Source organism: Bubalus kerabau, chromosome 6 (assembly GCF_029407905.1).
Source record: "Bubalus kerabau isolate K-KA32 ecotype Philippines breed swamp buffalo chromosome 6, PCC_UOA_SB_1v2, whole genome shotgun sequence".
Lineage (NCBI taxonomy): Eukaryota > Metazoa > Chordata > Mammalia > Artiodactyla > Bovidae > Bubalus > Bubalus kerabau.
This window is the reverse complement of record NC_073629.1, coordinates 120,460,135-120,597,953: the sequence shown is the minus strand read 5'-3', so window position 1 is coordinate 120,597,953 and position 137,819 is coordinate 120,460,135. Positions and strand designations below refer to the sequence as shown.

Genomic DNA, 137,819 nt, shown 5'->3' with positions numbered 1-137,819 from the left:
TCAAGTCTATTTTGATGGGTGAGCGTCTCTCGAGCCTCCGTGGAAAAGGCCTCAGTGGGAAGCTTGTCTACAAGTGGATCCTGACTCAGGGTGCCCGGGTAGGGCCCGAGACTCTGCATGTATGAGAACTCCCTGTGTGGGGAAGAATTCTGCATCTCCAGGCCTTGGCTGGTTGCCCCCTATTTCCTGGTGAGCTGGCCGGTCTTCTCTGCCTGAATCTCTCTCACTCATAGGCACCCCAGACCCCCAGGGCACAGACTTCCTGCCCCAGGAGCCTCTGGGCAGAGCAGAGGGACCAAGGGGGCCGGGCAGGAGGGTCACCTTTCCCCAGGGTTTGAGGTTTGACCCCGTGAGGTGTGGGGTCACCTGGTTTCCAGTTGGGGAAGGTGAGACTGCCCTACACTCCAGGTCAGGAGTGGTCCCTTCCTCAGGTTCCTTCCCTGGGACCCCAGCTCAGACCTTTGTCCAGTCTTGGGGAAAGACTGGGGTCCAGCTCCTAACCTGGATGCCCCCTTCCTCTGCCCAGCCCTGCAGCTTCTGGGAACGTCAGCAATCCCCTTTGTGCTACCCGGCCCCAGACTGGGAGGGTGGGAGGAGGGAAGACTGGGGTGTGGGCCTTCTGCTGACCTCCCCCTGTGCTCCTGCCCCCCAGGAAGTGGGAGTGGGGCAGCCAGGCTCCCAGGACTCCTGCCCTGGCCCGGGAGGCTGCAGACCAGGCTGGGGGAGGGGTTGGGGCAGCATTGGGACCCCGAGAGGCTGCCCACGCTCACAGTCCCTCCAGGAGCACAGTTGGGGGGTCCTGGGGTGACGGGGCCCCTCCTCTGCCGGGTCCATCCAGGAAGGGTTGAACCCTGAAGCCCAGGCGTGGGGGGTGGGCTCTGGGGTTGCCTGTCCTCACTTCTCAGCACTTCACTCAGCCGAGCCTGGCACCCCTTGAGGAAAACAGGCTGTTTATGAATTAGGATCCTGAGGCTTGGAGCAGGGACCTGACTCCCCAGGGCAGTTCCCTTATAGCGGGGAAGCGCGCAGAGATGGGGAGGTGGCTGGGCTAGCCTGGAGAAGCGTCCTCTCAGACGCCAGCCAGGTGGGCCTGCAGAGGAGGCAAACGCTGGGGCATTCTAGGCGGGGCTTGCCATCAGGGCCGTGGCCTGGGTCTCCCCTGGAGGTGGGCAGGCCCTCTGGCACCCACAGCTCTGCCAAGGCCCTGGTCCTCGTGTAGCGGGTATGCTGGGCCCGGCCGGGGCAGCTCCCCCCGGCAGGCGGGACTGGGTGCCGCAGCTCACGTGGATGGCTGGCCCCCCAGGTGCTCTGCTGGCCTTCCTGTCGTTTCTGGGTGCGCTCTGCTTCTTCCTCTCCCTGCCCCTGCCCAGAATGTGGCTCAGACCACGGGGCCGCTGGCATCTCGCTCCTGCCGCCCTGTCCCAGGGAACACGCTGTCCTCCAGGGCTGCCAAGCTGCCTCCGCTCACTGCTGCCCGAGACCCCTGCACAGAATCCCCTCCAGGTCACCCACTTCCCCAGAGAGTGCCCCTCAGGTGGGGGGCGACTGGGAGCCCACAGCCCTCCACGAGCAGGCTCAGGGTGGATGGACCCCAGCCACAGGCCGCTCCTGGTGAGCTCAGCAAGCAGCAGCCTCGTAGGGTGCAGGCTGGCCTCCGGCTCCCTCCCTTCTGCTCCTGAAAAACAGATGAGCAAGGGACCGATTCCCAAACTCCTTCCTCCAAGGGCAGCCTCTCCCCTGCCAAGATCTAAGAAAAGATCTCATTTCAGCCACTTTGCTGCCAATTTTGTTTCTGCGATGTCATCTTCTGACCTCCGTGCGGAAGGAAACCCTCCGTGAGCCACGATTTCTTGGGCTGAAGCCCCTCTGCTGGAGACACCCACGCCCTGTCAACCATCCACAGGGTCGTCTGCACCAAAGGGGTCCCGGATGATTGATGGATTCTCTAGAAAAATAACAAGCACACCTTCATATGGAGAGAAACACAAATTCAAGGGGAAAAAAACCAGACAGGAAGATACCGAGACCAAAAAGCGTGGAGATGAAGGACCTCTGAGTGCAGACAGTCTGGGAACTTAAATGAAGGGGCCGGTAGAAGCGCCTAATTAGAGCAGGGGCTGCTGGGAGCCAGTGTGGAGCACGGACGGACCACTGGACGCCACTGGCAGAAGGTCGTCTGGACGAGCTCGGGGACGTGCTGGCGGTGACCGCTGCGGCCACGGAGCCGATAGAGGAAGTGGTATAGGATGGTATAAACCATACTTCAGCAGGACAGAAGCCGCTGCAGACGCAGCCGCCCAAAGCGTGGCTCTCAGCCTGGCTGCACCCGGGAGTCAGCTGGGCGAGCCTGTCAACCGGCCTGGGGCGGACGCCTTGACAGCCATCCTGATTCAGTCAGCTCTGTGAGTCTCGGGCCAGCTCCTGGGGGCTCTAAATGCAGGCATGGATGAGGTCCACGATCATAGAGTATTGCAACAAAGTGTCAGACGTCACCAGAGCCACACCCTGTGGGTCACACCAGCCAGGGCTCAGTGAGAGCTCACTGCGGCTGGCTCAAGCAGAAAGGGGTATATTGCGGGGTGCTGGTCACCGTTCCTGACTATCAGAACCTTCTCAAATTTCCAGGAATGACCCAAAGCCATGTCGCTGACCTGGGCCACCAGGAAGGCCACCAACCATGGCAGTCCCTGCCTTCAAAGCCCTCGGGAGCTCGCAGGCCTGGCAGAACGCGTATCCCAGCAAGGGTTACACCGCTGGGCTCCCCTGCTGGCTCAGACGGTAACGAGTCTGCCTGCAATGCCGCAGATGAGGGTTCGGTCCCTGAGTCAGGAAGATCCCCTGGAGAAGAAAATGGCAACCCATTCCTGTATTCTTGCCTGGAAATTTCCATGAACCGAGGAGCTTGGTGGGCTACAGTCCTTGGGGTCACAGAGTCGGACACAACCTAGCGACTAAACAACAACAACATTATGGATACACAATCACAATCTTTTGTGTATGTTATAAGCATTTTCTCCTGGTTAAATCTTTTTTTTTCTTTTAATTTAACTCTGACTGTGGCTAATTTTGTGACATTCAAGCTCTAGGTTTTGAGGTGGCCCCATCTGTCAGGTCTTCCTTCTATGGTTTGTGGAAAGGTCTTCCATAGCCCAAGGAGATGAAAAATAGCATTTGTATTTTTCTGTGGGACAAAAATAACCAGAAGTTGTCGTTCTTATTTTAGGTTTTGAGTCCATCTGGGATTTTGTGTATATGTAAAGGGAGGAAGACACCTTATTTTTTTCTCCCCCAAATGGATCCTTTTACTCAACAAACATGGTTCAGAAAATAGACTGACTTTTCCCTGTTTGAAGTGTGACCTTATCACAAACTAAATTCATTTATATCTGTTTTGTTTCATTTATCATCTGTCAGTTGTTTGATTTATCTTTTGCCCGAATTGAATTATTATCATTATTATAGCTTTAAAGTTGAGTTCCCATAAGGTAGATCAATTTCCCTTAGCATTTTTACTTTTGCTTATTTCAATTTTTTCTTGCTGTCCACTCTTATTGACTTTGCCTAGATTAACTTGAGGATGAATTTACCTTCCTAAAATACTCCTATGATTTTTATAGAAATTACATTAAATTTACAATACTCAGTCGTTCCTTTCAGGAAAGTATTCTATCTTTCAATTACTTATATAAATTCAATATCTTCAATAACCTTGTTTGTTGTTTTTAAATAAAGAACTTGTCCATCTATTTTGTTCTTAGGAACTGATAAGTTTTTGTTGCTATTGTGACTGGAACCTGTCTTCCATTACATGTTAATGTTTTTAAATGTTTTGAGAGGCTTCAAAACCCTTGTGCCCACCACTAGATTTAACAAATGTTAACATTTTCCTCCTTTTGCTTCAGATTCTGTTTTTTAAAATAATAAAACGTACTGATGCCTACAGTAATCAAGAAAGCGTGGTACTGGAAAAAAGAAAAGACCAATTAATCAATGCAACACAACACAACGGAGTGTCTAAACACGGACCCAAAACACACGGCCAGCGGTTTCTGTCGAGGGCCAGTGTGGCTGGCCAGGGAGAGGAAGGCTCAGTGCGTGTTGCTCGGACCACTGGATGTCATTTCAGGTTGCATCATGAACCTAAAGCTAAAAGCAAAAACAACAAACAGGTAAAAGTTAGAAGCAAACCCAGGAGGCAACATTCACAGACTCATAGACTGGCCACACACACAGAGAGATAAAGAGAGCTTCAGAAAGACTAGACACTCCTCATCAAAAACATCATCACGGAAATAAATAGGCCAAATCACAAACTGGTGGAAAATATCCGAGGCGCTCACGGTTGACTAATGAGTTGCATCTGTGTTACGTAAAGAATCGTGCAGCTTAATAATAGAGAAATATCACTGTTTTTTTAATGGGTAAAGACTTGAACCAACTTCTCATACACACACACGAACATATACAAGTGGTCAATAAACACATGAAAAGTGCTGATCATTAGTCATCAAGGGACTGTCAAGGAAGATAGGACGGCTAAAATGAAAAAGGCTGGCACTACCAAATGTCGGCAAGGTTGTGGGGTAAGTGGAAGCCCTACAGTGCTGATGGCAGTGAACAATTTCACTGCAGTTTCTTGGAAAGTATATATCTATCTATCTATCTACACACAGAAATTTGTTTCTGTGACTCAGCATTTCCCCTTTAGTTTCAAGAGGAACTAAAAATATATATGTCCTCTCCAAAGCCTTGTACAAGAATGTTCAAGCTTTATTAATACTAGTCAGAGACTAGAAACCCAGACGTTCGTCAGCAGGACTCTGGCAAACCAAGTTCCGCACAGCTGCGGAAGGGATCCCTACTCAACAGTGACAAGGGACAGCCTGCGTGAAGCTCAGGAATACTGTGCTGGAACCGTCCAGACATGGAAGAGTACGATGCCATTTACTGAGCTTCTCGAATCAGCAAAGGAACCTCTGACACTAGATATCAGCTCCGAGGTCGCGTCTGGGGCGGGGAATGGACTAGGGAGGGACACGTGAGAACCTTTGGAAGTGGTGGGAAGGGGCCTGGCTTGCTGCATATTTGTCGAAACCGACCGGCACACATCTGAGCATTTGCTGTGTGTAAATTCACACCTCATTAATGACCAAAGCCATGAATATCTCACAGACAGTCGAAGCTTCTAATGACCCTTCCCTAACCCCATTCTCCTTCCTCCCTCCCCAGAGGAACACAACTCCAAGCTCAGGAGAACTAAATGCATGCCTCCATAATTTTACTACGCCTGCATGGATGGTAAACAACAGGTAAAAGTCTCGTGTAGACGCATGCACTTGGGGAACACTGGCCGTTTGCCTCTTTGACCCAGCGTGTTTGGGGGTTGATCCAGCAACTGTGCACAGATCTGGCCCCCTCACCCTGCCTGGTAGGACTTACCACAGCACACTTCATTTACCCACCCGTCCACGGGTACACTCAGGGGCTGCTCATTTTGGGGTGTTGAGCAGTCCCGTGATGATTGCCCTTGTGTGTGTCCTCTGGCCTTGTGCTGGGGTGACATCCCGAGTGTCATCGCTCACCTTCCGAGCCACAGCCCCTGAGCAGGGTGGCAGGCGGCCTGGCCCCCTGGCGTTAGGGTTAAGGCCATGGGTGCTGCCATTACTGCCGTAACTGTGAGTTTTGGTTGGGCACCTTTTCCAGTGTGTCCGTGTCTGCTGGTCATCCGCCTTTCTGCCTGGGAATCCTTCTCAGCACTGCGTTCACTCACATTTACAGCTGCAACTTTTTCTGGTTGATTTGCCATTTGGCCACCTTACTAAATTCCTTGTTTTCTTAAATTTTCTAAGTAGTGAAAATACCTCATCTGAAAAGTGTAACTTTCGTGTTTTCCACACTTAGGTCTGACACTCGTTTCCCCTTGTCTTCACATGGAATAGAAGAATCATAATCATGCTGAACTTGAACAGCAATACCATCCATCCTTGTTTGATTTTTAACCTTTTTGGAAATATGTTGAGTTGTTCCTCCCAGTATTTATTTATTCATTTATTCAGCCATTCATCAAATATTCTTTGGCCTGTACTGCATGCCAGGCACTGCTCTTGATTCTGGGTGAACAGCCATGAACAAGGCAAACGAAATCCTCGACCATGGAAGAGAGGAAGTAAACAATAAATAAAGCAAACAATTGCAATATAGAGTAGAACTGTACATGACTTTGTTCTGTATTTTCCAAGTCTCCTGTAAACGTGTTATCATATTTTCATAATTTAAAAAAGAAAAAAGAAAATAATTAAAGCAAGTTCAGGGACGTGCAAATATCACACTGAAAATAGAGTAGGGTACCATGTTTGAGGGGCTTCCTAGGTGGCCCAGTGGTAGAGAATCTGCCTGTTAATCCTGGAGATGCAAGAGACATGGGTACAGTCCCTGGGTTGGGGAGATCCCCAGGAGTAGGAAATGGCAGCCCACTCCAGTATTCTTGCCTGGGGAATCCTGTGGACAGAGGAGCCCGGTGGGCTAACAGTCCATGGGGTCACAGAGAGGTGGGCGCGGCTGAGTGAGTGAGCACGCATACACCATGTTGGACAGTTATGGAGGCTGTGTTTCATCTTAAGATTTGATTTATTTCTTTTTGAGGTTAGGAAGATTCATGCTATTGTGAGTTTAAGAATGTATATCAGGAGTAACTGTTGAATTTTATCAAATGTATTTTTAGCATTGATCAATATAACATGATTTTTCCTATTGTATACTATTAACGCAATGAATTTCACTGTAAGATTTCTGAATATTGAACCATCGTTTCATTCTTGGAACAAATTCCACATGGTCAAGACAACGGTGCTATTCAACGCCACCGAGAGTTTCTGCACTTGCATTAGAAAGCGGTGTCGTCTTCAGTCTCCCTTTCCTGCTGCCGTTGCTGTCAATCTCAGGACTGTGTCACCTCCAGAGAACAAGCCAGGGAAGGTGCCCTGTTTGTTTCTGCTTTAGATCATTATAAATAACACGTATGATGTTCCTGGAGGAGCTGGCAGGACTTGCCCCTGGAACAGTCCCTGACGCCTGAGCCCGTGTGAGGGAAGTCAGGCCGTTTATTGCGTCTGCCCTCTCTCCACGTGATGGACCACTCAGGGCTTCCCTCCCTGTGCCTCAGGCCGCTCCGGCTGCTGTAACAGGGCGCTGCAGGCTGCGGGCTTGTAAACAGCAGGCAGTTACTTCTCATGGTTCTGGAGGCTAGACGCCCATGGCCAAAGTGCCAGCAGATCTGGCGTCTGGGGAGGTCTGTCTCCAGTTCATAGACGCCCGACCACTCCTGTGTCCTCACGTGCTGGGAGGTGGCGGGCCCCCGGGGGTCTCTTTTCTAAGGCACTAACCCCCTTTGTGAGGGCTCCACCCTCTGGCCCCAGTCACTTGCCCAAGGCCCCACCTCCTAATATCACCGCATGCGGTGATATTTCAACATATGAATTTGTTGGGGCATAAGCATCCAGCCTATGATGCCTTATGAGAAAGTCTTGGTGGGTAATATTTTCTTAGAAAGCTATCAATTTTATTTAGATTTTCACTTTTTATATAAATGTTGCATTTTAAACATTTTTTCTGTAGTTATATTTTCTTCTCATTTTCAAAGAACCAATCATTTTTTTCTTTCTAAAAATTATTTATTTTCTATTTCATAACATCAGGTTTTACCTTAACTTCTTTCTTGTACTCTCTGTTGAATTTTGTTGTCGTTACTCATTATCTGGGCTTCCCGGTGACTCAGTGGTAAACAAATTCACCTGCAGTGCAGGAGGTGCAGCTTTGATCCCTAGGTTGGGAAGATCCTGGAGAAGGAAACGGTAACCCACGCTAGCATTCTTGCCTGGAGAACTCCATGGACAGAGGATCCTGGTGGGCTACAGTCTGTGGGGTCACAGAGTCGGACACGACTGAGCGACCAAGCACAGCACAGCACAGCTTGGGTTGGTGAGGGTTCCGGCAGGAAACTCTCTGGGGTAGCTGTAGACAGTTCACGAAGGGCTATTCTGGTGGGGGGCTAAGCACCCCCTGAGGGAGGGAGCCCCAGGAGGCAGTGGCGTTGGGCCTCTTTGCCCGGCCTGGGGGGCACAAGGAGGTTCCACACCAGAACCCGGCGAGGGAATCAGAGTCCTCGGCGCGGGTGGCAGCCCGTGTCCCACGTGGGGGTTCTGAAAAGGAGACGCTAGGGAGACCTGCCGCCATGCAGCCCACCCTCTCCTCCTGCCCTTCCACCTCCTGCGGGACCTTCCCACTGGCTGGAACCAAAGCAGAGCCCAGAGCCGTCAGCCTCCAGGGACAGAGTTGGGGACACGGGTTCAGGGTGCCCTGTACACCCCTGGGCACTGCCACGGCAGCCCTTCCCACTTGGCAGAAAGTTCCTGAGGACGGCTCTGTCTTCTCTAAGGCTGCAAAGTTCTTCTCCCCGCCCCGCCAGCGTCTAGCGGCAGGCGGGACACCCTCCTCATCTGAACCCCAGAGCACCGGCTCTAGCCCCCAGCCCCTCCCTGGCTTTAGGAGCAGGCTGACAGAATCCCTGCTGTGCCACTGGGGAGTCCCAGCCTTCCCACCCCTGACCTGCGGTGGGCAGCAGGAGACCCTGATGAGCAGCCTTCCAAATGAGTAACGTGTCCAGGACACAGAGAGGGATCCCCTTCCTGTGCCCTCGCCCCCAAAGCCCAGACATAGCTCAGAGCCTGTGGGGTCTTTGCAGATACACAGAGGAGGGGAAATGGTGGAGAGGCCAGAGTGGGGTGCTGGGGGTTTTGATTGACCTTTAAAAGGTCAGCATTTCCTCCTGCTCTGGGTCACGGAGGGAGCGGCCGGCAGCAGCTGGCCTGTGGACATGGTCCCCCACAATGGGCTCTGGCCCAGCCCAGCTGCCCGGCTGCCAGCTGCTGCAGGCCAGACACTGAGTCAGCAGCTTGCCGCCAGCGCCCCACGCACAGTGCTCACAGAGCTGTCCACACACAGGTCCCCCCGGGCCTCTCAAGCCCAAAGCCCCGGGGCCTTGCCTGCCTCCTCTCCCACGGGCTGCCGGTCCCCCAGCTCTGCTCCAGGTTCAAGGTCTGGGACTCAGCACTGCCTCTCTCTTACAGGTTGGTTCCCTTCTTCATAAAGTCTGACGACACTGAGCCTTCCTCCCCATGATCTGTAGCGACACGGGGCTGAGGATGCAGGTTGCAGGTGCGTTCCTGCAGATTCAGACTCCTGGGCCGCACCCCAGCCCTGCCCCAGTTCCTGGGGAGGCGCTTGTGGGTCCAGCTAAGCAGAGCCTCCATTAACAATGCAGGGCATGGGCAGTCACCCTGAGCCTGCTTCCTCCCACCCCCTCAGGGGCTGCCTGGCCCCAGAGAAGCTACTGGAGTCATGGAAAGTGTTCAGTCAGGGGTCTGGCTCAGGCTGACCACAGGCACCTGGAACCCTCAGGGCCTTTCCAAGTCTCTCAGCCTCAGTTTCTTCATCTGCAAAGTGGGGTTGACAATTGTGCCTCCCTGTGCAAAGGGGCCTGTGTGTAAGGAGCTCAGACATTCACAGATATTCGCAAAGACGCACTTTGCAAGTTCTGCATCGTGACACAAGGGTTGGAGGGGCCCAGGTCACTTGCACCCGGAGTGGTGTCAGAACGTGGACCTGAGACTTTGCCTGGCTGCCACTCTGTGTCCATGCATGCTCAGCCTCGGGCCGCCCTGGGGTCAGCCTGCTGCAGAGTCCTGCCTTAGGACTGCAGTCTCCGGCCAGTTCTGGACTCCAGCCCCTGCCTGTGCTGAGTGTATGACAGGGTCTCTGCCGGGCCTCTCCTGGCACCCAGGCCAGTGGCCGGTGTCTGGTCTCTACCCCGTCCCAACAGCCCTGCGGGTCAGGCAGGAGTCCTGTCTGCACCGTCGCTGAGGTCCCTGGGTGGTGGCACGGGTGTTGCCACCAGCCTGGGGGATCTGCTGTGTTCTCCTGTCTAGGACGCACCAGACAGCCTGGTTCTCAGACAGTTTACACACCTGAGTGTGGACACGCTGGCCTTGCTCTTCCCTGAACCCCAAGGAGGGCAATGGGTCCACTTTAAACACAACCACATGAGGCCTTCTGAGGATGAAGCAAGTGAAAGCTCGGAGCGGGGAGAGGTTCCATCCCGGGGTGGGGTTGGGGAAGGCGGAAGGCTGCGTTGGAGGGGCTTCCAGATGGGACTCTGGAGGATGGGAAGGCTGCAGAAACTGGAGAGAGAGCGTGACTTTGGGTGGGCCCTGGTGGAGCGGGGCAGAGGCCTCCAGGGGGTCAACGGGGGCCAGGCAGGCTCCCACTGGATAGGAGCGTTCTGTGGACACAGGATGCACTAGATCGGGGAAACTGATACACAGATCACCTTGGGGCCTGGATACGCTGCAGCCAATGTTGGGACAAAAACGGTCCTGGCTGGACTGGCAGGATCCTGCCTGGACATCAGCATTTTGACTTGGAGCAAGTCTTTCCCTTTCTGGCCTCAGTTTCCCCTCACTGACTCCATGGACATGAGTTTGAGTAGGCTCCGGGAGTTGGTGATGGACAGGGAGGCCTGGCGTGCTGCAGTCCATGAGTCACAAAGTCGGACACGACTGAGCGACTGAACTGAACCGAAAGTGCCGCTAAGGGCCTTGCGGCGTTGGATCTGGAACCCCACCGCGAGGCAGCTGGAGCCCACAGAGCCCCCCGCGAACTGGCCTCACTTCCGCGTCTGGCTGGGTACCCCGAGGGCCCTCTCGTCTCAGGAGCAACAACAGCATCTGTGTCTGCGGGGATGAACACTCCGCTCCCGGTACCAGGCCGGACACGCCCCACCGTTGCTGTGGCAACCGCGTTCCCCTGCGGCACGTCAAGCCCGGAACTCGGCCGCGGGGGGGTTGCCAAGGCAACCAGACTGCACCTTCAATGGGCGGGCCTCCAGTGACCAGGGCCTCCAGTGGGGCGGGGTCTCGAGGGCCTGGACCGTAAGAACAGCAGATGCTCTGTGGTCCTCGCGGGGCAGAGGGCTTGGGTAGACGAGGCCCGGGTTAAGACAGCGCAGCCGTTCACATTCCACGTGTCCCCTCAAACTCCTCCAGGGCTCCCACCTGGCTCTGTAGCCGAGCATCCCGCCCCCCCGCCCCCACACCCCCCCCCCACCCCCGACTGTGGCTTCTTTTCAGGTGACTTGTCTTTTGACTCCATTATTCACTCATTCATTGTCTCTAGTTTCTGCAGATTGGGTCTTCTTTTTCCTACTTGGGATCATACTGATTCCTCACTAAGCACTTCTATCTACAATTCTGGAAAAGTCTAAGCCAGTACTTCCGCAAATATTGTTTCAATACTCTATTCCTCCTTCTGAAAGTTCAGGGATCCTTCTCAAGCACAGGGCACAGGCTCCACCTAGCTCCCTGTTTCCCCAACCCTACTACTGACCCTTGGCTTTTCTGCTGAGCCGTGACTTCGCCTAGATTCTGGTTGCCCGCCAGGCAGGCGCTCCAGCCCAACACTTTTCTTCCCAACTTTGCTCAGAGGACTCAAGCAGGTTCAGGCCCCGAGGATGACCCGTGTTGGACAGTCGTTCATCCTGCCCACAGAGCTCCTTCAGCTGGACCCCTTATCCACCTGACTCCCCTGGTCCCCTCTGCACCCGCCCGTTGCTGTCCACCCCTTACCCTCCCACCCCTGGAGCAGCTCACCTTGGTGTAGCCACCACCACGGTTTGTAGTTCCCTTTTGGTTTGTGACACCTGGGGTGTTTTTCTTTCCTCTTTGCAAGGACTTGGTTTGTGTCTTTTGAATTTTGTGATATATTTTTTCTACAACATTCTTATGAGGCTAAACCATTTAAATTGCTATTTTTCATGGTCAAAACTAGTTGAGCATCAGCAGTTTTATATGATTTAACGAGTATTTGGATGGACTGGGGTCTTTTTGTCTCTCAGCCTTATGGAAGTCTACAGCTTTGATAAGATTTTTAAAACTTAAACAATTTAATGTAGTAGTTATTAGTATTGCGAATGGTACCCAAAAATGTGAAAAATGAAAATGGGTCTTAATGTCTACTCTTCAGTTCAGTGCCATTAACCTACAAAAATATACCTGAATATGATGAGAGCATTCAAACTACATATACAGGAATATATACATGAATGTATCCTTGGCTTCCCTCCCCAACAGTAGCCTCCACCATGGCAAACACGGCTAACAGTTTCTTACGATTGGTGGGGTATATTATGCACACTCTCCTGTGCTCCTTTTAAATAATTTAACAAACATCTTGCTGATCTTTCCACTCAGCGCATAACTTTTAAGACTCGTTCTTTTCAGTAGCATCAGAGAAATCTCGCCTGTTCACCCTGATGCATTTAGCCAGTGCCCATGGGTGAACCCCTTGCTTATCTTGTTTCTTGGGGGAAATTTTCATATGTAGATACCGTAGGCAAATTTCTAGCCATGGGATTACTGAATCAAGGAAAGGGACGCCTTAAATGCAGATACATTCAGGGAAATCACACAGTTGATGCCAACCACGGCAACAGTGCGGAGAGCTCACCTCCCCACTCCCTCGCCACATGCGTGTCACCCAACATTTACGTTTTGGACAGTGCGCTAGGTCAGAAAAAATATTGCACTGCTTTGACCTGCATTTCTTTAAGTAGGACTCTCTTCGCTTATTGAGCAATTTTCTTTCTGCAGTGTCCCTCCATCCCCTCATAGTTCCTGGCCATTTCTCCGGTGGTTACTTACAATTTTTGTTATTAGTTTACATAAGCTTTTTACCCCTTTAGGAAGTTCCTTTCGTCATCATATGTTTTGAAATGTTTTTCCAGAGTGGGGTTGGTCTCTTGGCTTTGTTTATGATGTTTGGGCCATGTAGATGTTTGTTTTTTAAAATTATTGTTTTTATTAGTTGATGCTTAATTTTTATGTAGTCCTTCTGTGTTCTTTGGGACAATCAGCTTATGTATCCTGATTTCTGTGCACCGAGATGCTGAGTGCATCCATTCACAATGCATTCTAGTCTCCTAGAATGTCATTGTTACAGATAAATGTTTACCTCATTGGAATTTGTCTTGATGTTGTGTCAAGGGGGATCCAACTTTATATATTTCCCATGTTATCCTACACTAGTTATAAAAATCATCTGTTTTCTTCAAATTTTTTGAAATGATGCCTTTATCATAAACTTTTGATCTGTTTCCTTTAATACTGTCATCTTTTTAGATGACATGATATGTTTCAGAATTTCACGATATGTTTTAATACCTAATTGGGCAAATCCTCTTCATTCTTTTTCTTTCTAACAAACTTCCCCACTAGTCTTTCAGGTTTGCTTCTTCTTTAACTTGCTGCTGCTGCTGCTGCTAAGTCGCTTCAGTTGTGTCCGACTCTGTGCGACCCCATAGACGGCAGCCCACCAGACTCCCCCGTCCCTGGGATTCTCCAGGCCAGAACACTGGAGTGAGATTGCAACAAATGTGTAGCTTTAATTTAGAAAAACTGACCTGCCCTCTTAGCGCAGTAGGCAGCGCAGCAGTCTCATAATTTAGGGAAAACTGGACCTTAAACAATGTAATTCTTCCTTTCCAAGAGTATATAATGCTTTTCCATTAATTGCTCTCTTTTCATGGATTTTCAGAGTTTTCCTGTATACTTTCTTTATGAACAGGAAGCCTGCACATTTCCTGTTATTTCCCGGCATTTTTCCTCCCTTAGTACTGTTGTGATTGGATTCCTCCACTATAAGCTCTAACTGGTTCTGGTCTGTTTTTATGGAAACTGTTGTCTTTTTGGTGATAACTTCTCTTACCTTCCCATTAACATACTGCTTTCCATAGCTCTTCACTCATGCCTGAAATTTTCTTAGTCGAGAATTACAGCATCTGCAAATATTGATAATTTTGTTTCTCTTTTGCTTCAATGTTTTAACCCTTTTTCCTCCTTTATAATTGCATTGGCTGATACTTCTAAATAAAGCAGAGACAACAGCGCACATCCCTCTTTAAATGGGAATTCTTTTGCTGCTTCACCATTACAGCTACTGTTTGTACTGGGCTTGCTGTGTGCCCAGCCTGGGACCCAGCACTGCACACACGAATCCTCACCACTGCCTTTTGAGGTTGGCATTGTTCTTATCCCACCTGCAGGAGAGGTGACAGACACGGGTGCTGGTGAACTTGCCTGGAGTCACACAGCTGATGAAGAATGAAGCCAGACACTAATTCTGGCTGTCTCTTATCCTCCAGGACCCTGAAGGGCGGTTTTTCCTCAAGTGAAAGAAGAAGGCATCTTTTCCCCAAAGGGTGTAATTACTTGCTTTTTAACCAAAAAGTGGGTGGCCCTTTGGTCAAAAGCCTTTCAATCTCTACTAAAATAATCCTATTTCTTTTTATCCTTTGACTTACTAGAATGGTAGATTATACTGACGGAGTCCTTAATACTGAACCATCCTTGCATTCCAGAAAATTCATTCAAGGTGTGGGATCACTTTACTGTTATTTAGATCACAAGCTGTGTGTGGCTCCCAGTCTCTGAGGGTGGCCTCCTTTTCACAATGCAATGAGGTGACAGCAAGGAAGTTTGTTATGCTGTGGACATTTCTGTTACACAGGTCTGATCATTTCAAAACCTGTCTGCAGGAAGGAAGAAGAGCAGCAACCTCCAGCCAGAAACAGGGAGACTCCTTGACCTTCATTCTGAACCTGTCAAGTTTACTTGGTGCAGCCAAATAAATAAATATTTTAAAAAGAAATATTCAGATCTGAAGAAAATGAAAACATTGCTCATCCAGATTTTGTGAGGCCCAGCTGAGGCAGCGCTGTAGGAGGAATTCTGTGGCTTTAAAAAGGTCAGAAATTTAGAAGGGTTACAAAGTTATGGTTTAAAGGTTCAAAGCAGTAGATATAAGAATATTCTAAAATTGCAGTGAAATGGATTAATTCCTAGAAACATGCCAGATTTAGCTCAAGAAATAGAGCACTTGACCAGAGGGATAAGTATGAAACACAGGGAGAGATGAAAGATTCACCTCCTTGGGGCCCACGTAGTTCTGCTGTTTCCACCAAAAATTTGGAAGAACAATAATTCCTCTTTTATGTAGGTAGTTCCAGGAAACAGAGGCTCTCTGGGACTTTGGAGAGTAGGGTGGTTGTATGTGCCTGCGCCCTTGCCACTTTCAAGGCCCAGGCCCCATGTACGCTGCACATGGAGGTGAAGCATCTGCCTTATACGCCTGGTGAGGATTACATGTTTAATGCAGCAAACCCTTAGGGTAGCGCCTGGCACCTGCTGGACGCCGCAGAGGCTTGGCCCTGGGGAGGAAGGGTACAGGCGCCAGGGGCTGCGTGGGAAGGGGCGGCATGACGTCACCGCAGTTCCGGTGGGTGAGCTGGCCGGAGGCTTTGTCAAAAATGCCCAGCGGTGGGGCTGCGGATGGAGGCCGGTGGCAGGCAAAGATGCCAGTCCGTCCCTGGTGACCTGCTTTCCGGCTGGGGGGCTGACGAAGGCTGGGGTTTGCGGGTGTGGACCGAGGGCCGCCAGTGACTTGGTCTCAACGAGCTGAGCTGGAGAAACAGGGTGTGGGGACGGGGGCGTGGGGGCCAGAGGATGGTGGGGGTCTCCCCCCGAGGCATGCCGGGAGGAGAGGCGGCAGGCCCGCTGGCCGGCCGGTTGCATCATCCCCGCGCTGAGGGCTGTCTGCGGTGCTCTGGCCAAACGCTAGGCGCGATTGAAAAACCCACCTGTTAGACCTCGGAGTCCGTGTCCCCACACCCCTTACACACCCACGCCCCAACCCCGAGAGAGGAGCCCACCCGAGTTTGTCTCTCCTCGTCGACGCGTTTGTGCTGCCAGCATCGCGGGTGGGGCAGGTAGGGATTTAGTGGTTTCACGCGAAAGAGCTCCGAGCTGGGGAGGGCCAGGCGCGCCGGGCACGCTGGCAAATGCAGGTGTAAGGTCGCGGGGCCTCGGGGTTGCCCGGTGAGCTGGGGTTGCGCTAGAGGAGGGGGCGGCGCGTCCCGGCTGCGCTGCCGGGCCCCCACCTCCCCACCAGGGCGCCGCCCGTCAGCGGTGATGTCACACCCAGGCCCCAGCCCCCTCCGGCCCCAGCCCCCTCCGGCCCCGCGGCGGCCGCGACGCCCGTCCCTCTCCCCGCGCGACAAACCAGCTGGCGGCTGGGGCTCTGGCGCCGCGCGCAGCCAACCAGCGCGGCGGGAGGGGCGCGGGGCGGGCCGGGCCGGGGGCCCGCAGCCGTCACGCGGTGCCGCCGTCAGAGAGCCCAGCGCAGCCGGGGAGCAGCAGCCGCTCTGCGCTCGCTCGGGACCCGCGCCCCTGCCGGTGCTCATGCCGCGCGACCGCCACCAGTGACGCCGGAGAGGTAGGGCCTCGGCTCGCCAGGCTTCCAGGGCCGCATCCCGCACCTGCGTCCAACGCTCCCCCGGCGGGGAGCTCGTGCCCGGAGCCCTCGGCGCGGCCCCTTCCCTTCCCCCGACCCTCCCCCGTCCCTGCGGAGAACAATGGGGCAAATTCAGGGGTGTCCGCCCTTCTTGCGCAGCGAGGCACGGCCCTCTGGAGAGGCCCTTTGGTTGCGGCTTCGGCTGCAGGGGGACGCTGGTCTGGCGCGGGCGGGGTCGCTGCGGGGAGGGCGCAGGCCAGCATCTCGATAAACCCTCTCCGCTTCCCCGATCTTCCCCTCGCCCGGGCTGGAGCCGACACCCGGGATGCGGCCCGGGCTGGGACTGCACCGGCGGGGGAGGGGAGGGATGGAGCAAAGGGGAGAGAGGCGGAAGGGGCACCCGGGAGGGGGCGCGGCTGGCGCGGCCCGGCCGGAGGGAGGGTGTCCGGGGCGGCGGGGCGCAGGCAGGGGCCCTGGTCTCCGGGGTGGGGGAGGGCGGATGCTGGAGCGGAGAGCAAAACGGGCGGGCAAGCGGGCGGGCGGGGGCTGCGGCGGGAGGGCTGGCCGCCGGTTTGGTGCGCGCCGCCGGGACTGCCCAGCGCTCAGTCCAGGTCGCGTCCTCCTCTCAAGAGACCCCTTCTCCCTTCCAGAAAGGCTCACGGTTTGGGAGGGCCCGCCTGCGGACACGGCTTGCATCCACGCAGCCGGCGCCCCAGTAACAGGTGTGGCCCGGCGGCAGGAGGGGAGGGGGCTGCGGGACCGCGACGTCTCGGCTGGAGGCGCTCCCGGACGCCTGGGCTCGGGTGACAGGGGCGCCGCCGCGCAGCCCCTTTGGCTCGTCCTTTAAGCCGCCTCCCTCCCTAGCTCTCCGGCAAACCCAGCAGGCATCTCTCGCGCTCGGGGAGGAGCCCGGACAGCATCCCGGCGGGGAGGGAGGGTCAGCCGTCTGCCCGGCGCTGGGTGGGCGGGGGGACCGCGGGCCCCAGGGCGGGGAGGGGAGGGAAGAAGGGAATGCCGAGTCATGGGGCCCGCCGGGCGCGGGCGCGATGCGCGCCCACGTTCCCGGGGATGGGGGCTCTCCCGCCGAAATCCGCGGACCCCACCCCAGGCGGCCGCCCCTCCCGGGGATGCCAGCGTTGCTGGGGTAGAAGACCGTAGGGCAAAGGGCTGGCTGGCCCCGGCGGCTGCGGTGAGGCGGTGGTGCGGGAAGGCCCGTGCGCGCAGGGCCGTCTGCGTCCTAACCCCGGGGAGTCGCCCCGCGCGCTTCTGCAGCACCTACGCCTCCGCCTCCCCCCACCCGCCCCCCGCTCTCGGACTGTAAGGGGGGCCTTTACCGGGACGCGTGCCCATCCCCCTGAGCGAGCCGCTGGGGTCTGGAGTGGGGGCGGGGGCCGTACCTGCGGCGGCCATTTTGCAGGTGTGGTTGGCCACCCGCCCCGGCTGAAGCCGCGGGGCTCGGGGATCAGGAGTGAGGCGGGGGCGGCGCCTGCAGCGTCTGCAGTGTAGGGTGGAGGATGCTGCGGGCCGGGTCAGGTCTCAGGTTTGCACTCGACTGCGGTCAAGGCTCAGGAACCTTCTGGGGCTGACCGTTGCAAAGAGGCCACTGACTGGGAGATGCAGTGAACGGGGACAGTCTGCTTCCCGGGCTGTGAAAGCTGCTGAGGGGGCCGGGTCCCAGCCAGGGCGGGGACTCGGAGCTCATCCCGTGCTGAGCCTGGAGCTGAGGGTGGCGGAGGGCTGTCCGCGGGGTGTGGTCCACAGGGAGACGGAGCGTCCGGTGTGGAGTCAGGGTCCTGAGGAGGGCTTGCGGCTGCCCGCCACGGGCGCTGCCCCTCCTGCGTGTCCTCCCACAGACCGCCCTCCTGCGACCTCCCGCGGGGCCGGTCACACACAGCCAGGTGGAGGCTGGTGTGCAGCAAGCTGGGAGTCACACCGGACACACCGGGCCGAGGAGCCCCAGACACCAGCCTTGGCCCCCTTTAGTCCCTGGGTGTCGTTGCTGCTGACCCAGGGCTGACCGCATCCTTTGGAAGCAGAGCAGGGAAGTGGGCCCTGCGGAGGTGGGATGGGGTTGGGGGAGGGACCAAGAATGGGGGGACAGACCTGAGTGGGAGGTGGAGATGGGGGTGCCCAGCCTCAGGAGCAGGTCCCTTCAGCTCAAATAGCCAGCCAAGGTGGGTGAGCAGGGCGCGGGTCCTGCTGCCAGGGGGCCGGGAACCCCACCCTGGCCTTTAGTCCTTCAGGCCTGAGACCCTTCCGAGCCTGGAGGGGCCTGGGCTGCCTCCCCTGGGATGGAGAGCGGCTGGCTGGGGTCACCCCCGTGCCCAGTCCAGGGTGCTCCCCAGAGCGCTCTACACTCAGTATTAGACCGAAAGGCCCGGGCTCCCCACGCCTACCCGGTGTGCCTCCTGCAGCGTCTACCCCCCCCCTCCCCCCGCCCCACAGCCAGGCGCCCCTCTGAGAACTCTGAGGGCCATGCCCTCCCCCAAGCTCTCCTCGGCTGGGGTGCCCAGGGACACTGGCAGGCCGCTGGGCTGTCCCCTTCGCTGAGGGGACCCTTCCCACCTGGCGCCACCCGCAGAGGCAGCCCAGGGTGGGGGGGAGGGTGAGATGGCAGATGGGGCGACTGGCAGACCCGTGCTTCCTGCGCCACCTGCTCGAGCAGGTTTGCGTTTGAACTCCGGAGCACCGCCAGGACCCCGGCTTCTGGTCCAGCGGTGACCCCAGCCTCCCCCAGCGCCCCCGGCTTAGCGCCTCCGGGCCCCGGTGAGGGGGGCGCGGTGTTGGAGATGTTGGAGGGGGAGGACACACTCAAGGTCGGCGGTCAGCGGAGCCCGAGCCTCCTGAGCCCTCTGCGTTTCCCCCAGCCCCCCTGCGGGCTTTGGCTCCCCACCCACACCACCCGAGCTGGCTCCCCACCCCTGCCCGGCCCCCTGGCAGTCCCGTAGGTGCCACCGGACGGAGCGGGACACACCGTCCGCTCCTCTCTATCCCTGGGATTTACTCTCCTAATCCCGGCTCAGCTCTGGGCCGAGCCCCGGCCCCGCCCGGCCCCGCCCCTCCACGCCCCGCCCCGGCCGCCTCACGCCCCGCCCACACAGGGCGCCGGTGGTGGGGCGGCGGCCCTGCTGCTCCCACCGTCGGGGCTGCTGGGGGTCTGTGCGGCGGTGGGAGACGGGCGGGGCGCCAGGCCGCCTTTTCTCACTCGTCACTCTGCTCCCCGTCGCGCTTGGGCACACTGGAGGGCTACCCGCAGACATAGTCACTTTCACCGCTCACACGCTCACATTCTCTCACACAAACACCCCTCACACATACACACTCAGACACACACACACACAGTCTCGCACTCACACACACACACAGTCTTCCACACGCTCACATTCTCTCTCACACAAACACCCCCTCACATATACACACTCATACACACCCCTCGCGCACACACACTCACACACACTCTCTTCCACACTCACATACACACACACTCTCCCCCACACACATTCTTTCTCACAGAAACACCCCCTCACACGTGCACATTCACACACACACACACCCTCTCTCATACACACTCACACACACATCCTCACACACATACACACACACCCTCTCACACGCACACTCACACACACATCCTCACACACACTCACACACACCCTCTCAGACACACACACACATCCATGCACACTCACACACACATCCTCACACACACACACACACATCCTCACACACAAATCCTCACACACACATACACACATCCTCACACACACTCTGACAACACCCTCACACATACACACTTGCGTGCACACACACACACACACCCTCTCACATGCACACTCACACACACATCCTCACACACACTCACACACACCCTCTCAGACACACACACACATCCTTGCACACTCACACACACACCCTCTCACACACACACTCACACACACATCCTCACACACACTCACACACACTCGCACACACAGACTGCAGCCCTTACCCGCTTGTTCCTCCCTGGTCCTCCTCCTCCCGGGAGCCTCCGCACCCACACCGGGAGGGCGGCAGCTCCAGGCTGAGCAGTGATGTGGGGCCAGGCGCGGGTCAGCGCGGAGCAGAGCACAGCTCTCCCTAGTGTCTGAGTGCATCTCCTTTGTCCTCCCCTCCCCCAGCTTCTCAGTCACTCCCTCTCTTCTGCTGAGTGCCCTCTTTCCTGGCATCCTCGCCCCGGAAACCGCCTCTCCCTGCTGCTCTCTGCATCCCCGGGGCTGGAGTTCTCCCTTTGACGGGCCGCAGAGCGGCTGCTTTCTTGGCTTCCTGTACTGCTTTTGCTGGAGCACATCCTTGTGTGACTTCCTGAAAAGGGTGGTGAGTCCTTGGCTGCTCGAGAGCATCTTTGCTCCGTCCTCACACTGGGTCGCTGCTCCATCTGGGGCCCTCCTTGTCGGTAACTCATGCTGAAGGCTTTGTCATCGTCACCAGCACCAGGTGCTCAAGAGAAGTCTTTGTCAGCAACTCGACTTCCCTGCCTGGATCTCTTAGCATCCTCTTCATCTGTGGATCCCCGACCAGCCGCGTGCGCGGGTTCGCTGTGGGCTTTTGTGTGCGTTGGTGCTCAGCGGGGCCTTCCAACGGGAGACAGGCTTATTCTCCTGCCTGTGCACATTTCTGCCCTTTCCTTTTCTCTGTTTTCTTCCTTGGATTCATGCGTTGGTCTTCGGTTTTCTGGTGTTTTCTCTCATTCTGTCTCCTTTATGTTTTATGTCCTATTTTCTGGACAATTTTTGGACTTCATTTTGGAATTCTCTGGGGGAATTTTGTGTTTCAGCATCTACAGTTTATTACTAAGAGCACCATTTTCCTTGTCTCTGTGAGCTCCCGTTTCATAGCACCCTATTCTTGTTTTGAAAATGCAGTGTGTTCTCGAAACATTCTGATAAGTTTAGAGAGGTTTATTGCTTGTTGAGTTGTTTTCTCTTTCTCACAGGGCCTGTTTTCTGCTGGGTTATTTTATGCTGAAGCTGTTACTCCCTTCATGCGCGTGGTGGGCCTTGGTCCATTCATCTTAGGGGCCCTGCTGGGGAGCGGATGTGTTCCCCCGTCTTGCGGGGGGAGTGGGGGTGCCGCCAGCAGGTCTGCTTTAGGTGAAGGGATGGCAGCTGCCAGCCAGGCTGTGCCCCCGGTGCCAGAATCTGGAGGGCCGCACCCACACGGAGGCCCCGCGCTTCCTGGGTGTTTTCTCCCATTTCTGCAGAGAACCTGCTGCTGTTCACCCCAAGTGTTGGTGGCCATGGGCCTCTGGGGGTGGGGGCGGGGAAGGGGTGAGAGTCTCCCCACTGCTGTGGAGGTTCTGCAGGCAGACTTGCACCCAGGGCCCCTCTTCAGCCTTATTCCCCACGCCTGCCCCCGACTGGGCCCATGAGCCCCGAGAGCCGCACTGCTGTGCCGCAGAGGCCCACGCCCCTATCCTCACAGGGGAGGAGGAGGGCCTGTCCTAGCCACCCTGCAGACGGGCCCACAGAGGCAGGCACGGCTCTGTCCCCAGTGCTGACATGCTGGGGCTTCACGCCGAGGCCTCAGCGTCAGTCAGTTGGCCCCCTGGCCTGGGGCGTCCCCACCACCCTGAGTTCAGTGTCAGCGTCCTCGGAGCGCCGTTGTTTCCCCTGCTCTCAGCAGTGTGCCAGGGCGTGAGGCTCTGTGGGCTGACCTCACCGTGCACATTCGTCTGCTCCTCTCTGAATCGAGTTGTTGGATCCCCCAGGACGCTTCATCCACTTTCACGTCTGGACAGCGCTCCTGTGTGACTGAGCGGTCTCCGGTCGGGGGACAGTTAGGTGTCTCCGTTCCCTCCCTCTTGCCTCCTGGGCTCATGCACAGCATCTCCAGTTGTGCAGCTGCTGGCCACAGGGTCTGCGGCCTTACTAGAAGTTGCCCTGTTGTTCTGAAAGTGGTTGAACCAACAAACTTTTCCCTCATGATCCCTAAGTTCCTGTTGTTCTATCCTCACAACAGCTGGGGTTGCAGACATTTTAATGCTGACCTGATGGATGTGGTTTTAAACAACACTTTCTTAATTACTGTTGTGGTTGAGTATCTTGTCCTGTAAGGCAAAATAAGTATCTTGCCTGTTCATACCTTTTTGCCCATTTTTTCCTTTTGTGTCTCTTTGACTTTGTCTGTTCTCTGCATGTTCTGCTCGTGAGTCCTTGTTGATCGTATGGCTGGGTGGGTGGACTTCTCTTCTCCTTTTAATAGTATTTTGATGCCTGGACTTTTCCATTTGGCATCTTCCATGGGCTTCGAAATCCTTCTTAAAGGTGAGCATGGAGGGAACACGTTTTGTTTTCTTCCGAAACTGTATTTTCACATTTAGATCTTCAGTCCATGTGGACTCAGTTTGGGGATGAAAGGGGATCTCACAGTGTATTTTTCCACATGACTGGCCAGTTGTCTTAGTCTGTCCAGGCTGCTGTAACAGAACAGCAGCACAGACTGGGGGCTTACAAACCGCAGAATCTACTTTCTCACAGTTCTGAGGCTGGGAGTCCAAGATCAAGGCACCAGCGCGGTCAGGGTACAGCATGGCCAGGTATGGGGAGAGCCCTCTTCTGGGTCTTCACAGGGCTGAGAGCAGAGACAGGAAGCAAGTCCCCTTGGAGCTTTCTAAGGTCACGAGGCTCCCAAGTGCCCCGCCTCCTACCGCTGTCACACTGGAGGGTAGGGTTTCGGCATAGGACTTTTGGGGGACACAGGCATTCGGTCCATGACACCAGTTTTCTCGGCGCCCCTTTGTCTTCTCCTCAGTCTGCAGAGCCCCCTTTATCTGACGTTGGAAGGCGGTGTGTGCGCCTGTTTCTGGTGTCCCTTCCGTTAACAATTGTGGTGACTGACGTGTCCCAACCACCTCGTGTTAATTGCTTCAGTTTTATATTAAGCCTTGTTATCAGACATGCTCTCTACCTTCTGTGTTTCTTCAAGCTTGTTATTGGTATTGGTAGTATCTTACTATTTAGAAATTCTTAGAAGCAATCTGTCCAGTTTCACACACACAAAAAAACCCACCTGATTTTGTTTGAAGTTACATCTGAATGTTTTGATTCATTTGGGTGAAAATACACATTTTTAAGATACTGAAATTTCTTTTTTAAGAACAGATTATAGTTCTTCATTTATTTAGATTTTCTATACTATGTGATGTATCCTTTGTTACATTTATTCCCATAGACGTACTTAGTACTTGTAGTTTTTCTTTAAATGGTACCTTAAAAGATACGTTTAAAACTCTTTGTCTGTAGTGCATACCAACATGATTGGTTCCTAGCAATTTTGCTGACCCTTCCCACTGAATCAAATAATGTCTGTGGATCCTCTTGATTTCTGTGGAGATAAGCAGATGGTCGGCATATAATGACAGTTTGTTTTATTCTAGTCCAGCCCATCTTTTGCCACTGTTATCCTGTCTTCCTGCCTTATCACTCGGGCAAGAACCTCTGCTACAATCTTAAACAAAAGTGGTAACAGTAGGTATCCTGAACTTGTTCCTGAATTTAAAGAAAATGTCCCCAATATTTCAGCGTTAAGTATGGTATTTGGGTAGATTTTTAGTAGATACGTATCATGAGATTGGCTTCCCCAGTGGCTCAGTGGTAAAGAACCCACCTGCCAATACAGAAGACCCAAGTTCAATCCCTGGGTCGGGAAGATCCCCTGGAGGAGGGCATGTCAGCCCACTCCAGTATTCTTGCCTGGAGAATCCCTTGGACAGAGGAGCCTGGTGGGCTAAGTCCATGGGGTTGCATAGTCAGACACAACTGAAGCAACTTGGCATGCACACATTATAAGATTAAAGTTTTCTTTTATCCTCACATTGCCAAGAGTTTTATCATAAATGGGTTTTGAAAATTATTGAGTGCTTCTTCAGTATCTATGAAGAACTTCACTTGACCTATTTTCCTCTTTAATCTGACATGTGGTGAATTTTATTAATAGCTATCCTAATGTTAAGCCATTATATCACCATACTGGTATTCCTGAAATAAACCTATCACATTATCTTTTTTATTTTCTGTTTGACTTTCTTGCTAGATTTTGAACTTTTGTATCTTATGTTCATCAGGGACATTGATCTAAATCTTAATTTCTTAAATTTTCTGTATCCAATTTGATACCAAGGTCATTTTAGCCTCAGTGCATGAGTTAGGGATATAATTTTTCTCCTTCTGTTTCCCTTTCTTTTTCTTCTTCTCTTACATAGTTTGTATAAGATTGGAAATATCTGCGGGGTTTTTTGTATGTATGGTAGAACTCCCTTATAAAAGTATCTGAGTCTTCTGATTTTCTTTTGGTGGTTAGAATTTTAAACTACTGAATCTATTTCTTTAAAGGTTATAGAAAAATTCCTACTGAATTTTTCTCCTAGTTATAGATCTTCTCCTGCGTCTTGGTGTGTGTAGTCATCTCCTGCAACTTGGCATGTGTGTAGTCATTTTTAAAATTGAATTCGAGCCATTTCTACATTGTGGAGCATCTGAGTTATGCTTTCTTCTGTGAAGAATGTTGGCTTTGTTTTGTTAGGCAGTTAAATTGTTTGAAGACTTATTTGACCCTTCAAGGCCTGATTTTCAGCTTTTCTAGAATTACTTTTGGGTAGATGTCACTCCAGGGATAGTTAAGCCCACAATAAACTTGATTTATTTGGGGTGTCTGCTGAGTGGTTGGGAATCTGGGATGGAGGGATCAAAAGAATTGTATTCTGACTGGTGGGAGCACAGATCTCTGCTGATTTTGAGCTTTGGGAATTATTCAGTCTTCTTTGCTTGGACCACTTGGGCATGGACATGGTCTACATGTTTCCCCCGTGGCTCAGCGGTAATATATCTGCCTGCCAATGCAGGAGATGCAGGTTCAATCCCTGGGTTGGAAAGATCCCCTGGAGAAGGAAATGGCAACCCTCTCCTGGGAAATCCCATGGACAGAGCAGCCTGGCAGCGTACAGTCCATGGGGTCACAAAGAGTCAGACAGGACTGGGCGACTAAGCACCAGCGGTAGTGAGACAAGTGAATCCCTAGCAGATTTCTGGAGCTCTGTTACCAAGTAATGCTTTCCTTTCCAGACTCTGAGCCACACATTCCAGCTGCTGCCACTCACCCAAACTCTGACCTTCATCTCCTCAACTCATCAAAGTTGCTGAGCTGTTCAAGCGCCCCCTGCCCATGCCTGAGGTCTGTAAGTCGTCTCTGGGCAGATCTGGCGATGGTAGGGCTCGTCCCCATGTGCTTCCCTGCCTTTCTGCCACGTCTAAAAACAGTGATTTGCATCTGCTTGGTCCCGTTCGCTAGCTGTTGTTTACAGTGCGAGGCTGAGCGTGGTCCTGACAACTCCGTCATGGCTGGGTGTGGAACTGCTGTCGGTTTTGCTGGTAGTATCTTCATGATCATTTACGACTGAGTTCATTTGTAACTCTGCAGTGGTTTTTTCTTTTGTGTGTTGGTTATTTGGATGTTGGGACTTCCCTGGTGGTTCACTGGTTAAGACTTGATGCTTCCACCGCAGGAGTCGTCGGTTTGATTCCTGGTCGGTAAACTAAGACCTGGCATGTCTCGTGTCATGGCCAGAAACATTTTTAAAAGAGAAGTTTATTTTAAAAAATTTCTTAACATATGGATTTTTAATGATCTTTTATTGATTTTTTTATTTTATTGTATTCAAATTACATGATCCATTTGATACAGAGTCCGCATGGTAAAACATTGTAAATGTTCCCTATGTTTTAGAAAAGAATGTGTTTCTCTAATTTTTGAGGGCAAGAGAGAGCACAAGTTTTCATTAGTTCATGATTATTGTGTTGCGCAAATCATCTCCATGCTTGTTAATTACGTGTCTGCTTGGTCTGTCAGTAGTGAGAGGTGCATTAAACCTCCTGCCATGATGAATTAGCGAATTGTTCCATGAGGCATGGCCCCTAACCTTGGTTTTCTGGTTTCATCATTTAGTCTCTTTGGGACCATTCTGGGTAATTTTCTTCCGGACATTTTCCAGTTCATTAATTCCCCGTTCAGCTCCATTTCATTTGCTGATTAATGTCAGCTAAACTTTAAAAGTTAAAGGATTACATTTTTTAAAGTTCTGCGTGGTTTACCCCCATATTTTACTGCATTCTTTTCCCTTCCTGCTTATTTCTGTAAACATTTTACGTGCACTTGTTTTGTAATCTGAATCTGACAACTGCAACCTCTGAGGTCCTTAAGGATCTAATGTTTTCTTTGCATTTTCCCCCTGACTGTCGTGGTGAAGTTCATCTCGGGTGTTGGGTGGTGTGCCACCGTGAGCACCCATTTAGCTGATCTTCATCTCTGGGAATATTGGGGCGCCTAGGGGAGGAAGCTCTTCTCAAGGAGGGTTTGTGTCTGCTTTTGTGAGATACTTTGGATGCAAACACCTGAGACTACTCTGAGCTAACCTCTCAACCCTGGGCTTCCCTGATCACATGGGCTTTGTGAATTTTAGACCCAAACCTGTGTGAGGTCAGGTCTGTGGCCTCAAATTCTCCGAAGCACTGGCTTTCTCACCACCAGGAGCTGAGGGCCATTCAGAGCAATTCCCACGTCCCTCTGATGGCCAGTGGCTTTCCCCCACTTCCAGAGGATCCAGATTTTTGTGACACTTGGTTCCACTTCTGACTGCCTGTCTTTGAGGTCACGCCTCCCATCCCCCACTCAGCAGGTGAAACCCACTTCTGCTGCATCTTCTTCCTGGGTGAGCTGGTGGAATGGGCTCCCCACTTTCGTTTCAGCTCCTTTCCTTTTTCCCCTTTTCCAGAATTCCCTTCTTTTATTCTGATGCTTGTTATATATCCCAAATTTAATGGTGATTTCTAATGGGAGGATATCTCATCCATTGTACTGCCAGATATGGGAGTCTTTCATTCACCTTTCCCCCCATCAGTTTTGAAATAATAATCTTAATGAACAAAACCAATTTTTGTTTTCACACACATGGCACTTGCCAACCAAGGTGAGCTAGCTTTCTGTCTCTCCCACTTTCCCTGAACCACTTGATAATTATTTTAAAAATAATTTTTAGGTTAAATATGAACGTCATTTAGAAGAGTCAAATATATCTACAAAATTCATTTTGAAAATCAGCACTTTTTGCTCTCTGTGCCCAGCCACTTTCAACTCCCTTCAGCTGTTTTGTTGTTACTGTTGCTATTTAGCTCTGTATTGCTAAATAACGTGCTTTTTCTGCTCATTTTTGGCCTGTTTTAGAAGTTATGTAAATGGAATTATATAGAATTTAGTGTTTGGTTCGTCATTTCTAATTTATCTTCTCTCCCTCCTGAAATGCCAGTGAAATAGCTGTTGTTGTTCAGTCACTAAGTCACTTCTGACTCTTTGTGACCCCATGGACTGCAGCACAGAAGGCTCCCCTGTCCTCCACCATCTCCTGAGTTTGCCCAGATTCATGTCCATCGAGTCGTTGATACGACCTAACCATCTTATCCTCTACCACCCCCTTCCCCTTTTGCCTTCAATCTTTCCCAGCATCAGAATCTTCGAGTGAGTCAGTTCCTCTCATCAGGTGCTGAAACACGGAGCTTTAGCTTCAGTATCAGTCCTTCCAATGAGTATTCAAGGTTGATTTCTTTTAGGATTGATTGGTTTGATCTCCTTGCAGTCCAAGGGACTCTCAAGGGTCTTCTCCAGCACCACACTTGAAAAGCATCAATTCTTTGGTGCTCAGCCTTCTTTATGGTTGGTTCAGCTCTCACATCTGTACATGACTACTGGAAAAAACCACAGCTTTGGCTACACAGAACTTTGTCAGCAAAGGGATGTCTCTGCTTTTTAATTCACTGTCTGGAGGTAAACTAGGAAGAACTATGGACGGAGGTTAGCAACATCGTACAGGAGGCAGCGACCAAAACTATCCCAAAGAAAAAGAAATGTAAGAAAGCAAAATGTTGTTTGTGGAGGCCTTACAAATAGTTGAGAAAAGAAGAGAAGCAAATGCAAAGGAGAAAAGGGAAAGATATACCCAACTGAATGCAGAGTTCCAGAGAATAGCAAGGAGAGATAAGAAAGTTTTCTTAAGTGAACAATGCAAAAAAAAAAAAAAAGAGGAAAACAATAGAATGGGAAAAACTATAGTAGACCTCTTCAAGAAAATTGGAGATACCAAAGGAACATTTCATGCAAAGATGGGCTCAATAAAGGACAGAAATGGTATGGACCTAACAGAAGCAGAAGATATTAAGAAGAGGTGGCAAGAATACACAGAAGAACTGTACAAAAAAGATCTTCACAACCAAAATAACCACGATGGTGTGATCACTCACCTTGATTCAGACATCCTGGAGTGTAAATCAAGTGGGCCTTAGGAAGCATTACTACAAACAAAGCTAGTGGACGTGATGAAATTCCAGCTGAGCTATTTCAAATCCTAAAACATGATGCTCTGAAAGTGCTGCACTCAATATGCCAGCAAATATGGAAAACTCAGCAGTGGCCACGGGACTGGAAAAGGTCAGTTTTCATTCCAGTTTCAAAGAAAGGCAATGCCAAAGAATATTCAAACTACTGCACAATTGTGCTCATTTCATATGCTAGCAAGGTAATGCTCAAAATCCTTCAAGCTAGGCTTCAATAGTTCTTGAACTGAGATATTCCAGATGTACAAGGTAGATTTAGAAAAGGCAGAGGAGCCAGTGATCAAATGACCAATATCCGATGGTTCATAGAAAAAGCAAGGGAATTTTAGGAAAACATCTATTTCTGCTTTATTGACTGCACTAAAGTCTTTGACTGTGTGGAGCACAACAAATTTGGAAAATTCTTAAAGAGATGGGAATACCAGACCACCTTACCTGCCACCCCACTCCAGTACTCTTGCCTGGAAAATCCCATGGACGGAGGAGCCTGGTAGGCTGCAGTCCATGGGGTCGCTAGGAGTTGGACATGACTGAGCGACTTCACTTTCACTTTTCTCTTTCATGCATTGGAGAAGGAAATGGCAACCCACTCCAGTATTCTTGCCTGGAGAATCCCAGGGACGGTGGAGCCTGGTGGGCTGCCGTCTATGGGGTCGCACAGAGTCAGACACGACTGAAGCGACTTAGCATAGCATAGCATAGCATTACCTGCCTCCTGAGAAACCTGTATGCAGGTCAAAAAGCAACAATTAGAACCAGTCATGGAACAATGGACTGGTTCTCAGTTGGGAAAGGAGTACATCAAGGCTGTATATTGTCACCTTGCTTATTTAATTTCTATGCAGAGTACATCACAGGAAATGCCAGGCTGAATGAATCACAAGCTGGAATCAAGATTGCCAGGAGAAACAACCTCAGATATGCAGATGACACCACTCTTATGGCAGAAAGTGAAGAGGAACTAAAGAGCCTCTGATGAGGGTGGAAGAGGAGAGCGAAAAAGCTGGTTTAAAACTCAACATTCAAGAAACTAAGATTGTGGCATCTGATCCCATCACTTAATAGCAAATAGATGGAGAAAAAGTGGAAACAGTGGCAGATTTTATTTTCCTGGGCTCCAAAATACCACTGAACATGGTGACTGTAGCCACAAAATTAAAAGACACTTGCTGCTTGAAAGGAAAGCTGTAACCAACCTAGACAGCACATTGAAAAGCAGAGACATTACTTTGCTGACAAAGGTCTGTCAAGTCAAAGCTGTGGTTTCTCCAGTGCTCATGTAGGGAGGTGAAAGTTGGACCATAAAGAAGGCTGAGCACTGAAGAATTGATGCTTCTTGATTGTGGTGCTGGACAAGACTCTGGACTGCAAAGAGATCCAACCAGTCAATCCTAAAGAAAATCAACCCTGAATATCCATTGGAAGGACTGTTGCTGAAGCTGAAGCTCCAATCCTTTGGCCACCTGATGCGAAGAACTGACTCACTGGAAAAGACCCTGAAGCTGGGAAAGATTGAGGGCAGGAGGAGAAGGGGATGACAGAGGATGAGATGGTTGTATGGCATCACCGACTTGATGGACATGGATTTGAGCAAGCTCCAGAAAACGGTGGAGAATAGGGAAGCCTGGCGTGCTGCAGCCCGTGGGTCTCAAGGAGGCGGAACAATCCCACCTGTGGCTCTGCCCTGCTTGTACAGTCTGTGCCTGTCAGGGTTTTCAGATCAGGTCCTGGTGTGGTTGCTGAAGCCCCTTCTCCCAGGGAACCTGAACTCTGACCTCTGTCTCCTTGGCACCTGAGACCATGGGAGAATTCTCATTGATTTCCAGAGGCTTTCTGCTTGAGTTCGAAACTTCCGCCCTTTCTGCCTTTGGAGTTTGGCAAGTGTCTTAAGGGGAGAACTGACCATTTGTTCCATTTAAGTCTCTGCTTCTTTCTCCTGGGATCTTGGCCTCTTAAGTGTTGTTTTTCTCAACCAAAAACTCTGCAGGTTCTCCATCCCTCAGCAATGGCTCTCTGTGTGGGAAGACTCTGGACTCCCAGCCTCGTGCCTGTGACTGGAATGCAAAGCGCTGGGGGGGAATGTGCTGGGGAAGTCGTCCTGCCCCACAGCAGCCCCATCCCTGGAATCTCCGCCCGCCAGTCTGCGTGGCTTCTGCAGCTCTTGGATTCCTTCAAGCAGATTCAAAAACTGTGTGCAGCTCCTCCCACTGTGAACGCCGGGTGGGCGTGCCAGAAGTGGGAGGAGGGAACCAGCGTCTTCCTCCAGCGTTCCCCCACCTGGACGCACAAGCCCTGCTTTGCTTTTCCTGTTTGGTGTCTGTGCACGGGTCTCTCCCCAGGGCCATGAGCAGAGTCTCCGGTGTGTTCTTGTAAATGCTTTCCCAGACTAAGGTCTAGCTCTGTTTCTTTAGCCAGTTGTCCGATACTGACCTTATCCCATCCTGTGACGCTGCTTTATCACGGTTGGATTTGGGGTTTGTCTGTTTGTGTGTGTCTGTGGCCCAGCTTCATTTTCCCCACTTTCCTCTCTCCTCACGTCACCACTAGACTTTGGGAACTACTGCAGCTTTAGGGTAAATATGATAGCTGGTAGGGCGTGCTCCCCTCTTTCTTCTCTTTCAAAACTCTCTTCCAAACTCTTGCCAGATGTCACTGGAAATCCTGTTGGAATATTTTGCTTATTGGAATTGCACTGAATGAATATAGCTAAATTTGGGGAGAACTGAAAATTTTGCATTATCAAATTGAACATCTTTCATAAATATTTTCTTTGTTTCTAATTATCACCTGTTTCAGGACTTGGGATCATGTATTCAAAGGACCCAGCCTTTACGTTTCAGGCATAGGGCCTCTTGCTGAAGGTGTATTAGAATCCTCATCCTAATTTGCATTCTCACTAGGAATTCACCACCTATTGTACTCTTCCCACTCCACCCAGAATGTCCTAAGACTTTTCTCAGTTTCAAAAGTGCAGAGATTTTCCCGCATAAGGCAACATGCATTCTCAGAGAGGTACGCCTTCCAGTCCACGCTGGATGGCCATCCATGGACGTAAGAAGGTGAGAGTGTTGAGAAAACATCCGTGGTGTGTGGATGGAGGCGCGCAGATGGCTGGAAGGGACTGCGGGGTGGAGCTGGAGTGAGTCCAGCCCCCGAATTTGGCCCCCACCGCCTGGGCTTTCGCTCATGTCCTGAGCTTTTGGCCTTGGTTGTTGGCTGGCCTGGTACTTTCTCGTCTCCCTGTAGCCTTGGATGAGCTATGTCGCCTGAGAGGACAGTCCTGCTCCTGTCCAGCCTGTTCTGGGGAGTCCTGGGGCACCGAGGAGCTGGCCCTGGGAGTTTGCAAGATTGACCCCAGCCCTGCCCATACCCTCCCCTGTCTGTAGAGAGAGGGGCACCTGGGTCTCTGCAGCCCCTCCTGCTCTTGGTCCTGGGTCCGTGCACAGAGGCGCCCCCCACCCTGGAAGGGGGTCTTTTTGTCAGACTGTCCAGAGGGTGATGATTACAGGGGAGGCTGAAGCAGATCTTTTCAGAAGTGGAGGTGTGACAGACCCTCAGTGTGGGAGGGTCTGGAAGAGACCCCAGGCCTCTGCCCTACTTGGATGCCTTTGGTGACAGGAGGCTCAGGACTTAACCGGCATCAAGTTCATTTCAGACAGTAGTAGGGGAGCCCCGGCAACTGAACAACTGAACAACAGCGAGGAGGAGGAGCCCCCAGAACTCCGGGCTGCCTGTTTCCTGGAGCTCCTGGCCGTTACCATGACCAGTAGCTCGCTTTCCTTAGCCGGCCCCCTCCCCTTTCCCAGGAGCCCCTCCTCAGCCCTGAGTCCCTGTGGGGGAGCAGCGATGGCATCGGCTGCTGCCCTGCAGCCCTGGGAAAGGAAAAGCTCCTACTTACTAGAAATTTTTATCAGCTTTCTATTTCATTCCTTCCATATGCCAGGCCTTGTGCTGAGTGATTTATCTACATTTTGTTTTAATAATGCATGAAAAATCATGCATTTTTTTCCCCACTAGGGAAGCTGTTCCCCATTTGGCTTATTCCAAGTGACTTGGCCACGGCCTCTCCCTGCAGCCCTGGGGAAGTCACTCTACCTGGAGGTCTGGGACCCCAGAGTGGAATCACTTTGGGGTCAACCTCCTCAACCTGGTCATGGTGCAGATGGGTAAACCAAGGCCCAGGGACTGAGTCACACAGCTGAGATAAAGGCAGAACCAGGACTGGCCCCGACCCCAGGCCTGCGCCAAATTGCTGTGACATGATTCCACCGTGGGCGTGGGCTCGGGACTCGACCCCGGGATCTACGCGAGTTAGGACAGGCGGCATTGTGCAGACATCTGTCCTGTTGGTTAGGGCAGTCTACTCCACCCTTTTGGTTTGCTGAGTAAATAGCCTCCTTTCCTACTGGCTTGGAGACCACACAAAGTCGTGGCCGCCTGCGGGAGCCCAGGGGAGGGTGCGCATGGACAGCCTGCTGTGAATGCCCTTGCCCTGTGGGTGACTTAAAGGCCCGGCCACGCGGGGGTCGTTTTCACTTGCAGAGAGCCCAGCTGGTCACTGCCCCTGTTGCAGGTGAGGACGCATGTGCTAGGTCTCATGCGGGCTGGCGGCTGGCCCGGGGCTGCCCGACCCTCTTCCTTCTGCGCTGCTGAGGCTGCCTGGGGGCAGCTCTGAGCACTGGCACCCGGGCACTAGCCTCTGGGCACTGGCCTCCCTCGGGGGCTCCTGGGGCAGGGGCACTGTCGGGGTCAAGGCGCTCGGGAGGAGGTGAAACAGCTCTGCAGAGGCCGAGCCTCAGGGCACACTTGGTTCCTGTGGATTTTGCCTTTCTGCCAGGTGGGGCTGAGGCTCTGTGTGCCCAGCGTCATGGGCTGGCCCCGTGCCAGTGACTGGGCTGCTGTCCACAGGGACACTCGGCCCCATGTGCTGCCACCTTGGAACCGGGGGTGACGCCTCACCACACCCTCCGTCTCCTGGCCTTTCAGGGCCCCGGGCCGCTTCCCTGACCGTGGCGTGGAGGGGAGTGGGCCTCAGCCTGCATCCTGGACAGAGCTCACTTGTCCTTGCTGGTCTCCAGGGCCCCCTGAGAAGGGGGGTGATGGGAGAAAGCAGATGCCCTGTGTGCAGGCCCTGCCCTGCCCCAGCGCCCGCTCCTGGGAGTCGGGTGCACAGGTGGATGCCCGTGGGCCACCCTCCTAAAGGGGAAGGGTGGGGAATCAGGTGGGCCCCCCGCCACACACAGGCCTTGCTTCTGCCTGGGTCCCCGCCTCTTCAGCCTGGAGACCAAGCCCCTCATGCCTGCCCTACCCCCTCATCCGGGTCTCGGGCGCTGCTCTGTCTACTCACCTCCTGTCTGCAGGCTTCCAGCAGGCAACCCTGTCGAGCTGGCACAGACCGAGCTAGGAGCCTGCCCGGGGCCCGCGTCCCCGGGAGGACTGCCTGCTCCATGTGAGTGTGACCGAAAGTGGACATGACGGCCAGCTTCACATTCACACCTGGGGTGGTGGCAGACACTGGCCGTGCCCCCGCCCTCCTTCCTCAGGCGTTGGCCCTGAGCCGGGTCTCACCATGGGTCTCCAAACCTCAGTTTCCTTTCTGGCTTTTCTCTTGTTTGTTCCTACTGCTGCTGCTGCTGCTAAGTCGCTTCAGTCGTGTCCGACTCTGTGCGACCCCATAGACGGCAGCCCACCAGGCTTCCACGTCCCTGGGATTCTCAAGGCAAGAATATTACCAAAGTGACACATTGTGGATGCGGCATCGAGCTCTGTGGGGGCTGGGGGGCTCTCCGTGAGAAGCAACCCCGCCGGTGCCCCCGAGCCCGGAGTCCCTGTGTCCTGGTCTGCCTGCTCCATTCAGCTCCCCCCGGGACAGGCAGCTTGTCTGCACCTTTGTGCCATCAGCGACCCCTTGGCACTCGACACCTCTCTCCCGTCTTCCTGCCGTGCTTCCTGGTCACTGCCCCTGTTGCAGGTGAGGACGCAGTGTGTTGTTTACAACAGCGGGGCTGGTGAATAGTCTCTCCTGCTGCTCTAGTGCACTCTGCTTGTGTGTGTGTGTTTTTTGTTTTTGTTTAATATTTATTAATCTGCTGAGTCGGGTCTTGGATGCCACATGTGGATCTCCGTTTACCATGTGGATCTTTCGCTGGGGCTCACAGAGCCTCTAGCTCTGGTGCTCGGGCTTAGTTGCCATGTGGCCTGTGAGATCGTAGTTCTCTGACCAGGGATCAAACCCTCATCCCCTGTGCTGGAAAGCGGGCTCTTTCCCTCTGGACCATCAGGGAAGTGCCTAGAGTCTCCTTGTAGAAGATGTTATCAGAAATGACTGACTGATGCCTGGGCTCATCACTGATCTCTGATCAAACCCTCGGATGGACGCTTCTCTGCATGGGAGACCCCTCCGGCCTTGCAGCGCCGTCTTGGCCCTGGGCGGGTCCCCTCCACTGCCCTCTGACTGGGGGTGTCCCCCTCCAGGCAGCCCCAGGGCTCTCCTGGGACCCCTTCACTGTTCTCTGTCTGGGACCCCACCCACGTCTTCCTCACTTGTGGAGCACAGGCTTCCGCCTCTTCCAGAGTCTTCCTGGGTCTCCCTTTCACTCTCCCCCGGCTGTGGTTTGCCTGAGGTCAGAGTTCTAGGCTGAATGTTGCTGCCGTTCCTCAGCAATCTGAAAGTGTTTCTTCCTCCATGGTGCCCTTCTGAGTCTTCCTCCTCTGTGGCCTGCCTTTCTGTGTGGAATCTTCCCTTTAGCCCGCAACTCTTGAAAGTTCACCATTTGCTGTGGTTTATGACCTTTTATAGCAGGTAGGGTAGGTAGACCTCTGAATTTGGAAACTCATGACTGGCAATGCTGGGAAGTTTTCTTGAATTATTTCTCTAATAGTTTCTTTTCATTGATCCTCAAATTTTATTTCTCTTTTCGCGTGGAAAATTACTTAATTGTATTTCCAAGCTTTTTATTTACTTTTAAAGGTTCTGTTTTCATATTCTTAATTTCCAAGACCTTTTTCTTACTCATTGAAATTTCCTTTTAAAAATAGTATGCTTCACTTGCTCATGGATGAATAACTTTTCTTTCTGAGAATATGAATTACAAAGCATTTAAAATTTGTGGCTCAGAACGTAAAGAATCTGCCTGCAATGCAGGAGACCTGGGTTCCATCCCTGGGTCGTGACGATCCCCTGGAGGAGGAAATGGTAACCCACTCCAGTATTCTTGCCTGGGGGGCTGCAGTCCACGGAGAGGCAGACACGACTGACACTTTCCTGCTTCATCACTTCCTACTGCGCTCCCCCTCTTCGTTTTAGTCTCTGTGTATCTCGATAGAGAGTGTGATCCTGCTTAGTCTCCCCTGGCGGCCAGCACGCTAGCCCCGCAGCAGGAGCGGGAGGCTGGGGTCGCCCTGCCGGCCATCTCACTGGGCTCTTCACATCCACCTTCAGCTGGTCCTCAGAGCCCCAGGCTGCACAGAGCCTGCGTCTCCCTGAGGGTACCCTCTGGCCTCCTGCCTGGTGGGGGCGGTGGGTTGGGGCGGGGCATGTCCTGGATGTTCGCTGGTAGGGGCGGGGCATGTCCTGGATGCTCGCTGGTAGGCGTGGGCTTCAGGGTCTTAATTACTCTGCTGGAGCCAACAGCTGCTGTCACAAAGTAGCACAGACCAAGGGCTTAGACAACAGAAGTGTATTGTCTCCGAGTCTGGAGCCTGGATGTCCCGGGGCTAAGGGTCAGTCAGCAGGCTGGCTCCCTCTGAGGCTGTGGGTGAGGACGTTGCCTGCCGTCTCTTGCACTGGCGGCTGCGGTCCCGGCACCCCGCGCCACCAGCGAAGCCCTGCCTTTTGGTGGTTTTCGCCCAGTCCTCAGCTGGCCGACCCCGTCTGTTCTTCACGTGGTGCTCTCCCATGTGCATTTCACTAAGTCGCCTTGGGCAGTCCCACTCAGTCAGTGACCTCCAGAGGCACCTGGATTCCTTACGGGTCCTGGAGTGAATTAGCTGCTTCTTGTTGCTGCTGCTACTCTAAGTCACTTCGGTCGTGTCCATCTCTGTGCAACTCCACAGACGGCAGCCCACCAGGCTCCCCCGTCCCTGGGACTCTCCAGGCAAGAACACTGGAGTGGGTTGCCATTTCCTTCTCCAATGCATGAAAGTGAAAAGTGAAAGTGAAGTCGCTCAGTCGTGTCCGACTCTTTGCGACCCCATGAACTGTAGTCTACCAGGCTCCTCCATCCATGGGATTTTCCAGGCAAGAGTATGTGTTTGGCTGCCGCTTTCTCAGGCTCCTCTCATCCCATTGACTGTCTTTCCTAAAACTCAAGGCCTTTCCTGCCCGCAGCCGCCTGCTCTGTCCCTCCTCCTCCTGGACTGGTCATCTGAGTAGGTGTCACGGGGGCTGGACCAGAGAGGGTCCCATTGCCAGAAACGCCTGCTCCGCCTTTCTGGATACCGTTTTTAACTCACGTCTCCCTTTTCCCCAAGGTGTCTCCCCTGCTCGCCAGGGCTCCCACCGCTGCCAGGAGTGACCCACAGAGGCCACAGAGATGGCCGGGGCCTCGGTGAAGGTGGCGGTGCGCGTCCGCCCCTTCAACTCCCGGGAGATGAGCCGCGAGTCCAAGTGCATCATCCAGATGTCGGGGAGCACCACCAGTGAGTACTGCGAGGCCCCGGGGCCCCCTCGGCCACAGGTTCATGGTTTCCTGGGGCTGCAGGAACAGAAGCCACAAATCGGGTGGCTTAAAAGTGCAGAAGTATGTTCTCTCGCAGTTGTCGGGGCCAGAGTTCAAACCCAAGGTGCTGACAGGGCGGGCCTCCGGGTGGTGGTGCCGAAGGAGGACTCTTCCTGCCTCTCGTGGCCTCCGACGACGGCCACGCCTGCATGCCCCTCCCCCCTGCTCCGTTCTCACGAAGCTTCTCCCCCGTGTGTCTGGGTCTTTTTTGGCCTCGTACGGACACTGACCGCTGGACGTAGGAGCAGCCCCGATCCAGTGTGACTTCATTTCAACAGCTACATACATCTTCAGTTCAGTTCAGTTCAGTTGCTCAGTCGTGTCCGAGTCTTTGAGACCCCATGAATTGCAGCACGCCAGGCCTCCCTGTCCTCAGAGACCCTGTTTCTCCCATTCTGAGGTGCGGGGGAGATGTGAATTTGTGGAGGGAACTTTTCAGCCCAGGACACAAGGTTCTTGATTTCTCATCTCCCTGTTTCTCCACACTCCCTGGGAGCGTGCTCCCGGGGAGAGAAGACAGGGAGCGTGATCCCAGGGAGAGGGGACGGGGCGCGTGCTCCCGGGGAGAGGGGACAGAGTACGTGCTTCTGGGAAGCACTCAGCCCCACCCAGATTGAGAAGCAGGGTGTTGCTGACACCTGGAGGCATGCCCCCGGCCCCAACCCCTAGAGCAGGCATCTTTGCTTCTCATACTGGGGACCAGTAGGCTCGTTTGGGGCCCCAGAAGTGGAACCAGTGTTTGGATCACCTCCTGCTGATCGGGAGCCCAGCCCCATGCCTGGTGTCAGGCGGGAATTCGGCGTCCTCCCCCCGCTGTGTGGTTGGCGGGCTCGGCGGGCAGCTTGCACCTGGAGCTGTTGCCCGCAGCTCTGTGGTGGAACCTGCACCCAGTGGTCCTCAGGTTGTAGGAGGAGCATGGGGAGCCCTGGGGTGGGGAGATGGGGTGGGGGACAACTTCTGTCATCCACAGCCTTGGAGGGAGGGTCTGCCCCAGGGGAGGGGCAGTCGGGGCGGATGCTGGCTGCCTCCCGGGGCTATGAGGGCTGAGGATTCGGGCGTGGGTGGGGGTGTCCTGTCCTGGGGGTGTCCTGAGGCGCCACTGGGCTCTGTGGAATGGGGTTCTGGGCTGGGGGTCTTTGCGGAAGCCCTGGGGCGTGTTGTAGAGGCCTGTGAGGGGGCACTGTTGAGCATGGCACCCAGGTGCATCAGGGGCTCATAGTGACTCTCATGAATCGTGTTGTCTCTACCAGCTGACCGGAAGCAGAGCTTAGGTGAGGGTTTGGGTGCCGAGAGCTTACCTGGGAGGTGGTCTTTGGTCACACTGTGGGGGCACAGAAGCTGCGAAGGGGCGTTGGTGAGCGGATGGCCACCACGGGCAGCAGGAACAGGGCCCAGCTTTCTGGGGCCTGTTAACACAGGATGCACTTCTGGGCGTCCTCCCCAGGAAGCTGGGGTCTTGTCCAGCTACTGCCCCCATCCAGGCAGAGGGTCTGCCCAGGACCTGGCTTTCTTATATCTCCAGCCTGGCCCCCAAGTGGGTGGGGGTCTGTCCAGTCTGGCCCCCTTGAGGCTGGAGAAGGTGTTACAGCAGGGACCCTATTTCTGTAAGGTCATAGGTTGCATTCTTAGGTTCCAGTGGACATGAATTTGGGGAGGACGCTGTTCAACCCAGGCCAGTGCCTGTGAGGGGTGGATGCCTTCAAGGCCAGGCCCTCCAGCCCTGCAAGGCCCCACAGGCCCTCACCCAGCCTGGCCTTCCTGCCTGCAAGGCTGGACCCTGGCTAGCTGGGCTTGCTGTGAGTTTCAGAGAATGGACTGCTGTTCTGGAAGGTCCATCGGGACCCCCCTGACAGCCTCCTCTGCCCACACAGACCTGGCTAGTTGCACAAAGGCCCTTGTTGACCAGCAGCTTGTGTGCATTCTCAACACCCAAGTCCTCAGAGAAGTTGGCCCCACTTGCCATCACTATTCTAGAATGTTCTGGGCTCCAAATAGAGTGAGGCTGGGCCTGGGACCCCACAGAAGGGAGCATGGGTGTGGCCAGGAGGCGGTGACACGGCTGTGGGCCTGTGTATCGGAGGAGTGGCTCAGACACGTGGTGTCAGAGGCGGGGCCCTGGTCAGCAGCCCCAACATCAGACCTGGGGAGCAGGACTGAGGCCCTCACTGCCCTGGGGGTGACGTTCCCGTGGGGACACAGATATGGAACTAGATGGGCCGGGAACAAGGGCCATGGCTGGCGGAGCCTCGTGAGGGCCTTGCTGGTGGCGTGGGGGCCTTGCTGGGCAGGATGATTCCTCCTGCTACCCGGAGGGCCCTCCTGACATGAGCCCAATGCTGAGAGAAAGTCCCCCGGACCCCTGACACTGATGTTGGTGTCTGTGTCTCAGTGAGGCCACTTTCTAAATCTCGCAGGTGGTGAGCAGTGGCCTGTCACTAAACTAGCCCCTTACTTGCTCTGGCACACACACACACACACACTCACACACACCCTCTGTTTGCCCATTTCTGTGGTGTAAATACTGTCCCCATGTAGGTTCCAAGCCCCCCGGGGTTTAACCACAGACTCACAGAATTCCTCAGTGTTGAGCACACGCTTCTAGAAGGAGCGGAGGCTGCTCCTGGCGTGTGGGGCCTTCAGACTCTGAGAATGTGGCTCATCCTGGCTCAGCCCCTGCCCTGCTGTTCCTGCCCCACAATGCCCGTCTTTGTCCCCTGTGTGCCCGCAGCAGGGGCCGAGGTGCTGAGTCCCTGACAAGCCCAGGTCCCGGCCCCTCCTCAGAGCCTCAGAAGGAGAAGACACGAGGCTACACGGAAAGCCCCCCTCCCTCCACCAGATCGCCTCGGTGCTGGCGGGTGGGTGCTGCCGTGTCCCCCTGGCCCAGGGAGGTCACCCTGGTGAGGGCTCAGAGGCGTCAGTGGAGAGCAGGCCTGGGCTGGACCCTGGGGGCGCCGTCCCCTCTGGAGCCCAGGAGCGTCTGGGATGGGGACACCACAGGAACCCGGGGTCAGAACAGGGTGGGGTCACAATCACACCACGGACTCTGTGCCAGTGGGAGGGGCAGGTGCCAGCAGGTCCGGAGCCAGAGCAACTCTGCCCGCTGGTCTCCCTGGCGGGCTCTCCTTGAGGCCCACTCCCTGACCCTGGCAACAGGCTGTCCCCTGCCCACTCGAGGTTCCTTGAGCATGTCTGTGCCCTGTCCCTAGGGGGGCCGGGGGCCCCAGTGCAGGCAGACACCCCAGCGCCCAGATGGCATCAGCACCAGGGGGACAGGGGTTGCGGTTGCCGAAGGAGAGGGGGCTGGGCGGGGTGGGGCGACAGGGTGGGCCGAGCTGGGGCGCTGGTGGGTGCCAGGGCCTGTGTGCGCTCGGGGGGCGCTGTGATTGTCATTTCCACGGCGCTGGCATTATCTGTGCCGAGGTTCTGGCGGCCGCGTCCCCACGTCCAGCAGGAGCTGAAACCCGGGCAGCTAGGTCTCCTCTCAGCCTCACTCCTGGAGGCAGCATGGATGACGTGACCCCCTTTCGGCTCCAAAGAAAGGGCTGTGATGGTCAGCCACCTGCTCCCTCCTGCCAGCCTCCCCAGGGTGCCGGGCCATCACCTAGAACCCCTCCAACCTGGGGCCTTGGGGCCCGGAGCCGGGTCAGCCATAGGGACCGGGCTTCTGGTAACACCTGGGCTGTGAGCAAGATCTTCTGGAGCGCACGGCAGGGGGCCTGCCTGCCGAGCTGGTCAAGGCCAGGGTGGCCAAGGTTGGGGTGCAGGTCTCAGTGTCCCAGGGCTCCAGAGCAGAGTGCTGCAGACAGGGCAGCTTAGACAACAGGTCCTGAGGCTGTTGAGTCCCGGATCAAGGAGTCACCGGCTGTGACACCAAGGTGTTCCTTCTGAGGGGGAGAAGCTACTCCCTACCCCTCTCACCTCTTTTTCTTGTTGATCAGTCACTCAGTCGTGTCCAACTCTTGGAGACCCCATGGACTGCAGCACACCAGGCTTCCCTGTCCTTCACCATCTCCCAGAGTTTGCTCAAACTCATGTCCATTGAGTCGGTGATGCCATCCAACCATCTCACCCTCTGACGTCCCCTTCTCCTCCCATCTTCAATCTTTCCCAGCATCAGGGTCTTTACTAATGAGTCAGCTCTTCGCATCAGGTGGTCAAAGTATTGGAGATTCAGCATCAGTCCTTCCAAGGAATATTCAGGGTTGATTTCCTTTAGGATTGACTGGCTTGATCTCCTTGGAGTCCAGGGACTTTCAAGAGTCTTGTCCAGCACCACAGGTCAAAAGCATCAGTTCTTTGGCACTCAGCCTTCTTCATGGCTCTCGCCTCTCACAGTTTCTGGAGATGCTGGTGTCTCCTGGCCTGGAGAAGCGCTGTCCTGGCCTCCACCTCTGTCTTCACACGGCCTTCCCCATGCGTGTGTCTGTGCCACATTCCCCTTATAAAAAGGACACCAGTCCTGTGGGATCAGGGCCCAGCCAACTCCAGTGCGGCCTCCTCCTTACCAGTTCTACCTGACAGGACCCTGTCTCCAAATAAGGCCACATCCCAAGTCCTGGGATCAGGATTCCATGTGTGAATTCTGAGGGAGGTCAGGACTCAGTGATGTGTGAATTCTGAGGGATATAACTCAGCCCGCCGCAGGGGTGCGATTTGCTCTCTCGGTGAGAGTTATAGGTCACCCAGGACATGGGCTGGCGGGGCAGGGTATGGGGTCCTGGAGCTCAGGAAGGCGAGGGCCCCAGCCCCCAGCAGCTGAGGAAAGCCGGTCCGAGGGGTGGGCAGCATGGCCTGCATCTCCAAGTATGGGGAGGAGGGTGCCGCGCTCCTCAGATGGGATGCCGTGGCGGGGAGTTCCGCCACCAGGATGGCCCGAGTTCCTGGTGGAGGTGAAGCCCCAGGGAGGTGTCTATCCCCGGCCAGGTGGGCTCTCAGGGGTTCTTGGGGTCCTCTATCAACACAGGCATCGGGGTTCAGACAGTGTCCCAGGAGCCTCAGTGCCTGCTGCCCGGCCACAGTGGACATGCTGCCGGCCAAGCCCAGGCCTCCGGGACCCAAGGCCCGTCCAGGGCGTGGGATCCCTGGGGTGCTTTGGCCTCGGGCTGGACACAGGCCTCAGCAGGCCTGCCAGCGGTATCCCTTGATGAACCGACATTTCGTGAGAGCTGCCTCCTGCCGGCCCAGGTGTGGCTGGTGGAGGAGGGGGATTGGGGGAGCTGAGGTGAAGGCTGCCCCACGGCCCCTGAGAGTGGACGCGCAGGCCCTGCAGGAGCAGGACTGCGTGGTGTCCCCACAGAGGGACAGCCAGCACGCCCTGGACATGGACGAGCACACGAGTGTGACGGGCCCCCAAAGCAGTGAGGACGCGGCTGTGATTGATGGTCTTCCGGGCCTCCTAGGGCACATGTGTGCAGAACAGATGTGAGAGACCAGGGCTGGGGAGGCGAGCAGAGTGGACCCAGGAGGAGGGGATGGGCCATGGGCTTGTGCTCTGACCCGGTGCCTGCACGGAGGGACCGCTCTGCACTGCCTTGGTGACAGAGGATTATCTGCCTCGTCCCTGCCCATTTCGGGGTGGGGGGCTGGATTTTCTGAGGCTAGAGGCCTCTGAGGACCCTGCCTCCCTGCCCTGGGGTTCCTCTAGGGCACGTCCAGGCTCAGTGTGTCCCTGCAGGGCAGCGCTAAACATTATGTCTGTCTCCCTCCCCACAGCCATCGTTAACCCCAAACAGCCCAAGGAGACGCCCAAAAGCTTCAGCTTCGACTACTCCTACTGGTCACACACCTCGGTAAGCCCAGGGCTGGGGTTCCGGGGGGGTGGAAGCCAGCTCCGCCCTGCTTCCTGTGTGGCTGTCCGCCAGTCCCTTGACCTCTCTGAGCCAGTGGGGTGAGGGACCCACCCGCTCCCCTGCAGGGCCGATGTGGGAGGTGTGGGCTTAGGTGGAGGCCCGTGGGGAGGGGCCTGCTTTCCTCAGTTGCCTTGTGTGTGACAGGTCATAGTGCAGGTGCCAGGGGCACTGTCCCCTGCTGTGACAGGGACCAGGGGCTGTCAGCCCACCAGGGGCAGTTTCCCAGGGTCTGAGTTGTACGTCTCCTCTTCCCCAGACATCCCAAGCTCAGTGTCCAAAGCTGAACCCGCCCCCTGACACTGGCCCGCCCACGCCCTCCACCCCACTTCTCCTGGGAGCCGGGAGCCTCTGGGCTTTTCACCCCCACCTCCTCCATCCTGTCCACACCCAGTCCTGCATCCCCCAGCCTCCTGCATCCTAGGAGGCGTCAGGCCCTCTGCCCCTGGGCCAGGGCCCACCCTGGCTCACATCTCTGACAGCCTGGTTCCAGGGCTCCCCATTTCACCTTCCAGCCCCTCCTCTCCCACAGTCAGGGTGACCCCCGGTCCTGCCTAAAGAGACCACCATCTTCAGAACAGTGTCCAAGGGCGATAGCCCAGCCCATGAGCTCCTACCCTGCCGCCTCTCCAGCCCCATCTTGTCACTCCACGGCCGCCACACCAAGCTTGGTTTCAGGCACCACGTCATGTACTCCCACTTCCCAGCCTTTGCACATGCTGTTCCCTCTGCTGAAATGCTCTTCCGCTCTGTCCGGCCCTAGCCTGATGGCTCCTCCTACCACTCTCGCCGGAAGCCACCCCCCTCCCAGATTATTTCCCCTCTCCAGGTGTCCTGTGAGAGGGTGGGCGGGCAGGTGTCCTCCCCACCACACTGGCCTTGGCCCCGGAGGCCCCTGGTGCGATGCGGGCGCTCAGTGAACCTGGTGGGCGAAGGGCTCGGCGCCCCAGCCTCCTGCAGCTGCTCCCCTCTCCTCCTGCAGCCGGCAGACATCAACTACGCCTCACAGAAGCAGGTGTACCGCGACATCGGCGAGGAGATGCTGCAGCACGCCTTCGAAGGCTACAACGTCTGCATCTTCGCCTACGGACAGACTGGGGCTGGCAAGTCCTACACCATGATGGGCAAGCAGGAGAAGGACCAGCAGGGCATCATCCCTCAGGCATGCGGCGGGAGGGGCGGGGCCTGGGGCAGGGCTGCGCAGATGGGGTGTGGTCTGAAGCTGGCTGGGGAGGGGCCTGGAGTGGGGTGGGGCCTAAAGAAGGCTGTGCAGATGGGGTGTGGTCTGAAGCTGGGTGGGGCGGGGCCCGGGGAGGGCGGGGCCTGGGGAGGGCGGAACAGGCCCCCCTGAGAGCAGGGACCAGGAAGGAAGGTAAACCAGGAGAAGGGTAGGGCCTGGGCAGGAGGCAGCATGGGGCAGACTGGCTGTGAAGAGGCTGAAGACCAAGGTCCGTGGATGGGGAGCTGCGGGAGCTGCCCAGCCCTGGCCAGCGCCCACCACGGTCACACCCATGACAGGAAGGCTGGGACAACTGCTGGCGGGGGCAGCTTTTCCTGGGGAGAGCTGTGAGGGCTGGTGGTCCAGGCAGGGAGAGGTGCTCAGGACAGGAGGTGTGCACTAGACAGGTCTCCAAATCTGAGCTGGTCAGTACTGGACTTGTCAGGGAGGGGAGAATTTCAGGTGGTCTGCAGCATGGTAGACCCTCTCCCTCATGCAGGTGAGGATGGCGGGAGGAGCAGGAGAGGGTAAGACATCAGCCGGGGGGCCCCTGAGTTATCAGAAGACAGTGACTCCTTGGCTGCGGGCCTTCTCGGTGCCTTTAATGTGGACCGTGAGGGTGTGGGAGGCGCTTGGGGAGCAGAATCCTTGCTGGGGTGCAGGAGCCCAGCACCTCAAGAAACAGGGCTCTGGGAACAGCCCAGCCTCACGTCTGACTGTATCCTCTATCCCGGCAGCTCTGCGAGGACCTCTTCTCCCGCATCAACGACACGACCAACGATAACATGTCCTACTCCGTGGAGGTAGGACTCCCCACTGCCTGTCCCTTGGAGCGTGGCTTTTCTGACCTAAAGCCAGTCCCCCCACTGGTCTGTGCCCTTTTCTTGTCATTCTCGCATGTATGTTGCAAATATGCCCGCCCCACGCTGGACACTGGAAGGGGCAGTGTTATCTCCATGGTGTTTATTGAGCAGCTACTCGGAGCTGCATGGCTTGGGCTGGGCTGTGGCCAAGGTGGCCCCAGTGTGACCTCCTTGGGCCAGCAGGCAGCATGGCCGTGTGGGCAGGGCCAGGCAGGCGGGGGTGGGCTGATACCTCTTCTTACACATTCCAGCAGGGGCCCTGGTCCCAGCGGGTGACTTGGGTACATGCTGTACCCTGTTTCCCCCACCTCGGGGGTCCCTGATGTCAACTCTGTCCTGCAGGTCAGCTACATGGAGATTTACTGCGAGCGTGTCCGTGACCTCCTGAACCCCAAGAACAAGGGCAACCTGCGTGTGCGGGAGCACCCGCTTCTGGGTCCCTACGTGGAGGACCTGTCCAAGCTGGCGGTCACCTCCTACAATGACATCCAAGACCTCATGGACTCAGGGAACAAGGCCCGGTGTGTGTGGGTGACGTGCCCACCCTCCCTGCCCACCCCACCACAAGCGCAGCCTCGAGTCTCTCCAAGGGAGACAGGGCCTTGGGGCTCCTGTTGGTGTCCCCGTGGTGTTGTTCGGGGCTCCCATTGGGCCTAAGGCCATTTAGGGCACATGCCAGCCTGCGAGGGACTTCCAGCTTGCCCAGTACAGGGGATGCCTTCACCTACACGGGGTCTGCTCCTCCTAGAGGGTCTGGCGATGGCTGCCCTGGGTGGGACCAGGCTGTGAGGCCCAGATCTGCCTTCTTGGGGCATGTGGAGATGGCCAGCCTCAAGGCACTGCCAGCCACAAGTTATCGGTCTCCGTGGCTGCAATGCCCTGGACCTCCCAGCCCAGGAGGGTCTGCCCTGGTTGTGGTGGCGACAGCCCCCCATCTGCTACCCAGGGGCTCCCAGGAGGGTGAGGAAGACTGGGTCTGCAGCTGACACCCAGCACTCTGTCGTGGCCCTGCAGGGGCCTCTCTGTGCAGGGAACTGTCCAGCAGTGAGCCCAGCCTTTGGGCTTCCTTGGGGGCTCTGCATGTCCGTGCCATTGGGCCAACACTGGCCTCTGGTCAGGCAACCTCAGGCCTTCTCCTGGAGCAACTAGGATGGGATGTGACAGTGGACCCCTCTTTCCCTTCCTGGGGGGCCTTTCCACGCCACTGTCCACAGACCACTGCCCCAGGCGTTGAGTGAGCAATAGCTGGGCTATGCTGAACCCCTGGAAGCCGAGAGACCACCCCCCAGCCATGGCACCCTGAGCGCCAGGCTCGAACTGGGGGCTGCAGGAGCCACAGTGGCCGAGGTGGGCAGATGGCGTGGGCTCTGCCCGAGCTCTGACAAGATGGCCCCGAGGACAGACGTCTCATGTCCTCGCCAAGCAGGCTGGCACCACCAGCGGCCCTCACGTCCGACCGTGGGGCTCCAGGTGACTGTATGTGGCTTCTGTTCCCCAGGACGGTGGCGGCCACGAACATGAACGAGACCAGCAGCCGCTCCCACGCCGTGTTCAACATCATCTTCACGCAGAAGCGCCATGATGCGGAGACCAACATCACCACAGAGAAAGTGAGCCAGCTGTGAGGGTGGGGTGGGGCGGGGCGGCGGTCAGGCGGGCAAGGAGGCCAAGCTGAGTGTCAGCCTGCAAGGTGCGGGCAGCGCCTTCATGGGGCCCTGACTGTCCACGGCCCAGCTTGGGCCTCGGGGAGAGGCGGCCAGGCCTGAGAGGCCCCCTCATCTGGGCCTTGGGTGCCACCTGGGAGTGGGCGGGACTCAGCTGAGGGGCCGTGACCTTAGGTCAGCCTCCCGCCAGGCAGTTATGGTGGAGCCCACGGGGCCCAAGAAGGGTGTCCCCTGGGCTGCACTGCAGGGCAGCCCCGCTGCCCGGAGACGCCTCAGGGCCCTTCCAGGGCGAAGTTGAAGGCCTCGGGTTGAGTGAGCGCCCATCACAGGCTGACCGTGGGCCGCGGTGCAGGCTGGGGGCGCCCCCCTGACTGGCCGCCTGCATCTGTGAGCACAAAGGAGAGCTTGTGCTGAGCACCCCGCCCGCCCCGCCCCAGAGGCCCCTCCCACGCGCAGGCCCCTCCCACGCGCCCCGCCCCAGTGGCCTCGCCCACGCGCCCGGCCTTGTGAGTGGGCCAGGACAGGGGCCTCCTCTCCTGGGGCCTCTGCCAGACACGCTGACTGAGGGTGCTGGAAGGGGCAGTGGGGCGGGCGCCCACTGTGGCCCTGACCCTAAGCGCCCTGTTTTCTCTGACGGCCCCCACGCCCACCCTGCCATCCAGGCCCAGGACAGTCGGCAGAGGGGCCCCTCAGTCCCTGATGATGCCAGGGTCGCCTTGGCCTGGCGCGGTCCTCCGGGGGCCTGGAAGGGCAGGAGCGCAGAACTGGGCCTGAGCTGGTCTGGCTACGGGCTGCCGCTCCCATCCCTCAGGCTCTGGGCACTGGGGGGTCCTGCCTGCAGCCTGTGGCTCCAAAGGGCGTGGGCCTCCCCCAGGAGCATGTGGCGGCCCGCCCAGGCTGGGCAAGTGCTGGGGTCCCTACCCATTGCTGGGGCAGCTGCACCCCCACAGGGCAGCTGACCAGTGGCGGAGGGGCTCTGGGAACTGGGTTCAAATCCCACCATACAGTGAGCCTGGCCTGTGGAGTGGGTGACGGTGATGTGCGGGTGAAGAGCAGCCAGCACGCAGGGGGCAGCGGGGAGCGGGGGGTGGGGGGCAGCCTCCCCAGGCGCTGGGCTCGCACGGCAGAGCAGGAAGAGCTGACGGTGGACGACACTGGCCCGGGAGAGTGGGCCCTGCAGGCTGCACCCGGGGGGCAGGCCCCATTGGGCATTGCGGCTCCTGCGTGTGACGCTCGTGTCCTCACAGGTGAGCAAAGTCAGCCTGGTGGACCTGGCTGGGAGTGAGCGGGCCGACTCCACGGGGGCCAAGGGCACGCGCCTGAAGGTAGGGCCGCCCCTACGAGGGTCCTCACCTACCACCACCAACTGCCCAGCGGGGCCTGATGCCGGGTGGTCTGAGGGGAGGGGGAGACCGCAGCTCAGGGGAAAATGGACCAACACCCAGTGGGGTGGCCACAAAGGGTGGAGGGAAGGGGAGTTGATTTCCTGCACCCACTTTGGTCCTGCTATCATGGGATGGGGAGGGCGGGAGGGTTCACAGGTCCCCCAGGCTGGGGGGCTGGGTGCTGGGCCTCCATCAGGGCAGCTCAGCTCAGGTCAGGGTCCCACGGGAGCGAGGGCCTCCGAGGCCACCTGACACCAGGCCACATCATCCCTGTGCAGGAGGGAGCCAACATCAACAAGTCCCTGACCACCCTGGGCAAGGTCATCTCTGCGCTGGCCGAGATGGTGAGCGAGCCCCGGGTGCTGCCGCCCGGGGGACGAGGCGGGGGAGGGGGATGCTGGGAGTGCCCCTTGTCCTGGCGCTGTCCGTGCTGTGGGGCTGGGCCCACAGAAAAGCCGCAGAGTGTGGGGATGGAGTCCCCGGCTGGAGGTGGAGCCAGGATCCTGTCGTTCCCTGGAGCCTGTGAGACCAGGACGTGCCATCTCCCTCACGGGCCCTGAGGGTGGCCTTGGGCTCCAGGTGCTGTGACCCTGGGTGCCCCCCAGCCCACCCGGCAGGAGGAGCTGAGACCCTCGAGTGAGAGCTCGGCCTGGTGGAGGATGTGTGGGGGTGTGAACTCAGATTCCGCGCCATCCTGCTCTGAGGGCTGAGAGCAGAGCAAGGGCCAGTGGCCATGACAGGCAGCAGTGGGGTGTGGGGGGCTGTGGGCAGAGCTGGGGCCTCCGCCCCAGGCCCAGAGCTCTGTCCTCAGATTCTGTCTTTGTTTTTGCAGGATTCGGGGCCCAACAAGGTAAGCAGCGCTTCCCCTGTTCTGGGGGAAGGTCTCAGCCTTTGGTGGGGAAGGGGGAGGCCGTGGGAGCCCAGCACACAGCAGCCCTGCTCGGAGCTGGGCCGGGCCCATGAGTGGAGAGCAGGCTGCGGGGTGGATGAGAGGCTGCAGTAGACCAGGAGATCACTGGGAGCTAACAGGGATGAGCACAGGGATGAGCCTCGTACAGGACAGGGCTGGGCTGTGAGCGTAACCCGAGTGGGAGCCTCTTGTCGGCATGGCCTGGGGGGCGTCACGGGAGAGGCGGGCCCGGGGCCGGGGCCTGGGGGTCGTGGAGGAGCCTAGTGGGCTGGCGGCGCCACCATGCAGCTGTGCGGCCCTGAGTCCTGAGGCGGAGCCGGGAAGAGCTTGGTTGGTGTGAGGGTAGGGCACGGGCTTTAGGACTCATGAGGAGGCAGGAGAGGGGCCACGCGAGCATCCGCGAGGAGCGAGCCCAGCTGTGTGGGTGCCGTGCGGATGTGTGTGAGGAGCCGTGGGGGAGGCGCGTGCCGTGGCTGGCGACCCAGAAGAGGTTGTGAGGAGCCCCGTGAGGGTGTGAGAGCGAGCGGGAAACGGGACTGTGAGGAGCCGAGAGAGGCTCTGGGCACCTGTCGGGCCGAGGAGGAGTGTGAGGCGACGCACGTGCGGCGACTGAGGAGCCGCGGGTGAGCGCGGGCCGTGCCGGGGAGGCAGACGGGACCCTGCGCGGAGACGGAGGGATTCTGGGGAGTCGCAAGGAGCTGTGTGGAGACCGAGACAGTGTGTGGAAGGCGTGGGAATTGTGTGCAGAGCTGGCACGGTGTGTGGGGCCGTGTGAGGAAGCGTGTGGAGCCGCAGCTCAGCGGGAACTGCTGGGGAGCGGCTCTGAGAGCCACGGAGCGCCCGTGCGAGGGACGAGATGAGGACCCGCTGTGTGCGGAGACGCGGGAGCGGGCGCGGGGCACCGGGAGAGCCCTGAGGGGCGCGGGCTGCGGGCAGCCCTGTGCCACGGCGCTGGGGGCAGCGCGAGGGCCGGCGAGGGCGGCCGCGCACCAAGCTGTGAGCAGCGTGTGGGGACTGCGTGCAAAACTGTGAGGGCTCGTGGGGACGCTGGGGAGCTGAGGAGATGTGAGAGGAAGTGTGCGAGATGCTGTGGGGAGTGAGGGGCGTGTGTGTGGAGCTTGTGGTGAGTATGAGAGGAGCTGTGTGAGGAGTGGTGTGGGGACTAGAGAAAGTGTGCGAGATGGTGTGAGGAGTGTGAGGGGTGTGTGCGTGGTGGTGAGTTATGAGAGGAGCCATGTGAGGACTTGTGTGGGGATGCGTGAGGAGACGGGTGGACACGTGTGTGTGACCTGTGGGAGCTGTGAGGAGTGTGAGGGACCCCGTGACAAATGGTGACAAGCTGTTGGGGAAGCACGAGAAACTCTGTGAGGAGGTGCGGAGCTTAGGTGAGAAACTGAAGAACCGCGTGATGAGCCAGCGCGTAGCTCAGCGAGTGGAGCGGGAGGAGCCGTGTGGGGCGCCGCGTGAAGGACCGAGGAAGGGACTGTCAGGCGCTGTGACTTCCAGGAGCTGAGCAAGATGGTTTTGAGGAGCCAGTTGAGGGTCAGCCCTGGACGCAGGAGCGTGGGGGCCTGCAGGTAATGAGGCCGAGGGCCCGGCCTGACCTGCGCCGCAGCGGTGTCAGGAAGCTGCTGGCTGGGACGTGGTGGGAGGTAGCCACAGGTTGGCTGTGGGCTGGTGAAGGCTGGCAGCATCTGGACGCGCCCTCGGGCTGCCATGTAGGGAGCAGCTGGCGGGGGGTGGCCGGGTGGCAGGCAGGACAGTGAGGGTCGGGGGCGAAGGTCCCGGGGCTGAGGTGCTCGGGCCATGCAGAGGGAGCAGAGGGAACAGCCTGTGCGTGACCGGGGGCATTTACTGTGGGAGCGAGTCTGACAGAGGCGGCAGAGGTTTGCCCTTGAGGCTTAAGTGATAGAAACGCAAGGTGGACGTCGAGTCTGTCACCACCAAGTTTGCAAAGGAAGGCCTCCCTGGGCCAAGGAGGAGTTCTGGGGGCTGGATGCTCTCAAACCCGCTCAGTAACCCCCGCCCCACAGCCAGGACTTCCAGGACTCGGTCCTGCAGGCTCCCCTCGGGGCCTGAAGAGCAGCAGCCCGTGTCTGTGTGGCTCCCGAGAAGCCTGGGACAGACAAGGGGAGGCTGAGGAAGGTGCTGGCAGGTTCCCGGTTCCAGTTCCAGTGGGGGCGCCCGGGGTCTGGGGGGAGAGGCCGTGAGGGCAGGCCCAGCCGCGAGCCCTGGGCAGCCAGCCCGTGTGCCCTGTGCGTGCCCACCGACCCCACCTCGGGTGGGCTTGGGGCTGACCTTGGACGCCTGTCCTCCACAGAACAAGAAGAAGAAGAAAACAGACTTCATTCCCTACAGAGACTCGGTGCTGACCTGGCTCCTCCGGGAAAACCTAGGTAAGGACTCGCCTGGCCTGGGATCTGACACCCGCTGGGCGCCACCTTCACCCCCGCTCTGTCTCGGAGGGCGCCCATCCTTCCCTGGCTGAGTGGCGAGCCCAGGGGCTCCTCCTGGGGGACCAGGGCGATGTCAGCAGTGGGTTTATGCCACCAGGCTGGGGGCAGGTGGCCCTCGGGGCCGCAGACCTGCAGCCCCCACGTCGGTGCCCCTGGCTTGGGGCACTGGCGCCCTGACCGTCACAGGGACTTGCCTCCCCCCGTCTGTGACCCCTGGGAGCCCTGCTGGCTGTCCGGAGCTGCCTTCCTTCCCCGCCCTCCCCTCCAGCTGAGCTCCGAGCCAGTGAGAGGGAGATTGAGCCTGAGACACCCCAACACCCATGTGTTCCGCCCAAACTGGCCTTGGGGTCCTCGCTGCCTACCCTTACAGCAGGGTGCAGGGGCTGGGGGGACTGATGTCCAGAAGGGTAAGCTGAATCCCGGGTGGTTGTGGACGGCTGGGGCTCTGGGGCCTTCCTTGGCTGCATGGCTACCAAGGGCCGTGACCCTGACCCCCAGAAGCAGCCTGGCTGGTCTCTGGTGTGGGCCTCATCGGGTGCAATGCCAGGCCTCCTGGTGGAGAAGAGGGCAGGTGGGAGATGGGGTGAAAGTGCCCCCTTGGGGGGAACACGAGAGTCTCAGGAGTGTGTGTCCCGTCACCCGGCCTCTCCCCCGGGGCCACACCCAGGCCCCGCCCCAGGGTGGGCACTGCACCCCTAGTCCTTCACACCGTCAGCCCGCAGTCCCTGGGGGGCCACACCCTGAGAACGCTGCCCCGGGACACAGGTGCCTGGGGTCGGTGTGTCCAGAGCCCCAGCAAGGGCAGGACAAGGAGCAGTCCTGGGGCCACCCCAGCCCTGGCCCGACAGGACCTGCTGCCCAGAGGAGAATGGAGTCAGATGGCCGATTGCCTCATGCCGTGCGTGTCCTCACGCTGCATCTGGGAGACCCAGGCTGGGAGTCTGATGGGAAACACATCCCAGATGACAGGGACCAAAGTGAAATCTCTATTGGACAGAAACAGTCCTTATCCACTAGTAAATGCCATAAAACCCCCACAACGTGCTTCTTTATCATAGGGACGGAGTGGCTGCTTGTTGTAACGTGACCCCAAATGTGAGAAAAACATTTTTTTTATGTAGAAGACAAGCAAGCCAGGTGCCTGGCTTGAGAGGGAGGCCGGCCCCCTGCCGTCTGCTCCCTCCCAGTGGCCCGCTGTGGGGGGCACCAGGAGGGTGGGGGATGGGACGGGTGGGCTGGGCTGACCCTCAGCGGGGACCGCCGGGTCTCTTCCCACAGGCGGGAACTCCAGGACCGCGATGGTGGCGGCGCTGAGCCCCGCGGACATCAACTATGATGAGACGCTGAGCACCCTGAGGTGTGTCCCGAGAGGGCTGGGGGTGGGTGGGAGCAGACCCTCCAGGCGCCTCCATGGGGGCCGGCTCCGCTGGGCCCCTCGAGGCTCCCAGTGGCCGGCAGTGCCCCCAGGACTTCACGGGCCTCTTTGTGTGTCCCACCGCTTGTGGCCTCGAGTGGCCCCGGGCCCCCGAAACGAAGCCGGGAGAGCAGTGCTCTCAGCTGAGTGGTTCACCCCGACCTGCGGGCCATGGAGCCACCGGGGGTCTTTAATGAGCCCCCGGGGACAGGCATGTCTGCAGGTCCCACTGGCCAGGGTGCTGCTCAGTGGCCTGGCTGGGCATTCTTGCCTCCTGGCCAGGAACACATAGGGCTGGGGTGCAGGTTAGACTGCTCCATGCACCCCGGGGCCACAGGGCCTAGTGGGAAAGGATCCCCGTGGGGAGAAGATCCCCCCCCGGTCCCTTCCCCTTCTGGGGCCTTGGTTTCCCCAAGTGATGAGCCCCTGTAGGGCGGTGCCTCTGCAGGTGGGTGCAGGCGGGGCTCCAGGTGCCCTCGGCCGCCAGGCGCACAGCCCCCAGTGCCCCTTGCCTCCCAGGTACGCCGACCGGGCCAAGCAGATCCGCTGCAACGCCGTCATCAACGAGGACCCCAACAACAAGCTGATCCGAGAGCTGAAGGACGAGGTGACGCGGCTGCGGGACCTGCTCTATGCCCAGGGTCTGGGCGACATCACCGACAGTGAGTGTCTGTGCCCGCCTGTGCCCGCAGGGCAGTGGGGCTGTGGCCCCAGCTCCTTCCTGGGACCACCACCCGCCGCCGGCGGCCCTTCTGGCCCGAGGCCCAGGCTCTGCTGCGGGTTCTAGGGCTGAGTGGCCTCTGGGTGGGGGGCCAGGGTCCTGGTCCTGGAGGGACCTGGAGGGCTGCGTGTTCGGGTTTGAGGCTGGCCCGAGCAGGCCAGCAACGGCTTTCCTGGAAGCCGTGTGGGCAGGAGGCGCCGGGCCGCCGCCGCGCCCGCCGAGGACCACCGCCCTGCCTGAGGCCCGGCCTGGGACGCGCCCTCTGGAGGCAAACCTGGTCTTCTGTTTCTGTCTCTCCCACGCCTGCCCCGCAGCCGGCACTGTGCCCGGAGGACCCAGATGTGTGTATCCCCTGCTCTCTGTGCACCCCGCTTCCGCTGGCCCGCGGGCGTAGGGCAGCACGGGGCGGGGGCACCCTCTCTGCGGCCGTCCCCTCCTTGGGGCTGGAGGACCAGCGTCCTCTTACTCACGCGCCCTGTGGGCCGTGCTCCTGGCTAACCCCCTTGTCTGCTGGGTGACTAAGGCAACGGGGAGGCCCGGAGCAGCCAAGGCCTCTTGAGGCTGAGCATGGCTGAGGTCAGGCTCTGACCCCCATGTTTCCCGAGGCCTGGGAAACGCTGAACATCAGCACGGAGGCCAGGACAGCTCGGTGGCTGGCTCTGTCCCGGCCTCCCTTGACCTCACCCAGCCCAAGCCCCCTCCCTTGGAAATGCCAGGAGTCTGCTGCCAGGCCCCTCCGGCCTGCGTCTCCCACTGGCCCTGGGCAGGGGAGCAGCTGGGTGCCTCCTCCCCACCCAGGAGCCGCAGGCCGCCCTTGACTTCCCCGGCACCCCGTGCTGCCCTACGCTCTCCGCTTCTCTGCTGTGTGTCTGCTTCTGCCAGGAGGGGCCGGGCACCTCCCACCCCAGGGGGTGTCACAGTGCCCGCCTCCCAGCTGCGGGGGTCTCAGGGCAGTGTGTGGGGTGGAGGAGCGGGAGCCCCCTTGGAGGTCCCACAGCTGACTCTCTGCCAGGGCGCTCAGTGGGGTCGACAGTGCAGCCCGGCCCCCACAGCTCGGGGCTCCAGTGGGCGTGTGGGGTGGTGGAGCGGGTGAGGATGAGTGTTAGGGCCTAGGTTCAGGGGGCCGCCGGCTGGGGGCAGCAGGGGTGGTGGGCAGGAGGGCAGGGGGCTTGGTGAGCAGGCAGGGGGGCAGAGGCCCCGGGGTGGGTGGCGGCGGGGGCAGCCTTGCATGCGCTCGCCCGGGCGCCCAGCTCCTTCCTGGTCCTCGTGTGCTGCCTTCCTCCCACCCATCTCCTGCTTTTTCCCAACTTGGTCTTTCTTTTCTCTCCTCCCGTCTGTCTGCCCCCCTTCCTCCCATAGACGTGTCCGACCTTGAGAACAATAACCGTAACCGTGGCGGGGTGGAGCTGAACCCAGCCCCTGACAATCTCTCCACAGTGACCAACGCCCTGGTGGGCATGAGCCCCTCGTCCTCACTCTCGGCCCTGTCCAGCCGTGCCGCCTCCGTGTCCAGCCTGCACGAGCGCATCTTGTTTGCCCCGGGCAGTGAGGAGGCCATCGAAAGGCTGAAGGTGAGGCAGGGCCGGGCTCAGGTGGTGAGCACGGGGCCTGAGACCCCTCCTCTCGGACGGTCGCAGGCAGAGGGTCAGAGGCGGCGTGAGCAGTGCCAGGGGACGCGGCTGCATCCTGGCCCCAGACCTGCTGGTGCCCACCCAGGGACCCAGTGCTCCCTATCCAGGATCGCAGGGCCCATCTGCTGACCAGGGCGGGCGGGCGTCCCAGAGCCTCTGCGCCCCCTCCCGGGTCTCCATGCTCGCACCCGCCCCAGCATAGCCACCCACCCCCTGGCTGGCCATAGGTGAGCTGCTTGTAGGGTTCTGGTTACTGGCTTCCTTCAGCAGATGGGTACTCAGTGCCGGCTGTGAGCAGTGGACGGTGAGCCCACCATGGAGACTGAAGGGACTCAGGGGACAAAGGCACAGGGGTCAGACCCAGCCTGACGAGGGGGCATGCAGTCACCCTGGGGCGTAGGCCCCCTTGTGCTGGGGGACCAGCAGAGTGTGGGTTCCACCTGCAGTGTGGGATTCCACCAAGGACGTGGGGGTCCCACCGTGGCTGGGGGTCCCGGAAGGGAGCGGGGAGATGGCACGGGAATGGGATGCGTCGTCCGTCTCTCCGCAGTCGGGGACACCTGAGCCTCAGAACCAGCAACTTGGCATCTCGACATGTGCTTCTCTTCCAGGTGTAGTCGGCCTCCCCTCTGTTCTCTGTCCACAGGACAGACGTGCCTTCTTTGCACATGCTGACCCCCAGCCCTTCACCTTGATCTTTCAGACTTCGTGCTGCCTAGATGGACCAGAACTGGGGTGTCGGGCCCTGGCTACTCATCTCCCCTTTGCCTGGCACCCAAGCCTCTGTGCACTGCCTGCCCCCCACCCTGATCTCATTCTTTTCTGTCTCCCTTCCCAGGAGACAGAAAAGATCATCGCTGAGCTCAACGAGACCTGGGAGGAGAAGCTGCGGCGGACGGAAGCCATCCGGATGGAGAGGTGGGTGTTGGGGGCTGGGGACCAGGCCATCTGATGGAGACGGGGGAGCTAGGAGGCTGGGGACCAGACCATCTGATGGAGAGGTGGGAGGTTGGGGCTGGGACCAGACCATCTGATGGAGAGGTGGGTGGTGGGGGGCTGGGGACCAGACCATCTGATGGAGAGGTGGGTGGTGGGGGCTGGGAGCAGGCCATCTGATGGAGAGGTGGGTGGTGGGGGCTGGGACCAGACCATCTGATGGAGAGGTGGGAGGTGGGGGGCTGGGGACCAGACCATCTGATGGAGAGGTGGGAGGTGGGGGCTGGGACCAGACCATCTGATGGAGAGGTGGGTGGTGGGGGCTGGGGCCAGGCCATCTGATGGAGACGTGGGAGCTAGGGGGCTGGGGACCAGACCACCTGATGGAGAGGTGGGAGCTGGGGGGCTAGGGACCAGACCATCTGATGGAGAGGTGGGAGGTTGGGGCTGGGACCAGGCCATCTGATGGAGAGGTGGGTGGTGGGGGCTGGGACCAGGTCATCTGATGGAGACGTGGGAGCTGGGGGGCTGAGGACCAGACCATCTGATGGAGAGGTGGGAGGTGGGGGCTAGGAGCAGGCCATCTGATGGAGAGGTGGGTGGTGGGGGCAGGGACCAGACCATCTGATGGAGAGGTGGGAGCTGGGGGGCTGGGGACCAGACCATCTGATGGAGAGGTGGGAGGTGGGGGGCTGGGGACCAGACCATCTGATGGAGAGTTGGGAGCTGGGGGGCTGGGGACCAGACCATCTGATGGAGAAGTGGGTGGTGGGGGCTGGGACCAGGCCATCTGATGGAGAGGTGGGAGCTGGGGGGCTAGGGACCAGACCATCTGATGGAGAGGTGGGAGGTGGGGGCTGGGACCAGACCATCTGATGGAGAGGTGGGTGGTGGGGGCTGGGACCAGGCCATCTGATGGAGACGTGGGAGCTAGGGGGCTGGGGACCAGACCACCTGATGGAAAGGTGGGAGGTTGGGGCTGGGACCAGGCCATCTGATGGAGAGGTGGGTGGTGGGGGCTGGGACCAGACCATCTGATGGAGAGGTGGGAGCTGGGGGGCTGGGAACCAGACCGTCTGATGGAGAGGTGGGAGCTGGGGGGCTGGGGACCAGACCATCTGATGGAGAAGTGGGTGGTGGGGGCTGGGACCAGGCCATCTGATGGAGAGGTGGGAGGTGGGGGACCAGGCCATCTGATGGAAAAGTGGGGGCTGGGACCAGGCCACCTGATGGAGAGGTGGGAGGTTGGGGCTGGGACTCTGTGCCCAGCTCTGGGGTCTTGCAGCCAGGGATCCCACGCCTGTCACCAGTGGCCCCACTGACCTGACCCCCAATCAAGGGAGCAGTCTCTCCAAGGGGCACCTGAACCCACAGACCAGATGAAACCCCATGTGGGTGCTGACTCCTCACTCTGACCCCCAGGGAAGCGCTGCTGGCTGAGATGGGCGTGGCCATGCGGGAGGACGGTGGCACGCTGGGGGTGTTCTCTCCCAAAAAGGTAGGAGCTGATCCGTTCCCTGGGCTGCCCCAGCATGGACGGAAGGGGGACCTGCAGCCCTCGGCAGCTGTCAGCTCCTGGGGGCAGGGAAGTGGGCTCCGGGGACCCGGCCACGCTCACCCACAGCCATTCCTTCCCTGTGTGGCCTCTCGCCACCCCCAACCCCCGCTCACCACGGGATGTCTCTGTGGCCGAAGGACATCAGAGAGGTCACTTAGCTGCCTGAGGGGTGGGCTGGGCCCCTTAGGTTGAGACTGGGTTCCTGAAACAGCGGGAGCCAGCACCCCGTCAGGAGCCTGCAGGGCGGGGCTGGGGGACATGAGCCAGGAGCCAGCTGTCCTCTTGGAGGTTAGCTGAAGTAAGTCCAGCCGTCCCAGCAGGGACTCCTGCACCTAGCCCGGCTTGCCCGTGGCCCAGGACCTCACGTGGAACCAAGCCCCACCCCCTGTTCTGTAGCTCAGGTGGGGCAGGGCATGAGCACTGGGGAAAAGTCTCTGTGGTTCTAGGACACAGACCCACCCTCCTCTGCCAAAGATCGCTAGACCCTTAGAGCCCTTAGGAGCCGTGCTTCAGGCCCGGAAGCCTTCCTAGAGGCGGTGGCAGTCCGCTGTGGCCCTAGCACAGGATTCCTCAGGCCCTGGCCCTGCCGCTTCTTTAGCGAGGGAGTGCCTGGCTGAGTTTTCATCTCACAGAAGGGCTTCTGTGTTTGCCTGTCTTGGAGCTGGCGGCACGTGACGCCAGTGCTGTGCCTCTGGGGCCCCAAGGGGAGAGGAGAACGGGGCAGCCGTGTGAGGGCTCATCCCTCAGGGTGGCTGCTCCCTGCGGACGGGGCTGGGCCTCCTCAGGCTGTGTCTGCACCCCGCCCGCTAGCCAGGGAGCAGCACATGCGGGGGCCCAGAGGCAGGAGGGAGGGTGCCTGGGGCCCTGGGGCCCTGGGCGGGGGGCAGTGGCGCCCTGGGTGTGCTTCGCATCTGTCCAGATAGGCTTTTAGTTTTGTTTGGGATTCATTGCACGTAGCAGGGCGCCCTGTCCATGGGAGGGGTACCCTGTCCCTGGGAGGGTGCTCTGTCCCTGGGGGGATGCCCTGTCCCTGGGGGGATGCCCTGTCCCTGGAGGATGCCCTGTCCCTGCGGGGGTGTCCCATCCATGGGAGGATGCCCCGTCCCTGGGGGGTGCTCCGTCCCTGGGGGGTGCCCTGGGAAGTGTGCAGAGCTGGGGTACAGGGTACACAGGCCCTCGGGGCACCAGTTGCGCAGTCTTTTGGCTTCGTTGGTGGCAGAGTGATTTGTTGGTGGCACAGGCCTGGGCACTGACCAGGAGGGGACTGGCCCTGGAGACCGCCCCAGACGTCTCCTCTGGAGATGCGCAGGACACTCTCCGGGGAACAGGGTGGCTAGAGATGGTCTGTCCTGTGTCTGATGACCAGGTCGCCCTGACCCTGTGCTGAGTACTGAGGGGCCCCAGGGGTCTGTACTGAGGGTGTGGACAGCTGGCCCCAAGGAGCCAGGTGGGAAGCAGGAAGCTGTCCAGCCTCACCATGCTGCAGAGTCCTTGCCGGGACGGGGTGGAGGTCGGGAAGTGTTGGGGCCCAGAGACCCTGAGGGAGAGCAGAGGAGGAGGGTCGGAGCCTGCCGCGGCTGCTCTGGGCACAGGGTGGCCAGTGCTTAGACAGGGCCAGGGGGGAGGCGCTCCCCTTGGCCGTGACTCGCGCTCTGGTAGACCCCTGGTGAGGACAGGTGGGGGGCGTCCGACCCGGCTGGCTCACAGCGTCTCTGCTTCTCGGCCTCCAGGGCCCAAGGCCCCCCTGCCTGGCACCCTCACCCCCTTCCTGGCTCCTGGGTCCCCCTGGGGCCTCAGCCCCTGGGTTGGGATGGGGACCTCTGGTCCTGTTTTTGTGGAGGACTGAGCTCAGGCCCCATGGAGCCCAGGCTTGCCCTGCACATCCAAGCCCTGTGCGCCTCCAGTGCTCAGAGCTGGACTCCAGCATCCCCGAGTGCTGCCCCGAAGGCTCTGGGGTCCCCATCAGAGTCTCCCCCCATCCTCTTGGCCAGACTGGGGGACACTGTGTCCCCGTGAGGCCGGGCCTAGGGCTGGTGGTCCCAGGCAGAGAGAGGGCAGCGGGCGGCCAGGGCCAGGCTCCTGCCCTCCCCAAGAGAGGTGACCCCCTGTCTCCCCAGACGCCACATCTGGTCAACCTGAATGAGGACCCGCTCATGTCCGAGTGCCTGCTCTACTACATCAAGGATGGGATCACCAGGTGGGGGTCAGCAGGGAGCAGGGAGGGCGGGGCGCGTGGCGGGGCGCTGCTGGTGACACTGCAGCCCCTCTGGGCAGCGCGGCTCCCCATGGCCAGGCCGTGTCGGGGTGTCCCCTGTGCCCCTACTTGTGTGCTCTCCAGCCGCTCCCTGTAAGGGCTGGGCATCCAGGAGGCTGCGGGGGGTGGTGTGGGCCGGGGGGTGGCATCACGGTGCGCTGGGCCCATGGTGCTGACGGCCAGCTGCGCGCAGGGTGGGCCGGGAGGACGCGGAGAAGCGGCAGGACATCGTTCTGAGCGGGCACTTCATCAAAGAGGAGCACTGTGTCTTCCGGAGCGACTCCCGCGGGGGAAGTGAAGGTACCGCCTCCCCCCTCTGGCTTCCTAGTCAGTGCTAGGAACCACCCCGGTTCTAAAGGTGCTTGGACAGTTGGGCTGGGGACCCAGGGCTCCCTCCTCAGATGGGGGGGCCAGTCGGGGCATTCACAGGTGGGAGGGCAGTGAGCCCAGGTCAAGGGGACAACTGTTCTCAGGCCACAGCTTCCCGCGGGCTGGGAATGGCCATCTGTCCATCTCCCTGGCCGGCCTGCCCTTGGGTCTCCGTCACCGCTGCCGTCTTCCTTTTTGGGGAGGTACCTGCTGTCACAGCGGCCACGGCCCCCAAGCTCAGTGCACGCTCCCTGGTGGGCGTCCGGCCAGCCTCAGGGCTGCAGACCACTGACCTCTCTGTGATCGGGCCACTTCAGGGTGGTGGCCGTAAGCTGTGTTGAGGACATTGGTTCTCCCACAATTCTGTCCCTAAAGCTCTCCCTGCCCTCGGGGGGTGGACACAAAAACAGGAGGGGCTCTGGGACTCCAGCACCGTCCCTCCTGGAGACCCTGTAGGGCAGGGTGGGTGCCCGGCATGGCCTCCCTGGCTCTGACTTGGGGCCCAAGAGCCTCCCTGCCGGGTGTCACCTCCCTTGCCTGTGAGGGGCTGAGATTCCCCACCGGCTTCTTTGAGGCCAAATCGAGGTGCCGCAGAAAGGAGGCGCCTGCGGGGCCCACAGTTGGGTGCCAGGTGCCCAGGTGGGTCGAGCCCCCCTCCACCCTGAGAGCTTGCTGGACTCGCACTGAGTCCAGTTCGCTGGACTCAGTGAAACAGCCACGGCGACAGCCGCTCACAGCCCTCCTCTCTGCCCCACCTGTCCTGCAGCTGTGGTGACGCTAGAGCCCTGTGAAGGCGCGGACACCTACGTCAACGGCAAGAAAGTCACGGAGCCCAGCGTCCTGCGCTCAGGTACAGTTGGGGGGGTTGCCCCACTCCTCACGCCTGTGCACCCCTGCTCCCAGGCTGTGGGGCTGCAGGCACCTGGCCAGCTCGCAGGCACCCCAGCTGCACCGTAGGGTTGGAGGTGGTGGGCTGAAGGCTGTTGGCGGCAGCGCTGAGGTGTAACTCCACGAGGGGCCCTGTCCCAGAGCCCTGATGGGATGGAGGGGGGCCTTGGTAGAGCAGCCACCGGGGTGTGAGCTGCACGACCCCCACACCCTGGCCCCCTGGCTGGGCCTCGTGCCCTGGTGTTATAAAACATGCAGGAGGAAGATGTATGTACACACACACACACGTGTGTATACTGCTGTATCTGTCTGTCCATCTACCGAGGAACTTATTCCATTGGAATTGGCTCGGGAGGTGGTGGGGGCTGGACAGACAGGTCTGCAATCCGCAGGTGGAACTTTCTCCTCAGGGACGTCTCTGTTTAGCTCTTAAGGCCTTTTCCCAAGGGGCGAGGCCCATCACATCCTGTGGGTGGTCTCCTGTCCTGAGGTCACGTGATTGGAGGTACCACCCCAGCTACAGACGTTCCCCCACCCCAGCAGCACTTAGAGCAGTGCCCGAGCACACCGCTGGGCCCGCTCCCCGGCCAAGCTGACACACGGGCAGACCGTTGTGTCACCGTGTCCGGGTGACACACGAGACGGACTGTCGTGTCACCATGTCCGGGTGACACACGAGACGGACTGTCGTGTCACCGTGTCTAGGTGACACACGAGACGGACTGTCGTGTCACCTGACACACGAGACGGACTGTCGTGTCACTGTGTCCGGGTGACACACTGTCGTGTCACCTGACACACGAGACGGACTGTCATGTCACTGTGTCCGGGTGACACACGAGACGGACTGTCGTGTCACCTGACACACGAGACGGACTGTCGTGTCACTGTGTCCAGGTGACACACGAGACGGACTGTCCTGTCACCGTGTCCGGGTGACACACGAGACGGACTGTCATGTCACTCTGTCCAGGTGACTTTGCTAAGAACGAAGAGACTTTCCCTGGCTCTGCACCCCAGCCGAGCTGACACATAAGGCGAACTGTTGTATCGCTGTCTGGGTGACTTTGCTGTGAACGAGGGCACTCTCCCTGGCTCTGCTGACACATAAGACAGACCGTCGTGTCACCATTTCTGGTGACTCTGCTAAGAACGAAGGGACTCTCCCTCTGCCCCAGCTGGGGTTACAGAGGGGACACCCCCAGCCTGACATCCAGACCTCTCTGGCTGCTCCAAATGGCCCTCCCTGCCTTTGCGGTCCTGGCATGCTTTGAGGGGGGGACGCACCACACTCCTGGACCCAGGGGCCTCATGGGGCTGCCCGTGGCTGGCATCCTTGCTTGGTTGAGCCAGGCAAGGGCAGGTCCAGAGAGCAGTTTCTGTCTCCCTTGTCACTTCAGGATCGGTGTCCGCAGGCTCAGGGCAGGGCCTGGGCTGGGAGGGGAGTGGAATTCAGGGGCTGGAGGAGGAGCTGCCTGCAGGCTGGGGGCCTCTTGTGGGGAGTGGGACTGAGCCGGGTTTGCAGGCCCCAGAGTAGAGCTGTGATTCCTGGAGAAAGTCAGGAGGAAACTAGGCGGTTCATTGAGACCCCTGCCTCCAGGCAGGACAGTCCCTGGAGGGCTGGCACTGCCCTGGGGGCACTTGTGTGCCTGGGAGGGTCCTGCCGACAGGGTGGAGCCTGGCTCTGGAAACATGCCTGCCCCTGCTCTGCTGCCATCCAGGGGACAGCCGGGAAGGGAAGTGCCCGGCAGAGGGGCCAAGCCTAGCCCTCAGATGGGGGGTGCCGGGCCCAGGGCATGGGGCAGGAGGCCAGGGTGGCCTGGGAGTTGCATGTGCGGGGTTGTGGAGAGGATGGGATGGTGGAGACGCCCCATGACTGTTCTCAAACATCACTGCTGCTGGGAGGGGAGGGGCCCAGGGGAGGCTCGGGGAGCGTGAGGATGCTCCTTCGGGTCCTGGTGGGGGAGGAGGCCATCCCGCGGGAGGCAGGTGAGGGGGATGCTGGGCGGAGGAGACAGTGGGCTGGCTCCTGGACAACTGGGGGCCCCCTGGGGAGGGTGACGCTGGGACCCCGGGGAGATTCCTTCCCTTTCCGCTCTCCTCCCCCGAGGCCCCCCAGACCAAAGCTTCTCCGGCTCGGGCCTCAGCCCTGTCCCCGTCCCCCAGGAAACCGCATCATCATGGGCAAGAGCCACGTGTTCCGGTTCAACCACCCCGAGCAGGCCCGGCAGGAGCGTGAGCGCACGCCCTGCGCAGAGACGCCGGCCGAGCCCGTGGACTGGGCCTTCGCCCAGCGCGAGCTGCTGGAGAAGCAGGGCATCGACATGAAGCAGGAGATGGAGCAGAGGTGGGTGGGGCTGCCCCTCCCAGTCCTCCGCCGCCGCGCGCCCCACGCCCCGCACTCACGCACTGCTCTTGCAGGCTCCAGGAGCTGGAGGACCAGTACCGCAGGGAGCGCGAGGAGGCCACCTACCTGCTGGAGCAGCAGCGGCTGGTGAGGCGCCCCCACCCCGGGTCCCCGCTCCCCCAGTCCTTCGCTCAGCCTCCGGAGCTGGCGCGGGGGTGCCGTATCCGGCGGGGAGGGCCACAGGGGGCTGGTCTCCGCATGGAGCCACAGGCGCGCTTCTGTGCCCAGGACTACGAGAGCAAGCTGGAGGCCCTGCAGAAGCAGATGGACTCCAGGTACTACCCCGAGGTGAACGAGGAGGAGGAGGAGCCGGAGGATGAAGGTGAGGGGTCGTGTCCAGCGTAGGGGCGAGTGGGGCCTGCCTGGGGCTGGGGAGGGGTCTCCTTGAGGAGATGGGCCTGGGCCCACTCCCTGCAGGTCGGCTGGTCTGCATCTTTGCCCGGGGGACCCCGATCTGCAGGCAGGATTTGGGAGGCTGTGCTGCAGCAGGAAGGCACCTGTGCAGGCACACAGACACACGTGTGCACACACGTGCAGTTCTGGGGGAGGCAGCCCGGAGCATGAGGAGGACGGGGCAGGGTCCCGTGGGGGCACCTTGCGTCCACCCGGCCTGTCTTGCCCGAGGGGCCCTAGTGCTCCTCCCGGATCAAGGTCTGTGCTCTGTTTGGGAGCGTTTGCTTGGGCGGCCCACTGCTGACCGCAGCTGCCGGGCAGAGGACCGCCCGCAGGCAGGGTTCACATCCAGCTCAGCCTTGGGTCAGCTGGTTGGCCCTTTCGTGGATGTGACCTGGACACCCTTGTCTGGACTCGTCTACCTGGGTGGAGGGCAGGGTGCCAGGCCGCAGCCCGTTCTCCTGCCCCCGCCCCACTGCTGCCCCCAGTCCTTGCTGAGCTCCGGCCTGACCCTCAAGCCCTCGCGCTCACGGCGGGGGTGTGGCGGTCCCTCTGCCCGAGGGCCGCTCCCCGAGGCAGATCTCCCTGCCCGCTCCCTTCCCGAGCGCCCCAGACAGTTGGTGCGACCCTGGGGGCCCTGAGCCCTGCGCCCCCCATCGACTGGGCCTGCCTCTCCACACAGTCCAGTGGACCGAGCGAGAGTGCGAGCTGGCACTGTGGGCCTTCCGGAAGTGGAAGTGGTACCAGTTCACATCGTTGCGGGACCTGCTGTGGGGCAATGCCATCTTCCTCAAGGAGGCCAACGCCATCAGCGTGGAGCTCAAGAAAAAGGTGGGCCGGCCCCACCATGCTACGCCCCCGCCACGCCCTGCCACGCCCATGCAGCCACGTTGATGCCACGTCACGCCCCGTCACGCCCCATCACGCCCACGCAGCCACGCTGATGCCACGCCCATGCCACACCCCTGTCACGCACGGCAGGCTCATGCCACGCCCTCGCCATGCCACACCACAGCCCAGAGCAGGCCCTGCCATGCCACACCACGCCACACCCCTGCCACGACCTGCCATGCCATGTCCCTTACACGCCACGCCCCACGTCCTGCTATGCCAAGCCCCCACCATGCCGTCTGCACCGTCTGCCGTGGGCACCTTTCCAGCCCAGTAGGACTCCCAGCTGAGCGGCTCTGCCTCCCTAGGCTGAAAGGAGGCCAGCGCTGACCAAGGGGAGCGCGTAGGCAGGCCGGAGCGCGGGGGTAGTGGAGCTTCCTCTCCAGCCGCGGGAAGGAGGCTATTCCAGGGCTGGGCTCCACCTCCAAGGGCTGACAGGTGTCATCTTCACCGGGCACAGGTCCAGTTCCAGTTTGTCCTCCTCACGGACACACTCTACTCCCCGCTGCCACCTGACCTGCTGCCCCCGGAGGCCGCCAAAGACCGAGAGACTCGCCCCTTCCCGCGCACCATCGTGGCCGTGGAGGTCCAAGACCAGAAGAACGGGGCCACCCACTACTGGACGCTAGAGAAACTCAGGTGCGTAGGAAGCGGAGTGAACGTGGATGTCTGGCGGCTAGTTTTCCTGTTTCAGTGTCTTTTTAAATTGGAAGAAAGTACGCAGGATCCAGGCTTATTAAGGGATCTGTGTTCTGCTCTGCCAAAGCCAGGCTGAAGCTGGAGGAAGGGGCGGGTGAGGTGCTGGGGGGAGGAAGGCAGGTACTCCTCCGCCTCGGGGTGGTGGAGTGCAGGGCGGGTCCCCTGAGGACAGCCAGTCTGCTCTCCCCTCTGCCTCGGGGCCCCACGCGCCCACCCTGCTGCGTGCGCCTGACTCTTCCTGGGGGAAGGTGACTGGGCGGGGCTTTGCCGCAGGAGAAAAGTTTACTGTTGCTCAGCTTCCCCTGGAAGGAGGGACACCCGCATGCAGGGGAGGTGCAGGGCTGTCGGGGACGAAGTGGGGTCTCACTACGGCCTCTTCCAGGCATTCGTGGGCACAGCTGGACAAGGTGAACGGTGAGGCCCGGCCGGTTAGAACAGCGCTGGAGGCTTGGGGCAGGGGCTGCCTGGTGGCCTGGCCCTGCACCTGGAGATTAGGGCAGGGGAACTGGCTGGTTGAGTGGGCTTGGGCCGGGTAAGGGGGTCTTCACTGTGGGGGAAGGGTCTTCCCAGGCAGCGAGGCCCCAGAGACGTCAGAACACCGTGAGACACAGGAAATGAACACAGACGCACTCACATGTGCAGCCACGCACGTTCACACACGTGGTCCCACTCACCCTCAAACGCAGGCACTTGCACACCAACCATGGATGTTCACAGGCGCACCTGCCCCTGGCCTCCGAGCTGCAGCCACTACTGGGAGGTGAATGACCCCCCAGGCCCTTACTCCTGGGAGATGAAAGACTCCCCAGGCCCTTCCTGTTGCACCTGGGCCCCCGAGGGAAATATCCCTCGCGGGTGTCTCTCCCACAGCCTGCTGGTCTTCCAGGCTGATGACTCAGGAAATGCCTTGTTCCTCGTGTCCTGTCACAACTCACCCTTCGCTCACCAGCTCCCGGGGCTCCGTGCCCGAGTCCGGGTCCCCCCGCCCTGGCTGGCCCCAGCCCCGTCCTCTGCTGACACCCTGCAGCTGTCACTGGGGTTAAGAGAAGCGTGTGGTGAACGTGTGTTGAACCGCAAGCCCCTTGCTCACGGTCAGCCGATTCCGAGGACTGTGGAGGGTCTGTCCAGCAAACCTGCTTGAGCCGAGGGCAACCCTGAGGAGGACGGTCTGCCCGGGCCCATGCTGACCTCTGCCCCGCAGGCAGCGGCTAGACCTGATGCGGGAGATGTATGACCGGGCGGCCGAGGTGCCCTCCAGCATCATGGAGGACTGTGACAACGTGGTCACCGGAGGAGACCCCTTCTACGACCGCTTCCCCTGGTTCCGGCTGGTGGGCAGGTGGGTGTCTGCCTCTGGACCGGCCTGAGAGATTGGGAGGAGACTGGTGGGTGGCGAGGGCCTGGGCCCTGGCCCTGACACGAGGCGGGTGCTGGCCCTCCTCCATCCCGAATCCCCCGCCCTGGTGCTCCCTGGTCTGAGTTCCCCCCCAACCCCATCATCCTCTCCACACACCAGCGGGCGCTGATGGGGAGGGGGTCTCCGCATTGCCACCCACCCCCGCTTCGGGGCCGTAGCCCTCAGACGACACCTGTCCACGGGTGAGAATGGGGCTTGGTCGGGCCTTCTGGGTCACCGGTGGGGCGTGAGTGCTCCCAGAGCCCAGAGTCCACGCCTGTTGTTCCCTGCCTCCTGGGCTGGGGGCTGCACCCAGCCCCTGCCCCCCGCGGGGCGTGGTTTCTGAGGCTTCAGTATGGCCACGACCTTGGCCACGCCCGGCCAGGACCACGCCTGCTGGGACCTGCAGGGACCTTCGGGGCTGCGCGCCGTCCACGGGCGGGTGTGCGTATCCACGCCTGGGGACGGCGCGCCTGGGCCACCTCGTCTTTGGAGGCGGCGCCTCGGTGGTCTGTGTGTCGGCTGGGCCGCACGCGGCTGCCCGCCCGCCCCGCCCCGCCGCCCCCGAGGAGCCGGTGTTAACTTCTCTCTGTCTTGTCGCACTAACCCCAGTTCAGTCGTCTCTGGCTGCAACAGCTACCCTCTTCTCAACACATGCATGAGCGAGCGCATGGCTGCTCTCACCCCCTCCCCCACCTTCTCGAGCCCCGACTCCGACGCCACCGAGCCTGCCGAGGAGCAGAGCGTGGGGGAGGAGGAGGAGGAGGAGGAGGAGGAGGAGGAGGAGGACCTGCAGGACGACGTCTTTCCGGAGCACGTGCTGTGCGACGGCCGGGACCCGTTTTACGACCGGCCCCCCCTGTTCAGTTTAGTAGGAAGGTTGGTGAGGTTGAGGACGGCATGCTGGGAAGGAACCAGCTCTTTTGCACAGGAGCACTGCTGTGGGCACGGTGGGCCACCGCAGGGCGCCGCTCTGGCGCGGGGGGCAGGCAGGGGCTGGCCTCCCTGGGGAACGAGTGAGGCCACGAGTGCGCCCCTGGCCGTCCTGGGGAGGCCCAGCCGGGGAGGGTGGGGGCCCAGTGACAGAGGAGGCAGGATGCCCCGGGGCACAGGCTCCACGCAGGGGGGCCTGTCTCTGCAGAGAGGCCTCTGGAACCCCGGGGGGAGCCCCCACCCCCGTGCAGGGGGCTCGGGACGTTTGGAAAAGTGGGGGCAGGCATCCTTGCGCCCCCTTGCCCATCAGCTGAGGCTGCTGTCCCTCCTTCTGCTGTTTTCCAAAAGAGACAGAGGGTACGGGTCTGCTCCCAGTGCCCCCCAGCCACCATCATGGGAAGAGGAGCAGAACCTGGAGGAGGCCGTCGGGGGGCAGGGGGTCCTGAAGGAAGGGCAGAGCCTGGCAGTGGGAGGGCCTCCCTCTGAAGCCCTGGGCAGCCTGGCGCCTCTCTGAGCCAGTCTCCATCTAAGATCAAGACCACCCCATCCCTCCTGACCTTCAGGCCGTCAGCACTGGAGACACACCCTTGGCCTTGTGCCCTCCAGGGAGGTGCCCTTCACAGAGGAGAGGCAGGGATTCAGGGTTCTAGACAGGAGAGAGACCAGGTCCAGGAGGGGGCACAGGGCTCGCCCTGCGGGCAGATGGGGCAAGTACAGTCCATCTGTGTTTCTGTCACCATGGGACAGAAGCGAGGAGGAGAGATCTAGAAACCTCGGCTCACAGAGACTGAATTTGCGCATTCTGTGTCTGCCAAGGTGGAAGATAGCTTCAACAGCAGCCTTTGTAGGAGTCTGGGATCGTTCCCTGGGCTAAGGGGAGGTTTTGGAAGTCTTGGCCTTGGAGCGCCAGTGCTGAAGCGGTGGCAAGGCTGGCCCCCAGATAACGGGGTTTGTTCTAGGAGCCCTTGGGTGCAGCTGCTGAAGTGGAAGCCCTCTGGTTCCTCTGGGAAGGAAGTAGGCTCTCTTGAGGGGGTCGCGGATTTATTCTGACTCGGTCTCCCTGAGTGGGGGCCAGCAGCTCTCTCCTGAGATGCCCCAGCCCAGCTTCCTGCCCTACCGACCCAAGCGAAGGTGTGACCCCCGGGGCTGGCCCCATGCAGGCCTCTCAGAAAGCCCGGCTGCACGGGCCGGGGCAGCTGGGTGTCAGGCAGGTGTGGGGTCACTGGGAGAAATGGGGGTGGGCTCTTGCAGTCTCAGCCAGAAAGAGCTGGGTCCTTCCCACACTCCCCCCGTGATCTGGGATGTTACGAAACAACCAAAACCAAAGCCGCGCGAGAGGCCAGCTCCCCACGCGGCCGTCTGCGAGGGGCTTCATTTGGAAACGTCCTGATTTTTCTGGTTTGGCAAGAATTGGCTTTTCCCGCGCAGCAGCTGTGCAGGCCCAGCCCTGAGGAGGACCCGTGTGTGGTTCCCTTTATCCTTCTGGTAGCCGCTGGCTCTCTCTCCAAAGCTTAAGCGAAATTGGGGCGCCCACTCTTGCCTCCCTCCGGAAAGGCTTCCGTGGCCCCAGCATGCGTCTGCACCTCACCAATCTCGTGGTTAGCGCCGCCTCCTCCGCTCCCCCACGCTCCGCCCCGGCCCCCACCTCTGCCGCCCCCTCTGTCCCTGGCGGGTCTCAGCCTGCTTCAAGGTGCCCTCACTTCCGAGCAGGGTCCCGGCGGGGCCCTGCTCCGAGTCCAGGGTCAGCCTGCGTGCCGCTGCGCTGCGGGGTGGGGTGGGCCAGCCCGGGGTGAGGAGGTGGGCCTGCGGGCTCAGTCTCCCCCGAGATCCTCCCCGCCTGGACCTTTGCTCTCAGAAGGGGGGTGGGCAGGGGAGCCGCAGAGAGAGGAGGTGAGGGGCTGACCGTCTGGGATGGACGGTCCCGAGGAAGGAGGACAGGTGCCCCCCACCAAGTGTAGGATCCAGGACTCTGGGCGAAAAAGCACTGGGCTGGCGAGGCCGAGCTCCCTGGGTGTGCTCTGCGGGCCAGGCCACTCAGCCCGAGTGGTCTCCAGCAAGGCGTCAGGCCACCGTGTGTGGGTGGGCACGCCGTGGCCGGCGGGGTCCTCCTCACAGGGCCAGGCTGCTCCGGCCCCCGGGGTGGTGGGCGCTGCCGTCCACTTGGGCGTCTGGAGGGCCCGGCCTCTACCCCTCGGGCCCCACCCTCTCTCATCCCCGTCAGTTGGGGTGGGCCTGGGGTCTTCCTGCCCCCACCCTCGAGGCTGGTGCTGGCACCAGGGGCAGGGGTGCCAGGCCCCGGGGTCCCTTCGGGGTGAAGGCGGTGTCATCGTCCCGGGGCGAGGGGCAGTGAGAAGAGAGGGTCCCGCCAGGCTGCCGTGCCCTCTGGAAGCCCTCGCCCAGGGCTGCGTCTGATACGTGTGCGAACCTGCCTGGTGCCCCCAGGAGTGTGGGGACCAGCGCCCCCCACGGCCGGCAGTGAGGTTCAGGGAGGGCGAGCGTGGCTGTGGACTCGGGCGTCTTTTTCTCTGTGAAACCCCAACCTCCAGACAGGGGGGCCCTTGAAGCCCCCAGCCCTGCCGTTTACCATACCCTAAGCGTCTGGGTTTTCTTTCCTTTCCGATGTGGGGAAATCCCGTGATCCGATGTGGGGAAACCCCGGAGATCGGGAAAGACTTGATTTGCCTAACAAACCTTGAGTAAGCCGGTGGGCGCTGGGGCGCGGTGCCCACAGCCAGGAGCTGCCCCAGAGCCAGCCTGGTCCCGCCCCAGCCGAGCATCTGCCCCCAGCCTTGCTGTCCCCGGGCCTCCGTCTCCACCTGTGAGACGGGGTGTGGAAGCCGTGGTTCGCCAGCCCCAGCACCACTGCTTAGACCTCTGGTGCTGTGTTTGAGCCCCTAGAAGGACGATGCCCCCAGTCCAGCTGAGGCATGCCTTTGGGGAGGGAGCCCCAACGTCCGTGTTGAGGTGTGAGTAGAGGGGACCCCGGCTGCCTGCCGCGTGGTGCTGGGGGCTCCAGCGCCGGCCCGGGTGGGCCCGCAGGGGCCGTCACGCATGGTTTCTCCCCTGGAGCTTTCGGTGGCAGGCTGCCAGTGGGATGGTTTGAGCCTTAGGACTCACGGAGTGCGGCCCCTTTCGATGCATGGGCCCTGTGGCAGGAGGTGCCCCCGGGAGACAGCAGGGCGTGTGTGCAGCCGCGGGGCCGTGGGGGAGCAGGGATGCCCGCCTGCCGCTGCCCTGCTGTGACTGCCTAGGACTGCCTAGGGCCTGGCCTCCATGGGCTCAGGAGCAAGGAGGGCTGACCTCCTTCCCCTCATTGCCCCTCAGGGTGGTCCCAGGTTCCCTGCAGGGCACTGCGAGAGGCCATCAGGGAGCCGGGAGCCAGCACCTGGGGGCCTGCCCCCTGAGCCTTCCAGGAGGCGGCCCCGAGCCTGGCGGGCCCTCCTGGCTGGTGGCCCTTGGACAGCCTGACGCTCTGCCTCAGGAAGGCATCGTGCCCTCACTAGCCCACAACCGAGGTGGTGTGCCCTCCCCGTGGGTCCTCCTGTGGGTTCCTGCAGGGTGCAGGGGTGTGGGCAGGCCCCCCGCCCGGTGCCTGGGGCTCCGGGAAGTCTCCCGACCCTGCTTTCTGCAGAAGGCTGGGCCCAGGGGCAGGCAGGCCTGGAGGGCAGCGCGACTGGGCCCCGCAACTGGGGGCTGCCCCACCCAGTCCCCTCAGCCCTCTGGGGCAGGACGGGGCGGCTGGGCCTCAGGGGAGCGGAGCCGGCTCTGTGCCTGAGTCCTTGCCTTGTGCTTCCCCTTCTGGACCCCGTGACTTGGCTCATTTCATGGTCCCCCAGTTTCCATCAGAGAAGCTGGGCCAGGAGCCCAGGTGCCTGGGAGGCGAGGCCCCCCGTCCTGTCCGATGTGGGTGCTGGGCGATGCCCTCTGCGACTTGAGTGAGGCCTTCCATTCTCGGGGCTCCAGCGTCTCTTGCTGGCTTCTGCTTACCTGTGTGGTGGCCGGGGCAGTGGGCCTTAGTGCCCGCGTGCACCGATCGGGCAGAGGTGCCCCTCATCCAGCGAGCGCACTGAAGGGAGAGGCCACGGGGCGTCCTCAGAGAGGCGCTGTGCTGGGGAGGGGGCCTCTGCCTGCCGGGGGGCGGGGGGCTGCAGTGGCAGGCCCTGGGAGGCTGAACCCTGGGGCGCCTGGGGCCCGGCTCAGCCTTCGGGGGCCCAGAAAGCAAAACCAGTCAACAGAGGTTGGGCCTACTGGTAGATTCGGGCCAATGGGGAGAGCTGTGCAGAAAGCGGCCCGGAGGCTGAGACGTGGGTGGCCGTGCAGAGGGAGCAGACAGACTGGGGTGTGAGGCCAGAACGGGGCTGGGCCCACAGCAGGGGCTGGGGCGCCTGTCGGATGCAAAGAGCTCGGAGGCCGCGGCGGGTGGGGTCTCCTCGGGTCTCAGGTCCCCTCTGGCAGCCGTGGAGGCCATAGAGGAGGAGGGAGGCCAGGGCTGATGGGCCGGGTGATGGGTTTCAGAGAGACTTGAGGCAGAGCTGAGGAACAAGTGAGGATGGCGTGCAGAGTCCTGATCTCTGCCAGGGGAAGGCCGGCAGTGGCCAGGCCGGGAGCCCACCAGAGACGGGACGCAGGGCCCTGGGGGCAGCCGTGACCCCAGCCTGCGGTCACAGGGCGTGCAGAGCGGGGACCCCAGCCTGGATGAGGGACGGGGCGATGGACGATGCACCTCTCCTCCTGTCCCCTAGCGCCCCCACCCCACCCAGACCAGTGCCCAGACTCCCACCTCAACTGCCCGCACCTCCGTCCCCACCTGGGCCCCTCACCCTGCCCCCTGCACTTCCTCCCCAGCACCTCCCACCATCCGGCTCCAAATCCTGCCCCTCCGCCAGGACCACACCCTGCAGTCCCCCCACCCCCGGAGCTTTGGGCTGGAGTGGAGGGCAGAGCACCGCTGGAAACCAGGGTGCTCCCTCAAAGAGGGGGTCCCCCCGAGGAGGACATACCTCAAGGAGGGCACGTCCCCAAGGAGGGTGATCCCCCCAACGGGGGTGTCCCCTGCAAGGAGGGCGCCCTGAACGGAAGGGAGTTGTGCTCACCTGCCCACCCGCGGGGCAGCACAGGCTCCGTCCTCCGCTGCCTGTGAGATCCCGCAGGTCGACCGGCTCAGGGAGGGGGTGTCACGGGGTGACATGGCCTCTGGCCCGCCTGTCCTGGCACTAGCTGGGTGCACAGCTGAGCTGCTGGGAGAGGGGGGCTCTGGGCCCTGGGGCTGGTGCGGCCGTGCCAGGCAGCGCTGCTGCGTCTGGGGCATCCTTGGGGCTCCGTTCAGCCCTCCTCCCGGGCCCTGGCTGACGTCATGGAGCTCTCGCCCCTTGTGTTCCTGGAGAGGCTCACAGGGAGCCCTGAGCCGTCTTTCATCATCTGAGGCCCTCTGTGGGGTCCACGAGTGTCAGGAGCCCCCGGGAAATGGGCAGGGGAGACGGGGGGCATCAGCACCAGCGTGAGGGTCGTAGGTCAGCGAGGCGGTCCCTGGTCGTCTTCCTTGAAGCAGGCTGAACCCTCCTCCTCCCTATCCTCTGCTCAGACCGCCCCCTCACCTCTGCGTCCTCCCGCCCCACTGCCTGTCCGCTCCTGCCCCACCCCCGCCCTGGCTGCCCCCGCCTGGCTGCCCGCTCCCCTCTGCTTCGCAGTGTTGTGTCGTGAGCCCGCCCTGCCGCCTCTGCCGCCGCCCGGCGCGGTGCCCAGCGGGCGGCCCTGACCGCGGCCTCTCCCCCCCAGGGCCTTCGTGTACCTCAGCAACCTGCTGTACCCCGTGCCGCTGGTGCACCGCGTGGCCGTCGTCAGCGAGAAGGGCGAGGTGAAGGGCTTCCTGCGCGTGGCTGTCCAGGCCATCTCAGGTGCGTGCAGGCGGCCCGGGCGGGGTCTGTCCCTCCTCCAACGGGGCCCCCGGGCTGGGGGAGGCCTCCGCAGCCTTGCGTGGTGGTCTGCATGCAGCCAGTCTCCTCCGTCTCTACCTGAGAGAGAAGCCCTGCTGCCTGGCACTCGGCTCAGGCCCCTGGGGCTCTTCCTGGTCAGCTGGAGCCTTCAGGGCCGCGCCGGCCGAGCCCGGGGCTGGCTGAACCCCCTCCGGCTCGGAGCCCCCACCAGGCAGCCTGCAGACCCAGCCTGGTGCAGAAGTGCCCCCCAAGCCCCCACCATGGTCTCAGCCCCAGGATGGGTATGCAGACTCCAGCCCTCGGTCCCCCAGCCTTCCCGGCTCCCCAGCACTGCCCACTTTGGAGTGCATGGCTGCTCGGGTGCTGACCTGTTTCCCCAGAGGCCGTGAGCCCCTCCCCACTGCCGGCCAGCGGGTCCAGCCCCCCACTGAGAAGCAGATGCCCCTCACTGCCCAGTCCCCTCCCGGCCGCCCCTCCCGGCTGGGGACAGCCACCCCAAGGAGGGCTTCGGGTTTGCTGGGTTTGCCCCTCTGAAAGTGGGTTCTTTATGAAGCTTCTTAGAAAGGAGTGTGGAAAGATGCTTGGAGGACGTGTGGGGGACTGCTCGGCTGGAGGGTCCCTCTACTTCGATAGCCAGCGTTCCCTTCTCCTCCTCCAGCCCCCAGCATCTCCTCGGGCCTCTTCCTCCCCTCCCTGAGGCTTGGCCCGGGCACCCTGGATGCCCCATGTGCAGCTGCCGAGGGCCCAGGCCGGGACGGGGGCGCGGAGCGTGAGCAGCACGGGGGGCCTGCTCGCCCGCTGGGTGGCCCGTGTGCACGCACTCTGGATGTCTGGACCCCTGTGCCGGGCTCTCGCTTCCCCACGATCCCAAGCGCTCTTTCCAGCTCCTCCAGCCGTGTGACCATGGTGCTGAGGGCCCTGGGGACGTGGCTGAGAAGGGGAGCCTGGGGGTGGGCTGGCTTTAGGGACGAGCCAGGTGATGGCGATGCTGGGGCATCCAACGCAGCCCTCCTCCCCTGAGGGCACCCTGGCCCTCTGGGCGCCTCGTCCTCCCCGGGCTCTTCCTGGCCCTTCCTGATCCCTCAGCCCCTGTAGAGCAGGCCCACCTGGCCGGCCGCTTCATAGACAGACAGGTTGGTGCTGTGTGTGTTTGGGCCACACCCGACATCCCCCATGTGGTGGCTGAGCTGGAGGAGACAGTCATCCCTGCCACATCCCCCTGCCGTGGCAGGAGCCCTCCTGTGCACTTGCCGAGCCTGGGTGGTGGTGGGATAGAGCCCTGGGCCCTCAGGCAGCCGGCGTGGACACCCTGGTAGTGGTCGCACCCCCACAGGGTCCCAGAACAGAGGGTCGGAGCCCCCTGGCGTCTGTGAAGTCTCCAGCAGTGGCGTCCAGCCAGAGTGGCTGGAGCTGGGGGTTAGGGGGCCTGGAGGGGCCAGGACTAGCGGCCTTCAGGCGGCAGGAGAAGGGTTTGGTTTTGTCCCAGGCCATAGGGAACCCTGCACACTGGGAGAAGGGGGTGTGAGAGCGTGGGGGCGTTGAGTATCCAGCTGCGTGTTGGGGGAGGGGGAAGGGGATCCAGAGGACCCTGGGTTCTGCTGCAGCAGCTGAGTCTGGGGGCAGGACTTGACAGGGGGCAGAGGTAGAAAGCTTGGCTCTGACAAGGTGGAGTTCATGGCCCTTTCAGAGTGGCTGTGCCGACGACGTGGCTGCTGCTGGGCCCTGGGGCAGCAGAGGCGGGCTTTCAGGGTGCCCGGGACACGCCCTGGTCATTCAGGGCCCCTCGGCCAAGTCTGGGAGCCCCCAGGCGGGTTGGAGCCCCACCTGGTTCCCACATCGCCGCCCCCCCCCCCCACAAGCGCTCAGCCTGGATGCCCTCTCCCGCCTGGGGACAAGCTGGGCCTGACCCTCCGCTCGGTCCTGTTTCAGCCGACGAGGAGGCCCCTGACTACGGCTCCGGCGTCCGCCAGTCGGGAACAGCCAAAATCTCCTTTGACGACCAGCATTTTGAGAAGGTAGTGGTGCGGCCACAGATGCCACCAGACGGGCCCCCAGCCCTGCGGGGCCTCAGGGAAGGGGGAGGGCGGCGTCTTCCTTGCAGGCGCCCTTCCTGCCCTCAAGCAAGAGCCCCCAGCCCGGGCGGCTGCTTGAACCTTGGTGCTCTGAGGCCTTGGGCCCAGGGCCCCCCAGTCCCTCTCAGAGAGGTCGTCAGTGCTGGGCCTCACAGGCGGGGCACGGGGCGTCCAGCAGTGCAGGGAGGGCCCGCGGTGAGGGTGGTGGGGGCCATGTGGGCAACTGGTGGGGGAGCTGGCCAGGCCCTGAAAGCCGCTGGGAGAGTCTTCCTGCGTCCTGCCCAGGCAAGGGGAGCAGTGGGAGGGGCTGAGGGAGGGGTCCTGACTTGGGTGTGCGGGGCTGAGGGCGGGGACGGAGCTGAGGAAGGGGTCCTGGCTGGGGTGGGGGCAGAGCTGAACCCCAGAGATGTGTCCCACCTTCCTTTCCCGCTTCCTAGACTAACATAGCCCTGAGAACCTGGGAACGAGGCCTGGGGACGGGTAGGCCCACGGCAGGGGCAAGCCTGGGTAGGCGCTCAGGGTCCCCGGCAGCGCTCTGTCCGACCCCGCCCCCGCCTGCACAGTTCCAGGCCGAGTCCTGCCCCGGGGTTGGCATGTCCCGCTCAGGGACCTCCCAGGAGGAGCTGCGGATTGTGGAAGGCCAGGGCCAGGCCGCAGACTCCGGGCCCTCAGCTGACGAGGTCAACAACAACACTTGTTCAGGTGGGTCCCCGCGGCCCCGCCTCTTGGCCCGCATGCGTGCTGCAGGCCAGTTTCCAAGCCCGGGCTCAGCACCTCGGGTCCCTCCACGCCCCTTTGCCCTTGGCTCCCAGCAGCGGTGACCCCGGAAAGCCTCCTGGACAGCCCCGAGAAAGCCGCCCTGGATGGGCCCCTGGACGCCGCCCTGGACCACCTTGGCCTGGGCAGCACCTTCACCTTCCGCGTGACCGTCCTGCAGGCGTCCAGCATCTCCGCTGAATATGCCGACATCTTCTGCCAGTTCAAGTGAGCCTTGTACCCAGGATGTGCGGGTGGGCCTTGGCAAGGTGCGGGGGGGCGGGGGCACATGGTGGCCCCCTGGAGGCTGAGGTGCCCGTGCCCAGGCCCCGCACCCACCGAGCATCTCCTCCTGGTTTGCAGCTTCATCCATCGCCATGACGAGGCCTTCTCTACGGAGCCCCTGAAGAACACGGGGAGGGGACCCCCGCTCGGCTTCTACCATGTCCAAAACGTACGTCCTCAGGGCCCCCTGCCCCCGCCGTGACCCGCCCTCCCGGGGCCCTGGCTCTGCGGGCCTCCCTGAGACCCCTGAGTTGCTTTCACTTGGTCCCAGCTTCTCCTCCTGAGCACCAGCCCCGGACTGGGCATGAGGACAGAGGACCTCGGACGCCAGGCAGGGGCACATGTGCTCCTGCTGGGCAGTAGGGGCTTTGGGGGGCTTAAGACTGGGGGTGGGGGCAGCCCAGAGTCCCCGAGGGCCCCTGTGGCGAGCCTCGGCTGAATGTGGATGTGAAGGGTCTGGGGCCCAGTGAGGCCACCCTGGCTTGGTCCTGGGGACGAGGCGGGGCAGGGCAGGGCACACCGAGGGCCGCGGGGTGGCCAGGCAGAAGCCGGAGAAGCCAGGGAACCCCTAGCCTGGAAGAACTGGCAGACGGGGGATATGGTTCAACACGCAACTTGAGCCAGGCTGTCAGGAGAGCAGGGGACTCTGCCCTGAGGCGGGGAAACGGCCCTGACCGAAGCTGCTGGGTCACCAGGCCTCGGGGCCCAGGCAGCCAGTGTGAGTTGGACCTGAGCTGTGGATATGCCCTGAGCAGCCACCCTGGCCTGGCTCAGAAGGGCCCTGTGAACTGTGGCCCATCCTGCCCCTCAGGGACGAGGGGCTTCGGTGGCCTCTAAGCCAGGGAGGCAGGGCCAGCTCTGCCAGGGTGCTGCGTGGGTTCCTTCCCTGGTGGCCCAGCAGGACCCCTCAGCCCAGGGGCTTCAACCAGGGCCTGCCTGCCTCAGCCCCGGAGGCTTAAGCCCGAGAGCCTGGTGGGCTCCACGCTCCCTCTGAGGCTGCGATGAGAACCAGTTGCCACCCGCTCGTGGACGGCCGCCTTCCCCAGGATCGTCATGTCGTGTCCCACGCGGGCCTATGCCCAAGAGTCCCCTGCCTACAAGAATACTGGGCCTGTGGGGTCCCCGGTGACCTCATTCTAGCTCGATCGCCTCTGTGGAGACCCTTCTGTAACATACATGCTTCAACACATGGGATGCGGGTGGTGGGTGGTGGGTGGGTCAGGGGGGACACAGTGCAACCCACAATGCCGGGCGAGTGGACGAGAGCCCGAGGGAATTCAGACCAGGTCGCAGAGGCCCATCCTCCAGGTCTGTGATCTGAAAGAGCAGCTGAGCCCAGGGACCCTCAGCCCTTCAGTCCTGGGGGCAGAGGAGGAGCAGGCTGGGTAGACCCAGGTGAGGTCAGCCCCGGGCTCTCCGGTCTGGGCCTGGGTTGCCAGGTGCTCCACAGAGGCCGAGCTCTCCCTTCCCTGACTGTCTGTCCCGCCCCCCGACCAGATCGCGGTGGAGGTGACCAGGTCCTTCATCGAGTACATCAAGAGCCAGCCCCTCGTGTTCGAGGTCTTCGGGCACTACCAGCAGCACCCATTCCCACCCCTCTGCAAGGACGTGCTCAGGTCAGCAGGCCGGCCAGGCCCTGGACAGGCTCTGGAGCCGTCTGTGGCCGGACACGGGGCGGGTCAGAGATGGCCTCACGGGGCTGAGGAGGGGTCTCAGAGGGTCACTGTCAGAGCCTTGGTCGTGTCCCGGGGCTCAAGGGAAGCCACGCAGGGCTGGCGGGGGCAACCCCCTGCCCTGCTCCCGAGTCCTCCACATCCCCCCCCAAGGCGGGATGGGGGCGACTGGCCCTGCTCCCTCCCCTGCCTGGAGCTCTCAGGGTGGGTCCCCCGTGTGTGGGGAGAGCAGCCCACAGGCATCGGGGCAGTGGGGCCCCTTGTTGCCGCCTCCGGGCACCCTCTGAGCTGATGTGCGGGACCCAGGGCAAGTGTCGACAGAGCAGGCTGCAGGGGCTGGTTCCAGGGCTCGCCTGTCCTGCAGATGGGAGGGGCCTGCCTGGTTTCCTGGGGCCTCCTGGGGCCTCCTGGGGGGTCTCGGATTCTAGGGTGCCCCCTCCCCGGCTGGTGGAGGCCTGACGTCAGGCCTTTCCCAGGCCCCATGGGAAGGGCACCAGTCTCCAGTCACTCCTGGTCACTCTCCCCACCTCTGTCCGCACAGCCCCCTGAGGCCCTCTCGCCGCCACTTCCCACGGGTCATGCCGCTGTCCAAGCCAGGTAGGTGGGGCTCTCCTGAGCACAGGGGTGCCCATGTGGGCTGGCCGCCCTTGGCTGAGCGCAGTCCTGCGGGGGCGTCCCTGCCTCCTAGCCTCCTGGCACCACCCTGCCCACCCCCTTCGCTGGCCCTCGGGAGGCCCCATGGAGTCGGGACTCCATACCAGAGCTGGGGCCACAGAGGGACATCCAGGAGGCTGCCCGCGGCTGGGGATGAGGGCCAGGGGCTCCCAGGGGGCCGGGCCCTGTGAACCGAACCTGCAGGACGGACACGGTCTGAGAGGAAAGGCCGGCCTGGAAGCTGCTTCCCGGGACGAGCCCGGAGGTGGGCAAGCCCGGGAAGTCCCTGGAGGAAGGGCCCTGGGAGGTCAGCCCGCACTTGGCACCCATAGCAGAGGGGCTGTGGGCAGGGCTGGCTGGGCACACGGGGCATGGAGCCTGTGTGTTGGGAGCGGCCACATGTGTAGGGCAGGGGGCCCAGGGCTGGGGCCTCTCTGTGCTGGAAGCAGGTGCTTGGCATGGCTGAGGGGTCTTGGGTGGGTCGTGGGGCCTCAGAGCAAGTGTGGCTCCAGCCACTGCCTGTGCCCAGGTACATGGGGCTGCCGGCTCCTCCTGCCTGGCATGGATGAGCCTCAGTCACGCCCGCCCCCCCCCCTCCCTGGGTGGTGGCCGAGGCCTGTCTGTGCCCCGGGGTGGAGCCTGCCGGTCATGTTCTCGCCGCTGCTGGAGGTCTGCTCCCCGCCTCCTCTGCACGCCCTCAGCCGCGAGCGGTCAGTTTGCACCCGCGTTTTCTCCTGGTCCCCCAGTGCCAGCCACCAAGCTCAGCACGCTGACGCGACCCTGCCCAGGCCCCTGCCACTGCAAGTACGACCTGCTCGTGTACTTCGAGATCTGCGAGCTGGAGGCCAATGGCGAGTGAGTCCCGAGCCGTGCTGCCCGCGCAGGGCTGGGTGGGGGTCCGCGGGACGTGTGGGGAGGTGGGGCCTAGGGCAGCGGGTGGTGGTTCCCCTGCCCTCTGCTCCGCCCTGGGGGCCCGACCGTCTGTGCTGCGCGTGCGCGCGAGGTGGGGCCGGGCACGCCCTCAGACCTGCCGCCTCTCTCCCAGCTACATCCCAGCAGTGGTGGACCACCGCGGCGGGATGCCCTGCATGGGGACCTTCCTCCTCCACCAGGTGCGGAGACCTTGCCGCCCCGCCCGCCCCGAGCCCCTCCGTCCCATCCCCGCCCCGAGCCCCGACCCCAGCTCCCCGGCCCCACCCCACCCCGCCCCCAGCCCCACCCCCGCCCCGCCCAGCCTACCTGCGTCTGACCGTGTTCTCTTCCCTGGTGCCCGGCAGGGCATCCAGAGACGGATCACCGTGACCCTGCTGCACGAGACGGGCAGCCACATCCGCTGGAAGGAAGTGCGGGAGCTGGTGGTGGGTGAGTGAGGGCTGGGTGTGTGGGGGCAACACAGGCCGCGCTCAGCCCCAGACCCGGCTCCACTCCTATTGCTGTGCGGTTTTGGCTGACTCACTTAACCTCTCTGCGCCTCAGCCCCTCACCTGAAGAGAAGCGCAGGGACTCAGATGGTGATTCCAGACTTCTGTTTAATCACCGCGCTAGCTTGCTAGGGCTGTCGTGAGGAAGTCCCGCACTCCAGATGTCTTGAAACCACAGAAGTTGATCCCGTCGCGTTGTGGATAAGTCCTGTGATGAGGGTGTCAGCAGCTCGGCCATGCTTCCTTGAAGCCCCAGGGGAGGCCCTTCCTCCCCCCCTCCAGCTTCTGGTAGTTTGTGGGGACCCCTTGTGGACACATCACCCCAATCTTCTGTCTTCACGGGGCCTGGATACTTAGATGAGGGCCCACCTAGTCCAGCATGACAGTGTCTCAACTGCTTATGTCTGCCAAGAGCCTCTTTGCACATGAGGTCACGTTCTGAAGTTCTGGGGGTCAGGACCACAGCACATCTCTGAGGGGACCCACTTCAGCTCACAGTGCCAGGGGCTTAGATGCTTTCGGTCTGTAACTTCCTCCCATGAACTCTTCTGTCTTGGAAATGTTCCCTTTGCTGACTCTTTGCAAAGAATCTGTCTTCCCAGTTTGCGTTCAAAGACAGGGATCACCATCCCTCCCAGGATGGACCGCCATCCATCCTCAGCATGAAGCCACCTCCCCACCCCACGGCCCTGGAGCTGAGGGACCTCCAAGGCCTCGCCCCAGGCGTTGCTGTGGCCCTGGGCATCAGCCCAAGGGCAGTGTCCCTGGGTCTGGGGAGTGGCTCTGAGGGTGTAGTAGCAAGGATGTGATGGGGGCCCGTCGTCCTGCATCACTAGGTCAGGATCGCAGACCGCGGGGTTCTGGGGGCCCCAGGACAAACGTTTCATTTTAGCTGTTCCGCATCTTCTTTCCACACCCATCAGAACAGCAGAACAAGCACACACACCCCTGTTGCAGATGTGGTCTGGGGAGAGGCCCAGTGATTCCTTTCTGACTTAAGAAAGAAAACTTAGTACTACTTGTTTATTCCTCGAGGAGGCAGAGTGATCAAATTAACCATTACTATAAGAGTAAGAAGATGCCCTGGAGGAGGGCACGGCAACCCACTCCAGTATGCTTGCCCGGAGAATCCCATGGACGGAGGAGCCCATGGGGTTGCAAAGAGTCAGACACGCCTGTCTGACTAAGCACATGCACTCAGGGGTGAGACATGGGAAAGGGAGGCGCCAGGAAGGAGTGCTGACTTTGGGCAGTTCTGGGGCCTTTTACAGACAGAGTCACCCCCTTGCCTCCACCACAGGTACGGCATCTTACGCTTTGCTGGAAACAGCTTTGCAAGGAGACATTTTTGACTGATAGTGTTTCTCTTCATTTTTTTTTTTAAGTATAAAAAGAGAGGAAACATTTTTTCCTTATCATCTTGCCAAGATATCTCTTCCAATGAGTAGGAGGGCCTGTGGGTCCCAGGCTGGGTGATTGGAACCTATCAACTGGGGTGGGGAGATATTGCAAGAGTTACTTACAGCTGAGAAACCAAGAAGCTCAGAACTTAGGCTGCGGAAGGACGCCCCCTGACAGGCAGCACCTTGGGCAGCTGCAGACCCTGCGTGGGGTGCTGTTCAGTCACCGAACCACGTCTGACTCTGCGACCCCATGGACTGCAGCACTCCAGGCTTCCCTGTCCATCACCAACTCCTGGAGTTTACTCACACTCATGTCCATCCAGATGGTGGTGCCATCTAGCCATCTCATCCTCTGTGGTCCCCTTCTCCTTCCGCCTTCAATCTTTCCCAGCATCAGGGTCTTTTCCAAAGAGTCGGCTCTTCACATCAGGTGGCCAAAGTACTGGAGTTTCAGCTTTGGCATCAGTCCTTCCGATGAATATTCAGGGTTGATTTCCTCTAGGATTGACTGGTTTGTTCTCCTTGCTGTCAAAGGGACTCTCAAGAATCTTGTCCAACACGGGAGTTCAGAAGCATAGATTCTTTGGTGCTCAGCCTTCTTTATGGTTCAGCTCTCACATCCTTACATGACTACTGGGAAAACCATAGCTTTGACCATACAGACCTTTGTCAGCAAAGTGATGTCTCTGTTTTTAATATGGTGTCTAGGTTTGTCATAACTTTTCTTCCAAGGAGCAAGGATCTTTTAATTTCGTGGCTGCAGTCACCATCCACAGTGATTTTGGAGCCCAGGAAAATAAATCTACAGTTTCCACTTTTTCTCCATCTATTTGCCATGAAGTGATGGAACCAGTTGCTGTGATCTTGAGTTTTTTGAATGCTGAGTTTCAAGCCAGCTTCTTCACTCTCTTCTTCCACCCTCATCAAGAGGCTCTTTAGTTCCTCTTCAGTTTCTGCCACTGGGGTGGTGTCACCTGCATCTCTGAGATTGTTGGTATTTCTCCCATCAGTCTTGATTCCGCTGCAGACCCTGTGTGGGCCTCCCTGCCCCTCTTGGTGTTGCCTTTAGCCGGGTGCCCCTGTGGCCGTGTGGGGAGCCCTGTGGCACAGCCTCGTAGCTGGAAGCTCCCGCCCAGGAAGAGGTGGAGAGTGGGGACCTGGTGCCCGCCTGCCCTCCTGGGAAGTGACGTGCAGCCTGCCCCGCTTCCCGTAGGTCGCATCCGAAACACCCCGGAAACGGACGAGTCCCTGATCGACCCTAATATCTTGTCGCTCAGCATCCTCTCGTCCGGATACATCTGCCCGGCCCAGGACGACCGGTGAGTCCGCTCGGGGTTGGTGCTCTCTGGAGGAGGGCCCGGGATGTGTTCTCAGCCCCCACCTGGCCTGCCTGGCTGCGCTGGGCCTTGAGCTCTCCAGGCCCTTCTCCTGGCCCTCCAGGAGGTGGTGCAGGGAGGGGCCCCTGGTGAGCTGTTGCCCAGTCACTTGATGGAGGGGCACACAGGCGTTGCCGGCGGAGGAGCTGGGTCCTGTCCTCAGGACTCTTGTGGCCGGGAGGCAGCATGGGGTGGGTGAACGGGCTGGGCTTCCCAGCCACGCTGCTGCGAGCACATGTCCCCTTTAGCAGGCGTCCTCCCTGCGGCCCAGGGTCCTGGAGCAGCTCAGGGTCAAGCTGGCCAGTGGTCTGGCATCCCAGGGTGGGGGTGTGCCCAATGGCATGGCTTGGCACACACTCCTCCTCACTGGGTTTGCCGGGCTTGGGGGTTTTGGGGGAGAGGCCTCTGGGGGCCAGGCTGGGGCAGACAGCTCCCTGCCAGAGCTGCTCTCCTGGGGGGACGTCGGTAGGCTTGGCTCTGTCTGAGACGCTGCTTTCTGGGGGCGTGGGGACATGGGGACGGGGCTCCCGAGCTCTGAAGGCTTGACCTGGCCTAAGAGGCAGAAGCCGAGAGCTGACCCCAAGCTCCAGCTGTGGGCGTCTCCACGGGCTCCTGTGCTGCGTTTGTAGGAAGTGTCTTGAGCGCTGGGTGCGCTGGAGCGGGTGGGGCCCCCTTTGCCAGGGGAGCTGGATCCGTAAGAATAAAGGGTCTTGGTCCAGACAGAGCTGGGCTTCCTCGCAGACTCCCCACAGAGTGGGCAGCAACCCACAGGGGCAGGCATGGCTCTGTTCCAGCCCTGCCCCGGAACCTTCCGGAGGAAACGCAGCCTGCACTCGTGTCCAGAGGAGGGAGGGTTGGATGAGGATGCTGGGAGGTGTTCTCTCGAGGGTGGGGGCACCATGACAGGCAGGCTGGGCTTACGGGAACAGGGGTGCGGCACGTGCGGCAGGCCCGTCACCGTGAGGACGCAACCTGGAGACACAGCAGAGGGCCTGGCGCCCTCTGCGTGGGCTGCCTGCGGGGACCCGGGCCTCTGAGACTGGAACCCGGGGGTGGGGCTGAGGGGACCCGTGTCACCAGGGAGGGCTCTGGCACGCCGAGTGCCCCTGGGGACCTGGAAAGTGACCTCAGCGTTCCCCCAGCCTCTGGCCCTCCCTTTGTCCTGGCAGCGCCTCCATTCTTGGGCTAGAAGGCGCGTGGACCAGAGAGGAGGAGGGTGTGGGTGCCTCTGGGACCGTGTTTCTGGGCTCCCGTCCTCCAGCCGGCACAGTGGCTGCGGAGCACGTTCTGGGGAGCTTAGGGGGCTGGACCTCGGGTCAGTGGGGCTTTGGCTGAAAAGGTTCACCCTGCTCCTGGAAGTCAGAGCACCCGTCACTGCCGGGCAAGGCCTGTGCCCTGGGGACCGCGGGACGAGAGGCCAGCTCAGGTGCCGGAGGTCAGGGCCCCCGAGGGCTCCAGGAAGCCCCCAGACCAGAGTCCCTGCCCGCAGCTGCTTTGGCCCTGCTTGACTTCCCCTCCTCCTGCTGTCTGACCCCAGCACGGCCCTGACCCGAGCCCCGCCCTGGGGAGAGTCTCGGGGACCCCCTCAGCAGGTGGCCCCAGGCGGGCTGCATGCGGAGGCTTGCTTGCCTTCCAGCAGCCCCGCCCAGGGCCCTCCTGTCCCCTGGACCCCAGCTGACGCCCTCAGAGCTCCGCGGGTGATGGGGCAGGCGCTCTCCCCGCCTGGAGACCCAGGCCAGCCTTGGGCCCTGCGCCTCAGCTGCCCACCCGCTTTGCCACGGCCCCCGTCCCCCCGACCCCCGCTCAGGGTCCCCAAGCTGTGTGGCCTCCCGGCTCCGACGGGCCACCGCCTGCCGCGGATGCTCCTCCGCACTGCCCCCTGCCTGCTCCGCTGCCGCTGCCCCCCCGGCCCCCGCCCCCACTAACCTCTGATTGTTTGTGTTTTGCAGGCAGTTTCTTGATTCGGACATGCCTAGGTACCATCCGTGCCCCTGGTTTCTTTCAGCCTGCCCCCACTCCACAGCCCCGAGATCTCATTCCAGCTTTCGGGCCCCTCCACACTCGCTCACCTCCTCGTCTGTCTCTGCCGTCTTCTCCTCCCGTTTTATTTCCTTTTTCCTCTCCCCGTCACACCGCTTCCTCCCCATCACCCTCCCCCCCGTGGCTGAGCCCCCCGCCCTCCACTCTTGATCTTGGCTGCTTCGGTAGTTTCTGCCCTTGTAGACGCTGGCTGGCCTCCCCGCTCCCCCCACCCCTGAGCCTTGCCCGTGCCCCACCTCGCCCCAGCAGGAGCAGGCGCCCGCATGCAGGCTGGCCGGCCCCCTCCCCACACAGTGAGAGAGCAAAGGGGGTACGTAGTGGGCGCAGGACGGGGGCGGACAGGCATGGCCCGGCCCAGCCCTCCCTACTCTGCCCCACCGCCCCGGGTGCAGCCCCTCGCCGAGCCAGGCTCCTGGCGTGGCCACCACACGCCCTTCAGGAAATGGGTGGGTGGTGAGGGGCGAAGGGCCCGGCTCCGGACTCGCCTGGCCCCAGGACCAGCCCCCGAGTCACGGGCTCCTGGGCCAGCCACGGAGATCCTCCCCACCGGGGTTCTGGGCTTGGAGGCAGGGTGCAGGGTCCTGGAGGCCCCGGGGTGGACGGACTTGCAGTCCCTGTTATAGACCCTGTCCCTGAGGCCGCGGTCTGTTCTGGGCCCTGTGGACTGTGGCCAGAGCTCGGTGCCCTGGGGTCTCTGTTCTGGAAGAGGAGGGGAGCAGTGGAAGGCCCCCAGTGAGGATGCCTGGTTCTCAAAGGGGCGTGGGGCGTGGGGCAGTGCTTGCCCCTTCTTGGGGGGTAACCAGAGGAGAGGGCAGGGCACCAGCCAACCTGCTGAGGTCAGGTCTGGCGTGAGGTGCTGGGACGGATGGTCACTCTGTGCCCCGGGCATCTCTAGCTGAGGCCCCAAGGGGTGGTCAGCAGGCTGTGGTTCCTGTCAGTGTGTCCCCAGGGTATGCACACCCAGGGCAGGATCAGGCCCTCCCTGGGGACAGGCGGCTGGCTGTGGCCGGGACTCTGTCAAGGAAGACCTGCGGTGAGGCTGCACTAGAGGAGGGTCACATCCTTGCGGGGCCCAGAGAGCAGGGACCTGCCCCTCTTGGGCAGCCTGGAGGGCTTCCTGGAGGTGGCAGCCTGCCAGGTGGTCCTGGAAGCAAACTGGGCCCGCCGTGGCGGCTGCAGCCTGCAGTCTGCCTGTTCTCAAAAGAGCTCTGGGGTTCATCCCCGGAGGGGACCCGACTTCGGGGCTGTTTCCCTGATGAGTCCATCAGTACGATCATACAGGGGTGTGGGCATTTTGTTACAGTTTGCGTGTCCACAGTCAGCCCGGTGTGATAGAGGCGTGCTCAGGCTGGTCCAGGACACCCTATGCAGGTACATCATGAAATAGAAACATTCCCCGTGGCCAGGAGGAGACGGCCGTGGGGGTGGGGGGTCCTACTCAGCAGGGCCTTAGCACCAGCCCCCAGGCTGCAGAAGGACCTCACCCCAGGCCCCAGGTGCAGAGCTGGGCTCGTGGGCCCCCAGTGGCCTTGGCCTGCAAGAGGAGGCCCAGAGAACTGGGAGGCGCGAGGGGTCAGAGCCCCGAGCCTTGGGTTAGGGCCTGCCTCACGCAGCAGGAAGCTGCTGTGGTGGGAGGTTCTGGGGATGAGCAGAGGGTCCCGTCCCAGATGTCTGGGGTGGGGTGGGGCCTGGGGCTGCAAGCTGGCCGGGCTGGCTGTGTGAATGTGCACGTGTGGCAGGGACTTCTGGAGCCTGCGGTCCATCCCGTAGGCCGGGGACGCTGTGAGGGCTGCCCCAGCGTGTGAGACTAGATGAGATGAATCGGACAAGCTCTAAGGAGGGCCCTGCACGCGGAGCTTTGTTAACGCGTGTGGTGTGGTTATTTTCACTGCTGCCTTGTCGTTCAGTCGCTCAGTTGTGTCCAGCTGTTTGCGACCCCATGGGCTGCAGCACACCAGGCTTCCTTGTCCTCCACCAGCTTCCGGAGCTTGCTCAAACTCCTGTCTGTGGAGTCAGTGATGCCATCCCACCATCTCGTCCTCTGTCGCCCCTTCTCCTCCTGCCCTCAGTCTTTCCCGGCATCGGGGGCTTTTCAGTGAGTCAGCTCTTCGCATCAGGTGGCCAGAGTATTGGCGCTTCAGCGTCAGCATCAGTTCTTCCAATGACTACTCAGGGTTTATTTCCTTTAGGATGGACTGGTTTGGTCTCCTTGCAGTCCAAAGGGCTCCCTAGAGTCTTAGCACTTAATTTGAAATACTCCTAAAGCACAAACCTCCTCAGCAAAGAGCCTAGTTTTTAAAACGCTCTCACTCTCACGGTAGGGAGTGAGGAGGAGAGCTGGTGACCCAGCCTGACCCACAAAGAGTGGGTCGGACCCTCCACCTTCCACCGGGTCCGTGCGTCTTACCCGGGCTCACTCTCCTGCCCCAGGGCTCCCAGTGCCCGGGGCAGAAAGGGGCCACAAGACCCTCTAAAGTAGGGCAGTGTTGAGGCTGGGGACGAGGGTGGTCCACAGTGACCCTCACCCCTCCCAGCAGGCACAGGGTTGGATTTCTCCAGACAGGTGGCTCAGGTCCCCCGAGGGCTGCCCCAGCCTCCCCGGACAGGCCCGGGTCGGGAACCTGCAGAGTCTCCTCTCTGTCCTGTTTGCTGCACCATCGACGGGACACGACCCCCACTCACTCATTCATTCACCCGTCACACGGAACACGACCCCACTCACTCATTCATTCACCCGTCACACGGGACACGACCCCACTCACTCATTCATTCACCCGTCACACGGGACACGACCCCACTCACTCATTCATTCACCCGTCACACGGGACACGACCCCACTCACTCATTCATTCATCACTCGTGAGCCATGTTCTGCGATTGTTCAAAAGGGATTAAAGACTAAACAGGGGGAGTCTTGTCTCCAGGAAGCTCAGAGCCTGCTGAGGAGCTCATTTGTCCCCTCAGCCCTCGATCCTCCCTTCCCTCCGTCCCTCTGGTCAGAGTGCTCACTCTGCGTGGCAGGAGACGCCGCTCGGCTGTGCAAAAGTCACATCCAGATACAGAGCTGCATCTCTGAGGTTCAAGGCCGTTCCCCTGCTCTTAGCCGCGTGGCTGCACTCTGTGATCATGGTCCCCGCTGGACAGGAGGGCTGCCCTGGCTGCAATTCAGGGGGCTCAGATCACCTTCCCTGAGTTCCTAGGCCACTTCTAAAGGTGACTCTTTCAAGAAATGTACTTCCCAGAGCCTAAGGCGTTTCTGGTTGACACCTCGAGGGAAGGGTTTCATGTGCAGATTCTCAGCAGACCCTTTCACACCAGGCTGCCCACTGGGCCTGCCCATGGGCGCCCATGGCTGTGACGCTTGTCAGAAGTTGTCTGAATGAGCCCTGTCAGGCCATCGCAGCAGGGGTGGTGGTCATACTCAGAGTGCCCAGGGGGTCGTGCTGGGAGCCCTGAGATTCTCTTACCTCCCCCCGGGCAGCCCCTGGGCCTCTGAGCACCTCAGGGCCTCCAGCCCCAAGAGGGTGCAGTTCAGTTGAGTTCTGTCAGTGAGTCGTGTCCGACCCTTTACAACTTCATGAACCTCAGCATGCCAGGCCTTCCTGTCCATCACCAACTCCCGGAGTTTGCTCAGACTCATGTCCATCAACTCAGTGATGCCATCCAACCATCTCATCCTCTGTTGTCCCCTTCTCCTCCCACCTTCAATCTTTCCCAGCATCAGGGTCTTTTCAAATGAATCAGTTCTTCGCATGAGATGGCCAAAGTGTTGCTGAAGCTCTAGCTTCAGCATCAGTCCTTCCAATGAATATTCAAGACTGATTTCCTTTAGAATGAACTGGTTTGATCTCCTTGCAGTCCAAGGAGATCAAGAGTCTTCTCCAACACCACAGTTCAAAAGCATCAATTCTTCAGTTCTCAGCTTTCTTTATGGCCTAACTCTCACATCCATACATGAGCTGGAAAAACCATAGCTTTGACTGTACAGACGTTTGTTGGCAAAGTAATGTCTCTGCTTTTGAATATGCTGAGAGGGTGCGAGGCAGGACTAAGGGGCTCCCGTGACACAGACCTGGGAGAGTGGAGCCCTGTCTGACAGGACCCCTGCCTGGCCACAAAGTCACGCTGATTGAACAAGAAATGAGGCGGAGAGGATGTTTTGCAACGCATGACATTTTCTTTGTCAACAGCTTTTTTTTTAACTTGTTATTTTTAACCATTTTTATATTTTGGCCCTACAACATGTCATGTAGGATCTTAGTTCCCTGACCAGGGTCAAACCGGTGTCCCTGCAGTGGAGGCTCAGAGTCTTAACCACCGGACCGCCAGGGAAGTCCCAACAAAACTTCTGAGTTTCCAGTGTTCCCCATGTGGGTCCTTGCTTGTTTGAGCCTCACACTGTCTGTCCCAGAATTGAACCTGGGGTGGTCCTGTCTCCAGGTCTGTGCTGTTTGACCCCTTAGGCCACCAGGCAGGGCCCCTCCTCCAGGACCTCCTTCCCGCCTGGAGGGCTCACTTGGGGTCAGGAAGTCAGCCGAGCCTCCTGGACGTGGATGGAGGAGTGTGAGGGCCGCAGGGCTGTGCGGATGGGGATTCTCCGCATGGCCGGGGGCTCTGCTGTGGGTGCAGCCTGGGCGCCCGCCCCTTTTCAAGCAGGGTCCAGAGTGTGGCACGTGGCTGGCAGGGCAGACTAGGCCCCGAGGCCTCACCAGGGGAGCGGCTGGGCTGGCCCTGCTATGGCTCAGAGTTTCCCCAGGATGCCTGGGTACAGAGGGTCCGCAGGATGACGGGCGAGCTGACCGTGAAGTGCTGACTCTCTGCCCTCAAGGCGGCCGTGCTCGGCATCTCTGCCTCCGGTGCGAGGGCCCTGGAATCTGCATTCCTGACCAGTTCTCAGTGAAGCGGATGCTGTGGCTCCAGAGGCCCCATGTCTGGGCCACCCGTCCCCCTTAGTGGCACCGGGGTCTGGCTGAGTGTTGCTTAGACAGAGGGAGCAGCGCTGTGGGGGGTGGGGCGGCAGTTCCTGGGTGACCTGATGCCTGCTTGGGTATGGGGGCCGGGGCCAGGGCGGGGAGGGAGGGGTCCTGCCTCCCAGTCGCCGCTTGGGTACACCGTGGCTCCCTCTGAGCCCACTGGGTCTGAGCTCTTTGCCATGTCATCGAGGGGGCACGAGTCAGTGCCTCCCACACCCTGTCCAGCAAGCTTGGGGCCCCTGTGTGACCACCCGAGTCCCACACGGCAGGTGGCCGCTGCCCTGCCCTGCTGGGGTGGGCTGGGCCCTTGCCAAGGGAAGGAAGCCCTCCGTGTCCTTCAGCGAAATTTGAGGCAGGCCGACAGGGGGCAGCACTGAGCCAGGTGCTGGGTCAGTGGGAGCGTCTGAGGCGAGGACTAGTCCTGACCCACGCCGCGCAGGCGCTGTCCTCCGCTCCACACCGGCTCACTTAGCCGGCAGGACAGTGACCACCACCGTCCGACCAGGAAGCAGGGCGTGGTGTGTCTGCTGACAGCCCAAGGTCACGTGCTGTGAAGTGGCATCGCTCCGAGCTGGGCTGCAGTGGGCCTCTGGCTCTGCATGGGCCCGGCCCCTCAGAGCTGGGGCATCTGGGGGCCCCGGGGACAGAGGGCATCTCTCTGGGTCTGGGTGGCAGCTCCAGGCATGCCCAGCTGGTCCTGCTGGGGACGAACCCAAGGACACGGGGCAGGGGGGTGTCTGCAGTGCCCAGGCTAGGGGCTCAGAGTGGGCCCCCCACCCCTAGGGGCTCAGAGTGGGCCCCCCCACCCCCCGGGGGTTCAGAGTGGACCCCCACCCTCGTGTGCTCAGCGTGGGCCCCCCCCACCCTGTGGACTCAGTGGGGCCCCCCCGGGTGGTGTCTGGCCCCGGGCATGGCGGTCAGCAGCCCCGTGGGCAGCGTGGTGCGGCGCCCGCCTGCTCCGTGTCAGTCAGCTTGTACCCGGCCGGGTGGCGGTGCTCGTTCTGACATGTGGTCTCTTCTGTGTGTGCGTGTGTCCTGGCCGCCTCCGCCTTTAGCGTTTCGTTTGGAAGCAACACTAGGTACAGCTTGCTTTTCTCCTCCGCGCCCGCGGGCCGCCCCCTCCGGTCTTCAGTCTCCCCTCCCGCTCCCCGTCCGCCCTCCGGTCCCCCCGCTGTCCTCACCTCCTCCCTGTGGGTCTGCCTCCGTGACGTGCCCGGCGCTGGCCCTGCCCTGTCCCGCTGCTTCTCCTGTGCCCCTGAAGTGTGCCGCGGAGAAGGGGCGGCCCCTTCGCGGCCTCGCTGCCCTGCCGTCCACACCCCAGGCGGGGCTGGCCGTGCGGGGGCGTGTGCGGCGCCCTGCTTGTGCTGACCTGTTCTCTGCCGTGTCTTCGTGGGGATGCGGGTTGGAAACCGGAGAAGCTGGGGCTGCCAGGGCCCGCAGAGCGGCCATGCTGGGGCTTGAGGCAAATTCCCAGCTCATGAGTGACGGTCCTCAACTCTTAGGCCGGGACTGAGGCAGGGGTTTAGGACAATTGAGAACAGAAGCTGTTGGGTAACAGGAAAGCTGGCCAGGAGTGGAGGCCACCACTGGTCTGGCCCCTGAGGCTGCCCCGAGCCGCCCGTGGCGTGGGCTCCTGGCCGCTCGCTCCTGCTCTGGTCGTTACTTTCTGACTTAGACACTGGGGACAGAAAGAAGCACCTGCTGCCTGCTCTGTGGGGCCCGGCCGTGGCGGCAGGGGCTGTGCTGTCTCCTGGGGGCCGCCCTGGTTTCCACCCCCAGCATCATCCCCCAGGGTGGTCAGTTGGGGAGGAGATGCCGCAGAAAGGTCTACAGACCCGGCAGGCTCCCTTCGGGTCCAGGGAGAGGCCGCGCACCTCCTTACTCAGGCTCGGGGGTCCCTCGCCTCTCCTCCCGTGATCACAGCTCCTGTCCCCTCCACCCTCCTATTCCCGCCTTAGCTCCAGAACCCTGGGCTGAAACTTCCCATCCCCCAAGGTGGTGCTCAGAGCGCTCCAGGGCCCCCTCTGGTGGGGTGTCCGGTGCCGCCAACCTGCCCCGTCCTGAGTAAGGAGGGGTCTGTCCTCCCTGGACCCTGGCCCCAGCGGCTCGCCCTGCAGGTGGCCCACATGTCCGTCTGTCTCTGTGTGTCCGTCTGCATGTCCCCGTCCCCGCTGAGAGCACACCACACTCCGTCATCTTTCTACCTCATCTCTGCTTCCTCCTAGAACCTTTTACCAGTTTGAGGCTGCGTGGGACAGCTCCATGCACAACTCCCTCCTGCTGAACCGGGTCACCCCTTACCGAGAGAAGATTTACATGACCCTCTCTGCTTATATTGAGGCAAGAAACCCGTGTCCAGGGCCTCCCCCCAAATCACCTGCCCCCCCCAGCCTGAGTTGCCCGACAATGGACAATAAGGGTGCTTGTTAGTCCCACACAACCCCAGTCAACCTGTTGTCTTCCCAGAGGGCTTCTTGAGTCCTTGAGTTTAATCTGTGTACTTTTAATGGGAATGCTCAGAATTAGTCAGTTCCTCTATCTTTAGTGTGTGGGTTTGTCCTTGGGGTTGCAAGATGGCTGCAGCACCACCAGACGTTGCATCTGTGTTCCAGACACCACAAGAACAGAAGCCTCCTCTTCCCCATCGCAAGGGTCTCTGGCTGTGACTCCCTTGGAAGCATAGGAGAAGCTGGGGGTGTGGGCATTTCTCACGGGTGCAACAGCCGGCGGGGCGGTAGAGACAGAAGTACCCAGCCACCCTGCCTCCCTGCCCCAGAGTCTAGTCACTGTGGCTGTAACGTGGGGGCCAGTGTGAGCGCCCCGTGGGGTGAGCTTTGCTCAGGCTGAGCAAATACTGGTAGGGCACCGCCGAAGCAAGACCCCAGGACACATCCGCGCTGTCGGTGGTCACCCTGGAGCTTCAGGAAAACGAGAACCTGCTGTTTGAGACAGTGGCGCGCTCGTCGTGCAGTGGCCTCCCGTGGCCTTCAGGGTTGGCCTGGGCGCACAGACAGGGTCCGGTCAGACCCTCACAAACGTTTGGGGCCGTGTGTTGCCCCAGTTCCCTGGGGAGGAGGCTGAGGCCCGTGTCCGGGATGTCGGGGTGTCCTGCGGGGACACCCAGCATCTCCAGCTGGAGTTGGTTCAAGGTGGGGGCAGAGACGCTCGCCTGTGTTGGGGCTGCCCTGGGGACGGGGGAGAGGGGAGGGTGTGGGGCTGCAGGCGGCGCAGCTCTTGGGCCTCCCCCGGGAGGAGAGGCCAGGGGGCTGGGTCAGCCCGGGCGTGCCTGCCCTGAACCCAGAGAGGAGAGGCCTGAGGGCTGGGTCGGCACTGGCGAGTCTGCGCTGAGCCCCGGAAGGAGAGCCCCGGGAGAAGAGGGCTGGGGGGCTGTGTCAGCCCAGGCAAGCCTGTGCTGAGGGTCTGGGGCTGAGGCCGGGGGGCTGGGTCGGCCCGGGCGAGCCTGAGCTGAGCCCTGGAAGGAGAGGGCCAGGGGGCTGTGTCGGCCCAGGCGAGCCTGCGCTGAGCCCCCGACCCCGCAGATGGAGAACTGCACGCAGCCGGCCGTGGTCACCAAGGACTTCTGTATGGTCTTCTACTCGCGTGACGCCAAGCTGCCCGCCTCGCGCTCCATCCGCAACCTGTTCGGCAGTGGGAGCCTGCGGGCCTCGGAGAGGTGAGCCCGCCAGGAGCTCTCTCCGGCCAATCTCGCTTGGACCAGCGGGGGAGGCCTCTGCGCACTTGTGGGGACACGGATGTTGTGTTGGGGGGCGGGAGAGAGCTGGGGTCTGCCTGCCAGGTGTAGCAGGAAGGCCTGTGTGTCCACTCTGGGGCTCCCATGGGTGGTCCTGGGTGACCTTCCTCCCCAGCGGCTGTGGGGCCCTGTTGCTGGGCAGCGTGAACACTGGGCCCAGGGGAGGTGGGGACAGAGGGACCCTGGACGGCACATCCCCAGGGATGTGTGCTGAGCCAGGCCTCCCGGCACCCGGGGGGGTCAGACCCCAGGCCCAGAGTCCTCTCGCACTCTGACCGCGCTCTGCATTCCTGGGGGAGGGGAGGAAGGCAGTGGAGGGACCCCACCCCAGGATCGGGGACACCCAGGGTCCCTGCTGGTCACCTTCAGCGATGCTCACACACCCTGTGTTGTGGGCGGCCGCCCCGGGGGGCACAGCCGGGAGGAAAGAGCGTGGGGGTCCTGGATGGCCATGACCCTGTGACCCTGTCATCCAGGAGGTCACCTTGGGACCGTGGACCCCCCTCCATGAGTGGGTTAGTGGGGTGCCCTAGGCAGAGTCAAAGGTCCCAAGACAAAGGGGGCCCAGCGGGGGTCTGGGACGGGGACCCTGACACCGCAGCCCCCACTGCCTGGCATGCGGGCCGTGGGACTCGTGCCCAGAGTGCGTGTGATGGTGAACGGGTGCCCGGCCATCGTCATGCGGGTAACAACGCCCCCTCCACAGCAACCGCGTGACAGGCGTGTACGAGCTGAGTCTGTGCCATGTGGCTGACGCGGGCAGCCCAGGTAGGCATCTGCCCTGCGCCCTCTGGGCGGGGGTTGGGGGGGCACTGATGGAAGTCAGGGAGAAGGGTCCACGGGTGACCTCGGCTACGGCCGTGCGGGGAACCCCTCACCCAGAGACCCTGGGGGGCTGGAGGACGGTGGGGGCGGGCGCAGCCCCCGTGGGGTACGCCACGTCCGCGGCCCGTGCAGGCATGCAGCGGCGGCGCCGGCGGGTGCTGGACACGTCCGTGGCCTACGTCCGCGGCGAGGAGAACCTGGCGGGCTGGAGGCCACGGAGCGACAGCCTCATCCTGGACCACCAGTGGGAGCTGGAGAAGCTGAGTCTCCTGCAGGAGGTGAGGGCCAGGCCCCCGGCGCCCCCCGGACCCCTGCTCCCACCCCAACCTCACGAGCTCGCCCGCCTGTCATGGGGCTCAGAGCCTCACGATGGCCCCCGGCTTCGGGCGGAAAGTTCGCACTTGGTCCAGCTGCAGACTGGGTGGCGTGTAGCAGAGATGAGAAAGACACTGGGAAGAGAACTGGGGGGCGCGAGGCCCTTCGGTGGCTCCGGTCAGGACAGCCCGTGCCCAGCAGCGGGCACTGGCCGCCGGCTGCGGCAGGGTGGAAAGAGGGTGTCAGGTCCGCGTCCGTCCATGTTCTGGGCCCTTCCCGAGGCTGTGCCCCCGGAGCTTGTCCGTCCGCTTGCACCAGGGCACGGGCAGGTCTGCGGGCTCCACGGGGCCCGCCCCACCCTGTGGGCACAGAGTGAGGCCGTGCTCACGCCCCGCACAGGTGGAGAAGACCAGGCACTACCTGCTGCTGCGAGAGAAGCTGGAGGCGGCCCAGCGGCCCGGCCCTGAGGCGCTGTCCCCCGCCTCCAGTGAAGACTCTGAGGCCCACGGCTCCTCCAGTGCCTCCTCCCCGCTCACGGCTGAGGCCCGGCCAGCATCCCTGGAGGCGCCCAGCGAGCGGCAGCGGGAGCTGGCTGTCAAGGTGGGTGGCCGGCCAGCCTGCAGGTGGGGGACCTGGGAGAATGAAGGCCCCAGGGCCCTGGAGTCACCGTGACCTTGTCCCTACCCCGCCCCACCCACACTGGGACTCAGGGACTGTTTACAGCCTCCTCCCCCAAGTGGGGCCCCCCTCTTGAATACTCACACTGACGGGGAGCTCACCAGCTCCCCAGAGCTGGCCCTTTATCCCGCTGGGTGGGCCACGGGGAAGACCTCCTGCACTTCGTGTGCCCCCACCCCCTCCTTTGCCCAGGCACCAGCCTGCTGCAGGAGGCTTCCTCAGATGGAAGTCAGGGGCTTCCCTGGGAGAGGTGGGGTGCTGCCCACCTCCTCCTGGGGTGCCTGGCCCCTCAGCCAGTTGCTCACATCCACATCTGAGCCAGGTCCTGGGGGCTCCTGACCGGGCATTTTCTCTGCCCACAGTGCTTACGGCTCCTCACCCACTCCTTCAACAGAGAGTACACCCACAGCCACGTCTGCGTCAGCGCCAGCGAGAGCAAGGTGGGCACGGGGCGGGGGCGCCCGTGGGACTCTCGGCTCCAAGAGGGAACTCGGGTTTTCTTAGGGACACCCCTCCACCAGCCCAGAGGGATGCCTCTGAGCTCAGGGCTGGAGGCCAGGGCCCGCGCAGGGCAAGAGCGAGGTGCACTCCTCTGCCCACTGTCCCCAGCAGCAGCGCTGTCCGACCTGGCCTCACCCCACTGCCCCTGTCCTGGGTGAGTCCAGCCCCTCCTTGACTTCCGTCCTCACCCAGGGGCCCACTGGGGCCGGCAGCCTCAGGCCTGTCCCCCCAGCTCCTGTGCTGCCCTGCACGGAGCCTCTGGCGGGGGTCCTGCCCGCGTCCTCACTCGGCCCTGCGGGGGGCCTGCCCTCTGCCCTCTCGCTGGCCTCTCCCTCTGCCCAGAGCTTCTCTCGCCGTGGCCGTGGGGCTACACGTGCTGATGGTACACATGCCTTCCCCGGTCCTCGCCCAAGGGTCCTCCCATTCCCCTGAGGCAGAGCCCGAAGCCCTGGGTGGGGCAGGCAGGAGGGTCCGGCCTGCAGTTGGGGTGGGGGGTGTCCTCCCACAGGGGCCCTGCGCTGGCTCAGAGAACGCCATCTCCTCTGCAGCTCTCCGAGATGTCGGTCACCCTGCTGCGGGACCCGTCCATGTCCCCTCTGGGGGCCGCCACGCTCACCCCATCCTCCACCTGCCCCTCCCTGGTCGAGGGCCGGTATGGAGCCACCGACCTGAGGTAGGTGCTGGCCGGCCTGCAGGAGTGCACCGCGGCTGGCAGGGGGTGGGGGCGGGGGCTGGATGGCGGGGGCAGGCCGGCTCGAGGCACCGGCATCTGGGGGTGGCCACGCAGCGGGGCAGGGCTCACGCTGCCTTTCCCGGGCCACTTTCTGCTAAAGCATAAATTTAAAATACGCTCTTCCATGAGGCTGGGAACAGGTCAAAACACTCAACGAAAGCCCTTCCCAGTGGTAAATGGAATGAATAGTGGGAGAAGCGGTGACAGAGCAGAGGCCCGGGGCCCTTTGGCTCCACTGGCTTCTGCTGACGTGGGCCCCCAGCTGACACCACTCGCATCTGACCCCGGATCTTGTAGCTCCTTGGGGTCTTTTTCCTCTGACTGAGAAAGGTGTGAAGCCCTTTGGGCCCCATCGTGAGACAGGCCGCGTCGGCCAGCACGTCGGCCCCTCTGGCCGGGCCGCAGACCACCCACTCCCTCCATGCAGATGGTCCCTGAGGAAGCTGAGTCAGCCTCGGTCTAACTTTAGAGATGAGACGGGGAGCCTCTCTCTTGGGGTGGGGGTGGGGGGCCAGGGCGTCCCTGAAGGAGCCGGCGGCAGATGGACCCCGGTGAGTGCCCCGGCGGTCCCAGGGGGTGACGCTGGCCCCCAGGGAGCCTGGCCGAGGTTCCCGGGCCCTCCGGGTCCTGGCCCCCAGGGAGCCTGGCCGAGGTTCCCGGGCCCTCCGGGCCCTGGCCCCCAGGGAGCCTGGCCGAGGTTCCCAGGCCCTCTGGGTGCCCTGGTGCTGCAGTGACTTCATTCTGCTCCCCCAGGACCCCACAGCCCTGCTCCCGGCCGGCCAGCCCGGAGCCTGAGCCCCTGCCCGAGGTAGATGCCAAGAAGCTCCCCTCCCCTGCCCGGGCAGCAGATGCTGACAAGGAGCCCCAGCGCCTGCTGGTGCCTGACATCCAGGAAATCCGTGTCAGGTGTGTGAGGGCCCTGCCCAGCCGGCTCCTGAGGACCCCAGCTCTGCCTCTGCAGGGACGGCAGCCGCCCCAACCTGGGCAGTGCTGGGGGTCAGGAGACCACCCCCCGATCTGGGGCAGTGCTGGGGGCAAGCAGACCCCCCCACCCCACCACCCCACCCCACTCCACTCCATGTGGGGCAGGGGCAGCTCTGTGCTGTAGTCAGGAGACCAAGCCCCCGCCAAACCTAGGGCAGGGGTGGAAAAGGAGCTGATATAGAGGACAGGACAGTGGCCCAGAGCCTGGACGTGCAGGCCCGGTGGGAGGCCGCGGACCGGGCGGGGCTGGTGGGAGGCTGTGGAAGGGGCTTGGGGGTGTGTGCCCAGTGGGAGGCTGCAGAAGTGGGGGTGTTGCCGGTGGGAGGCTGCGGACAGAACGGGGCCGGTGGGAGGCCTTGGAGAGGTAGTTTTGACGTGTCCCCGCCCTGCAGCCCCATCGTCTCCAAGAAGGGCTACCTGCACTTCCTGGAGCCGCACACGGCCGGCTGGGCCAAGCGGTTCGTGGTGGTGCGGCGGCCCTACGCCTACATGTACAACAGCGACAAGGACGCCGTGGAGCGGTTCGTGCTCAACCTGTCCACCGCCCAGGTGGAGTACAGCGAGGACCAGCAGGCGATGCTCAAGGTGCGCCGCGGCCGCGGGCTGGCGGGCAGGGCGGGAGCAGGGCCCGTCCCCCGCGGGCCGCGTCCCCTCACCGCTCGGCCGAAGCAGTGTGACTGGATGTCACGGGTGGGGGTGTCGGGCTCAGCCTCTCGCGTTCCGGGCTCACTCTGCCCACCCGTGAGGCGCGCCGTCCTGGTGACGACCAGCAGTGGGGGGTGGGTCGAGCGTTGGTCCCAAGGACGCTCCAGATGGCTGACGAGACAGTGCCTCTTCCAGAGATGCCCACAGAGCGCATCGGGGGCCCTGCAGGCCCAGCAGCGCACGGGCCCAGGGCAGCCTCCTGCCCCCCGGCTTTGCCGCAGGTCCTCTCTGAGCAGGCGGCAGCCTGGGCCTGTGTGAGGAGCTCTGAGTCCTCCCGGCTGGGGCCTGGGGTTCCTCAAGGTGGGGGGTGTGAGCTCAGCCTGACCCCCAACGCCCACCCCGCCGAGGGCTCAGGCTTGAGAGAAGAGGCGGGATTAACGGCCCCGAGCACACAGCTGAGCCGGGGGCCCAGGGAGGGGACCTTGGGGATGCGAAACAGTGACAAGGCCGCCTGGGGCGTGGCCACGGGACGAGAGGCGCAGGGTGTCCCGCCTGCAGGGCGTCTGGATGGGAGGTCAGGACGGCCCTGACCCTCCCGTGGGTCTCCTTCCTGACCCCCGAGGAGCCGCGGCCGCCCCAGGCTGAGCAGGAGGCCTGGGCCCTCACGGCGGCTCCCTCTGCAGACCCCCAACACGTTTGCGGTGTGCACGGAGCACCGGGGCATCTTGCTGCAGGCCAGCAGCGACAAGGACATGCACGACTGGCTGTACGCCTTCAACCCCCTGCTGGCCGGGACCATCCGGTATGGCCACCCGCGGAGGGTCCCCGAGGCCTCCACAGCCCGTGGTCGGCTGGCGGGAGGTGGCCTCTATGTCGGGACCGCCAGGGCCCGGGTGGGCGAGCCTCGCCCCAGCGGGCAATGCTTTAAAGGAGGCTGTGGGGGCGGGGTGGGGGTGGGGGGGCTGCTCCCACCGAGTCCCAGGGGCAGGAGGCAGAGGGTACCGTCTCCCGGGCGGTTGGGGAGGCAGGGGCGTGCCCACAATGCCCCTCACGCCAGCCTGCGGGCGCCCATGGCCCCCTGACCGCCGCTCCTCTCGGCCCGCAGGTCCAAGCTGTCCAGAAGGAGGTCTGCCCAGATGCGGGTCTGAGCTCAGCCCCCCGCAGGCCCGGCCCCGCCTCCCGTCTCGTCATCGCCATCTGTCAGCGCCGCCCAGCCCCGCCTGCCTCCTGGGACGCCCGCCCTGCCGGGGACCTGCCACACGATCTGTGCCAGCAGAGGCCACGCGTGTCGTTCTTTCTGCAGGAGGCGCCCCGGGTGGGAGGAGCTGGGAGGCGCCGGAAAGGCGGGGGGCAGGAGTCGCGGGCGTCGCCGCCGTTCTCATATTTTTTTAAGCATAGACAGACTTATAATTAACATACACTAGTTAGTGACGTTGAGACAGTCCCCTCAGACATTAACGATAAGACTGTGTTCTATTTATAAGTATTTATTTCTAATGCCTTCACGTAGACCTGTAGGATTCAGACGGACCCGCGCCCTTGTTCCCACACACACCTCCCAAGCCTCTTGGGGACAGACGGGTCGGGGCGGACCCCCGGGAGCCACGGGGATGCACTGCCCCGGCCGGAGCTGAGGCCTGTCCCCACGCACTCAGGGCCGGCCTGGTCCCGGGGCCCGTGTGTGTGTGTGCGTGCGTGTGTGTGTCGGGGGTGTGACGCCTGAAGGCTGAGCAGTGCAGGTGCGTCCCTTCCAGCAGGGCACGTGTCTCACCCGGACGGCAGCCCCTGAGTCGTGACCGTCGGGGACGCTGGCAGCGTGCCCCTGGGAGCAGGCGGGGGGAGCCCAGGCGCCCAGTCTGGGGTGAGAGGGTCAGGGTGGTGCCCGGTGTCCGGGCCGGCTGAGGGCGGGGCTGGGTCTACGAGTGGTCCGGGCAGTGAGGGGCTGTGGGCAGCGTGGGCAGGGGCGAGACGCGGGGTGAGCCCCAGGTTGCCATGGGGAGGAAGCCGTGGACCCCTCTTTTACCAGGAGAGGAGTGTTCAGGGGTCCCGGTGGGGAGACTCCAGGCGGCCGGTGCGGGTGGCCAGTGCCAGCGCTGGGTCACCCGTCTTCCAGGCGCCTTTTCCTGTGTCCGAGGGTGTCGCCGGGTCTGGTTCTGGCCTCTCGTGACAATATCCGTCTCGTCCCCTCTTCAGACTCTGTGCCCGAGGGTTGCCCAGGACCGCACAGGGTCGCCCGGGCTGAGGGTCTGGTCGGGGAACCCACCGGCCCGGGGTCTTCGAGGAGCTCTTCCTCCTCCCAGAGACACAGCCAGCCCCTCTTCAGCTCAGGGCAGAGCAGCCATAGCACAAGGCCCGTCCACTCCGCGGCACCCAGAGCAGGTGGCAGAGGTTGAGGGTCTAGACTAGGACCGAACGCCGTCCAGAAACCGGAAGCCTGAGCCCCTCCGGGGTCCCTGGAGGCCATGCAGAGAGCAGGCTGACGGCTGCTCCGGAACCAACACTGAGCCGAGGTCACAGGCAGGGGAGGATGCGCGGGTGAGCTCTAGGGGTCAGTCCTGAGTGCCCCGCTGTCCTGCGGGGAGACTGGGGCGCAGGGCCCGGGCCACAGCCCCTCAGGTCAGCCAGCCTGAGGCCGCGGCCTCGTCAGGGTCCGAGGCCCTGTGTGGGGGCAGGGCGCCTGGGGCCAGCCAGCCTGCAGAGCCCCTGCCACGCAGGGCGGGCCTGAAGCACTCGCCCGCATCCGGGGCCCCCACAGCCATGCGGGCCCCCACGGCCACTGCGTCCTGGCCTCCTGCCGTCCCGGTGGGAACTTGGCGCTCAGGGTGTCCCCTGCCTGTCACCACCTCCTCTCAGCCTGGGCCTGAGAACTCCGTCTGTGCGTTGGTCAGGAAAGCCACTCTCCTGGGCCGGGTGCCGTGGGAGCCAGCAGAGGTGGTCCGGGACCCCATCCCGTCTGTGACACGGGGGGCCAGTCTGGAGGCCCCAGGGGTCCCCAGGGGTGGGCGCAGGCTGGGAGGTCAGGTGTGGGGTTGAGCTGTGTCCCTGAGGGGAGGGAAGGATGCCGGAAGCCACCTCTCTCGGACAAGTTTTGTTTTGGCGCTTGAGGCTGCTCGGGCTGCAGCTGCCGTGAGTTTGGGGGCGGCCCCGCGGCCCCTCCAGGGAAGGGGCACGCCTTCCGCGGCGGCCCTGGGCGGAGCCCCGGGAGGGAGAGTCTGGGCCCTGGTGACCGGGCTGGGGGCCAGAGGAGGGTGTTGAGAGACCCGTCCGCTTCAAGGACTCTGTGCTCTGAGTGACTGTTCATAAGAAGCCAGCGTCTTGTTCTCTGACAATGTGCGTGCACACACACACGCGCGCGCACACACACACACACACGCGCGCGCGCACACACGCACACACGCACGCACAGCAGGGTGACGGCGGTGACCTCCCGTCAGTCCTGGCCCCTCGCGCCCCTGGACCGGATGAGGCGACACCCAAGGAGGGTCCCTGAACGCCACTGAAGTTACGGCGCGCACGAGGCTGCCACTCCGGTCCCCGCCAGCTCCCCCCAGCGCGGGGACCCCAGAGGCCCCCTGCTTCGTCCCCTGGGACAGACCCGGGCCCCCTGCGGCCGGCCGGCCCCGAGTCCCCCGTGGCTTGTACATACGTGCTTGTGTGGCCCCTGCACCGCGACTGCCATCCCGATGTGACGACTAGTCCCTGCTGTCCTGAACCCAAGTGTTAGGCTCTCGGCTCCTGTCCCGTGTGCCCTTCAGCTCTGTCCAGTTAAGAAATAAAATGGCTCTTTATGCAACACCAGACCCGAGGGTCCCTGCTTGGCTTTACTCGTGCGATGGTCTGTTTGCTGGGGCCTTACAGCCGCGGGGCCAGCTGTCCAGCAGTGTCTGGAGACAGCACGCGCCTCCCAGCGGCCAGGCAGAGAGGGGAGAGAGCCTTGAGGGGTGGGAGTGCGAGGTCGTGTTTATCACGGGAGCATCTACCTGCTTCGCTCAGCACTGGCTGCACCTGTCTCAACAGCTCCAGGTGCCCTCGGGCACGCCAGCCCTGCACCAGCCTCACGCCCAGGCAGCTTCAAGTCCTTCCACGTGGTCAGTGTCACCTCATACTAAAGCTGGACAAAGGCATTCCGTGAAACCATAGACCAATGTCCTTCTTCAACATAGAAACAAATATCCTCAGTAACATTTCACTGAGGGCACGGCAACTCGCTTGAGTATTCTTGCCTGGAGAATCCCATGGACAGAGGAGCCCGGCGGGCTACAGCCCATGGGGTCACAGAGAGTCAGACACGACTGAAGCGACGTAGCATGCGACACACACTACGTTTCACCAAGTTGAATATTGGGGTACATAGAAAGGCTAGGACCCCATGGCCTAGTTGGGTTTATGCTGGGAATGCAAGCTCAGTTCAAGAGCTAATCATTCTAATTCACTTAAGCTAATAAAGGAGAAATTACATTATCATCTCTATAGATGCAGAAAAAGCATTTGATGAAAATCCAATATTGGTTGCTCATCAAAACTTGAAATAGAAGATAACTTCCTTAACGTGGAAAAGCGTGTCCACACTAAATGTATAGCTGACATCGTGTGTGTGAGTGCTCAGTCACTTCAGTCATGTCCGACTCTCTGTGACCCCATGGACTGTACCCCGCCAGGCTCCTCTGTCCATGGGATTCTGCAGGCAAGACTACTCAAGTGGGTTGCCATGCCCTCCTCCAGGGCATCTTCCTGACCCAGGGACCACAGCTGAGTCTCTTCGTCTCCCGCCCCGGCGAGAGGCTTCTTTACCGCTAGTGCCACCTGGGAGGCCCAGCTAGCATCGTACTTAGCAGCAAAAAATGAAGACTTAACGCTTACGACGGGGCACAAGACAAGGATTCCCTCTCTCATCACCCCGATTCAACAAGGTAATGGAGCTCCTAAGCAGGGCAGTAAGGCGAATGAGGAGAGAGCAGGTGCACAGATCAGGAGAGAAGAACGGCTCGCAAGGCAGAAGTCCTAAAGGAATATACCACAAATCTGCTATAATTAACGCATGAGCTAACCAGGGCTGCAGAGTGCAACATCAGTCTACAAACGCTCATTTTACGTATGTTTCATTAAAGTGCAGCTGACTACGTTTCAGATGGTCACCAATGTGACTCTGTTACATATGCATATATGTATATGAATACACACATATATGTATATTCTTCTTCAGATTCTTTTCCATTATATGTTATTACAAGCTACAGAATTACAAACACAAATTTTATTTTTATATACTAGCAATAAACTGTTGAAACTTTAAAAAATTGTACCGTTTGTATTGGCGGCTTCCCTGGTGGCTCAGATGGTAATGAATCCGCCTGCAATGCAGATTCCTGGGTTGGGAACATACCCTGAAGAAGGAAATGGCTACACTCTCCAGTGTTCTTGCCTGGAGAATCCCATGGACAGGGAGCCTGGCGGGCTACAGTCCACGGGGGTGCAGAGAGTCAGACACGACTGAGCAGCTAAGCAAGCATTTATAGCAGCAGCAAAAATAACTATATGTGTATAAATCTAACAAAATCCATGCAGAATCAATATGCCAAACCTATGATAAAACACCGATGAGATAAAGACCTAAGTGAAATGAAGAGTTATATTCATAATTAGAAGGCTCAATATTTATTAAGATGTCATCTCTCCCCAAATTGACTTTTAAATTCAACATGGTCTCAATCAAAATTCCTGTAGATATCAACCACCTGATTCTAAAAGTTACGTAAAAAGTAAAGGCGCTGGAATTGCTGAGGCAAATTTGGCACAGAAAAATAAAGTTAGAAAAGTCAGAATATCCATTTTGACCCACGAAACTACAGGGGTCAGGACAGTGTGGTGTTTCTTTAAATTGGAGTTTGGTTGCTTTATGATGCTGTGTTTCTGCTGTACAGCAGAGTGAATCAGCCACATGCACACACACACCCTCCCTGTTGGGCCTCCCCCCAGCCCACGCCCACCATCCCGTCCTTCTAGGGCCTTGCTGAGCACCGAGCTGCGCTCCCTGGGCCGCGCCCACCATCCCGTCCTTCTAGGGGCCTCCTGAGCACTGAGCTGCACTCCCCGCCAGCTGTCTGTTTTACGCCTGGTGGTGTGTGCGTCAGTCCTGATCTCTTGGTTCGTCGCACACTCCACTTCCCGCCCGCCCCACGTCCGCACATGTGTTCTCTTTATTCCTGACCCGCAGAGATCAGCTGTGCCATTTTTCCAGAGTCCAGGACGGTGTGGTATCGGTGAAGGAACAGACACACAGATCAGTGCAGCACGTGCGAGAACCCAGAAGTGGACGTGCGCATGTGCGCGCGTGCACACACACACACACACAAGTGTAACCAGCTGACGCTGTTTACAAGATGCAAAAGCAATCAACGAAGAAAGGATAGACTTTTCAACAAATGAGGTTGGAACAGTTGGACTCCGATACATCTTTTAAAATGAACATAAACTTAACACCTTATACAAAAAGTAAGTCAAAATGTTACGTAAAATCTAAATCTATAAAATTTCCAGAAGAAAATAATATTACAAGGAAACCTTCAAGCTACAAAGCTAGGCATGGTGTTGTCGGACATGACACCAAAAGCTCTATTCACAGAGAAAGAAATGCAAGGTTGAACTTGATGACAGTGAAGAAGCTCTTGCTCTGTGAAGGAAAATGAAAAGACGAGCTGCAGATGCGGAGAGGATATTCGCCAATCATCCCTCTGGCCCAAGACTTGTCTCAGAATACATTAAGAATCCTCCAAAGTCTCTGATAGGTAAAAAAAAAAAAACCCAACTTAAAAATGCTAAACAGTGCCACTACTCACATACTTATAGGGCTGAAATCAAAAACAAGAAGCAAAACCTGACAATATCAAGTGTTGGTGAGAAGAAGCAACTGGAATGCTTCACTATTTGTGAAACTGGAAAAGCTGCAGTCACTCCGGAAAGGGTTCGGGGCTTCCTTAGAAAGTTAAGAGCACACTTTCATACGACTCAGCAGTCCCACTGCTGGGCATCGACCCCAGAGAAATGACAAAGTGTGCCTTAGAGAAATGGATACACAGATGTTTAAAGCAACTACTCATTGTTGCCCCCCAGGTGGAGCAATATAGAATCAAAACTAAAAGTCAACGGCCTGCCTGTGTACCAGCAACAAACAGCTGGAATTTGAAATTTTAAAATCACCATTTATAGTACTATAGGAGAGAAATAAGGTGGTTTTGTTTTTAATAGATAGGTAAAAATTAAACAAAATATGCTCAGGATCTGATGTAGAAAACAACAAAATTCTGATGAATCAATGGTATAAGTAAATAGACGTTCTGTGTTCACTGACCGCAAGACTCGCTGCTGCGAAGACGTGAGCTTTGCTGGTTGGCGCTAGAGACTCAGTAGGGCTTGCCAGGCGGTGCTAGCGGTGACGAACCCGCTTGCCAATGCAGGAGATGCAGCTTCAATCCCAGGGTTGGGAAAATCCCCTGGAGGACTTAGGGCACACACAGACTCAGCCTCCCCAGCACGCTGCTGGGGCGCCGGCCAGATAGGGACAAGCTGAACCCACAACGTGTATGTCAAGGCCAAAGGCCCAGAAGAGCCAACACAGTACTGAAGAAGAGCAAATTTGTAGGACTCACACCACCCAGCTTCAAGACTTACCATTAGCTTTTAAAACTCAGGATAGGGACTGCCCTGGTTGCCCGGCAGCTAAGACTCACCCTCCCAGCGTTGGGGTCCCAGGTTCTATCCGTGGTTGGGGAACGCGACCCCACATGCCACAACCAAGAGTTTGCACGCTGCAACTGAGATCAAAGATCCCGCTTGCCACAATTAAATAAATAAAAACAAATGCATAACAAATCAAGATAGTGTGATGCCGGTGAACGAGCAGACAAGTAGTAAGGTACAGGAGAGCCCAGAAATAGACGCACACAGAGTCAGCTGATCTTGACAAAGGACACGGGCCATTCAAGGGCACCAGGACAGTCCTCTCAGCAAATGGGGCTGGAGCAAAGGGACACCCACGAGCAAAAAGCATTTTAAAGAATCTGGTCACAGACCTTACACTTCTCACAGACATTCAGACGCTACGTCAAAATGGATCTTGGACCTAAATGCAAAACACAGAGCTAAAACTTCCACAACTACTTATTGGTGTTAAGAAATGGCCAGGACCTGGGCTTCCCCGGTGGCTCAGATGGTAAAGAAAGGAAGTGTTAGTCGCTCAGTTGTGTCCGACTCTTTGTGACCCTGCGGACTGGGTCTCACCAAGCTCCTCTGTCCATGGGATTCTCCAGGCAAGAATACTGGAGCGAGTAGCCATTCCGTTCTCCAGGAGATCTTCCCAACCCAGGGATCGAATCTGGGTCTCCTTCATTGGGGGCAGACTCTACCACCCCCAATCCTCCCCCAATCCAGGAGGAGACTCTATCCTCCTGCAATGCAGGAGTTCTGGGTTCGATCCCTGGGTCAGGAAGATCTCCTGGAGAAGGGCAGAGCAACCCACTCCAGTATTCTTGCCTGGAGAATTCCATGCACAGAGGAGCCTGGGGGGATACAGTCCATGGGGTCGCAAAGAGTCGGACACAACTGAGCGACTAAGCACAGCATAACAGGACCTGGGAGGAAATACTTGGAAAACAATTACAGGACAAAAGACTTGTCTTCAGAACATGTCAAGAATTATTATATCTCAATAATGAAAAAGACACACAACTCAGTAAAAAACAAAAAGCATTTGAATGACCGATGAGTAGGCTCCTGACAATGTGGCTCATATCACCTGTCATCAAGGGAATGCAGCTTCCCACCGCAGAGGGAGCAGACACCAGGAGGAGAGACTGTGGGAATCTTCACAGCATCGCGTTTGTGGACACCAAGCGTCTCCTATCTTGCTCCTACTGTTGTTGTTGAGTCACTCAGTCATGTCTGACCTCATGAATCACAGCACGCCAGGCCTCCCTGTCCATCACCAACTCCCGGAGTCCACCCAAACCCGTGTCCACTGAGTCGGTGATGCCATCCAACCATCTCATCCTCTGTCGTCCCCTTCTCCTCCTGCCCTCAATCTTTCCCACCATCAGGGTATTTCCCAAAGAGTCAGCTCTTCGTATCAGGTGGCCAAAGTATTGGAGTTTCGGCTTCAACATCAGTCCTTCCAATGAACACCCAGGGCTGATCTCCTTTAGGATGCCCTTCTTGCTGTCCAAGGACTCTCAAGAGTCTTCTCCAACACCACAGTTCAAAAGCATCAGTTCTTCGGTGTTCAGCCTTCTTGATGCTCCGACTCTCACATCCATACATGACCATAGGAAAAACCATAGCTTTGACTGTATGCCCTTTGTTGGCAAAGTGATATCTCTGCTTTTTAATATGCTGTCTAGTTTTGTCATAGTTTTCCTTCCAAGGAGCAAGCGTCTTTTAATTTCGTGGCTGCAGTCACCGTCCACAGTGATTTTGGAGCCTAAAAAATCTGCCACTGTTTCCACCTTTTCTCCATCTACTTGCCATGAAGTGATGGGACTGGATGCCATGATCTTAGCTTTTTGAATGATGAGCTTTAAGCCAGCTTTTTCACTCTCCTCTTTCACCCTCATCAAGAGGTCCTTAAGTTCTTCACTTTCTACCATTAGAATGCTCCTGGGAATGTAAACGCTACAACCACCTTGTGGGAAGTAGCAAGAGAACCTCACAGAATTAAGTATTGTCCTGCCCTGTGATTTAGAAAGATTCTCTAGCTACTTACCACCCCCCCAAAACCAAAAACATTTGTCTACAAGGACTTACATGAACTTACTGAGAGCAGCTTTATTTGTATTGTAGGGGGAAAAATTGAAGAAAACTTAAATGTTTGTTCATTATCAGAAAGATGGATTAACAAATTGTGGTTCAGCCATGAAATGGAATTCCATTCAGAATTAAGTAGGAACAAAACTCTGACACTGGAAACAAAACCAGCCCACCTCCCTGCCAGCCCCCTCGTGGAGACGCAGGGCAGACGCAGGACTTGGGTTACATGGGACGGTCCCCAAGCCTCTGATGACCCAAAGCAGGAAGCCGGATACCTCTGATTAGGGGCGGGGCCCACTGGAAGCGACGGGACTTTCTGAGAGCGAGCTCCGCTCCCGCCGGGGTAAAGACGTGTGTGACCTGCGTCTGTGCATGCGTCTCATGGGTGAGAGTTCACTCTCAAGATAGGTGTGCTGCACACCATTTATGTTTTATCTAAAAGTATGAAGTATCTAGAAATACAGCCAGTTCAGGCTGATGACTCGATGTGGATCACTGTCCAACTCCAGGCAGGATTTCTGGTGGTCACGCGTTCTGTGTGTTCCAACCTGGGCAGACCGTGGCCGCCTGGAGACCAGGCCCCACGGGGGAGCCATGGGTGGCCAATGGGCAAGGCGGAGGCCCAGGGCCCCAGGGTGCATGGGAGGTCCACGCAGGCACTCACGCTCTGCGTGAGCCTGAGGAAGTGTGGGGTCCACGAAGACAATCGATTATCTGTAACAGGAAGAGAAGAGAGTTTTACTGAACCCAAACTGAAGACTATCGTCCAGGAAAGAGCTTCCAGATCACTCGGAGGGAGTGCTCCAGAGCAGTTCTATAACTCATTGGAACAGAGAACGTCAAACAAGTCAGGGATGTGTCCCTTCATACCCACCCGGCTCCTCTGTCCACGGGATTCTCCAGGCAAGGATGCTGCAGCGGGCTGCCGTGCCCTCCCCCAGGGGATCTTCCCGACCCGGAGATCGAACTCTCATCTCTTGCTTCTCCTGCATTGGCAGGTAGGTTCTTTACTGCTAGTGCCTCCTGGGAAGCCCTGTGTCCCTTCAAGTTTTCAAACAGCCCAGCACATACTCCATAGCGAGTTACTGTGTCCTCGGCACCTGGGAGGGAGTCTTATTGTTAAAGAAGGGCCAGGAAGGGAAGTATTTAACCTTTGTCTTTAATTTGGATGTTCTTTGTTTTTTCAGTTTAGTTGCTCAGTTGTGTCTGACTCTTTGCAAACTCACGGACTGCAGCACGCCAGGCCTCCCTGTCTGTCACCAACTCCCGGAGCTTGCTCAAACTCGTGTCCATCGAGTCGGTGATGCCCTCCAGCCATCTCACCCTCTGTTTTTATTTATTCATTTACTTTTGGTTGTGTTGAGCGTGCGTTGCTGCCCAGGCCGCTCTCTAGTTGCCATGTTCAGGCTTCCCAGTGCAGTGCCTTCTCTTGCGGTGGACCACGGGCTCTAGAGCACGCTGGCTTGGCAGCTGTCGCCCTGGGCCTGAGAGCACAGGCTCAGCAGTCGTGGAGCACGGGCTTCGTTGCTCCGAGGCACGTGGGATCTCCAGGACACAGGGATCAAACCCGCGTCTCCTGTATCGGCAGGTGAATTCTTTACCGCTGAGCCGCCAGGGAAGCCACAGACATTCCCAGTGCGCCCTTTCCTTTAATAATTAAAGCATGTATAATGTATGTTTGCTGGGCCACAAACAGGCTATTCCAGTTAGCATCAAGTTCAAGTTAACTCGGGGGATTATGCGTGTGTGTGGCTGATTCACTGCGCTGTGCAGTAGAAGTTAGCTTTGTGAAGCGCCTGCACTCCAACAAAATCAATGTTAAGACAAGTTAACTCACGTAAGAGCCAGAATGACTTCCCGGCTCCTCAGTCATCAGTCCGTGAGCGTTTCTTTTATCACCGGCTTCAGTCCAAAAGGCTCCCTGCTCCTTGGAGAGGGTGGGGGCCTGGCAGAAGGGAAAGACAGACACCCCACCGGCAGGCTGGAGTCTGGGGGCGTGTCCGCCTCCTGGGTGAGGTCAGGCCCTGAGGACCTTCCTGCTGGGTTAGCCTCACCCCTTTCCCGGGGCGTAGGGGTGGGGAGACGGGGGCACCAGACGCCTTCCCACTTCCGGAAGAGTTCTGAACCCAAGGTCGTCTGCCAGGACAGCTGAAACAGTCAGCTCCTGTCCCTAAGCTGCAGGTCTCTGCCCCCTGCCCCCCACCCCGCCCAGGCCTGGGCTCTGCGGGGACGAGCGCCTGGTGGGGAAAAGACACCAGACCTGTGAGGGGCGGGGATGGGGGCGTCAGATGGCTGGGCCCCTCTGCGTAGCAGGCGTGCTTGTGGGGGCAGAACGGAAGCCTCAGGTGGTCTCGAGCCCCCCACGTTAGAAGTGCAGTGACCTGCTCGGGGAGACGCGTCCCCAGCTGGGGCGCCGCGGGAGCGTCGGGTGGAGACCAGCGCTGCTGCAGGACGCAGGTTTGCGTGGGCGCGGCCGGCGGCGAAGGCGGCCGGGCGGCCCTCAGCTCCCACGCCTGGCACCCTGCAGCTCCTGGCCTGGCCGAGCTCCTTGGGAGGAAACTCACCCTGATTTGGAGGGCAGTTCTTTCATCCCGGTGGCTCAGTTGGTAAAGACTCCACCCGCAATGCAGGAGACCTGGGTTCAGCAGATCCCCTGGAGAAGGGAAAGGCTTCCCACTCTAGTATTCCAGCCTGGAGAATTCCATGGACTGTATAGTCCACGGGGTCGCACAGAGTCAGACGCGACTGAGCGACTTTCACTTTCATCTTTGGAGTCCAGCTCCTGGGAAGGAGGGAGGGGGCCGGCAGGATGTGAGGGACAGAGCAGCAGGGGTGCAGGGCCGGGGGCCTCCAGGTGGGCTTGAGGGGGCGTCACCTGGACCCCTTCCCCGGCAGCGGTGGCCGGCCGTGAGGCTTCTGCCTGCAGAGACCCTGGCTCCTGTGCTCAGGGTCCCCTGAGCAGGCAGGCTGGGGCCAGCTGCCGGTCTCCCCGGGGGCCCCTCTCCAGTGACCCCTCTGCCTCCCTGCGCCCACTGCCTTGGCCTCTGCGGGGTGTGGCTGTGTCCTGGAGACCTTGACTTTGACCTTCAGCAGCAGTGCCCCCGGCCCCTGGCTCAGGCCCCCTCCCCTGGGAGCCTCCTCCACAGCCGGCTCCCACTCTCTGCTCCAGCTCAGGCCTGTGGGCGAGGGCACTGCGCACCCCCAGGGCCCCCTGCCTGGCTCGGGCCTCTCCTCCGCGTCCTCTGAGCCTCGCTCAGCCTGTCCCCTCGGCCTAGAGTGGCCGCTGGGCCAGGGTCGGCCTGACAGATGCAGTGGCCCTGCTCCTTCAGGTCCTGAGGTCACTGCAGAGCATCCGTGACCACGACCTGGGCCGTCTGCCTTTGCAGCCCGGCCGGTGTCTAGCAGAGTCACGGGCAGAGCACTGGACTTCCAGTCCCTCCGACTTGGGAGCCAGGGCCCAGCGATATCCTCGGGCCAGGCGCTCACCTGGACTCAAGTCGGGTGTGGAGAGGGGTTCACAGGGGACGCCACTTGCCTGGATCGGGCCCTCTCCTCCAAGTCCACCATGTGCCGGGGCCTTCAGGAAGCCCCTGAAGCCCCTAAGCAGCCATTTTGCCCAAGACTAACTCACTTCTAACTTCTAGCTTCCCTAGAAACGCAGGTCACATGCCCACCCTCCAGGCAGAAGATCCACGGCAGTAAGTCCCCTTCTCAGGAGCCTTTAAGCTGCGAGCTTTCAGAGCTGCAGACCTCTGTTCCATCAGCGTCAGGCGTGAGCCAAGCGGAAGCTCACCCTCTGTCTCCTGTTGCTGATGACCCTTCAGCTCCACCGTCTCCCCCTCCTCTCTCCTCCAGTCAGTAACACTTCTTGCTGTTCACTCCATGCCAGCTCCCGTGTGCCAGCTCCCGTGTGCCAGCTGCTGGCACGTCTGCACTTTTCAAGGTACTGCGTGTGCTGTAAGGTTGAACATGTTTTTGTTTGTTTGTTTTTTATGTATTATTTATGTAAAGAGCATTATAAAGGGCTTCCCTGATAGCTCAGTTGGTAAAGAATCTGCCTGCAGTGCAGGAGACCCCGGTTTGATTCCTGGGTTGGAAAGATCTGCTGGAGAAGGGATAGGCTGCCCACTCCAGTATTCTTGGGCTTCCCTGGTGGCTCAGCTGGTAAAGAATCTGCCTGCAATGCAGGAGACCTGCATTCGATCCCTGAGTTGGGAAGATCCCCTGGAGAAGGGAATGGCAACCCAGTCCAGTATTCTGGCCTGGAGAATTTCCCGGACTGTATAGTGTATATATATATGGCCTGTATATTTGTGTAAAGAGTATGATAAGCCTATCACAGTTACAAAACTATATAGCCACTGTGTGGACGTACAAACGCACTCTTGGAATGGAACCTGTTCGCATGTAGGGAACTTACTGTATGAGGTGAGGTGGGTCTGTCTCTGCAGGCTCAGCTTCCAAGGTGCCCAGTGCGGTCCTGCCAGGGCACCCCCTGCTCCCCATGTGGGGCTCCTGACCCAGCACATGGCCGCCCTCCCGAGGGAGCTGGTGCCCAGGGACCCTCCCCTGGGTGGACACAGGCACAGGCGCCCGCCAGGAGCTGCCCGGTGGAGCCAGGGCCCCGGGCTGGGTCACGGAGCCCCGGCAGCTTTGGGGAGCAGCACCCGGAGTGGCTGAGGGGGGCTGGGTGTCCCCGGAGGACGCCCGACTGAGGGGCGGTCCGGGGAGGCGCTGTGGGCGGCGCAGGTGTGAGGCTCCCACGGTTCCCTCCCCGCCCGACACGTCAGCTCAGGCCCTGCCGGCCCGTCCTCCCGGAGCCTCCAGGCCGATGGCCGGTCTGAACGTGTCCCTCTGCTTCTTCCTCGCCACCTTCGCCCTCTGCCAGGCGTCCAGGAGGGCAGCCAAGGCCCTGCTCCCCGGGGGCGCCTACGCCCACTTTGCCCGGGAGGCGGCAGGCGCGGCCCAGCTGGGGGCCTGCTGCCTGGAGATGCGGATGCTGGTGGAGCTCGGACCCTGGGCGGGGGGCTTTGGCCCCGACCTGCTGCTCACCTTGGTCTTCCTGCTGCTCCTGGTGCACGGGGCCACCCTGGACGGGGCCTCGGCCAACCCCACGGTGTCCCTGCAGCGGTTCCTCCTGGCCGAGGCCTCTCTGCCCGGCACGCTGCTGGAACTGGCTGCGCAGGCGCTGGGCATGCAGGCGGCCGGCGCCCTGACACGGCTCTACTGGGCCTGGGGGCTCAGCGACCTGCACGTGCTGCAGAGCCTCATGGACCCGCACTGCAGCTCGGCGCTGCGCACGGCCGCGCCCCACGGCGCCCTGCTCGAGGGCTCCTGCGCCTTCCTGCTGCACCTGGCTCTCCTCCGCCTCCAGGGCAGCCGCGCCATCCACAGGGCGCTGGCCGTGGCCCTGCTGCTCACTGCCGCGGCCTGCACAGGTGAGACCGGCTGCCCATCCCTGGGGCCGTGTGGCTGCCTATGAGAGGGGCTGCAGGCCGGCCTGGGGCTACTGGGCCTGGGGTGGCCACTGCCTGGGCACCTGCTGGGGGTGGTGGCCAGCCAGGCGGGACTCAGCGCGCTGGGCAGGGACCCAACCCCGGTGGGTCAGTCCTTTCCGGCTGGGTCTGTCCGCACCCCGAGCTGCTCCTGTTCATCCTGGGAGGCCAACACCTGAGGCAGACGGGGGGTGGGAGGGGGGCTCCTGCTTCCTCAGGGCCCAGGCTCTGGTCTGGAAGCCCCGGCGTCCTCCGTCACCCCTCTTGGGGGCCCGGGACTGCTGTTTCCTCCTCAGCCCCTGCCCGCCACCTGCTGGGCCCACCTGTCACTGCAAGGCAGCCCCCAACCTCTTCCCTCCACCCCTCCTCCCCTCCTCCCCTCCCTCCTCCCCGCTCCCCACCTCCCCCATCTGGGTCTGCCCTCCCCCACCCAGGCCAAGCCTCCTGACCAAGCTCTTGTGGGTCCCTGAGCCCCTGTGGAAGCCTCCCTGACTCCCCCCAAGGCCCAGGCTCGGCTCTGGCCCTGCCCAGGGAGTACCCCACCCCCGCTGGCCCCGCGCACCCCTCTCCACTGCTGTTTCTTTGTTCGGCCAAGTCTCTCTCCTTCTCGCTGTCCCTGTCTCTCCTTCTGTGTTTCCCCACCTCTCTGGGTCTCTCTCTCTCTAAGATGCCCTCCTGCGGGCGTGGGGTGTGCAGAAAAAGGCTGGGGAGCCAAGTCCACGCAGGGGTGAGAAGTCGGGAGACACTCCTGTCCGGCTGCTGCCTGACCCCTGACCTCTGGCCTGGGCTGGGCGGCTGCCTCCCCATGTCCCAGTTGGCACAGAGGGGTGGAGCCGGGCCCCCCAGGTGAGTGGGTGGGTCCGCTGGGCAGGCGGCGCAGGCAGGCCAGAATGGACGTCTGCACTTCCCCGCAGCCGGGCCCCTGACGTCCGCCTTCCTGAACCCCGCGCTGGCCGCCTCAGTCACCTTCCGCTGCTCAGGGCACAGCTTGTTGGAGTACGTCCAGGTGTACTGGCTGGGCCCTGTGACAGGTGAGGGGGCTGGGGGTCCTGGGGGCGGAGGCAGGCCGATCCGGGCTGTCCTCTGGGACAGGGGTGGCCCATAGGGTGTCCAGCTCGCTAGCTGGGGTTGAGGCTCCCAGGGCCTCCCCCAGGGTCCCCAGGGGGGTCCTCGCAGGGAAGTTGGAGATGCAGGCATTTGGAATAGAGCATTTTGGCCCCAACCCACGCGGGCGCCGGCTGGAGGGGCTGGGGCTGTCCTTCAGAGCTCTCAGCCAGCCCAGGAACCACAGAGAAGCGAAGGCTGGGGACAGCAGGCCACTCACCCGTCCCCAGATGGGTGCGGGAAGCTGGGCACAGAAAGCCAGGCGCGGGGCCTCTCTGGGGCTGCAGCCTCCTCCCCGCCCCCCCAGGCATCTGGGGCTTACGGGCACATTGGTCCCATCCCAGCCCATCCTCCCTGTCCTCCACGTGTCCCCTGAGAAGGACAGCAGTCACACGGGGTTGGGGTCCATTCTGCTCCAGGGAGACCTTGTCTTAAGACACCTGCCGAAGGTGAAGCCCTGCTGCGAGGTCAGGGAATGACCTGAGTCCAGGGGACACGGCTCCAGCCTTTGAGCCCTGAGCTGCCGTGGCGACACTGGAGCCCTAAGGACCCCCTGGGAGCCGTGAGGGCGGAGGCGGGGCTGCCGGGAGCCTGCTTGGTGCAGGCAAGCGGGCCTCCCGCCCTCGGGGGGACGAGAGGCGCCCAGGTGGGGGTCCAGGGTCCTCCACTCAGGAAGCTCCGGGCAGAACCTGGGCGTTAGGCGTCGGCCAGGCCCCACCCCCGACCCCCGGCCCCCTCGGCCCCAGCTCCACGCTCACCACCCCGTGGACGACACACCGGCGTCAGGAGACGGCCCCGGGAGGAAGGCGCACTTGTGCGCAGAACACGGGACCCAGAGTGTGGTCTGTGAGTGCACACGGCTCCCTGTCCCGACCGACCTCCGGGGGGGTCGGCCCCAGGGGAGCGGATGAGGCAGGAGCCGGGCCAGGGCGAGACCTGGTCCCGTCTGCAGGCCCCTGTCTGCGGAGGGTGTGGGGCGCGGCGTCCGGCGGTCTCGGGCCTGGGGAGCCCCCGGCCTCCGTGTGACCCTCGCTCTCCCGCAGGCATGCTCCTGGCCGTCCTGCTGTATCACGGCCGCCTCCCCCGCCTTTTCCAGAGGAACCTGCTCTACAGTCAGAAGAGCAAGTACCGGGTCCCCAGAGGGAGGCCTGTCCCGGGGCCTGGAGGCAGCCAGACGCCTGAAGAGGGGAGCAGAGGACGGGGGCCCCGGTAGTGGGGGGCAGCCACTGAGTTCCAGCCATGCCGGCTCCGACCCTGTGCGCAGGGAGCTAGGGCCCAACTGTGGCTGGACCCGCGGGCTCCCTGAGCTGAGGGCGGGGGGCAGACCTCCAGCCCCTTCTCCCCACATGTCAATAAACCGTCCGTGAGGCCTGCCGTGTCCCTGGGCCTGACAGGCCGGCGAAGGGCAGGCAGGGGGCAGCAGGGGGTCTCTGGGGCCTCTTCTCTACAGTTGTTGTTCAGTCACTCAGTCGCGTCCAACTCTCTGCGACCCCATGGACTGCAGCACGCCAGGCCTCCCTGTCCATCGCCACCTCCCGGCGTCCACTCAAACTCACGTTCGTTGAGTCGGTGATGCCATCGAACTGTCTCTTCCCCTGTCGTCCCCTTCTCCTCCCACCTTCAGTCTTTCCCAACCAAAATCAAAGGTAAGACCTAAGAGGAGAGGCCACGGTCCAGGGTGAGCACACCAGCCTTGAGGAGACCACAGGTGGACTGTCCCAGTGCAGGTGACTGGCCGGCCTGGACACGGCCCAGCGGCTCCCGCACCGAGACCTGCTGGGGACAGTCAGCGTGGTGGCTAGAGCCGTGGCTGCCGGGGACACGGGACACCCAGCCCCAGCATCCCCCTGCACCCTGCCGCCCTGAAAGCCCTCATGGCCAGGTACACACAGCAGGGCCGTCACTGCAGACCCTGGGTTCCCCCAGGCTCGGAGGAGCCCCCAGCCATTTTCTCCCCAAAGACCGGAGCTCACCTGGAATCTCCCACCCCCAGAGAACACAGCCCCTCAGCTGGGGGTTCCTGCAGCCCCGACCGGAGAGCGAGGTTGGTAGGAACCCCAGCCCAGGGCCCCACCCTCTCCTCGGGCGAGACGGACAAGAGGGAGAAGCCAAGCAGAGGCCCTGGGTGAGCCCACCCACCGAGGGGATGCCGCATGGAGCGGTGTCTGCCTGCACCAGCTTCTGGTGTGGTGGGCAGAGAAGTGAGACTCCCCCCACTTCCTATGGCTGCCCGCCCTTCAAGACCTGTGCCCCAGCTTCCCGGGCAGCGAGCCTGCTCTCTGTGGGCTCTGCTCTCCTCTCCACCCTTCAGTGGCCACCTGGGATGGGGAGCGGGCCTGGGTCTCTGAAGGCCCCCCTGGGAGAGAGCAGCTTCCAGAGAGACGCAGGGGCGGTGATGAGATGGGGCGCCTCCCCTGGGGGTTCCTGGAGCCCCGCCCCCAGGGGCTCAGCCCTGGGAGGACGGTCACAGCAGCAGCCGCAGGCGTGAGAGGTCGTCACCCTGGGCGGACAGAGCGGTCCTCACTGGCGGCAGCAGCAGGACCGGTGGGGGCAGCCGCTCAGCTGTGCCCACAGAAAGGCCCTGCAGCCCCGCACAAGGGCTTCCAGGACAGGGACCCGGGCACTCGGCTGCGAGCTGTTCAGTGAGACAGTTCAAGAAAAGCGCAAACGTGGGCACTGGAATACATGATAGCAGCGGGTTGTTAGAATTATTCCAGGAGTTTGGAATCTCTGTTTTGAAAAACGTCAACATTGCAAAACAAAATCCACAGGCTTGGGAACAAAAATTAAATTTAAGGAAATTACACAGAAAGGAACAGAATGTTCATATGAAGTTTGACGAGCCAGTTACTACACGGACAGCAACTTAAAATTAACTCTTCAATAAAATTGAAGATACAGTGACAAGAGTGCACAAAGAGCTACTTGAAATGACACGCAAACCAGGAACCAGTTTCTTTATGCCTCCAAGAGCGACAGGAGATATGAACGTGACACCGCAAAGGCTTACATTTAAATTCAAACTTTCACAAAACTGACTTGTATGAAGGGTTAAATCTTTTCAGGAAAATTGCTCTGAAAGAATTGTTGTTCAGTCGCTAAGCCGTGTCCAACTCTGCGACTGAGTAGACTGCAGCATGCCAGGCCTCCCCATCCTTCACCATCTCCCCGAGTTTGCTCAAACTCATGTCCATTGAGTCAGTGATGGCATCCAGCCATCTCATCCTCTGTCGTCCCCTTCTCCTCTGCCCTCAATCTTCCCCAGCATCAGGGTCTTTTCCAATGAATTTGCTCTTTGCATCAAGTGGCCAAGGTATTGGAGCTTCAGCTTCAACATCAGTCCTTCCAATGAATATTCAGGGTTGACTTCCTTTAGGATAGACTGGTTTGATCGCCTTGCAGTCCAAGGGACTCTCAAGAGTCTTCTCCAGAGTCTTCTCTTCTGAAAGAATCATCAGCTCTAAATGTCCTAGAACTTATATTTCAAAATAATTAGAAAGTATCCCCATGCTCTCACAGCCTAGTCACACTCTGAACAGTCCCAGCAATGGTTCCATCAGCAGAAAGATCCTTCTCGAAGTTGAAAATCGTCAGAAATGATTGCAATCCTTTATTTGTCCAGAGTGACTGATACTGCTTTCAGCTCGATTAATGGAAGATGAAGTTGCCAAATGTATACATTTTAATTAGCTAATTAATAAATTTGCAGAAAAGGGAGACAGGAAAATCGGACAATTAATCAAAATCTCTTGTGAATGAAGGATAGTAAGTCCCCTACATGCCAGCAGGTTCTAAGAGTGTGTTCATAAGCCCAACAAAGCCAGCCTAGGCACACAGCTAACACACTGCTGTATGGGCCTTGCTGTAGTAGGGCTTCCCTGGGGGCTCAGATTGTAAAGAATCTGCCCATCACCTGGCTACAGGTGAGAGGGGCCGCCCTCCGCTGAGGCCCCAGGGGCAGCCCTGGGACCGTCTCTGCACCCCTTTCTCTGCTGCCCCCTGTGCTGGTCTAAGTGGTCCATTCTGAAGGCAGGGAATGATCAGGGTGGTGTTGGGATGGGCTCTTGGATGGCTCTGTGGGGAGCGCTCTGGTGGGCGGGGCCTCCTGGTTCCACCTGTGGCTCCCTGGGCTGCAGACGCCACGGCCCCGCATCCAGGCTGGCTCCAGAAGGGGCTCTTGTGTCTGGACCGCTGCCCCTCCCTTGCCCCGGCCCAGCCCCCCGTCCTGGCTGCCATGATGGAGGCGTCCTCTGGAGAGGCGTCCTCTGGAGAGGCGTCCTCTGGAGGGGCGTCCTCTGGAGGGGCGTCCTCTGGAGGGGCGTCCTCTGGAGAGGCGTCTGCGTCTGCAGAGAGGACCCTGGGGCAGCCCCACCCCAGCACTGCTGCAGCCCTCGGAGCTGGCTCCCTCAGCACTTCTAGGAGGAACAGCTGCTTCTGGAGCTGGTTCCCTCAGCACTTCTAGGAGAAGCAGCTGCTTCTGGAGCTGGTTCCCTCAGCACTTCTAGGAGAAGCAGCTGCTTCTGGAGCTGGGGCTGGAGAGGCTCGGGGTGAGCCTGCAGCATCTGCCTCCCCACCCTCCCCCAAAACACACCCCCACTGGCGGGAGTGTGTCAGAAAGACAGCGACCCAGCCGACAAGGCTCCTCAATGGCCAAGACTGGGAAAAGCTGGACAGCGTTAACAGCAAACTCCTCACAGAAAACAAGCGTCAGGTCACCGTAGGGGAAAGGTCGGGGGCTTGGGATTAACGTGCTCACACTACTGTACATAAAAGAGACAACAGCAAGGACCTGCCGTAGAGCACAGGGAGCTCTACTCTGTATTCTGAGAAGAAGCTGAGAAAGAATGTGTGTGTATGTGTATAGCTGACTGCTTGCATCTCCCACCAGACCCACAAAGCCGAGGCCAGAGTCAGCGTCCGCTCCTGGCGGGACCCGTTTGTAGTCTATGGGGCTACGGGGTGCCAGTCTGACTTGTCAGCCTTGTGGGGTCCTCCCCTGGGGAGCCTGCCCCCAGCCTGCCCCCAGCTGTCTGGGTGCAGGAGGCCGTGTCTGGACTCAGCCCATCTCTGCGTGGCTGCAGAGTCCCCATGCCCACTCATGCCGTGAGCCCGGGGTCACCTTACCCTCAGAGCACCCATGCCCACTCATGCTGAGAACCTGGGGGCCACCTTATGCAAGAGCACCAGGATAGCCATTTGCCAAGTCCAATCACCTCTGATCCTGGAAGGGGTACTTCTGATGGGTGTTGAAATGCTCTAGTTTAACGCAACCCTTAAATTTCCATGGCAATTTGCATGGGCCCTAATGGACCAGTTTCCTGTTGCCCATCTGCCTGACTGGCCAGGTTACTGGCCACCACACACGAGTCAGTAGAAACCCAACACAGAGGCAACAGCGCGTAGTTCAGCCGTGAGCCGATTCCCTTTTACCTTCTTTGACCAGACGGTGACCATGCAAGAGGATGCTGTCCATTCCCCTCGGACTGCCGGAAACCCGGCAGGCCCTGCTGTCTGAGAGCTGCTCATGGGCACCTCTCGCATGGCGGTGGTGTCCGGCAGCTCCTCGGGGGGTCCCAAGGCCACTGCACGGGGGACAAGGCTCCCTGTTCATGGACGTCCCCTAGGAGCACGCACCTGTCCTGTTCATGGACATCCCTGGGAGAACGCACCTGTATAAACAGGTAAATAAAATTCCCATCTCATTCAGGAACTCTTCCGGTCACTGACCTCCCCACTGGCAGGTCTGTGGCATCACATGGGATGTTCCATGATTACTCTGTGTCCCTGGGTCCGGGAGGGGTCTCTGTCACACCTGATGCCGGCTAGTGGGTCAGGCGTCTCCAGCGGAAATGTTCCGGTCCAGCACCCCAGTGGTGACCGCTGGGGGGCGCTCACTGACCCCTGCCCTAAGGTTCCTCCTGGGCTCCACACAAGGTAATTCCTGTCGCTTTATAGTTCAATTTATCCTTCCTGCGCTCCAGCCCCCAACGGGACATAGTGAACCTGGAGGTCCCTTTTGTCCATCGGGCATCTATACGCCTTCGTATTAATAACGTCTGTAGCTGGACCACCTCACCGACCCCCATTTGGAATGTTCCATCAACGTCGGCCGAAGGGTGAGTTTCCAGGCCTCCTGTTGTACAGGATCAGGTACGGGACACGCCCCCAGCCACACACAGAATGTCTTCCCAGAATATGATCAGCTACAGCAGGTGCGAACACTGCCCATGTTCAAACTTGACAATTTTCATCCAAACTTTCACCCCAGTCTCATCAGCTCTTGCCTTCCTGTCTCCTCTAGTCCAACGTTCACTTCTGTTGGGGTGTCACCCACAGCTGTTGGAACTGCAGGGCACAGGGCTTCCAGTCAAGGAGTCCTAGAAGTGACTCATCTCCGAGGTGACACCCCCCCACCCCAAGCTTCTGAAGATTCAGGGCCAAGACACATGCTTTTCTCCACTAAGAGCTTTGAGTTTCTCTTAGGAGGTAAATGCTTCAATATTATTCCATTTGTGGGAAGAGTAATTACAGTGTCTTGTTGCAAACAAGGGTAATAAAATAATGCAGACCCACAGCAAGGATTCTGTCTTCTAAAATCATTTTGATGTTTTTCTCTTTCGGTTTTATTGCTGTCGTTTAAGTGATCAAACGACATCTCAAATGCAGACCTGATAGAATTATAATTTTTAGGGCAACGAAAGAGGAGAATGAAAAAGCCGGCTTAAAATTCAACATTCAGAAAACTAAGATCATGGCATCTGGTCCCATCACTTCATGGCAAATAGATGGGGAAACAGTGGAAACAGACTTTATTTCCTGGGCTCCAAAGTCACTGCAGATGGTGACTGCAGCCATGAAATTAAAAGACGCTTGTTCCTTGGAAGAAAATCTATGACAAACCTAGACAGTGTATTATAGAGACATCACTTTGCCGACAAAGGTTTGTCTAGTCAAAGCTGTGGTTTTTTGAGTTGTCATGTATGGACGTGAGAGTTGGACCATAAAGAAGGCTGAGTGCCGAAGAATTGCTGCTTTTGAACTGCGGTGCTGGAGAGGTTCTCCAGCATTGGCAGACAGGTTCTTTGCCACTAGCACCACCTGGGAAACCCACCGGCAGTGATATTAGGTCACAAATAGAGGGACCAAGGCCAGCAGTGTCTGGACCCACAGGGCCGTGCAGCAAGTCCAGGGAACGAGATGGGAGGAGCACTGAAAGCCGCTGCTGAGTCGTTCAGGGGAAGAGTGCAGGCAGGATGGGCCCTTCCCTATCCTCTGCTCAGGCGGCAGTTTGCAGGGGGGTGGGGGGTGGGTCCTCGGAATTTCATGTCTGAAAAGGAGTGCCTGAGGAAAGCCACCCTGACCCCCATCATTCCCAGCCAGGGAGTCCCTCTCAGGAGTCCCGGCTGTGCCCCCAAAGTGGGGATACGGCTCAGGAGAAGGCAGGGAGGGGCAGCTCACTACCAGAGTGGTCCTCACGCGGGCGCTTAGAAGCCCCTAACAGACGCCAGCACGGGTGATGCTGACAGGTCCTGGGTACACGCTGGGCGGTCACCTCAGTCAGATCCCTTGCTGTGCTCACAGTGTCCGTGTCCAAACTTCCAAAGTTGGAATCCTAACCTAGCCCAGCTGGATGTGATGGTCTCAGGAGGTGATGAGGTCACGAGGGTGGAGCCCTCAGGAATGGGATTGGTGCCCTTGGGAAAGCGGGGGTGGGGGGAGGGGGGGAGGGGGGGCTCCCGCATCCCTTCTACCAGGGAGGGCCCAGCAGCAGACAGTGGTCTGTGAACCACGAAGCGGCTGTGCTGGCACCTGGACCAGGCGGGTTCCCGGAGGTCCACTTCCAGCCTCGGGACCTGCCGTTTGGAAGCCACCCCGCCTGGTGTTCTAACAGTCCCCCTCCCAGACAGGGGCAGTCCTGCACCCAGCAGCCGGGCAGGTGGGACGACCCCTCGACCTGAGCTGCCCGCGTGTCCCTGGCTGGGTCTCTGCCGAGCAGGCTACTTTCACCCTGTGGTCTGGGTCACAGTGAGAATTCACATTCCCTCCATAAATTAACTGAAACTTCAATCACAGCTGGACACAGACGCGTGGCGAGAGGCAGGTGTGCTGGGAGGCAAAACCCGGGCCTCCGCCCTTTTTCTGGAGCCTGAATGTCTTTGGGGAGGGGAGGGTGGGACCAGTCAACCCCAGCCCCACCGAACGAGAACCTCTCGGGAGAGAAGTTCTGGGGCGGGACATAAGGGGCGGGGTCTATTCCTGGGTGGAGCCTAGGGGGCGGGGCCTATTCACGGGCGGGGCCTGGGCAGGGGGGCGGAGCCTAGAGCAGAGGAGGGGCGAAGTGGGCGGCTCCCGCGGCCTGGCCTTGGGCCTCCACCCCGAGGCTCCGACCTTGCTCACCCTCGAGGGCTGGCCTGTCCGGCCTGCCCCTGCCACATGTGGGACACCGGGCCGGGCCCAGCAAGCTGAGCAGCGCCGAGCACAGTGACTCCGGCCTCCGCCCCAGCATGCGAGGCGCAATGTGCAAGGCGGGGCTGGGGGTGTCCTTGAGACAGGACACAGCGTGACCACTCGGGCAGTCCACCCCCCTGTTCTCCAGAGAGCACCATCCTGGTTACAGGGTCACAGCTGCATCCGCCTCCTTGCTGCCGGGTCTCCCTGCTTCCTTCTGGCCCTCACACCCCTCCACACTGGAACCCTGGCACCCTCTCTGTTGGAAGCCCTCTTGCTTCCTCCTTAGCCACGCCCCCCTAGAGTGTTCCTCGGAGTCCCGTCGTCACCCCCTCATCATGTTCAGAGTCCCCATGCTGGCCTACACTTGCCACTGCTGTCCCGACGCCCCCCGTGCCACCCTGGCCTTGGTCATGCGCCCCTTGGACCCCCCAGAGCAGCTCCCTGTCCTGACCCTCATCCAGCGTCCAGCCGGCAGCACACGGCGGGGCCCACGTGCAGGGCACTTCCCGCTCCTCTGAGGCACACCCTTCCCCACCTTCAGAGCAGCCCCTTCTCAGCCCTGCCATCTTATCTGGCCCACTTCCCAGCCTCTCTCCTCTCCATTCCTCCATGGGGGACCCCAGAGTGCAGCCCTGTGAAGCTTTGGGTGCACATTTCAAAGTCCAGTGCCAGGCACAGGGCAGGTTTTATCTGTGCATACTGATAAACAAGTCAGCTCCATGGGCTTGTGTCCACCCTCAGGACGCAGCCTCGGAGCCGGTCAAGAGGCTCTAGCCAGCCCCTTACGTGGACAGCGGCCCAGCCCTGCTCTGTGGTCTGACACCCAGCTCCCCACCGCCTGCTGAGCCCCAGCGTTGCCTCCAGGGGGCAGTGGTCTCTGGACCTGGTGGGAGGGCTTGGTCTCTGGCACCTGATTCCCCAAGGGGACCAGCCCTGAAAGGTGACTCTGGGGCCCTCTGAGGCAGGGGTGAGGACGCAGTGAGCCCGCCCTCCTCCAGTGAGCGTGCCACCAGCCTGAGCCCCGGGCCTCGTCTGTCCCTGGGTCTCTGTGAGGGGAGGGGCCCACGGCCAGCAGCGCACATCCTCCCGGATCAGAGCTGGGCCTCCGTGGCTGAGGTCAGAGGGCGGCACCAGCTGAGGAGGGTGGCTGGACCAGCTGTGCCCGGATGCTTTTCACTGCACACGGAGTGCGCTGGGACGGGGAGGCAGAGGGTCTGGCCCTCCCGGGTCACTTGCAGCTCAAGGTTGTCTTCCAAGGCGGTGCCCCCCTTCAGGAGTCCCGAGGGACCGGTGGTCAGGATTGAACCTGGTGGGGCAGACGTTGTACTCTGCAGTGTCCGGGTTTGGGGGCATGGAGGGCCAGGGCCCCACCTCCTCCTGTCTGCCAGCTGCCGCTCTGGCCAGCAGAGAGCCCCAAGAGGAAATGGGGGCAGGGGCTGTGGCTGTGCTCTTGGCCTGCTGAGAAGCTCTGTGCTTGAGCCACAGAACGGACGGCCGTGCTTGATCTCCCTGGCACCAGAGCTGTGGTCAAGAGCACTGATGCCGCCAGCAGCCTTGGCCACCTAAACGGCTTCTCTAGTGGGCCATCTGAAGCGCCCCTGTGCCTGGCCCCAGAACAGCGTGCCCGGTGCTAGCGGTGGGGGGATGGGGAGGCCTGTGCCTCCTGGCAGGAGAAGACCCTAGGGCCAGGCCGTGGGTGGGGCACCTGCACGGGCAGAGGGGGGTTCCCATCAGCCGCGCTGACCGCCGTGCGGGTCCAGGGCCCTGCTGCACTGTGTCACAGCCAGGACGTCGATCTCCCTCAGGTCGGGGCTGGTGGCCCAGCAGGAAGGTGGGTTTGGCCTGGGGCTCTGCCCTGCCCGAGGCCTGTCTGCGCTCATTCTGCCCGAACAAATCTCCCTGTGTGTCCTGGGAGGCTGAGGTGGGGCCTGGTCACCTGAGGCTGTCGGGAGCAGCTGCCCTGCTGCCCTGGCCTAGCACGAGCCCCAGGGTGGCCTCCCGCCTGGACTCACAGTCCAGGTTTGTGCTGGTGCTGATCCAGCCACTCGATTCCCTGCCAGGCCCTCTGGCCGCAGTGGAGTGGACCCGTCCTGAGATCCATGGGGGGCGCGTGGCAGGGTCCTGGAGCTTCCTCTCAAGCCGTGCTGACGACGCACCTGCTCCTGCAGGTGCTGGCCTAGTGGACGCTCTGCAGGACCCCTTGCCAGGGGCCTCCTGGCCAGACTGCCTCACCTCTCAGGCAGGATGCGGCCGGCTCAGCAGCAGTGGGCAGTGGCCGTCGCCTGGTTGACCACAGGAAGCAGGTTTCTGTCCAACTACACCAGTCACGGCAGACCCAGAGCCGCAGGGAGGCAGATGGAGACACTGGTCACCGCCTGCAACAGGACATCGCTGCCCACGCTGCGGCCACTGTGGTCGTTCCCCAGGTGGCAGCCACAGACACCAAAGTCGACAGCCTGGGAGGGGGTGGGACGATGTGGAAGCCTCAGCGGGCTCAGGGCCGGGGCGCCCTGCTGGGTGGACTTCTGGACCACAGCGGAAGGCTAAGCCGGTCTCTCCCCTCCCTCCCATCTTCCTCTCCCCCTCCCCCTCCATCTTTCTCTCCCTTTGCCCACCTCCATCTTCCTCTCCCCCTCCCCCATCTTCCTCTCCCCTTCCCCATCGTCCTCTACCCCCTCCTTCCATTTTTCTTTCCCCTCCCCTACCTCCATCTTCCTCTCCCCTTCTCCCCTCCATCTTCCTCTCCCCTGCCCCACCTCCATCTTCCTCTCCCCTCCCCCATCTTCCTGTCCCCTTCCACACTTCCATCTTTCTCCCCCTCCCCATTTTCCTCTCCCCCTCCCACACCTCCATCTTTCTCTCCCCCCTCCATCTTCCTCTCCCCCTCCCCCACCTCCATCTTCCTCTAACCCTCCCCACCTCCATCTTCCTCTCCCCTCCCCAATTTCAGGTGCCTGCCTGGGGCCCACACAACTTGGGTCAGGGTGCCTCCTCCCCTCACCTCAGGGGTTCCACCAAGGGCCCCTCCAGACTGTGGACCTGCCACCTCCTCTGCCCAGGATAGGGGCCCCAGCCCTGGAGCAGTGGCACCCTGCCAGGCAGAGGGTCTTTGGCAGCCTTTTCTGAGCCTCTCCACCCAAGGCTTCATCAGATCAGCTCAGGACCTTTGCAGGTCCACCCCTGCACCCTATTACCCCATCTGCCCCAGACCACATGACTCCTGGAAGGTCCCTCCTCCTGTGGCCTTGGGTGTGGGGCCCCAATCTCCTCTAGCCGGAAGAGCTGGTCCTGGTCCTTCCTCGAGAACCCCTGACCTCCACCCACTCTCGGGGACCCTCTGAAGGGCCAGAATGGGTCCCAGGCTGGCCCTTGGGGTTCCCGGGTGGCAGGAGAGCAGGAGGGACCTGGGCCTGGGTGTGAGCAGGCTGAGCCATCACCTATCTGTCTGTCAGTCTCTCTGCCCCTCCTCCCAGCTCTGCCCTCGTGCTCTCTCCTTGTCCCCTGGAGGCTCCTTCTGTCTTGCTCTGCTAACCATCTTCTTCACTCTCGTCCTATCCCCGTCACTGTCCCGCCTTTCTTTCTCCCACACTACCCACCCCCCGCGCTCTCACCCCCGTTCTCTCTTGCTTTTTCCCCATCTGTCTCTCCTTCTCTCCCATCTCTCATTTTTTCTCTGTCCCAGAGACTGTCTCTGTCTACAGCAGCTCCTAACACCCAGGCTGAGGCCTTAGATGGCTCCTGGGACTTCTCCACTTCCGGCCCTTGTAGATGCCTGTGTCCCCTGCTGACACAGAAGTTAACTGTGCCCCCACCTCTCCCTACACCTGAACTTGGAGCTCAGGACCAGCTGCTCACACTCAGGCCTGGGCCAGGCCTGGGACCGAAAAAGCAGCTGAGGACCAGCCCTCCCTGGCGGCAGCCCCCCAGATGATGGGGAGTGGGCCAGGGTGGGAAGCAGCTGGGAGGGCCCGTGGAGAGCCCCCAAGTGGAAAGCCCTAGAAAGTCACCTGGGAGACGCCCCAGGCGCTCCATCTCCCACTACGCGGCCGTGGGTGGCACAGAGCCCCAGTGGAAAGCTTTATTCTGGCCCCTGTGGGGCAGTAGCAGAAAGCTGGCCATCAGAGCCTCAGGCACCCGGCAGACACCCCCCTCCCAGTGCCCCAGGTGTGCCAGGCTCTGGACACAGCAGGGTCCCTGGGCTTGGCCCTGCTCAGGCCCCATTCCTCCTGTCCCCATCCTGTCCCTCTTCTGCCCCGGGGGTGGGGGTGTTGCCTCCCCAGGCTCCATGCCCAGGTTATCCTGCTGAGTTGAGCCTCCTGAGAGTGTCCACAGCCCACGGCCCACAGCGAGTTCAGGACAGATCGTGGGGCTCCTTGTCTCTGGTCACTGGTGCCCCAGCAGGGGAGCCCATGGCTTATCTCCTAGGTCAGGGTCATAGTCATACTGTCCTTGGTCTTGTGGGCCTTGGCACTGGGGGATGTGGTTGACACAGACGCCTCCTGGAAGTCCTTGGCCATGAAGTAGTAGCAGATGGCGTCTAGGCAGCAGTTGGCGTCTGAGAGTCTGCTCGTGATCTGGATGGCCATCTTAATGGCACAGGTCTGCAGGCCCAGGGCCATATGCATGGTCAGCACCACGTGGAAGGGCAGGAAGCAGACCACGAAGACGGCCAGGTTCGCCAGGACCATGCGAGAGGCTTTCCGCGTGGCTTCCGCCTGGCCCGGGTTAGCCTTGGGCCCCTGGGTCAGGGCGGTCACCACCTGCAGAGAGCAGAAGACCAGCACGGCCAGCGGCAGATAGAAGCCCAGCAGTGAGAAGACCCCGGTGTAGGTGTTCCGCCCGGAGCGGGCGGCGAAGCAGAAGCCACCGTCCTGCACGTCCAGGAACCAGCGGAGCACCAGGGAGCCGAGGACCACGGCCCAGAGCGCAGCGCACACGGCCACGGCCCGGCCGGGGGAGCGGAGCCTGCGGGCGCGCAGGGGGTGCCGCACAGCCACGTAGCGGTCCACCGCGATGGCCGTGACCAGGCTGATGCTCATGTACCTGTTGAGCAGGTAGATGGCCTGGGAGATCTGGCAGAGCGGCGTGTCCTTGGAGGTCTGCTTCTGGAAGTACAGGAAGAAGGGCAGGGCGCAGAGCAGGCAGAGGTCGGCCACGGCCAGGTTGGCCATGTAGATGCGGGTCTCTGTCCAGCGCGGCAGGCGCCGGCACAGCACCCAGAGCGCCAGGCCGTTGAGCAGCAGGCCGAGCGCCAGGAGCCCGCCCGTGTAGCTGAGGTAGACTGGGCTGACCTCGGGGCTGCACTTGCTGCTGTTCATGATCCCGGGGCTGCTGAGGGGGGCAGGGTGTGAGGTGGGTGGGCCAGCCGGGGGAGCCTGACCACCCCCACCTCAAGAACCCCGAGTTCACCTGCCCAAGGACACCCCAAGCAGCCCCGAGGCACCCTCTAGGCCACCTGTGGGAAACCAAGGCCTTCAGAGGCCCATGGGCCTGAGATGGCTCAGGGAGCCAGCCCGGGGCTGGACCCAGGTCCCCGTGCCTGACCTGCCTCTGCAGGGACCTGCTGGCTGCCGGGCAGAAGGGACACCCCCAGCCCCAGCCACGCCAGCTCCACCCGCTCTCAGACCCCAGGGGCCCCACTCCACCAGCAATCAGTATGGGGACCCAGGGGTGGCCAGCCTCGCCCCAGCCCAGTGCCATTCTCACCAGGGGGGGCTCAGAGGCAACTGCGAGACAGGGACCCCAGGAGCCCTGGAGTCTGAAAGCGGGTAGACTGAGGGGCCTGCGGGGTCCCAGGGTGGCTCACTGCCCCCCATGTCTTCCGCAAACCTGGCTGCAGGAGGCACCCGCGTCTGACGCACCCCTGCACCTCAGCAGGGCGGGCATCTCCCGACAGGGCCCTTCCTGGCTACTGAGATCCAGGGCAGCAGGAGCCACAGCGTGGGCCTCCAGAGAAGTCCAGCCCCTCTCTCCCTCCTGTGCTGTGTCCTCTTGCTGAGGGGATGGTGGCTGGGTGCTCTGGTTCCCAGCCTCCCTCCCTCCTCCCCTCCGAGAGCCTCCCCGGCTGCCCTCAGGCCCACCTAGCCTGGCCTGATGCCCAACCTGGTTTGGGAGTCCCCTTGAGTTCCCCGTGGACAGGGCTGCCCTGTGGTTCTGGCGGCCTTGGGGTGTTGCTGGGTGACCTCCACCCGGTCGTTGTCAGAAGCTCCCACACGGCCTCACCCTCCACACCTCTCGCTTCCCTGCGCACGCTTCATGACAGCCCAGGACTGCCAGGACCAGCTCACCAGCCTGGGGATGGACTTGGTCAGCGGTCTGATGTTCCTGGTGTGGTACCCTGAGCTGGGCGGCACCCGGAGGCATGGGTGTCAAACGTGTGGGACCATGGAGCAGGCCTGTGTGAGTGGCAGGCACCCTCTGGACCCCCTCCCACCCCCCACCTTGCTTCCTCTGGCTGGAAGGGCCTGGAGGGGTGGGGAGAGAGGCCTTCCTTCCTCCATGAGCACCGGGCCCCCTGGGGGCTCCCTGACCTTCAGGCGAGGTCAAGAAGGGGGTTCAGTCTGTCGGGGGGTGGAGTCTGCTCCCCTGCCCCCGCTCACACACAGGAAGGGAAGAAACATCCAGAGGCGGGGGTATCAGGCTCACAGCTGCCGGGGGTGGCAGCGGGCGCTCATTGCCTGAGACACAGCCCCCTGGGAGCGTCCAGGCCACAGTCCATTAGGGGAGCTGGAGCACAGACCGCAGCGAGTAGCAGCGGAAATATTCCACCAATTGTCCCGGTGAATCCGTTCTGAATTTTAAGTGCCCATTTGCAAGCAATTCAAGCTTCACAAATGTTTCTGATGTGTGTGAAACCTCTCTCCTCATGTTTGAAGGACTGCGCTTGTTCACCCCTTGTTCTGTGGCCCCAGGCCCGTGCATGCGGCTCCCCAGACTCCAGAACCCACTGGGGCAACTGCTGGGGTCCTCCCTGCCTGCCTGTCTGCCCCCGGCCCAAAACCCCTGAGCCTGCTGGGAGCACGGGGTGATTCTGCCACACGCGTGCCTCCAGGCTGTCTCCCCACCCAGGCGGGGTCCAGGACGGCCCCTCGCTACTCTGGGCAGCGAGGCCTGCAGCAGTGGACGGTCACCCAGGCGCTGCCCGGGACAGCAGGGGGAGGCAGGCCTGTCCCTCACGGGATGCCCTGCACCCGGACGGCTGTCTCGGGGCTGTGTCCTGCTCCACACTCGTGAGGGTGTTAACTTTCAGTTAACAGCCTCGTGTGGCCCAATATTTGGAGAGAGCAAGTTAAAAAAGCTAGCTGCCATCTTTACGTTTTCCCCTTTATAATGACTGCTAACCATCAGGGAGAAGGACATCAACTCTGCGAGATTATCAGGGTGCACGTGAGCCTTGCAGGAAATGCCCTGCTAGTGGGGCCTCTCCCTTGGGGTGGAAAAGGTTTGGGGGGGTCAAGTCCCAAGGTCCAGCTCAAACAGCATGGGGTCCCCAGAAGCCATGGCAACCCACTCAAGTCCTGCCTACCCCAGGCGAGGGCGTGGGGCCCCTGGGCAGGGGTGGGCGGCAGCCGGGGCTCAGAGCGCTCAGCTGTGGGGGCACCGCCACTTCCTGCTGGGGGAGGCGGCCCCGGGAGGAGGGCGGCACCCCAGAGGCTCCGCTTCCTGCTCCCACCGCGGTGGCGGGTCTGTCCGCTTCCCCAGCGGGGCGGGAAGCCAGCCTCGCTGCGGCACTGAGGTGCCTTTGTCATTCCCACGCCCTAAGTGGGATCTGGGGCAGAGTGTACTGCTGACCCCCGTTGTCCGGGCGCCGAGGAGTCCTCTGGAGCTGGGACCCCAACTTAGAAATAGCCTAGGACCTGGGACAGGTTTCACAAAGCCGTGTTCACTGTGCTAGGGCCCCCCTCAGACCCCTCCCTTCTAGCTTCAGACACTGGTCTCAGCCCACGAGAGACTTCAGAGACTTGAGTGAGGGGGACCAGGCCCCAGGAGTCACCCCAAGTTCCTGTGCACTGCTGCCCATGAGGGACGTCCCGGTGCCAGACCATCAGCCCTCACAGGATTCTCCCCCAGGTTACCCGCCGAGGTTCAGAACCCCGGCACAGCCTTCGCCTGCTGAGACCCCCTCACCCTCACCCTCTGAGACCCCCTCACCCTCACCCTCTGAGACCCCTTCACCCTCACCCTCTGAGACCCCGTCACGGCCCTCACCCCTGAGACCCCATCATGGCCCTCACCCTCTGAGACCCCCTCACCCTCACCCCTGAGACCCCCTCACCCTCACCCCTGAGACCCCATCATGGCCCTCACCCTCTGAGACCCCCTCACCCTCACCCCTGAGACCCCTCACCCTCACCCACTGAGACCCCCTCACCCTCACCCTCTGAGACCCCCTCACCCTCACCCCTGAGGACCCCTCACCCTCACCCCTGAGACCCCCTCACCCTCACCCTCTGAGACCCCCTCACCCTCACCCCTGAGGACCCCTCACCCTCACCCCTGAGACCCCGTCACCCTCACCCCTGAGACCCCATCACCCTCACCCCTGAAACCCCGTCACCCTCACCCCTGAGGACCCCTCACCCTCACCCTCTGAGACCCCCTCACCCTCACCCCTGAGGACCCCTCACCCTCACCCTCTGAGACCCCCTCACCCTCACCCCTGAGACCCCCTCACCCTCACCCCTGAGGACCCCTCACCCTCACCCTCTGAGACCCCGTCACCCTCACCCCTGAGACCCCCTCACCCTCACCCCTGAGGACCCCTCACCCTCACCCCTGAGACCCCCTCACCCTCACCCTCTGAGACCCCCTCACCCTCACCCCTGAGACCCCCTCACCCTCACCCTCTGAGACCCCCTCACCCTCACCCCTGAGGACCCCTCACCCTCACCCCTGAGACCCCGTCACCCTCACCCCTGAGACCCCCTCACCCTCACCCTCTGAGACCCCCTCACCCTCACCCCTGAGGACCCCTCACCCTCACCCCTGAGACCCCATCACCCTCACCCCTGAAACCCCGTCACCCTCACCCCTGAGGACCCCTCACCCTCACCCTCTGAGACCCCCTCACCCTCACCCCTGAGACCCCCTCACCCTCACCCCTGAGGACCCCTCACCCTCACCCTCTGAGACCCCCTCACCCTCACCCCTGAGACCCCCTCACCCTCACCCCTGAGACCCCTCACCCTCACCCCTGAGACCCCTCACCCTCACCCCTGAGACCCCGTCACCCTCACCCCTGAGACCCCGTCACCCTCACCCCTGAGACCCCTCACCCTCACCCCTGAGACCCCCTCACCCTCACCCCTGAGACCCCTCACCCTCACCCCTGAGACCCCTCACCCTCACCCCTGAGACCCCGTCACCCTCACCCCTGAGACCCCTCACCCTCACCCCTGAGACCCCGTCACCCTCACCCCTGAGACCCCTCACCCTCACCCCTGAGACCCCCTCACCCTCACCCCTGAGACCCCGTCACCCTCACCCCTGAGACCCCTCACCCTCACCCCTGAGACCCCCTCACCCTCACCCCTGAGACCCCTCACCCTCACCCCTGAGACCCCTCACCCTCACCCCTGAGACCCCGTCACCCTCACCCCTGAGACCCCGTCACCCTCACCCCTGAGACCCCTCACCCTCACCCCTGAGACCCCCTCACCCTCACCCCTGAGACCCCTCACCCTCACCCCTGAGACCCCTCACCCTCACCCCTGAGACCCCGTCACCCTCACCCCTGAGACCCCTCACCCTCACCCCTGAGACCCCCTCACCCTCACCCCTGAGGACCCCTCACCCTCACCCTCTGAGACCCCCTCACCCTCACCCCTGAGACCCCCTCACCCTCACCCTCTGAGACCCCCTCACCCTCACCCCTGAGGACCCCTCACCCTCACCCCTGAGACCCCCTCACCCTCACCCCTGAGGACCCCTCACCCTCACCCTCTGAGACCCCCTCACCCTCACCCCTGAGACCAGTCACAGCCCTCACCCCTGAGACCCCGTCACCCTCACCCCTGAGACCCCTCACCCTCACCCCTGAGACCCCGTCACCCTCACCCCTGAGACCCCTCACCCTCACCCCTGAGACCCCCTCACCCTCACCCCTGAGGACCCCTCACCCTCACCCTCTGAGACCCCGTCACCCTCACCCCTGAGACCCCCTCACCCTCACCCCTGAGACCCCTCACCCTCACCCCTGAGACCCCGTCACCCTCACCCCTGAGACCCCTCACCCTCACCCCTGAGACCCCCTCACCCTCACCCCTGAGGACCCCTCACCCTCACCCTCTGAGACCCCGTCACCCTCACCCCTGAGGACCCCTCACCCTCACCCCTGAGACCCCCTCACCCTCACCCCTGAGGACCCCTCACCCTCACCCCTGAGGACCCCTCACCCTCACCCCTGAGACCCCCTCACCCTCACCCCTGAGACCCCTCACCCTCACCCCTGAGACCCCGTCACCCTCACCCCTGAGACCCCTCACCCTCACCCCTGAGACCCCCTCACCCTCACCCCTGAGGACCCCTCACCCTCACCCTCTGAGACCCCGTCACCCTCACCCCTGAGGACCCCTCACCCTCACCCCTGAGACCCCCTCACCCTCACCCCTGAGGACCCCTCACCCTCACCCCTGAGACCCCGTCACCCTCACCCCTGAGACCAGTCACAGCCCTCACCCTCTGACACCCCCGGCCCCTGCGGGCACTGACCTGACTCGCTGGTTCCCTCCTGAGCTGCTGACGCCTCGACAGGTCCTGCCGAAGGGCTGGTAGGGAAGCAGGGCCGGGTGAGCCGGGTCCCCACACTGTCCTGACTGCACCCCTCAACGCCGGGAGGCAGTGGGCGGGCTGGTGACAGCCCGTGGGGCTCCCCACCACCTGTGCCAGCCCAGACCAGGGCTGCCTGGGGGATTCCTGGGAGAGGAAGTGGGGTGCCAGCGGCCGCCTCTGTTGACACCCCAGAGAAGCAGTGGCCTTTCTGGAGACAGCAGAGCTGGAGGTCGAGACCTCGCGTGGTGCAGAGGCACCTTCCCCGTCAGCTCCCGGGCGGGGCCCCTGTGTCTGCGGTCAGTGCCCCCACCCACCCCCGCGTCCTGGCAGGAAGGCCCTGCACCTTCGCACGCACAGCAGCGTAGCACAGCCCACTCCGGGTGGGCTTCCTGCTGCTCTGCTCCAGTGCCTGACTCCCCCCGACCCTCCACCAGCTGGCCTCCTCACCGCCCCTCCGCAGAAGCCGTCCTTGCAGACCACCCCCTCCCCTTCTAGAATGTTCTCTCTGCGGCTCCTGCAGGCCCTCCTGGAGTTGTGTTCCCTCCCCTCTGAGCTCAGGGCCCCAGACCCTGCTCAAAGGGACCGCTCTGCCCTCCCTGCACCTGAGGACAGCGCCTTTCCCCTCGGCTTGGGCCATCTGCACCTGACCTCAGTACCTCTCCCTGCATGGCCTGCGAGGGGCTGGGGCAAGTTCGACCCCACCCTGCCCGTTTCCACAGGCAGAACCTGGGGCTCCATGAAGGGGACTGGCTGGCCTCCTGACTCGGGAACCAGGGACCTTGCCCTGAGGAGGGGCCTGGGCTCACCCTGCAGACCAGGCTGGAGGGTCCCACTGTGAGCTCCTCCCCTGCCGTCCCTCCTCTCTGACCATCCGCTCCCCACCAGCCCCCAGCCTCCACAGCCCTCTGCGCCCCTCTGCAACCTGGCGTTCAGCCATAGACCTTCTCCTGAATTTTTCCCGTGTCCTGGTCCTGGCTTGTGGCCGGGACCCCTCCTGCTCCCACACAGGGCAGGGCCTCACAAGTCCCATTCACGGGTCAGCAGGGCCCAGCGGAGGAATCAACTGGGTGGCCAGCGCCTGGGAACAAGCAGAGTCTTGGCCAGAGCAGGCGCGTGTAAACATGAGTGGCTGCGGCCTGGAGTGGGGTGCAGCCCCCCCGCCGCCCCACCCCACAGCCCTTCCCTCCACTGGCCCTGCAGCCGACTCACCATCCCCCCACCGTGGAGGGAGGGCAGGGCTGGGTCCTTTCCTCCAGGTCCACTGGGTTCCCTGGGGTCCAAGAGGGCTGGCCCCACCAGGCTGGCTTCAGAGTCCAGACCAGACCCATTCCCGCTGCCGGGCGGGCTCAGAGCCCTAAGGCGTCCTCTGCAGAGCAGGGCGAGCAGGGCCCCGCGGCCCCGCTGCTGCTCCAACCTCAGGCTCAGACAGGGCTCCGTCTCCGAGGCCCCCACCTTCAGTGCTCAGCGCCCCTGGCCCCAGCACCCACCTCTCCTGCTTCACATCAGCCGGAGAGCCTGTGTGGCAGCCTGTGGGGGGTAGGGGTCCAAATGCGGGACTGAAGGCAGGGGGCTCCTTCTCTTCTAGGGTCTTGGCCCTTCACCCCTCGGAATAGTTGGAGTTTGAGAGAAAAGACCGCTGGCGACGCTGCAGCGGGGGGACACACTCCTGAGATTGGAGGTTGGCATCCCTGCCCTGTCCAGATGAACCTCTCCCAGGGAAGTGCCCGGGAGGCGGAGTCGCTCCCTAGGAGGCTGTCGGGTGTGCCCACGGCCCCATCCCCATCCCCACCCTGGGCCCTGGGAACCGCGCTGCCTCCAGGACCCCTGTCCTCCACCACCGCCACCCCCAGCCTCCTCACCTGGGGTGGGAGTGGGGTCCCCGCCATCAGGGGCCAGAGGCGGGGACTCCTGGCCCAGGTCCAGGAGTCCTGAAAGCGGGGGACTCAGGACCAGCCCAGAATGAGGGCAAAGGACCCTGAGGACACCCAGGTGGGATGTCACGAGCCGCGCAGTGTGGCCACCGGCCGAGGGCCTTCACCCCTCAGCGGTCCTCCCCAGGGCTCCGTGACTGTGTGCCCACTCTGGCCTGGCTCTACACTGGTCTGCCCCCTTATGTGCCCACCCTAACTGCCTTACTCGTGGGCACCATGCTGGACAGGGCTGGCAGGGCATTGGGGAGATGGCCCAGGGGGACGCACCCGGCACAGGGGGAGCCTACACTCACCTCGTGGGGTTCACGGAGGGCAGGTCAGGACCGGGAGGCTTCCAGAAGGAGGCAGCCCTGAAGCCGGACCTGGGAGGTGGGCGGAGCGGAGTGGGGAAGGGCTTCCTGCAAGATGGAAGGGCGGGAGCCGCGGTGCCTCGCGCTGGAAGGGGAGGCTGGAGGCGGGGCGGGCTGGCCTCGCTTTCACAATCTGGGCGCAGCTGGGCGGAGGGGGGCAGAGCTGTTCGCGGGGAGACGTGGCCACTGGTATGGGCGCAGGGGCTCCCGTCACTGCCCACCCTAGCCTGAGGCAAAGGAGCGCTGGTCCTACCAGCTGCCTTGTCTGACACTGCTTCTCCGCTGTTCCTGACCTTGCCTTGTCTCCGGTGTATTGCACGGGAGGACAGTTTACCCTGATTACTGACCGCGGGCCCTTAGATGCAGGGGTGGGGGCAGCACCTCGCTGGCCTCGCCCAGCCCCAGCCCTGCCCCAGTCACCTCGGGGAGGGGGCCGAGGGCACCCCGGGGGCCGGGCCTCTGGGCCTCAGGCTCAGCCTTCTGTCGCTGCCAGCACTTTCTGTTCCCCTCTTCTCAAAACCGGGCTGGGAAACAG

At 60.8% G+C, this 137,819-nt stretch overlaps 3 protein-coding genes across 3 annotated transcripts; 2 read left to right on the top strand and 1 right to left on the bottom strand.

Annotated features, from left to right (window-relative positions):
* The first annotated feature begins 16,233 nt into the window (after positions 1–16,233).
* Positions 16,234–100,791, top strand: KIF1A (kinesin family member 1A). The gene is made up of 49 exons (XM_055586623.1): positions 16,234–16,380; positions 37,287–37,454; positions 43,247–43,323; positions 44,363–44,542; positions 45,337–45,402; positions 45,805–45,983; positions 46,961–47,072; positions 48,374–48,451; positions 48,790–48,855; positions 49,344–49,361; positions 51,742–51,817; positions 53,156–53,234; positions 53,811–53,953; positions 54,327–54,353; positions 55,372–55,583; positions 56,482–56,561; positions 58,002–58,077; positions 60,255–60,334; positions 60,585–60,691; positions 61,527–61,610; positions 63,815–63,995; positions 64,070–64,142; positions 64,284–64,377; positions 65,131–65,279; positions 65,800–65,978; positions 67,240–67,377; positions 68,047–68,313; positions 74,143–74,261; positions 76,230–76,315; positions 76,936–77,074; positions 77,188–77,356; positions 77,492–77,582; positions 78,911–79,029; positions 79,628–79,683; positions 80,487–80,595; positions 80,786–80,852; positions 81,018–81,102; positions 83,778–83,883; positions 93,179–93,293; positions 94,493–94,626; positions 95,411–95,472; positions 95,662–95,807; positions 96,244–96,444; positions 96,885–96,962; positions 97,572–97,696; positions 98,510–98,662; positions 99,133–99,325; positions 100,069–100,187; positions 100,491–100,791. Exons 2-49 carry the CDS (start codon positions 37,349–37,351, stop codon positions 100,531–100,533), a joined length of 5,442 nt encoding a protein of 1,813 aa, XP_055442598.1. The 5' UTR covers positions 16,234–16,380; positions 37,287–37,348; the 3' UTR covers positions 100,534–100,791.
* Positions 100,792–114,014: 13,223 nt separating this feature from the next.
* LOC129656512 (aquaporin-12B-like) lies at positions 114,015–116,995 on the top strand. The gene is made up of 3 exons (XM_055587135.1): positions 114,015–114,621; positions 115,593–115,709; positions 116,826–116,995. The coding sequence occupies exons 1-3, from the start codon at positions 114,015–114,017 to the stop codon at positions 116,993–116,995; spliced, it is 894 nt and encodes a 297-aa protein (XP_055443110.1).
* An 11,313-nt stretch (positions 116,996–128,308) lies between these two features.
* On the bottom strand, positions 128,309–135,001 carry GPR35 (G protein-coupled receptor 35). The gene is made up of 2 exons (XM_055586626.1): positions 134,944–135,001; positions 128,309–129,561 (listed from the first exon to the last, which is right to left on the bottom strand). The coding sequence occupies exon 2, from the start codon at positions 129,549–129,551 to the stop codon at positions 128,655–128,657; it is 897 nt and encodes a 298-aa protein (XP_055442601.1). The 5' UTR covers positions 129,552–129,561; positions 134,944–135,001; the 3' UTR covers positions 128,309–128,654.
* Positions 135,002–137,819: the final 2,818 nt, after the last annotated feature.

Excerpts from the sequence above, each read along its gene's own strand:
- KIF1A (XM_055586623.1), top strand. The coding sequence starts at position 37,349 with ATGGCCGGGGCCTCGGTGAAGGTGGCGGTGCGCGTCCGCCCCTTCAAC. Across the intron at positions 61,611-63,814 it reads GCCCAGCGTCCTGCGCTCAG|GAAACCGCATCATCATGGGC; the intron begins GTACAGTTGGGG and ends CCCGTCCCCCAG. Across the intron at positions 100,188-100,490 it reads CTGCTGGCCGGGACCATCCG|GTCCAAGCTGTCCAGAAGGA; the intron begins GTATGGCCACCC and ends CTCGGCCCGCAG.
- LOC129656512 (XM_055587135.1), top strand. The coding sequence starts at position 114,015 with ATGGCCGGTCTGAACGTGTCCCTCTGCTTCTTCCTCGCCACCTTCGCC. Across the intron at positions 114,622-115,592 it reads CACTGCCGCGGCCTGCACAG|CCGGGCCCCTGACGTCCGCC; the intron begins GTGAGACCGGCT and ends ACTTCCCCGCAG. Across the intron at positions 115,710-116,825 it reads CTGGCTGGGCCCTGTGACAG|GCATGCTCCTGGCCGTCCTG; the intron begins GTGAGGGGGCTG and ends GCTCTCCCGCAG.
- GPR35 (XM_055586626.1), bottom strand. The coding sequence starts at position 129,551 with ATGAACAGCAGCAAGTGCAGCCCCGAGGTCAGCCCAGTCTACCTCAGC.